This window comes from Balaenoptera borealis (assembly GCF_965194805.1).
Source record: "Balaenoptera borealis genome assembly, contig: HAP1_SCAFFOLD_1242, whole genome shotgun sequence".
Classification (NCBI taxonomy): domain Eukaryota; kingdom Metazoa; phylum Chordata; class Mammalia; order Artiodactyla; family Balaenopteridae; genus Balaenoptera; species Balaenoptera borealis.
This window is the reverse complement of record NW_028122975.1, coordinates 1255-145433: the sequence shown is the minus strand read 5'-3', so window position 1 is coordinate 145433 and position 144179 is coordinate 1255. Positions and strand designations below refer to the sequence as shown.

Below are 144179 nucleotides of genomic sequence, written 5' to 3'. Positions count from 1 at the left end.
GTGTTTGAAGAAGTATCCCAACTTCATGATGATGATTTGGGGTCATTACCAAAGCACTCGGGATCATACATACTATCTTAAGGTAGTTTTATAGGACAACGCACATTGGTATTTTCCTCCTATTAACAGAGTAGGAAACTGTGGGTTGATCTGCAGCTATTTTGATTAAGAAAGCAGGATATGAACTCTGCTTCTTTGCTGGGGTACTTGGCACTGCTCCTTCTCTTGCTGGGACATATTTTGCGCCTTTACAGCCTGGCATCTAGGCGTCCTGATCAGACTAATGTTTGGTTTCATTGGATACGTTGACCAGTCTGATTGATATTCTGGTACATACAGGGTACTTGGTCATGGTTGCTCACCTCTGAACCTCAGCTTCATCACCTGCAAAGTGCAACTAATAGCACATCCGCTTTGTGGGGTTTTATGGATTTCGCAAGCGTCATAGTGCCTGGCACGTGCTAGAGACTCAGGTGATGCAGTAATTACCCAAATTTGCATTTTCAGTGGATCCTTCCCACCTGGAGAAGGTGACTCACAGCCTTGGGGGAGGAAGAGCAGGACAAACAGCAAGGGCAGCATGGGCCAAGGGAAGGAGGTGAGAACTGACATGCAAGGGGGCCTCATGCTGCTATCACCAGAGGGCCCAGAGTGAGCCAGGATGTGGGGAGAGACTGGTCGGTCAGTAAGACCAGGCCAAGAAGGGCCGTGTGAGGGGGCTTAGCTTTTACCTTGTGGTAGAGGCCATCCAAAGCAGAAAGTGGAAGATGGGTAGGTATAGACTTCTCCCTTAGGAACTGTCCTCGGGGTCTGTTTATCTCTTGGCAGGGTCCGTTCAATGAGTTGGCCCCTCCAGCACATTCTAGAGAGGACTGGCCATGTCTGACCCTCTGGAGATACAGCCCTGACCTCCTGGCCACCTCACTGAGGAGAGGGCTCATGGGGGAATGGGAATCAGCCTCACTCTGCATCTGTCCACCAGTCCTGCACCCTGGACTCCAGGACCACTCACTTGCAAGAGACACATCCAGCTGCCAGAGGAAGTGACATTTCCTGACTCATCTGGCTAAGAATGAGCAGAGTATTGCTGACCATTGCAGGGGAGTAGCTGCCACAGAAGATCAGGATGGGTACAAGCCATAGAAGGTCAGAAGGAACAAAGGTCAGTCCACGTGGGAGTTCACATGGGCACCTCACAGTCACCAACATGCCCTCGAGTTTCCCTTCCAGCCCAACACACACTCCACCTGCCCACAGTCGCCTGTGCCACCATCACACAGCCCCACAGAGCTCCAAACATCCTCAAACACACAAACTCCCTACCTATAAGCAGATGCCTGTGTGCCCAGAACACTCCTGCTCCAGTATACATGCACTACAAACCCCAATAAAATCACAGCCACAGTCTTGAATACAAAAACACACCCCCAACGGCCCCCGATAATCAAACACCTAAATCCTCATATCCCACAAAAATCCACCCAACCCCATATAACCCCCCAATGCAAACACACAAACCCTTCAACAATAGCCAAATACATCCAAACCAAACTCACATACTTCTTAATATAAGACACAATCCCCAAAATCCAAATATAACACATACAGTTCCCCCACAGCTATGAACATCCACGTATGTACAATGCCTCAGAAGCTGAGACAAACACAAAATACCATCAGAGAGACACAATGTTTCCAACCTTCTCCTAAATACTCCCCCCACAACACATGATGAACTCACACCCCCAATACAAACATACACCCATCTCCCTCTTGAGATACTATAAACAGCCTCTGTCACATCCCCTGATTATACACACACAGCTAGCAACCCCAATTTACACTGACAACCCCAGTCTCTGCAAATTCCTCCACACCAAAAATACACTCCCTAAACTCTTACCCTACAGGATGAGCATATGTATAACCCCTATACTCTGAATACACACAGATCCAACACACAAAACATTAAAATGCATACCCTTACCTCTTCTCAAATGCCTGCACACAGAGCCTCAAAACACCCAGAACCAGCCCCACCACCCAGCCGCACCGTGCTACACCAACCGCACACTCATAAAGGCACTCAGGCCCCTCATCTCTCCCCAGATCACACATACACAGTCTCTACACAGCTTTACTATTACCCCAAACCGTCCTATACCCCAAACATACATCCATGAGTTCCCCACACAGCCCTAACCCATGACAGAGGCAGCTCTACCAGGGGCATCATGGCACCCCGAGAGGGCAAATGCCGCTGAGGTAAGTGCCTCCTATGTTGCTGCAATTCTTGCTGCTGTTGCAAATCATCCCTTGACCCCACCGAGGCTGACTGGGACACCCTAAACGGGAAGTGGCAGCATATGAGTCAGGGAAGAGGAAAACTCCCTGCCAGGTATTCCCTGTCACCATCCACTGCACCAAAACATCGGATGACCAGCATGAACAAGAAACAGAGACATGTAACTATACCATGATAGAAATGCAAATATTTCTAGAAAACATTTCTCCAAGGGAAGGGGGAGAACTGTGTTCCCCCTAATTATAAAGCCATGCTGTTACAATTCAAAGAAACGTCAGATACAGTACAACAGGCATTGGACTGCATCCATGTTGTAGCTAGACATGAGAAAGATAATTTTTCTGAAGCCCCAAATCTCGCTTGCCAGTAAAGGCACATGGGCCCCGCTGCCCCATCGGCCAGGAACCCAACAGAGGACCCTTAAGGGATATAGGGGCTTCTGGGACCCTTACTGGTCTCCACCAAGGGGTGGTGCTTCACCCAGCTCCATCCTTCATGGGATGACTAACAGACCTCCCTGTATTGGCAGCTCTGGAGATCGGGGTCCCTAATGACGTAACCCTGGGACAGCCCAAGCACAAGGTAGAAATTTTTGCTCAGGCGTTACAGACTCTTCAGCAGACTGGAGTGATGGGCAGCTGTCACCTCTCCGAATCCTGTACCCTGACCTCTGCCAAGGCCTCTGCCTTAGGGACCTGGCAGATCCCTGGAGCGTGGCCCTCCTCTGGGACAATTGCCCATATACTTCTCTAATTATCCTTGGGACACACATAAACAACTTTTCTTATGGCTCTCATTGACAACTGGAGCTCAAATTTCAGTGCTTCCTGGGAAACCCTCCAATTATAAGCAAGGGCCACACGTTAGATTACAACGCATAATAGTCAGGGGAGTGGAAAGCATTCAGCTTCCATTGACTGTCACTACTGAAACAATCTTTATTAAAAATCTTGTAGTGGTGGTAGCCCCTTTGGCCCTACCCTTTCCCGTTACAGCTACGGATGCCCTGATGTACCGCAACGCCATTTGGAACAAACCCAAATCCCTGGTCTTCCTGGTGGAAGCCGAATATTGGGAGCCCATAAGACTGCCACCTAAGACAGCAAATATCCCCCAATAACATGTATGACAGGGGGCTGTGGGATTGCAGCCCAAAATTCAAAATTTAGGACAAGAAGAAGTCATTAAACACACCATTTCTCCTTTTCAATTCCCCCATTTGGCTGCTATTAAAGCCTGCTATTAATGAGTGGCGCCTTATAAGCAACTACGGAAATATCAATGCTGATCCCCACTATTAAGGCTCCCATTTCCAACACTGTCCAGGTAATTAAGGATATCCAAAGGGCTCCAGGGAATTACTTTGCTGTGACAATCTAGCTCTTATGTTCTATTCAGTACCAGTTATTGAGGAGTCCCAGCTGCAGTCTACTTTTACTGCAGAAGGCACCCAGTATGTTTTAACCCGTCTGCCTACTGGCTATCTTAACAGTCCAGCTATTGCCCACAGTCTTTGCTGGCAAGACCTGGTGTCCCCTTGCACCGTCTGGCACTATACTGATGTTCTAATCCAGAGCCCCTCAGGAGATTGGTGCACGAGGCCCTAACATGGTTGGTGACCCATCTATAACATCCAGGTGGGCTACTGCCCCACAGAAAATTCAAGGGCTGTCCACAACTGTTAAATTTCTGGGCATTAACTGATCCTTTAAAAGCCAGGAAGTTCCTCTTGCAGCTAAACCTCAGCTGTTAACTATTCCGCTCCCCAACACACTATAGCAAGCCCAACTCGTCTTACTTAGGTCTCTTCACACTCCGGAGGCAACAAATACCACACTTGTCCATTATTCGTAGACCCATTTATGCAGCCACGTACAAACCCTTCACATTTTACTGGTGAAGAGCTAAACAATAAGCTTTACAGCAGGCACAAAGGTCAATTACTCAAGCCCTCCCACTGGTTCCCCCTGGCTGCTCTTTCTGGGCTGAGAATGGACTATGTGTCCTGGAGCCTTTGGACTAACACAGCTCCTCCTAGCTGCCTGTGGGCTTCTGGACCAGACGGCTGCTCTCTACACCACTACACCCCCTCAGAACCGATTTGGGAACTGGTTCGTTGGTTTTGGTCTTGGTTTGGTGTGCACTGATGCCAGAGTTTGCTTGCGTCTTTTGCGTTTTGGTGTACACAATGGGAAATACTCCATCTACCCTGAAGGAGAGCCCTTTGGGGCCTATATTAGATAAATGGGTGAAACATAGCCCTGAGCCTATGACTAAGAAACACATGATATACTATTGTAATAGGGTGCGGACCCAAAATACAGGATCAGAAGGGCGATAGCCCCTGAATGGCTCACTCAACTTTTATAGGATCTCGCAGTTACAGGTGTTTTGCAAAACAGCAAGCTGCACCGGCAGTTGTTCCAACTGCCCACCCTCCCCCCATGCCGCCATCATATTCACCACCTCCTGTTTCCCCTACCCATGGGGATCAAATAGAAGTTTCTGTGTTAACCCCCAGAGCACAGGAGCCGGATTTAGTATCACCATCTAAGACTCCACAGGCCACCCAATTTGGACCGGGAGCCACTTCCACAGCAGGGCAATTTCCCTTGTGCTGACAACCTATAAGAGGCCAGGCGACGCCCTTGGACTTGAGGCGCCCCATTCTAATTTCCCCACAGGAGCCCCAGGGAACTTTGACAGTGGGGAACGAGTTGATTGACTCTCCAATAGATACCACTCCCCAAACCCTCCCTGTTTATCTTAAGAGGCTTGGAAATATTAAACAAAGGGGAAACAAAGTCATCCTAGGAAAAACTTGCCTGTATCTTTGAGATGCAAATGTCCTTTCTAGTCTTCTCAGGAACCCTCATCTCTGCCATCTTTTTAAAATGCATCTTTTTAAAAGAGGGTAAAGTAATTTAGAAATTGACTTATCAAGGATAAATAAAAAACCTAAGTGTCTTTTCTGTAAAAATTCAGCCACCTAGACAAGTGAGTTTGATTTTTTCCATCTGTCAGAAACCTAATTTGAATCCAACCTCTTTTTGTAAACTGATGGGTTTCACATGGCTGTACCTGACTCCGTGCTGAAATTTGGAAATGACAACTATGACGTCTCTGTATGTTTGTGTCCTTGTATGTGTCTTTGTCTTTGGATAACATTGCTGAGGTTGATTTGTGGATGAGCTCTATTTAATTGGCTTAAAGAAAAGTGAGCACTTACAAACCAAACTATTCTAAATACAAGAGAAATTGAGCTAAATGAGCTTCAGGTTCATGTGAACTGGGAAATATTCAGTATTAATTAAGACCTGGTATTAACGTTCGTTTGTTGATCTAATTAATATAGACATGCTGTTAGAGTCATCAACATTAAGTATAATACTTTTATTGTGCCTAGGTTTACTATAAGCTAAATAAAATCTTGTTATATCTATTGCAAATTTGTCAGCAAGGAAATAACCTGATGTGAAGAAACTTTTAAGGAAAGAAAATGCAAATGAAATAAGAGCTTTAGGTGAACTTTTAAAAATACTTATCCTTTAGGAAGGTCTATCTAAAATAAGTCTCTCCAGATATTTGACCACTTGAAAGTCAGAATTGTGCTAAAATAAGTGACAGAAGTTTTATGGAAAGTGGACCCTGAAAAACAGAGTTCTGTACGTGGTCAGGGTTGACTAAGTTTAAAATAAGTTTAATTGAGTAAATAAATTTTAAAAGTAAGCTGGTGCAAAACTTGAATTTCGCTTTTCTCTCTGTTAAGAAGACAAGGTTTCTTAAGATTTTGGACTGCCTTTGATACCAGATTTTAAGTTTTTCTACCTTTTAAGAGATCTGTTCTGTACTTGCCTTTGAAATCTTTTATTGTTACTTTGGCTAACTGAATAACTATTGTTTCACAGTGACATGTGATCCTATCTGACAGTTTTAAACCCTTTTCTTATTTTTCGGACAAAACTTCCCAAATCAAATTATAATGAAGTTCCTTTGAGCTCTAGCTAACTTTGGGGTGCTTCAAAGGGCCCCTGAAACACCCCCAAAGAGAGATATTAACTAATTAGGTTGACTTGGTATGTTGAATTACACGGGAAGTGTTGTCAAATAAGCAATAAATCTTCTTAGGTTATATTGTATGCCAAATGATACGGGTATTCTACAGATTATATGGAGTTCCTAAAATTTGGTATGCCCTGGTAAAATGTTACCAGTCAGAATTCTCTTTATTATCTGAAAGTGCTGCATGTCACCGCAGCAACCACGTTACTTTGTCAATTGCATCGTAATCAGATTTAAACGTGCCTTCTCTTTGTTTCTTTTCAAGTAGCCAAATGTATGTCTCAGCCCACTGATCTTTGTAAAAATAGACATAGAAGTCTTTCAAATGCTGTTTTAGCAGGAAGTTACTGATGCGTATGTGCCGTTTACAGTGATTCTGTATATACTCCCCAGCTTCAAAAACACTTAGAACTGTTGCTGTGGTTTCTGGAAGAGTCAGTTGTTGGTTCCTCAATTACACCTGTGCAGCTCGGGTCTGAGTTTTTAAAGAATAGTTAACTTTTAAAGAAGTTTCTTTATCAAAAGAGCAGTTTGAGTTATAGCCATGGTTTTTGCTGGGTTAACATTGGCTTCAGTTAAATCGTTTCAATTATAAAGTAAGTATAACTATGGTGAAGAAGCTTGTCTCATTTTAAAATGCTGAATCACATTTTATTTCTTGAATTAATGCGATAGAAACGTCAAAATTCCGGACCACTGGAATATGCCAACTTTTTTGTTTTGGGGTTGTGTGTATAGTTTTTGTTTTGCTGATTTGTTTGCTTGTTTTTTAAAGAAACGGAAACTGCTATGTCTGCTAGTGGAAGAAAATGCTTTGTTTTGCTCTGAAGATTCTGAAATTATTCAGGCATATCGTGGTTCATAGATTACAAAGAATAATGCTAGTTAAATGCTAATGAACTATTTTTACTCTTTTTATACGAAATGTACAAATTTCGGGGCGGTGGTGGTGATGGTGGCAGCGGTGCCTCTTACTACCTTATGTAAAACACTTGAACATTTTCATCAATATTGCCATCATCTGTTTAATACTCCCAGTATATTTTCTCAACGTGTTTACCTAAAGTTGTATGGAATGACATAATAAGCAATAAAATCTGGATTACACCCCCCCCCCAAAAAAAGTGTCTTCTTAATTCTTTCGTCATTGTACACAGTTATGGTATCACTCTGATGCCTTTGCAAAAATGCTTCCTCTTCAAGAAGATTTATAGAAGGGACCTTCGGATAAATACAAGTTTCTGGTTTTCAGACCATAAAGGTGAACCGGGTAAGATCTTGAAGAATTCTAATGGGAAACCTGATGGCTTCATAAAGCTGTTAACAAAAACGATTAGTTGCACATGACTGGGTAAACTGGTGACTATGGTTATAATTTTTATGGTTTCTATCTGAAAAATGACTGTTTTAAATCTGTGTTTTCCAGGTGTAAGCAAAAGTCTCCCCTTAAACTAATTATGACTTACAGTAATTTGTTAAATTATACCCTTGTATGCAGAATTGAAACATTTATCTTTTTCTCTCTACCTGGTTGATCCTGCCAGTAGCGTATGCTTGTCTCAAAGATTAAGCCGTGCATGTCTAAGTATGCACTGCTGGTACACTGAAACAGCGGATGGCTCACTAACTCAGTTATGGTACCTCTGGTCGCTCGCTATTGCAATTGGATTACAAGTAGTTATACTGATCATTGTTCTTTGTTTCCAGATTGTTTGCTCTTTGTGTCTCCCTGCTGCACTGTGTCTTTGTTAACGTTACTAGCTGCATTACTTATATCCTGTCTATTTTATAAGATTGGTGTCTCTTACAGTACCCAGTATGTAACCAGGCCTCCAACAATATCTTCTATGGCTAAACATCTTGAGGAAATAGATCACATTTATAACATAAAATAATTGTAATAGTGTGATTCTAGGTATGGGAGGAAGCAACAAGGGAAAATGTCTCCTGGATCATAATTAGATAGAGGATCCAGAGGATCTTTAATTATCAATAGGGCCTAGTCCAAAAACTAGCACCTGGAGTGGCATATCAAGAATTCTCCCCTGACCTGGGATAAGCCTCCCAGCACCGTGGGACAAAATTTGATCCTGAAATGTCTCCCAAATATTGGTCAAAATCCTGACCAAGAGGAGAGGATCTGAGAAATGGAATATTGCCTGATACATCAGTCATTAGCGATTGCAGCCCTCCAACGTGAGCCGGTGAGCCCTGACGAAACTCAGGATATGAGAATATAGGATACAGGCCCCGGGTAGCTGAGGTACATATCAAATGAATGATTTCAGTGAGCCCAGACTCTTGCATCTTCCCATACATAGAAAACTGCTAAATTCCTTAACTTGAGACGCTGCTTCCCAGGCTTGAAGCTCTCAAAATTCCCGTCAAATAGATCATAACTCTCAACTTTTAGGCTGAGAATATTTTTTTAAGGCTACAGGTGTAAAGGAGACACTTTCCAGAGAGGAACAACAACAAAAAATCAACGTTTGGAACACTGGCACCGATGGTGGACACTCCCGGAAAGTTCCATCTGACGAAGCAATTAGAAGGGCCGTCACCCCTTTCTCCACAAGACTGTGGAATGGACATTGACAGTAGGGAATTGGAACAGGGAGGAGCCAAATCTGACTACACGTTGGATCTGTTTCTTTGACTTTAACTTTTGCCTTCTGCTGCTTTTGTTCACTAAAAGGATACTGTCTGTACATAATGGCCTGCCTCGGGGAACCCTGTTCCTCTGCCTGAATGTTAAACCAAAGTGCTTTTGTTCAGGGAAACATACAGACTCTGTCCACCTGTGGATGGCTGCAATTAAGAAGAAATTAACACATCCCCTCCCTGAGGCTGGCCATTCCAGGGGATATTCGCAAAACTTATGGCCCTTTTACTTTACCTCCTCATCTCCTCCCCATCTCTGTGCTATAAAAGAAACTGGCATCCAAACCCCGATAAGCTGGTTATTTTGAGACTTTAGTCCGCCATCTTCTCGGCCTGCTGGCTTTCCGAATAAAGTCATATTCCTTGCCTCAACACCTCATCTCCGACTTATTGGCCTGTCGTGCGGCAAGCACAGCAAGCTTGGACTTGGTAACATCTTTACTCAGGACACGGTGTCACAAAATGGGACATTGTTTTCTGTTTGTTTGTTTTGTTTTTGTGTTTTGTGTTTGTTTTTGTTTTGGGCTGTGCCACGTGGCTTGTGGGATCTTAGTTCCTTGACCAGAGATCGAACCCACGCTCCCTGCAGTGGAAGCTCGGAGTCCTAAGCAATGGCCTACCAGGGAATTCCCATGGGACACTGTTACCTTGCAGTCATGGTCCTCACCTTTGTGAGACAGAGGTAGTAGCGTAGCAGGATTGAGAACGTTGTAAAGTTTAAGATAAAGATTAGGTGGTGAAAGCAGGATTTCACAGGAAGTGAATCTAGTGACACTTGCAGTGAAACGTTGTCAATTCAGAGTTAAGAAGACTGTGGACAATGTGTGGAGTTTGCAAATAAACTTCATTTTCTAGAGTCAAATCTGCCAAGGCTTCCACTAAATTTGCAGTTGTGGCTATAACCTTAAGACAACTGAGATAGGCATAAGCAACTGACTCAAGTTGCATGCTATAATAGGCAAAAGGCCTATGTTTACTACCATGCTCACATAGTTCCGCGGGGCCTGATTATGCCATTCATGCACAAATCAAGTAAAAGATTTTGAATAACCTAAAGTTAATCTATTAGGTAGAGATCTCTTTGCTAACTTAAAAGGGCTAATATATTTTGCCTCCAGTGGAGATCTCACCTTAAGGTTTCCGGATCAACCTGAACCTGATCATTTGGGTAACCCTAAGGCAGGCAGCTCTTGCAGTGCTTGTTTTAGCCTTATAAAAGCCTGCTTATGTTTATCTTCCCAAGCAAAGGATTCAGGAACTAAATCTTTAATAAGTTCATAGAGTGGAAGAGGTAAAAGAGAAAAATTTGGAACCCAGAGCTTGCAATAACCAGCTAAACCTAGAAATCCACAATGCTAGCACTTAGTTGTGAGTCTAGGAAGTTCCTGTATCAGCCTAATTCTCTCTGGAGATAGCTGAATTCCTTCAGTGCTTAGATTATGTCCTAGGTAATGAACAGTGTCTAGAGATAATTGTAATTTTTCCTTTGTGTTCTTTCTCAGCTAACTGTTGCAGCAAATCAATGGAATCTTTTATGCATGCCTTATGGAATCTTTACAGTAGCTGAGTACAGCAGGAGGTTATCTCCATATGGTAAAAAGGTTGATTTCTCAGGGAACTAGAGGGTACTTAAATCTTGGTGAGGTACTTGGGAGAAAAAAGAAGGGGTCCCAGTGAACCCTTGAGGCATAAAAGTGCAGGTATATTGTTGACTGTTGCAAGTAAAGGCAGATAGATATTGGCTGTTGGGTCTCCGGGATGCTGAAGAAAGGTGAACAAAGGTCTCCAACAGTAAACCATTCCAAGTCAGTTGAAACTTGTGACAGAAGGGTGGCTAGGTTTGGAACAACAGGAAAACAGGGAATAACTATTTTTATTAACAGCTCCCAAGTCCTGGACAAATCGCCATCCTGCCAGGTTTCCAACCAGGCAAGATTGGCATGCTGAAGGGACGAGTACAGGAATGACTACCTCCCGGGAAATTAAGTCTTCTACAATAGGTGTGAGACCTTGTATGACCGCAGGCTTTAATAGTTGCTTCCCGCGTCCATTCTGGGGCTTCCCCCAGTCCTACCAACATGTGTACAAGCGGATAAAGATCTAGCAGTTTGGGGACATAGGCCGTGACAGTGACTCTAAATTCTTCAAAAAATGTTGGGAGTTCCTCCCTAGGTTTAGAGAATTCTTTGACTATAGCTCTCAGTTCAGTCTTTGACCAAGGGGTAAAGGACACCTGAGGGGGCTCACCTGCAACCTCAGCTAGTTTTACTTTAAATGGCAATTGTTAAATATTCTCTTGGGAATAGAAAAGTATTTCAGACAGAAAATGAGTAAAACAAGAGTACTCAGGTGAAAAAGGAAAGGGGGGGACAGTAGGAGTTAAATCTGCAGTCACATCCGTCCTATGGTCTTTTGTTTCAGGTACCTTTTGTCTCCTTAATTTTTCATTAGCTTTTTGTTCTAAGTCTCTAAACGAAGCTATTTTGGAATCTTGAAACCTTCTGTAAACTTTTACATACCAATTAAAGCAGGCATTTCATTCTCCCTGTCCAATTTGGGAACCCTTGCTCTCTAGTGTTTTCCTTAAATGAACAATCTTGTCTAACTGGAACATTCCCCACAATGAACATTGTAATTCTAGATCAATATTAGTATAATTTTGCCATCTTTCTAAATATCTACAGCCTCCAGGACCATAGTTCTCAAATATAAAATAAGCAGGTGTGCCAGAAGCTGGCATTCTCAACTCTTTGGTGATAAAGGATCTCATTTCCTTAGCTAGCCTTTGTCAACCCAAAAGAACACACAAAAGAACTGCGCCTTAATATATCAGCAGTAACAAAGAGATGTTACTATGTCCTGGCCAAAAGAAGGCCTGGTATGCACCACCACCAATTCCCAGGGATCCCTGGACTGAGGAAAAAGATCCAACCAGCAAATCCCAAGGAATGGGGACTGCAAACTGATGCCTAACAAAATGGAGAACTATAGCCGCCACCAACAGTTCCAAGCATGGAAACTGAGGGCTGATGCCAAACAGATGGGGAAGTGCAGACTACACTGCCAGCAGTGCCCAATGTGGAATCCAGGGAACAAAATTAGGGGCTAGGCTTTACCACTCAAAAATATACTGGCAATAACCAAGAGATGTTACTGTGTCCTGGGAATTTCCATCTGAAAGGCTAGGGGTTTGGCCTCAGGGAGAATCCTCTACCAGCCAAACTGACCTGCCCTGTAAAGGAAAGCCAATTAGATTGTGAGCACAAACTCAATCAAAGAGAATGGAGCTCAAACCAAGAGGAGCTTACCAACAACCTTCAGGAATGGCAAAAGACAGTGAACTCAAAGGAGTTGTGGGCACCACACCTGTTTCTCCTTGTCCCAAATGTTATCAGAAATTTGCTTCAGATCCCATCACTGCCACCAATATATTTATCTTTTTCTTTTTAAAAAGATAAGCATTTAATCATAAAATCATCGTGTTAGCAGGAGGAATCATAAGAGTGGATTTTACAAAAGTGCACATACATATTTTTATACAGAACATTTCTGAAGGGATACATATTAAACTGTTAGTGGCCACCTCTGAATGCCACCAATGTATTAAAAAACAAGATTTAACTGAGTAAATTTGAAGATTTACTTTGAATTTTGAATAAATTGGCTTTATTAAACGATTCGTGAATCAGGCAGCATCTCATCTGACAGAAAGGGAGATACTTCAACGGGTTACACAACATGGAAGGCTTTTTGTTTTTTGGCCACGCCACATGGCATGTGGAAATCTTAGTTCCCCGACCAGGGATCGAACCCATGCCCCGTGCATTGGAAGAGCAGAGTCTCAGCCCCTGGACCACCAGGAAAGTCCCAGAAGGCTTTTAAAGTAAAGAGGGTGGGACAAGGAAAGAAAATCATCATCAAGGGAAAAAATGAAAGTTCACTGGAGGAAAGTGAAACTTCAGGTGACAATGGCTTCTCATTGGCTAAACTGCGGAATTTTCTATTAGCTCTTTCTATTTTCTATTTCTTGTTGCTGGCCAGGAAGGAAGTCTTCCCTCCTCCAGCTGGGGTAGTAAAGTGGTTGCACTTCCTGTTTGGGGTCAGTAAATGACCTCTTCCTGTTGGGGTAATTGATGATGAGTGACACGGCATGAGAGCTCCCTCTACGGGCCTTCCAGACTCCAATTCTAGTTGAGGTTTCCTTTTGTTAACACTCACAGCATGTTTTATTGGCAGGAGGATTCACAATGAGGGAGAAAAGGCCACAAGACTCACCATAAAGAAGGCTCAGAAATTCCTGGGTGGGTCCAAGGGAGCCACAAGGTGGCTGTGGGGTCAGCTGGTGGCCACAATGATCACATGGTTCCATCTGATGGGTTTGCAGCTCGATGTGGAATAGTGAATAAAAGGGTCAGTTCATCCTATCAGAGAAGCATGAAACTGAGATAAGCTTCCCACTGCTAGAAGCATCTTGAGCCTTCAGAAAAGAACAGAGAACATGTCTAAAGGGTTTGGGAACATCAGAGCCATATCTCCTCAGAGTGGGACTCCCCAGGCTCTCCAGGTCTCAGTCCCCAACTCTCCTTCAGGGACAAAGCCTCCTCACCTCTGTCCTTGTCAGCTCACTGCTCCCTAGAGGTCCTGCCTATCCCTGAGGACTTAGGTTTCCATGGAGACAGGTTGGTTGAGACCTAGTGATACAGTTGACCAGCCTGATACGCAACAGATCCCACCACCCTGGGGCAGTCGGGCTCAGGGACACGTGGCTCTGGACCCCATGTGGAGGGTGTCCTTGCACGTCAGCTGTGCCCCAGAAGAGCCAGTAACGCCTGTAGCTGTCCAACTGATTCTCAGGGTATTTTCCTGGGAGAGCCCTTGGTCATCTGACCTCGTATCCAGGAAGCCCCGTGACTTTCTGACTGCTGCCTGTCACGCCAACAACACACCTGTGAAGGTTCTGCTCTGCATGGCCATCTGTCCACCAGGCCCCCCCTTCTAGGGACCCAGATGCTAGGACCACCCAAATGCTGAAGGAGTGTCCACCTGCCTAAGGTACAGACACCCCTGTATCCATCTGCATGATTTCTACTGGGAATCAACAACATTTATGGGGATTCTTTGGCCCTAAAGAACAGACCAACCTGATAGGAGCAATGCAATGATTCACGATTACCAGGGTCAATGCACATATACAGGGGCCCATAGCCCCAGATGCCCCACTCACAATTCACATGGGTGTCCCATACGTACCCACCGATGCCCAAATATTCTTGCTTCATACATACATACATCCAAACACGCACATCAGTGGTGTGCTGGTAAGTGCTAAAAAACTCTCCGAGAAAGGTGGGAAAGACTTCACCTATGCTATCTACGTGGTATAAATATTCCCAGCATGACCAATTTCAAGCTACCCACCTGACATCACTGAACACAGAGCTGGGAAGAGATATGCACCATTGACTATCCCAGGATAGTATGAACCAGTTCCAGCACATCCCATACCTTTTCCTATGAATTTGTGCACACAATCCACTTACACCCCAAGTAGAACGCTCAACTCCCATCACAGATATATAACCAAAAGGATACCACATACACATATGTGTTTGTACATATACATATACATACATATATATATATATATCCTGAACACACACGTACATTTCTACCCTCACCCTGAATAAATACACAGACTACCTCTTACTACCTAAATTTTTACAGACAAAACCTTACTCACCCTGAATATTCACATTCCACTCTCACAACTATATATACACACACAACATGGGCCTGAAAACAAACACGTGCAACCAATATGCCATCCAGATGTACACACTGAGTACCTAAACACACAGGCTCACCAAGTACACAACTGTCTCATGTGCAACCCAAAAAAGACCCATATGCAATCCCACAGCCCTAAAATACATATACTCCAGGATTCCTGCACACACACATAACCTACACCATCTAGTGGTTTCCAAACACACAAACTAAACTCTCACATCCCCCAGAATACATACCCCAGAAGCCCCAGGAACTCAAAAACACACACAGCCACAAATAACCTATTCTTATCACATACAGCTGACCCTTGAACAGCTTGGGGGTTAGGGCGCCAACCCTCCATGCAGTGGTTCTGCATCCATGGATCGTGTAGTAGTCCTGTAGTATTTACTGGAAAAAAAATCCACTAGAAGTGGACCCGTGTGGTTCAAACGTGTGTTGTTCAAGGGTCAACTGTACATATAAGTCCACCTCACTAATACTGAGAACACACATACAAGCAACACCACTACATTCTTCAGGCATTACATTTGGAAATAGACACATAGAGGACTCTAAGCCTCCTGATATACTCACAAATCACAAATACACACACCCACAAACTACTCATGAGTATACACCCCAAATGCTCAGACACACTCAAAACAGAAAAACACCGACAACCTCTGCAGTCTTACTAATATACATACACAATTCTCACACACCTATGGACACACACATGCAAATATTCCCAAGCCCTGAACATACAGATCCCCTCCCAAACACTATACGTTATGCTACCTCTCCAGAATACAAGCTCCCCACCACCACCCCAACATATCAACTGTATATGTGGGGGGGGGTGTTTATATATATATATTTCTACCCTCACCCTGAATATATAGACAGACCACCTCTTACTCCTACCAAACACATGTATAAACACCCTAGCATTCTCCAAAGAAATACACTTTGAATACTCCTAACAACTCCATACCTTATGAACAAACTTTGATAATGCATGAACCTGATGATGGACACACACACAGATTAGAATACACAAGTAAGATACATGGAAGTGTCTCCAGCAAACCATTTATGAAACAACTTCCATATATCAAATGATCCCTAGCTATTAGGAGCCAGCTCACACATATGCAAGTACTAACAAATACCCATATCACATATTTCTAATACATAGAAATGCAATTGTCCAACTTCCCTGTAGAAACATAGAACCCCACCTCTTTATCAGATACACATATACTCACTTCCCAAAATACATAAGCTTCAGAGGCTCCTACTGAAAATTACAAATGCACAGCCTCAGCAAATATTCCTCCAAGTGGCCATGCCCCTTGAATACACACACAAACTCATTTAACACATAACTCTCCACAAGTCCCAAATGCAACCACAATTACCCAGAACACTACAAATATGCAATAATATCATCCTATATGCCCTTTGTTCCAAATACACATACAGTACCACACTACTGGCATATACATAACCCCACATTCCCAACCTCTCACACAGAATTAACTCTGCCATCTTGCAGAATACAGAATCATACAAACACAACATACCTACATATACAACATCCACCAGTCCCAGAAAATAGTCACAGACTTGCCCTCTACACATCCAAATATACATAGACAGCTCCTGAAAATGCACCCACACAAACACCCCATAACCATACAACATGCCCTGAATACACAAATGATCATCCTACATTCCCCAAATATACAAAATAAACAGACTGGACACCCAAAGTAATATACACCACTACTTTTCCTGACATTGCCCTTACGCATATGCAGATAATCCTTCCAAATCCACCATTAGACACACATAAATCCCCAAATTCATGGGTGAAAAAAACACATGTAAACATATTCCCCAAACACCTAATTACAAACACCTAACCACCAACTCCTTGAGTATGCCTGCGTCACATCTCAACACCCTCCAAGTACAACACTCACTCTTACACACTCTCACAAAAACACAGGCATGACCTCCCTTCAGACACAAACATCCACAGACAAAACCAACCCACACCTTTGACTACATATCAGATTCCCACCAACCAATTAAATATGTACAGACCCCATCTATGCTTGCAAATCAATCATGATTTGACATCAGACTACAAATACATGTTTACTACCACATTCAGCAAAGTTGCTCCCATCACTGACAAAAGAATGCAGTTTGGACATAAGTGTTGATTGATGTTTTTATGATAAGAAGGAAGACACTAGTGAAACCATGAGTGTGTTCCTTCGATCTTCACTCATTTTCCAATCACCTGAGCTACACCTTTGGAACCAGATGAGGGTTTTCAACTCGCAAGAACGTCCCTCTAGCTTTTGGACTCTTCAGAACGCGCAGCCTAGAACGGCACCTGGGCACCTGTTTAATAGCTCACACACACTATTTCCCCCCGACTGTAGGCCCCGCAATCACTGAACCCTTCATGCAGCCGGCTCCCCAGTGGTGCCAATAACCCTGGGGTAAACCCCTCAAGGGAATCGAGCTCTATGGGGGCGTGAATCCACATTGTGGGGAGTCTCCTTACACGGACAAGGGCACAAACAACCCACAGGGTGAACACCAGCGCAGAGCGGTGACACCTGAGGGGTGAAAAGTCCCCGTACCCCTTACCTCAGGGTTCCTGGAATTGACTCTCGAGGCCGCCATGAGAGTCCCCGCCCCCGCCGGACGGCCGTTGGGGCCCCACCCTCCGCGCTCGCGCATGCACTCCTCTCTTCCGGAGCCAACTGCCCCAACAGACGCCAGGAGTCGTGGGAGGACGGCGGTCCGCGTGCCCGAGAGCCCCGCCCCAGTGGGCGTGCGCAGGCGTGCAGGCGCGGGGCACGCGGGCATCTGGTCCTGCAGCTCTCTGCCAGAGAGGAGAGAGGTGGAGTGTCGGGCACGCTGCAGAGCGTCTCTGGCGACGCTCCTCGCCGGGAACTTTCGTGCTGGTCTCTTCTTAAAACCAGCTCTTGTGAGATGTGCACTCGTGATTTTTCTATTGCACACGTGAAACCCATGCACTTAGCTACAAAGAGTTCTGGAGAGCTCCGCTCTAAGCACAGTAGCCTCAAATTGGGGCAAGTGCTTTCATGCCCTTTGGACTGCACTTCCTTGGTTCTTGTTTATGCCTTTCAAAATACAGTAGGTCCTTTTTCCTAGCAAGCCTGAAGTTTCCGTTAAAGAACAATTCTAGCAAAGAATTCAGACCTGGGAAACACTCTTAAGATACTGTCTCCTGACTCCGTTCCTAGAGTTTTTCCAAACGCATTTACTCTACTAGAATATTTTTTCTCAGTGTATTTAATACATGGAGGTTTTTCAATAAATGTTGATTCACAGGTGTTTCCTTTGTACGGTGTTTTTTTTTTTTAAATAACTTTGAGAGAGAGTGGACAATCTGGGCCAATTTCAACACAGCAGGTAGTATGGGAACAATTTTACTTTCCCTCCCTCCTTTTTTGTAATATCTTGCAGACTTTCAGTTGGCATTAAAAACAACAACAACAACAAAAATAGTAGCAGGATCAACTTACTGACCTGATTTTGTAATACTTCCCCAAAAAACTTCAATCATCAGATCCTCTTTCTGTTCAATTGCAAGATTAGAGCATTTCTCACTCAACAGGATGCCCCTGAAGACCCCTCACATCTAACAGCACTAAGCGCCTCCAAGTGCACAGACTTGAAAACTCCACAAGATACAAACATGGTATCTCTTCGTTTCTTTAATGTTTCGTGATTGAGTGGAAGATGAACTGTCTTCTGAGGCTTGTGATGCATGTCCAGAGTTGTTTTTTCTCAGTAGTCAATGCCTGCCCGCAGCCTCTGTGCAGGAATAGTCAGAGATCATGATCCAAAGGACTTTTAGATACTCCCTTCTGTGACTGCTCTTCCCAAATTACATTTGGGCTAATTTGATTATCTCTGTCTCTGGGGTGTAGGATTTTGAAGTATTACAAAAGTGATTGCAGAATTGGGACTGACTAATTTTTGCACAGTGCAATTTTTGTATCAGTGGCCTTGAGAAGAGTCCTTCAAATACTGTATCAGAATTATGAGTGAGAATCTTGTAAATAATTGGTTGAATGACTGAACAAAGGGAGGAAGCAACAAGGAAGCCTGCCTTTCTCGAGTGCCTGGGTACAATACTTTGCCTCACAATCCCTCTAGAATGAGGTTATTGGTTGAAAATCATATGAGTTTTCCTTCATTGTAAAAGCTCCAGTACTGAGCGATGTTCCCAAACTGTTTATTTTTTTCAGTCCCCGACAGGAGTTTCTTTAGATATAAAGTTCATTTAGAAACTTTATGTCTAAAGTTTCTTTAGATATAAAGTTTCACCATGATGTTGCTTGAAATAGTCTCACCTTATCTTCTCATCTTCTTCTGAGTCAGTTTTTCCTGACAAGGGGCAAGGAACTTCTTAAACACCAACAGGAGTCTTTTTCACACTGTGGCACAGTCCTTCTAAACCTCTGTTTCCTTCCCCAACACCCCACAATCAGTTGGAGTTCTACTGCAGCTACAGCAGTGAGAGAATCTCGTCTCGCAAGAGATTTGGTTGCCATCCTCTGAGGTTTTCAGCCTTCATCTCCCTTGACAAGTTTCCTAACAGTCCTCTCTTCTCACAACACAAAACACGAATACTCTTTCATATCATTTTGATAGTGGTAAACTGACTGACATGGATTCTCAATATGAAAATAATAATCAAACAAGTTTTGTAAAAGGAATGCTACCATGATTCCCATGCAGATGGGGCCATATGCAACGATGAGCCTAGATTCTAAAGAGCAAGTGTATGTAATGCAGACAGGAAATTAACAAACTTGTAAGCAGGGCTTGCAGGCTAGGATTTAGATGGAAGTGGGCTTGTCTGAATGGGGATTGGACACTGGTGGATAAACTCTTGGCATTGTGTCAAGGTGCACATCCATCTCATGGGTAGTGGACTTTTAACACCTAGAAAAACCAGGGCTCTAGGATGTTTAGTCCCTTTAACATAAGGAAAGAGAAGAAGATTTTCTGCCTTCTTGTTCCTTACTTCTGTCCTTACCCCTACTAAGCCAAGATGTTCAGTGCTATATGATGGCTCTTCCAAATCCATTTCATCCAAAGAGCCTGCAGATTTTGTGTATGTTTACAATTGTGTTTTCTGTTGGAGCCAAGATGCACACTTGAGTCTCGTCACTCCAAGTTCTCTTTCTCATAAGGATGAGTAACTGATAATAGCTTAGTATGTTCTAATTTTTTGGTAGTGTTGCCAGATAAAATACAGATTTCGAGTTAAACATAAATTTCAGATAAACAGGGAAAGAATTTGCAGTAAAACTATGTCCAAAATGTTGCATGGGACAAAGTTGTACTAAAAATGAATTCATTGTTTATGTGAAATTCAAAAGTCAAATTCAGTTAGGCATTTGTTACTTTTCTTTACTAGATCGAGCCACCCTATTCTTTCAGGTGCTTTGAAATTTAAGAGACTAGAAAGTCTTGTTCTAGGAATCTAGTGCAGAAACAGAGGAGCCACGATACCCGTACAAAGACAATCATTGGAAATATCCTCAGATATATTGGAACATATATGAATTTTCATCTAGAAAAAAAATGAAGGCATTTTAAAAACTGAAAACAGATTGCCTTCGTTTTTAGTTGCATGACGTATCTCTGGGAAGATTTTAGTGAAAGAGATAACACTGGTTTCCTCCGGGAAAGAGGATTGGGTTGACACGGGAAAGAGGTGGGAGGAGGACTCGCCACTGCATATTCCATTTTGCACAATTTAATTTTGAACCATGAGACGGTGTTGCTCGCTTAAAATATTATGCTAAAATCATTTAAAAGGTAAAAAACTAAATCTTTTACAACCATGGAATACTATGAGAAAGACATTTAGTGAATTCTGGTCTTGGACATGGGGGCTGCATGACGGTTTTTTGATGGACGGGGGCTTTCCAGCACAAAGGATCATTAGTAAGGCTGGTCCTGCTGGATGTTGGTTGGAGCACAAGGACCACTCCCTTAGGAGTGATGTACATACAGCAGTCAAAGACACTGGATCTGCTGAGACAATCCTAATTTCAAATACTCAGTTCCATGTGGCCATAAATACCCAAGTGTTTATCAGACTAACAGTTCTGAATTTTGTTCAGAAAGTCTAGTCTCTGTTGAAGTAAGTCAAGAGCCAGGTAGGAAGCAGAGTGTGTTGAGGGACACAAAACTAGGTTGATGGAAAAAGAAGTGAAAGGAAGGGACCGTCAAGTCCAACCTCGGTGCCGTGAATCAAAAAAACAGTCTATAAACTGAGTAAAGAGGCACACGCCAATTGTGTTGCCACTGTGTGAGGTGGAAGGAACTTCCGGTTCTTGCCTACCTGCCAGAGCCCTCGTGGAATGTCTCCCCACCCCTACCCTACCCAGACCCACGTGCCCTCTGCCCCTCCCCCACTGCAGAATGTTTCAGCCACATTCTACTGTTATGACTCAAACTGCCCCTCCTTCAGTTGGATCCTGAGCGTCTGTTGAAGCAGGTCACTCTCTGGGTCCTGGTCTTGACTTTTCTCATTGAGGCTACCAGGCAGCAGTAGTCCGTGCCCAAGCCTGCAGGATGGCTTCAGCAGGAGGTAAGCCTATAGGCTGGGGGTGTGTTCTCAGAGACCCTGCCATCCCTCACATCCTTCGGGTTCACACGTGACACTTCACGGTGGGCACACAGTTGGACTGAAGTAGAGGGAGAAGAGAGCCCTGGACACACGAGGACATTTCACCTGGGGAGACTGGGGAGCCTGAAGAAACCTGAGACTGCACTGGGGAGGAGGGGTCATTGGAGGTGGATCAAGAGGAATTGCCCTGGCTATGGAGAAAGGATGGCAGCAGGCAGGTTGATTCTTTCTAGAAGGGAGACAAGCCACTTTGAAACGTGTGTGTAAGGATGTGTGTGATGTCCTGGTGGTGACACAGGGAGGGTCATGAGGAAAGCCTAGACCTGTCTTGTGTTCCTGAGGCACCTGAAGCTTGCCTCACCATATCTTTCTAAGGGATTTGAACAGGAGCATACTGTATCTAAGGGGGCCGTGGGGAGAGATGGTCTTGGTGAGAAAACTATTCAGTGGGGCTGTGTGTGGCCACACCTGCAGTGAAGTGTCCTCTCTGAGAGCTAGGCAGGAGGTTACTCTAACTGCCGCAGCCCACACCTCGTCCACTCCTCCCAGCCCAGAGCTCACTTCTCAGTTCAGGCAACTGTTGCTTGGGATTCAACAGGGGATGGGCAACCGTGTAACTTCAGCCAAGAGAGGGCTCAGGTTCCTGAGTTGCTCTGAATTGTTCTTCCTTTTGTGGAATCGCAGTACTTCAGACCTACTTCATCTCGTCCAGTATCTTATGGTGGACCCTCAGGCTGCCTTGAGAGGAAGAGTTTGTTCATATTTCCTGTCACTCCTTCATGGACAGGGGACAGATGTGGAGTGGGGTTGTTTCGGGTGGAATGTCTGTGAAGGCTGCTTCCTCTTTTAAAGGGGGAAGGAGTGTAGCCCAGGGGCAGGAAGACGATCTTCTGTGTTATTATTAAACGTCCTATGACACCTGTTCTGGTTAAGTAGGTGCACCGTGGTGTGTACCTTGTTCTCCTGAACAGGGATGTGATCCAGACAACTTGATCGCCATGGCAACTGGCTTCTGCCTGCTTCTCAGATTGTCTTTCCGTTATTGGGAGCTGGAGGGGGAAGGACCACAGGCGGTCTGTAGTCCCATGACCAATGTAACATGACAATTCCCTGGCCCTTGTTTAATCCTCTGCAGCCATCACTGGCTGTGAAATGACAGAATCTAAGGGACACGCGCCTACTTCTCACACACCACTCCCCCCAGCCCCGCCACCTAGGAACAGAACTCCTGAGTGATGACAGTGACTCTGGGCACTGGGGAGGGGGTGGCAGGACCTGGCCCATGTTACGTGTCTGCTGTGGGTTGTTCTGAGATGCAGGTGCATTCTGGGCCAGTGTTATGGGTTTGTATCGGGATTCCATTAGAGAGATATTTTCCAGCATTTTGTTTTGTTTTGTGAGGCTAGGAAAGAAAGAGGGGATTTCTACTGAGCATCAGGAAAAGGAGGACTGAGGAGGAGGTGGGGCCCTAATATTTTACACAATACCTGTCCACAAAGGGCTTTTGGGTGCCTAGAACTTACCTTGGAGAAGGTCCCTACCTGCTAGTACGCCGGCTGAGGGGCATTTCTCACAGAGCGGATGTCCACACAGTTCCAGATCTTGGGAGACAGCCTGTGAGGCTTAGGTGCCAGGGGGTGCCTTAGGGAGGCTCTCCAAGTCAGTGCTTGCTGAGGCGATTTCTTCTCGGCAGACAGGGGTCAGGGACCTTGGTGGATGGGCGCGGGGTCACCAGTGGAATAATTCTCCACTGGAGGTCAGGGCATGAAAATCACTTGAAGACATTTGCACGCTGCACAGTTTCCCTTGTCCAAGTGTCCCTCACCTGTGGAGATTTACACTCTGATGCCACAGAAAGCCTCAGTCCCACTTGCCCATTCTCCTCCTCCATTCACTCCTTTCCTTTGCCTCCACAGCATGGCCAGTGCTGGGAACGGATGTGACCATGAACCCCGGTGCCTCCTTGTCTACTTTCACGGCAGTGCCCTTCCCTCCACCCATTCCTGGCGCCCAGCACCGGCCACCCTGGCAGCAGCACCTGCCACGTCCCATCACCCCAGCATTCCCTCCTGGCAGCAGCCTGCTGCTGCCAGCTTTCCCCAGGACGCCTTTGGTGGCTAATGGTGGCCGTGGCCCCAGTGCCCCTGGGGCTTGCAACCTCACTGTCCAAGTCAGGTCACAAGGGAGGACAGTGGAGGCCCCCCAGACTCAGACCTTTGTCGTTACTCAGGCCCCCCTCAACTGGAGCGCTCCAGGGGCCCTCAGCAGGAGTGCTGCATGTCCTGCACCCGAATTCATAGCATTCCCTGTGATGGGGACCGTTGTGACTGCTCCAGCTGTTGGAGTTAGTCAGGCTGGCAAGGGAGGCTGGACCCCAGGCTTTCCTCCTCAAGCTCCACCACCAGCTGCCCAGCTGGCCCCTATCATTCGCCCAGTGAACTCTGGGCCATGGCCACATGGCACTTCCAGGGAGGGCCGCCTGGCCACCAACCAGCCCAACGCCTCGCAGGATGGCTCCTCTAACACCCAGAGAGAGTACAGTAACTTCCGACGTTGGCAGCGCTTCAAGCCCCTGGCCCGGAGACACTTTCACCTGAGTCCTGATGCAGAAGCTTTTTCCTGCTTTCTCATGTGAGTGAACGCTCAGGGGGTCCTGGGCTTATGGGAGCTTTTAGATAAAGAGGAACTGGGGATGGACTCGCACGTTAGCTTTCTAGGGATACTGGAAGGAAGGTGTGAGGGCGATGTCCATGCTATGAGAGGGCACACTGTCGGTCACATGGGTGGGCCTGCCAGTCCGTGACATCAGGACTGAAATGTGCCCTATCTCAACTGGCCCCACCACCCTGTGAGTCTGGCCAGCTTGCTCTTCCATGATTCTCATGGTAATATGGACTGAAGACTTGCAGTCAGAGAGGGTCGTGGTGTAAGGTGAGGAGCCAAGGAGTGGATGCCGCACTGTCCTGTGGTGCCGTGTCCTTCATACAGGACTTGAGCGTACATGGCCAGGGGAGGTCACTTCGGAGGAGGGGGAGGAGCGCGGGGCCCAGGAGGGCGCTTTATGCATGCCTCCACTTCATTGTGGAGAATTCCACGAGGAACAGGGTGATGGTAGAGCTCTCCTAAGGGCGTGGGCTCTCTCCCACTAGACTTGTGAGCCTGGCAGGCATTTCCATCCTAAACCTCCGGTCCCTTGTAAAAAGGGGACAATTACACTTCACTCAGAGGACTGTGCAGAAGACGCCTTGGGCTAATCTATGAAGTGTTAGCAGATTGCTTGGCACATGCCACGCCTCATTGATGATAGTGATTTTTATTATGAAAATGCAGCCTTGAGGAGGAAAAGAGCTCCCCAAGGCACAATGTCCCAGCTCTAGCCTGGGAGTGGATGGTCAACCTTGAGTGAGTGTGAGGCGGTGACAGCAGTGGCCGGGAAGGCTTGTCTTTGCCCTCCCAGACGCCCGCCTCTCACCCTCCTGTTGCTCAGTCATTCTGGGTTGAGTGATGTGTGGTCCACATGGGCGGGTGGGGTCAGGCAGGTGGGGGCTGGGCTGGGCCTGGAGACTGACCCCGAGGGCTTACAGCCCAGTGCTTCGATCCCTGGCCCGCCTGAAGCCCACCATGATGCAGGAGGAGGGACTGTGGAGGGCCGTGCAGGAATGGCGGCGCTTGAGCAACCTTGACCGGATGATCTACTACGAGAGGGCGGAAAAGTGAGTCAGCGTCCTGGGCCCAGGGGCTGCGTGGAGGGTGAGGCGAGTGGGTGAGGGCAGGGTCTGGCCGTGGGGGTGCTCATCAGAGAGGACAGAGGAGAAGGGCTGTCACCCAGCACAGGGTCCCCGCAGCCCAGGGGCCCTACTGTCCCCCAGAAACCCCTCCCTCACCTTGAGAGTTTGAGACTTCTGTCCTTCCTCCACCAGGAGCTCTGCCTTCCCCTGATTTTGACCTACCCTTGCCTTGACATGAAGGTCTCAGGACGGGGCAGGGTGAAGCTGTGTGTCCAGTAGGGGTCCAACTCCGGCCATATGGGCTGGGCCGTGGAAAGAGCTCCACCCGCCAGCCTGCTGCTTCCTTAGTGGTGGGTGACTGGCGGCCACTAACATAGATTTGGGACCACCTCTCCTCATGAAAAGTGCCCTGAGTGGGTACCCTGGCATCCCTGAAGAGGCTGGGGAAGCCAGCTGTCGTCGGCCCAAGGGTCTCCGGCCCTTCCAGTGTTTGCTCCATGGTAATCCCCTTGGTTTAAGAAACAAAAGCAAACAAACGAGCGCCTCTCAGAGGAAGGGAAGGCCTCTCCTCTAAGCTCAGCATCCACATCGTCCAGCCTCTCCTGGGCCCTGTCTCCAGGTCTATGTTCCAGGAGTCTCAGTCCTAGCCCAGGGTCCTGGATTCGGGCAAGGACCCCTGTGGGGAACACATGCCTGTTCCAGCCTCTGGCTGTCAGCCCCTCATGTGGTTCTGGATGGGGACGGGGGCATGAGGAGGGTGCCCCCTGGGTCAGCCATGTGTCCCGTTGACCTGGTTCAATTCAGCGACCTGGGTCTATGCTGTTGAATGCCCTCCAGTGCTGGTGAGGCAGGAAGGGTCCCAGATCTTGTTATCACTTCCAGGAGCAGCTCTCTGCTGTGGACAGCACCTCACAGGGCCTTGACGGCCCCAAGGCACATCCTCTCCCAGTGCCTCATTCTTGGCTGCCTTTGTTGGGCTCCAGAACCCAGGCCTTTTTCTCAGGGTGGCCTGTGCCTCCGTCACCCCCCAGGTTCATGGAATTTGCGGCCGAGGAGGAGACGCACATTCAGCATTTGCAGTGGATGCAGTGCGCGCAGCACCTGCCTCCTCCAGCCCCACCGAAGCTGGATCCTCGGGGGCCCCCAGCCCCGAAAGTGCGCCTTCAGCCAGGCACCCAGCTTCCCACTGGAGCTGAAGGCACAGGTAACAGGGCCTAGGCTTGGCCACCGTCCCCATGTGGATCCTTTTCCTTCAAGACAGGGGCATTGGTCTTTCAACCAAAACAGCCACCGAGGCGGGGGGTGGGGGGGTGGGGTCTCAGCTGCCCTTTGTCACTACGGGGTATTGACTTGGTCAGTTTTATAACTCTTCTCACACCTGTCAAAGGACCCCACACGAAGTCTGCCTAAGAAGTGAGCTTGATGGGGAGACCCCTAGAAAATTGGAGGTTCCCCACTTCCTTACTTGTGACTCTCTTAGATGACCCCCTAACCTCCCCTCTCCAACTGTGCATGAGGCTTCAGATGGTCCTGACCCCTCCCACACCCACATCAACGTCCCCCAAACAATGCCCTCACCAACGTGCGCTCGGTGGTCAGGAGGTGGACCGGGAGTCCCTCACCTTCCTTCCCTTCCTCCTGCTCTGCCTCAGCCTGTGCTCCCAGGATGTCCGGCCCCAGGGCCCAGCCCTCGCACCCGAAGCCACACAGATCCCAGTGGCCCCCGGAGCCCAAGGCGCCCAAGGAGATTCCCCCTGAGACTGTGAGGGAGTATGTGGACAGGATGGAGGCGCTGGTGGGGCCCGTCCACTCAGCCACAGGCAAGTCACCTGCAGAATGTGGAAAGGACGGAAATGAGCTGAAGCAGGAAGAGGACGACACCTACTTGGACCCGGGTCTCTTGAGCTACACTGACGAGCTGCGTTCCCGGGAACACTCTGTCACCAAGGTAGGCTGGGCCTGGAGCCTGGGGTCTACAAGATGCCAGGGCATGGAACTCTCAGCACCCAAGATCTGAGTTCTGCTCAGGCCGATGGGACTTAAGCTCAGCTCCTTGTTCCTGAGCCTGGTGTTCGGGGAGGTTTACGTAGATGTATGTGTGTATATGTTTGTGTCTGTGTGTATGCCTTTGTGTGTCTGTGAATGTGCATCTGTATATGTGCTCTTTTGTGTGTGACTGTGTATGTGCATGTGCGTGTGTGTGTGTGTGTGTGTGTGTGTGTGTGCTGACCATCCCCGCCTTGTGGAGGAGAGTGGGGGTGGGTCTCTGCTTTTCACTTTCCCTCCTGGTCTTCTTGTGTCACAGGCCACTCCTGGCCAAGGATGCTCACAGCCTCTTCTTTCTGTCCGAGGTGGAGGCAGTCATTCATCCTCGATTCCCGGCAGAATTGTTTTCCCCGGACCCACAGCTGGATGTCTTGGCCCTTGCTGAGGAGCTGAAGCAGGAGGAAGGACTCACCCCTGAAGAAGTGAGCCAGGGGAGGGAGAGGGACACTTAGGGAGCCAGGGGACCCCAGGGGAGGGGGGACCCCAGGTGATCCAGGGGACAGGGGAAACCAGGTGGCCCAGGGGAGCCAGAGGAGGGAGGGATCGCAGGTAGAACAGGGGAGACAAGGGACACCCAGGAAGACCAGGGCACGGAGGGACCCCAGTGAGCAGGGGAGAGGTAGGGCCCCAGAACAGGAGGCCCACATGGCTCTGTCCGTCCCTTCCCTGCCTCGGAGGCCTGGCATGGGGAAGGGCCCTCTCTGGGGTGGGTGCAGCGCAGGGTGATAGGAAGGAGAGGATGGGGAGCCGGGAGCGGAGGGAAGGACACACAGCTGGGAATAAGGTGCAAGAGGATGGCAGGAATGCCACCGTGTCTGTACTTGGAGTCTAGTCCTGGGGTCACCCGTCCCGTCCTCCCCCCCAGGGCCATTGTCCCACTGCCCAGTGCTCCTCCTCTCACACGTGCGCGTGGAGCCGTCACTGTCCTCCTCCCTCCTACCAGCTGGTGCAGAAACGACTCCTGGCCTTGAAAGAGGACGAGGGTGGGCCGGCAGCCCCGAGCCACAGTGCACCCGGAATGGGCTCAAGTCCATCTGAGTCCCACGCCGGCCAAGGTGCCCAGAGGCACGACCAAGACCGCCATCGAGGGGTCAGTGATGAAGCCTGCCCACCAGAGATTGATGTTGAGGCTCTTCATAGGCCCATCCGAACAGACACTGGCCCGTTCGTGCTCAGAGTCTTTGTTCCCTGTCGAGGACGTCAGGAGGTCTCTCCATTCCGGGCCGGATGGCCCTCCCCTCCCCAGGGTCAAAAGCGCACTGGCCCTCTACTGGGACCCAGGGATGCGTCTGTTCTCAGAGAGGCTTCTCCTGTTCCGGAGGCCCGAGGCCCCAGGGACGCGTCCAGTGAGAACGAGGAGGCGCTCCCCAGCCTGGCCTCCCTCTTGGCCTCTCCGCAGAGCCTGCCGCCTTGCGGGCTGTCCCAGACTCCTGCCCCTGCCTCAGGCCTGGCCTCCCCTGGAGGTTGGGGGGCCCAGAGTGCTCCCCAGGCCCCCTCCCCTCAGAGAAGAGGCCCCAGCCCAGCTCCACCAGCTGCTCCCAAGTCGAGGAAGCGGGCTCTGTGTGGGCGCCCAGCCGCTGCTGAGAAGCTGCCCATCCCCGGGGCTGGCCACGGGGTCTCTGCGAGGCCAGCCTTGGCTCTGGGGCTGGCTCGCCCCTCACAGCCGAGAAAGAGAAAGCGTGACCCGTTTGTCACAGGGAAGAGGAGGAAGAAGAGGAAGCACTGCAGCCAGTAGGGAACAGCCGGGCCGGCCCTCCAGGGCGAGCACCCCAGGGCGGCCCCCAGGGGAGCCTAGGGGCTCCTCCTCACCCCAGAGCTGATCCTGGGATTGTGGGGGGTTAGGGAGGTGGGGGAGGTGGGTGTGGGCAGGACCTTTGGAGTGATGTATGAAAATTGTGAATAAAGATAGTTTTGGTGGGAAATGCTCTCAGGCCACTGTCATCTTCTTCGTGTGGAGCTGCTCCACAGAGAGCGATCCTGAGAGGAAGGAAGGGTGAGGGAGGTCACAGGAGCTATGGATCTACAGGTGGCCAAACCTTTCCTCCACATAGACAAGGACTCCTCAGGCTGCCCCTGGGAACACATAGCTCTCACTTTCCCCAGGGACCCCCTCACCATCCGCTTCTCTAAAGCCTGCTTGGCTAGGGGCCTTCTGGGGCATCTGTAGCATCTTCTGCATCCCTGAACCATCTGGGGAGGGAGAGCTGCTTTTGTGCCTCTCAGCCCTCTGGACACTAACCAGTTTCTAGGACGGAGCCTGGAGACGGCCCTTGTCTTTATGGAGCTGCTCTCTGCTTCCCTGAAGTGGCCAGGCGATGGCGCTGGGGTGACCCTCCGCTCATCCAGGGTTTCCTGTGTGGGTGGCCTGACCAGACAGGAAAAGTCTTGGCCATGGGGACAGGACTGTCTGCCTCGTCATAGCGGGAGCGTTCTCTAGTCCCACTGGGATTATTGCAATGTGGAGAGTGGTTGAGGCAGCTACCTCTTAATCCCAGTGAGGATGCAACGAGGGGAATGGGCGTGGGGAAATTCATGGGGCACCTGTTACAGGTGTGTCTAAGGGAAACGACAGTTGGGCCCCTTTGTGGAACTTGTGGGATTTCTGTGCAGCAGCATCTCTTTCAACTGAGGGAGGAGGACCCATCTGGCTGTGGCTGTGGGGACTGGCCTTAGGGGCCTAGGGGTGTGCAAAGACACCCCAGAACTACTGTCCCTTCCCTTTCCACCCATGGCTGGACATGTGTGTGTATTGGTATCAACACTGATTTGTATTCCCATAGAAAACAGTTCCTCCTGACAAACTATGACCGTGTTTCACAAGAACAGCTTGCTCACAGGGGCAGCAGGGGTGGGGGAGAGGTGTCTGCGGCCCCAGATCTGGGTGGGAGCTGGGATCCATGCTGAGGAGTGTGGAGGCCTCAGTCACCGTCCTGCGGTTGCTGGCAGAGACTTCGAATCATCAGAGCAGGGGAAATGACCCGCTCATAAGGGTGAGACGAGCAAACAATGAGGGGCAGGGAGCAGACCCCTGCTGTCTCCCTGAACTGCACCCCCTCGCAGCCTGCTTAGCCCCCGTCATGGCCTGTGCTGGCCCACCTCTGAAGCCCCTTCCTCCTAATGCACTCAGATGCTCTGATCCTTTGTGGACCCGCCCTGGGCCTCACCCCCCCTTCCCTGCTGGCCAAAGGCTCTTCTCCCGGTTCTGAGTTCTGACTCCTTCCCCAGGACCCAGGCGGGGGTTGGGACAGCAGAGACTCCCTAATTCTCCCTCCTCCTCCCTGAGATCTTGACAATCACCTTTGTATGTTTCTATGATTTTAACTACTGTAGATACTTCATGTGAGTGGCTATGATATGTCCTTTGATGAGTGGCTTATTTCACTTAGCATAATGTCTTAGAGGTTTATCCATGTTGTAGCATGAGACATGGTTTCCTTTTATTTCAAGGAAGGAAATATTTCCTTGTGTTTTTAGACCCGCATTATCCCTTCATCTGTTGATGGACATTTGGGTTTCTTCACGTCTTGGGTATTTTGGATAATGCTACGAAGAATGTGGGTGTGCAAATATCTCTTTGAGATCCTGCTTTGAATTCTTTCGGATACATACCCAGAAGTGGGACTGCTGGATCACATGGTAGTTATAGTTTTAATTTTTTGAGGAAACTTCATATTGTTTTCCGTAAGGGTTGTCCCATTTTACACCTCTCACCAACAATGAGAAAGATAGCCACCATCAAGAAGTTGGTATATATCCATCTTATAAAAATGTTTATGCTTTTAGCAGAGCTGTAGATAATCAAAATTATGTATAATAACAATATTTTTGGTTATATATGGTGTCATGTAAATCATATTGCCTTTGGCTTCTTCTTTCAACATTCTTACTTTAAGAAAAATGGATATATTAGATGTTCTTTAATTTTTTAATTATTTATAATTTTGCATTGTATGCATACATTAAAAATAATTTATCAGTTCCCTTGTTGGTGAACTTTTATAAATTATAATGTGACAGGGTAATCAGTTCCAGAGGAAAAGTTTTTCCTTTCAGAACTTTGAGTATTTATTCCATCGAATATGGCTTTTGTTACTGTTTTTTTCAAATTATGCCATCAACACACCCTTTCATGGTGGGTGATCAGTTTCCTTGCTAATTGTTTTTTGGAAGACTGTCTGTTGTCTTTGTGTTCTCCAGTTTCTTGACGTGTGATTAGTTTCAGGTTAAAAAAATGTATCCTCCATGTGATCTATTTTGCTTCATTCACTGATAATACACATTCTTCATCTCATCTAGAACATAATATTATCTTTTTCATATGTTACTTCTACTCATTCTCTCCTGTCTCTACTTCTAGAACCCTGGATATATGTATATTAGACCATCTTATATATTCTCTGTGTCTTCATCAGCTTGGACGGCTATAACAAAATGCCATAGACCTGGTGGCTTGAAAAACAGACGGTAATTTCTTAACAGTTCTGAAGGTTGGAAGTCCAAGATCAAGGTGCCATATTCAGTTCCTGGTGAGAGCTCTCTTCCTACTTTTCAGATGGTTGTCTTCTTACCGCGTCCTCACATGGCAGAGAGAAAGAGGGATCTCTCGTGTGTCTTTTCTTTTAAGGGCACTAAACCCATTATGAAAGCTCCATTCCCATGCCCTAATTACCTCCCAAAGGCCCTATCCCCAAATACATTGAAGGGTAGGGCTTCAACATAAGAATTGGTGGGGGGGATATACGTCCATAGCATTCTGCCCCTGGTACCCCAAATTCGTGTCCTTATTGTATGCAAAATACATTCATTCTATCCCAACAGCCTCAAAAGCCTTAACTCATTCCAACATCAACTGTAAAATTTAAAGTCCAAAGTCTGATCTAAACACCATCTAAATCACATATGGGTGAGACTGGAGGTACTATTCATCCTGAGGCAAAGTTCCTCTGTAGCTGTAAATCTGTGACCCAAACAAGTTAAGTGTTTCCAAATACGATGCTGGGACTGGCATAGAATAGACATCCCTACTCCAAAAGGCAGAAACAGGAAAGAAGGAAGGGGTGACAGTTTCCAAGCTAGTCCAAAGCCTAGCAAGGCCAATCCCATTAGATCTTAAGGTACGAGAATAACCCTCTTTAGTTTGATGCTTTGCCCTCCAGGCCCGCTGGGGTGGCAACATCATCCCCACAGCTCGGTGGGGCAGCCCCACTCCTTCAGCTTGGTGGGGTGCCACCCACACTGCAGCTCTCTGTAGGGCCTCCACCTACACCATGACTCTCTGTGAGGGCGACAATCTCACACTTTGAAACTGAGGCCCCCTGGGCCTGTGGTGGGATTGACAGACCCGATGACCTCGGAATCACCTTTGGGGTCCTTCTTCCCTTTTCGTCAAGAGGAGTACACATTCACAGCCAAATGGCTCTAGTCTCCCATTCTGTAGAATCCAAGAATTCTGACAGCCTTCCTCATTCTGCCTGGCTTTCTCTGTCCCCTTTAGTTCAAACTGGCAGTGTCCCTTCTCTACTCCTGGCCTCTGCTGAGATGACTAATTAAATTAATATCACACCTATGATCTCTTCTTCAAAGGGTTGCTCAGCTGCACCCTTAGAGTTTCTTCAGAACAAGCTTTCTCACTTTCAAATATGGATAGGCTGAGAAGTTTCCAAATCTCTAAGTTCTGATTTCTTTTTGCTTAACAATTTGGTCTTCAATTTATCTTTCTCCTGATGTGTTTTACTAGGAGCGGTGATGAGGAACCAAGCTACTTCTTCCAAACTTTGTTCAGAGATGTCCTCAGATGAATATTCAATTTCATCACTTACAAGGTCTACCTCCCCCAAAACGCTAGAACACAGTTCAGTCAAGTTCTTTGCCACTTTATAATAAGAATTGCCTCTCCTCCAATTTTTAATAATGTGTTCCTCATTTCTGTTGGAGACCTCACCAGAATAGCATCTAACGTCCATATTTCTATCTGTTCATGATTATTTCTGTATTCTCTACAAAGATGGAGACTTTCTCTCCAGTGTGCCTCTTTGCTTTCTGAGCCATCACCAGGATCACTTTTAATAGGTATAGGCTGAAAGGACTTTATGGCGATTTCAGCTCTTTTTTAGCATGCACTTCAAATCTCTTTCAGCCTTTACCTACTATCCAATTCCAAGGCCACTTCCACATATTTAGGTATTTGCTACTTCTTGGTACTAAAATGTGTCTTAGCTCAAAGGGCTATAACAAACCACCACAGACTGGGTGGCTTAAACAAAAGACGTATATTTCTCACAGTTCTGGAGGCTGCAAAGTCCAAAATCAAGCCACCAGCAGACTCTAGGTCCATAGATTTCTCATTCATAATTTCTGACCGTTTCTTTTCTGTGCTACATTTTAGCTAATTTTTCACATCTATCATCCGTGTCATCCACTTCCTCTTTATCAGTATCTGATCTAACTTTTTCCCACTCCCTTTGATATACAGATGTGTGATGTTTGTATGTTGAATTTCATCATCCACTATAAAATATTCAATTTCAATGGTCAAGATTTACTAACATCAATCATTTTTACTGTTGAAGACAGAACATTCTTAACTGGAACTGGCACTGTTAATACAAGTGTATGATAGTGAATACAAGCCCAACTAGTACAGTTTGGTGCTACTCCTTGATTTGGGTTAAGGTGCCAGCACTTCTGCCACCTTTGCTTTTGCACCATCAGTACCTATGTCAACACAATTGTTCCAGAGTAAATCATGAGATTAAAAAAGTTTCACCAACAGTTTGAATATTACAGCATCATGTTGTTTGTGATCAAGCGTGAAGATCGTCAATATTATCGAGTGCTAGTACTAGACAAATTCAAGGAAAACGGCAAACCCAGTCACTTTTTGTTTCCTTTTCCATGTGAAAAGCTGTAAGCACATGTTTTTGCCCTTTAAAGGGCTCCTATGTCTCTGTTTAAAATATTCCATTCCTCTCTCTCTGTTTTCAAATTCATTAATTGATTTATTTGTTTTTAGCTGCGTTGGGTCTTCGTTGCTGTGCGCAGGCTTTCTCTAGTCGCGGTGAGCAGGCTTCTCATTGCGGTGGCTTCTCTTGTTGCGGAGCACGGGCTTTAGGCGCGCGGGCGTCAGTAGTCGTGGCACACGGGCTCAGTAGTCGTAGTTCGTGGGCTCTAGAGCGCAGGCTCAGTAATTGTGGAGCACGGGCTTAGTTGCTCGGCGGCATGTGGGATCTTCCCAGACCAGGGATCAAACCCACGTCCCCTGCATTGGCAGGCGGATTCCCAACCACTGCGCCACCAGGGAAGTCCCAATTCCTCTCTCTTTAAACATAAAGTGATTGGACTTAAAGCAGTGCTTAAAGTTTACCGGTACTATAATCCTTGTTCAAAATTGCTCTGTGGCATAAGCCACAAGGCAGTGAATTGTTGACACCTCCAAATCCCAGGGAGGCCCCTGAGTGCTCTCTCAGGAGGAAACTGAGGTCAGGTGTATCTGATGGCCTGTGTGCTCTCTGTGCTTCTGGTGATATGTGGGGGCTTTCAGGTGAGTGCAGTGGGTAGACTCATGGACTCTTAGTCTTGGCTGGGGGAGACAGCACTGTCGGGTTTATGTTTCCACATTTGCCTCCTTTTGTGTTGCCTTTCTCCCAGTTGCATTTAGCCTGATGAGAGGGAAGGAGGAGATGTCGGTAGCTGGGCAGGTGGTTCTCCAGGAGCAAATGTCAGGGACGGTTGTGTGGGCAAGATCCCTAGGCCCCGTCCTGGCAATCTTGCTGTGCACTGGGCAGTCCAGATGAATCGGGTCCTTGACCAGAAGTCCATGAAACTTTTGGCAATCTGGGCAAAATTTGGGATCTGAGGATGGGCTCAGAAATTTCAGCAAGGATTTGGCGGTATCTTACCCTCGGGCTGTTTAAGAGCCCCTGGTTTTGAATGGCATGAAGCACCAGAGAGCCTTTGATCACATTCTATACAGCTGTCCTGTGTGTGGCCCTCCAGCAGCAAACCTTCTCTGCTGTGACCTCAGGGCAGGCCCCATTCCCCACCCCCACCCCCGAGGCTCCTGCCCTGTGAAACACGAGGGTGTAACGCAGGCTGCTTGTCAGTGCTTGGCTCCTGGCTTGCCTGACGCAAAGGATGGAGCATCTGTTCACCTTGTGCTGGTGCCCTTCCCAGAATCAATGGGCTCACAGCCCAGACATTTATGCTGAGTCTGGGGGCAGCTGTGCCCTGAGAAGCCATGTCTTGTCACTTGGCCCAGGGAGCACCTCCTCAACGGACCACACTTATCATATGGGCCTCCTGCTCTTGTGCCCTCTTGTTTTGTTCTGAGGCAGGTGGTTGTGATGGCCAGTACTGTGGGGTCTTGTGATCTCAGAGCAGACACTGGAGGCTGACTGACCCCACAGAGGTGGACAAGGATGTGGGCTCAGGCGATGGGTCCTTTCTTGGGTTTCTGCCTCTCTTCCCTGATTCCTGACCCTTGCTCTCAAAAGCTCACCTTTCTGTTGTAGTTGCCTCACCAGGGGGCAGTGACGGGCTTTGCCCCGCTGAACTATACCCTCGGGGTAGGTGGCCACAGCCTGGCTTGTCACACACTGGGGAGATCCTACACTGGGGAAGTCAGGATTGTGCCTTGCTGGGCTTGGAACCCAGGTAGAAAGGTAGATGGTGTGGGACTGAGGGACTGATGCCCCAGCCCCAGGGCAGGTGACTTCTCCTGGGAGAGGTTGCCCATGGCCCCCTTTGGCCCCTCGACCCTGCAGAGGTGCTGATACACGCCCCCTGCAGGCCACAGCCTCTGTGCATAGGATCTGCCCCAGTATCACATGAGAAGCCGGGGCCAGGAGCCTCGCTCTCTCTGAGAGCAGCTGGTCATCCCACACTGAGGGGCGTCTTCTCGGACACAGGGCCCATAGCTGACCTGCAACTGACATATGGACTCTTCCCTGGGCTTTACCCCTGAATTTACTTCCATTCTTGTCTCCTGTCTCACGGCCCCTGCCTTTTCCCCCAGACACCGAGATCTCCTGGCTTGGGTGGAGTATGGCATGTTGTCAAGCTCAGTGGTGTCCACCTCACCAGCCCACTGGAATCAAGCCCCAGGGAGCCTTTGAGAGAGCAAGACCAAGGACTTTAAGAAGACTACAGTTAATGTTAAGGAGCAGAGATTGTAAGATGAGGAATTTCACTAGTGTTTTTCAATCCGTAAGAAGAAGGAAATAGAAATTGCAGAATTGAAACTTGCACAGACATCAAGAAATAATAGTTTACAGGCCTCAAGAAATAATAGTTTAACAAATGACCCATTCACAGAATCAAGGAAATGAGCACCATCCACAGGGTGTGCAAAGGAGGTGCCTAATCCCAGGAGCAGCATGGCCACGGCTCGGCTGAGAGCGAGGCGTGTGCTGGGCAAGCTTTTGTATGTAATGTTCACCAAAGGGAACCTTGGCCAGTGATACCAGGGAAAGGTTATCATGGTGAAGGCCCACTCATCTCCACCACTCTCAACTTGAATCAAAGTATTGGCTGAAGAAACAGACTTGACAGAGACTTTGGCCACCTGGCCTGGGTTCTCCCTACAAAATGTCATGTTCCTCCAAGAACAGGGCAAGGAGTCACAGTTGTCCGAATCACAGACGGCATATCTTAACGGTACAGTTATTACAAATTTGCACCTTTGTTTGAAGGGAATTGTTAAGTGGTGGGTAGGGAGTGATGTGTTCCAGGGAGGATTTGGGCCCTCTGGCTTGCAGGTGACCCTCTTATCAGACAGGGCAATTCTGCCAATAACTCATCACTGCCTTCATTCCTCAGGTGGTAGGGATACAAAGGGATTAAAAGGGGTGCGGGCAGAGGACAGCCCTCACTGACAGCACAGAGCCATCACCTACTGTCTCCTCAACTCCTCTGCCCATATAGCCACCGAGGGTGCCAGCTGCTTGCGTTCACAGCAGCTGTTGATAGCACACCATCATCCAAGGAGTTCTTGAGCACCAACTTTGCACTACTCAGCAGCATAATGGAGAAATCAAGGATGGTCCATGGAAATAGCTAAGGGTCTTGTTTTAGGGCAAACGAGCTTATTCTGCAATATGTGCTTCTTAGTTAATTGGGGTTCGAATGTCCTTTCTTGTATGAAATGATGTTGATAATGTTTGAAAAATAAAAGGTTGGCCACCCCATGAGAAACTATGCTTTTATCTGAGTGGGGTTGAGGAGCAAGAGGGAGTAGTGAAAATTTTGGTTGTTGAAGTAGTGACAGGGCAGGGCTAACTTGTTCAAGACTGCCTCCCTGCAGGAGGAAGGCCGGCCTTCCTCAAGACTTCATGGACACTACCCATAGCCAGGGCTTACAGCTGTCTTAGCTGGTGACTCAGCCATGGGCCTACTGAGCAATACAGCTGCAACCGCAGCTTGGCTCAGCCCTGACCAGCAGGAGAGAGGCTGGGCCTCCCTCAGCCTGACTGCTCGTTCCATGGAGAGGGACTGGACCTGGGTCCTGTGTGTCCCAGTGCTGGTCCTAGTTCCTGCCCACACGGGACCTGGGCTTCCCTGATTCTGCAATATAAACACCAGAGCCCAAAGTTTGGGTCCCTCTCCTGGACCCTGGATCCCTACTGGATCCCTGTGTGCTGGCCCAGAACAAAGTGTGCAGTGGGGACCCACAAACTCCCCACTATTCCTGTGACTGTGAACTGCCCCTGATAAACATGGCTCCAGCAGCCAGGGTTACATATTTTTAGGGAACTCTCTTATGGTTACAAGGGCAAAAGACTGAGAACTACTATGTAAAACTAATATTTGAAAACTTCACTCCAGTGATATTTGAAGAACCTCTATAAAATAACTAAACAAACATAATCGCATTTTATTCCACTGTGTCCACAGTCTAAGCTTTAAATTGTATAAAAATGAGAACGAGAAGTAGAATGCCTCCAAACATTTGGAAATTAAGATGCACACTTCTAAATAATCCATGGTTAAAGAGGAATTTCAAGGAAAATTTTTAAGATAAATAGAACTGAGTGAAAATGAAAATACAACACATAAAATGTGGAAGGATCCAGAGAAAACATTATTAAGAGGGAAACGAATGGCACTAAATGCTTATAATAGAAAAGAGGGAAGGTCTCAGATCAATAATCTAAGCTTTCACACACGGAAACGGGAAAAAAATTGCACAATAAAATCAACACATGAAGAAGGCAGCAAATAACAATACACTCTGATCAACTGGAGTCTATTCTCGGAACACAAGCTTGGTTTACTATTCAAAAATCATCAGCGTAATTTGCCATATTAATAGATTGAAGAAGAAACTCTACATGGCCACATCAATTAATGAAGAAAAAGCATTTGATGAACTTCAACACACATTCATGTCAGAAACTCTCAGGAATAGAAGGGCTCTACTTCAACCCAGTAAAGAATATCTACAAAAAACCGACAGTGAACATCATACTTAATGGTGAGAGAATGAATGTTTTCCTCCTAAATTCAAAAGAAGGCCAGAATGTCCTCTTTCATCTCTCCTTTTCAACTTAGTACTGTAGGTACTAGCCAGTGCAGCATGGCAAGAAAAAGAAAGAAAGACACACAGATTAGAAAGGAAGAAATATTACTGTCCATACTCATGGATAGCATGACTGTCTGCATAGAAAATGCCAAGAAATCTCTAAGAAGCAATTAATAAGTGGCAATTACTTTAACAAAGTCTCAGGATACAAGATCAACACAAAAACATTAGTCATATTTCCAAATATTAACAATGAACAACTGGAAACCAAAACTAAAAACACAATGCCGGGGCTTCCCTGGTGGCGCAGTGGTTGAGAATCTGCCTGCCAATGCAGGGGACACGGGTTTGAGCCCTGGTCTGGGAAGATCCCACATGCCGTGGAGCGACTAGGCCCGTGAGCCACAACTACTGAGCCTGTGCGTCTGGAGCCTGTGCTCTGCAACAAGAGAGGCCGCGACAGTGAGAGGCCCGCGCACCGCGATGAAGAGTGGCCCCCACTCGCCACAACTAGAGAAAGCCCTCGCACAGAAACGAAGACCCAACACAGACAAAAAGAAAAAAAGAAAAGTTAAAAAAAAAACAACAACACAATGCCATACACAATGCTTCCAAAACATGAAATATTTGATTATAAATATTTTAATAGAGGATCTGTATGATACAACCAAACAAGACCTAAATCAATGGAGAGACATATCGCATTCATGGATTGGAAGACTCAACATAATAAAAGGTCAACTTCCAACAGAATTTTTTTGTCAACATGGACAAGCTTATTCTAAAATGTATGAACAAAAGGTAAAGGCAAAGGAACCAGAATAAGTAAAACAATTTTGAGAAAGCAGAATATAGTTAGAGGATATTAAGACCTACTGTAGAGCTGTAAGTAAGACAGTGTGGTATTGGTGGAAGGATAGATACATAGTTCAATGAATAGGATAGAGAATACAGAAATAGACACATGCCAATACAACAAACTGTTTTTTTTTTACATAAGTTAAAAAGCGATATAAAAAGCAAAATCTCGGGCTTCCCTGGTGGCGCAGTGGTTGAGAATCTGCCCGCCAATGCAGGGGACACGGGTTCGAGCCCTGGTCTGGGAGGATCCCACATGCCGCGGAGCAACTGGGCCCGTGAGCCACAACTACTGAGCCTGCGCGTCTGGAGCCTGTGCTCTGCAACAAGAGAGGCCGTGGTAATGAGAGGCCCGCGCACCGCAATGAAGAGTGGCCCCCACTTGCCGCAACTAGAGAAAGCCCTCACACAGAAACGAAGACCCAATACAGCCATAAAAAAATAAATAAAATAAATTTAAAAAAAAAAAAAGCAAAATCTCTAGTCCTTATAATAACCCTAAAAGGAACACAAATCTGTTAAATGACTAAGCAAGACCATACAGTTAGTGGCAGCACCAGAATCAGAACACAGGTCTACCTACTCTTGCTATGACTGAGCCTCTTCTTCTACATCTCCTAAATGTCACTCTGAGTTGAAGAGGGGAAAGAAATGGGAGACCACCGTGATGCCACATCCCTGTGCTTTAACAAGTATGTTTCCTTTATATACTGGACCATCTAGTTCAGATTTTATTTGAAGCAAGTTTTGGCTTGCTTCAGTATGTATTTCATTTTCTATTTATCACCCTCTTTCATTCATGGCAGACAGGCTCTAGAGGTCCTGAGAATGTCTGAAACAAAGAATGCTATAAAACACCTTAGTAACTCTCGAAAATGCTAAGTGGACCCTGAATCAAAACTTCAAGTTTCAGAGAACTTACAGCCACTAACGATCTGCAAAACAAACAAATAAACAAACAAACAACCCCACACCCTAGCAACTCTCAACCTTGGATCAAACTACAATATGTTGGAAGAGGTATTACTGAAAAGAGCTTGAAAGGGCAGCCTAAAAGGCAGAGGGTACAGAACATGGGCCATGTCCCTGTAAAGGGGACATGGTTCATAATATTGTGAATCAAGGGGCTGATTCACAATACTGGTTATGATGTTCAAAACTGTCAATCAAAGAGAGGTGCATTATTATATATTTCCTTGTTGCTATTGCTTTTCTGATTAGAAGATACAGAGTCACTTTAGGTAACTTCCATTTAATTTAATATTTATTTTCATTTTATATCCAGGTCACATTTTCTACATTAAAATATAACCATGCTGACTCCCCCCACCCCCTATACCCTCAGAGAAAAAAAGTGAAGAACTTTACACAACTTGAAAGAAAGATGGAATGCACAGAGAAGTTGCTACTGCACCCAAGTAACAAAGAACACAGAGAGACCAAACAGTAGACATGTCAGAAGTGCACAGAAGACAGCTCAGGGCTCGCAGCAGGAAGGAGGAGGAATTAAAAGACTAAAGCTTTTAAATGCTATCACTTGTGCCACAAGATTACCCTGAAAAGGCAGATAGGTCAGAAAGCAGGACCAAATAGGGGATATTAAGGTTCTGCATAATTTTTTTTTTTTTTTTTAGAAAACCCAACAATCATATGTTCTGGGGATTTTAATGGTACTTAAAAAATGTATCACACAAATAGAAAAGTGCACAAATCCTAAGTGTGCAGCTGATGCATTATTCCAAAATAAACACATCGTTTGTAAGTGTCACTGAGGTCAAAAATAGAGTTTACCAGCATTAGCAGGGGTGGCAGGGAAGAGACCAAACAAAACAGCTTGAAAGCCCTACACATGCTATGTAATAAAAACCATTATAGACTTTTTAACAGAAGGACAATCAATAAAATTAATACTAAATTTACCCCGGCAATGGCACATAGAGAGTCAGGGAGACTGGTGAAGATGCTGGCACTAACGGCCAAGGATGATGGGACAAAGGCCTGGACTAGGTCTTGGGACACAAAGAGTGGTCAGAGATCAGCAGCTTCAACATCGCCCAGGAACTTGTCAAAATACAGGCTCTCTGGCCCCACCCACACCTACCGAATCAGAATCTGCACTTCAACAAGATCCCTGGTAGATTCAAAAGCATATTCAACTTTGAGAAACACTGGCCGAAGTTTTTTTAATAGGAATGAAAAGAGAACAGGATAAGATGTTTCAAAGGAGAACAATGCAAATTAGCAAATATTTGATGACTGGAGAATAAATGAAGAGGCTTAAGAATGCCCAATTCCTGAGCTTGGGCTAACTAGGGTAATGGTCATACCAGAGGTAGACAGAAATTGAAAAGGGAATTGCTAGGCAGGTGGTCAGTAGGGAAAAGACTTTGGTTCTCACCACGCTGAGCCAGAGAGGATGGTGGCATAAACACAGGCTTCCTAGCTGGAGATGTGGGATTAGAGCTTCAGAAAGAGGGTAAAGGCTCATACATAGCAAGTTAGTCATCAGCATAGGGGAAAAAAGCACAGAAAGAACAGGTAATGAAGCCTTTGGGAACATTAACAATTAAGAAGCAGGAAGATAAGAAATCAGGAGGATGAAAACAGAGGGACTGGGAAAGTCCAAAACCCCCAAAGCCAGAGGAGAGCATTGCAGAGAGGTTAAGAGCGAGGAGAAGTGGCAATGGAGGTAGGAGAGCAGAAGGCCGGTTGTAAGGAAGATATAAAATAAGACAGGAGCTAAATAAATGGATAAAGAAATTGAAGGTAGAGGGGAAGGAACCAGAGGGCTAAGAACAAAGACATGGCAGGCAGCTGGAAGAACCTCTTCTCTAATCAGAAGGAAAATTGTATGGAGACCAATGTAAATTCTCTCAGACTAGGAAAGAAGTCCTCAAAACTACATATGATGTTGTTTCTATTCATAGGAAAATAGTAATCTTACGCTGAGCAATGAAGTTCCTCTCAAACTTCTGCAGAAATTCCAAGTAAAGCACATCATCTGAGGTAAGGGCGTCTTCTCCAACTACGGCTTTCATGGCCTGCACATCCTTACCAATAGCATAGCATGCATACTAAAGAGAAAACAAGGTTTACATGAACCTTTATAAATGGTAACGGTACTCTGGGCATTATAAGTGTATTGCTGTAGCTATCTTCACAGTATTTCACATTATTTCCAAACATAATTCACATATGCAAGTATTGGAAAGACTTTATTATACAGCAGTTTCACTAAGGAAGGAGTCTTCAGGCATGCAATACATAGACATTACTAACACTCTACAAAAAATACACTCCCTCAATATACCAATGAGCTTCCATTTTGTAGAGCATTTAAAAATCACAACTTACGCAATAGGAGAAATCCATCTCTAAATTCTATTCAAAAAAAATATCTGGGTTATCAGTAGGTTTATTTATCATTTCTACTTTAAGGTCAAATGTATTTTTCTTTAATTATGCTTGGTATACAATCTCAGGACTGTAGAAACCAAGGATTTCATAGAATATACACAGCTGTATCCCTTAGCGTTCTGGTGATTGCCTAATATGTTAAACAAAAAATTAGTTAGAATAGTCTTTCAGAAATACTCTATAATAAAGGTTACTAATAAAAACTTAATCGTCTTATGCCTTTTTTATTTAAAAACTACCTCATACAGCATTAGAGGTGGGTTTCAAGCATGTGATCTTTAATCTTTGTCATGAGCAGTTATCCTTATGAAAAAGACTGTTTGGCTCTAATGAATGTTTCTGTATTCCAGTATTCTATATTATATATTCTATATTAAAATTCTACTTTGATGGGGGGAGAAGAAAAGTGATATGGAAGAAAGACAAGAGGTATAAGACAGCAGCATGAACTGAGAAAGTATTCATTTCTTTAAACACAATCCTGGAGAAAACATACGTACCAGCTGGTTAGATACATCGGCGTGATCCTTTCTGGTCATACCTTCTCCAGTAGCAGACTTCATTCACCGAGACGACGAGGGCAGCACATTAATAGGCGGGTAAATCTTGGGTAAAAGGGGAAGGGGGAAAATATTATATTTAAGTACAAAATTCAAGCTTTACTGGTAGTAAAGGAGGATTTTAAAACTCATTTTTATTGCTTAAATTGCATAAAACTGCTACATTTGTTTCCTAGATGATTCCTAATATCTCTTCCTGGTAAGAAAAGGGAGTAAGAAACATTTTACAGGTTAAGATTTCTTTTTGAGAATCAAATCCAAAAAGTAAAATCTACAAAACAGTACAAGATTCTATTAAAAAACTGAATTTTCAACATCTGCCTACAATAGCAAATCCAAATGGTCTTCTGAACTCTGACTCATAAAATCACACATAAAAAGATTAACAATAATTTCACCTAAAAGCTGATATCAGAAGCTGGCATCTACTAAAGAACCAATAAAAAATATGTTTTTGATTATTCAGTCATAAAAAAGAATGAAATCTTGCTGTTTGCAACATCACGGATGGACCTTTAGGGCACTATGCTAAGTGAAATAAGCCAGACAGAAAAAGATAAATACCATATCATCTCACATATATGGGACCTTAAAAAACAAACAAAAAAATGTCAAGCTCACAGATAGAGAACAGACTGGTGGCTGCCTGAGGCAGGGGATGAGTGAGCCAAATGGGTGAGGGAGGTTAAAAGGTACAAACTTCCAGTTATCAAATGAGTAAGTCATGGGGATGGAACTTTCACAGCATGGTGACTATGTACGTTAATAATACTGTATTGCCTATTTAAAGGTAGCTAGAAGAGTGGCTCTTCAAAATTCTCATCACAAGAAAAAAAGTGTTGTAACTATGTGAGGTGGTGGATGTTAAGTGGACTTATTGTGGTGATCACTCTGCAACATATACAAACATCAAATCATGACATTGTACACCTGCGACCAATGTAATGTTACGTCAATTATACCTCAATTAAAAAAATTTTAACAATAAAAGACAAAGAAAAAACTCTGAAAAATCTGTTCTTGTATTAATAACAAAAGTGTGTGTGTTTAACAACGGGTGGGATCTAAAAACACTCCACGGAATAATGGAAACTAGACCCAGAGTTTTGTCCAGAGAGTAGTGAGAAAAGCAGTTTCCCAGCAACACAGGCTGACCTGAAGGAGGCTAGTACAGATACTTAGAAGGCCTTAAATGCCAATGAAGCACCTGAACAGGTCCACGTGAAAGTTTTTCAAACTTGCTATTGCTATTATTATTTTTAATAGCAGCATCATTCTTATCCTGCAAATAAATCTCATTTTTTAACTAAGGAGTTAGAGTGGCTAGAGTTCTGCATTCTTTTCTCTACCAGAATAATTTTTATTATTATATATATTATTATTATATGTGACCTGGAGGGAGCCACTCACTCTTTGAGACCTTGTTACAGGGAAGAACCAAATCTGACTACACGGTGGATCTGTTTCTTTGACTTTAACCTTTGCCTTCCGCTGCTTTTGTTCACTAAAAGGATACTGTCTGTACATAATGGCCTGCCTGGGGAACCCTGTTCCTCTGCCTGAATGTTAAACCAAAGTGCCTTTGTTCAGGGAAACATACGGACTCTGCCCACCTGTGGATGGCTGCAATTAAAAAGAAATTAACACATCCCCTCCCTGAGGCTGGCCATTCCAGGGGATATTCGCAAAACTGATGGCCCTTTTACTTTACCTCCTCATCTCCTCCCCATCTCTGTGCTATAAAAGAAACTGGCATCCAAACCCCGATAAGATGGTTATTTTGAGACTTTAGTCCGCCGTCTTCTCGGTCTGCTGGCTTTCCGAATAACGTCGTATTCTTTCCCTCAATGCGTCATGTCTGATTCACTGGCCTGTCGTGCGGCAAGCACAGCAAGCTTGGCCTCGGGAACAACCTTCGTTCATCCGGGTGCGGGTGCTTTGTACCAGGTGAACTCTAAAGTTTTCCCTTCTGTAGATAAGGTTACCTCAACACGTTCCAGAAGGTAAAAGAATAATCTCTCCTTCTGCTTGATTAAAGTAAGCAAACATCTACCTAAAGTGCACTTAAAATATTTGCTTTCCAGACATTTATGTAATATATTCCGCCATGAAAATCTCAAGTTGTGGTCAATGTGTTGGAAAAAGTATGCACTTAATCAGTATTTCCAGTTTGGGTTTATGGCCTCTTGGTGGAAGCAAGTCAGGAGAGTCAAAAGCAGAAAGAGATAACCATCTCCGTGTGTCCCACCACCTTCTCCTACAGCAAGAGGGAACCCACCTGCCCCATGGCTGAGCACAACTACACCACACAGGAACTCCCAGCGCCTGGCCCTGAAATCATCCGAAACCCAGGGCCAATGCAGATCTGTGAAACTGGGTCCTAAATGCTGCTTTTAATTGACATGCTTTTGTTACCTGTATTGTTTAGACAGCTGCAACGTAAGCATGATAGAAACATTGTTGAAATCAAGTATTTTTCAAACACATTGCTAAAGTTATAGGCTTTTCCTTTTTTTTTCCCTCCTGCTTGAAATATTATTAATCTAGAATGGAACACAGCTCACCCTTCCTGTGCAGCAAAAGTACAGCTCAAGTTTCTCAATACTCTTTCTTTCCCAATCTTTCTAAATGATCAGGAAGAAAACATTTTAGAAGACATCTGGGAACATATCTTTTGCTGGCAAAGATGTTGAAAACAGAGAAAAAGTCAGAAAAAAATTACTTCCAATGACATCAAGACCGTATTTTGAAATTGTAACTGACCAGGGTTCTTGGCGTCCTTAAACAATAAAAATTGATCAAAGGCCAGACAAGAAATTCAGGCAAGGCTTTATTGGGGCCCCTGCTGCAGCACGGGGGAGCGAGAACAAACAACAGGTTCCTTTGCTTGCGTGCTCCCTAAGCGGGGGCGAGCTTGCTGCTTATATGGCAGTGGTTCCCAAACCTTTTTGGCACCAGGGACCGGTTTCATGGAAGACCATTTTTCCACGGACCGGCAGGGGGTGGGGTGGGGGGATGTTTCAGGCAGTAATGTGAGCGATGGGGAGCAGGAGGTGAAGCTTTACTCGCTCCCCTGCCACTCACCTCCTGCTGTGCAGCCTGATTCCTACCAGGCTGCGGCCTGGGGGTTGGGCACCCCTGTTATATGGCGTGAGAGCAGGGGTGTGTCCAGGGGTCGGGCCAGAAGGGTGGCTTAGGTGGTTTGCCCACCGCTTAGGTGGTGTTGTGTGCAGGGGGCACGTGCAGTACCCTGCTTTTGCTCTGGGATCTTCAAAAGTGGCAGTTGGGTTTTTTGGTCTCTTTGTATCTTTTGTCCAGAATTTGCCCCAACTGGGCGTGCACGTCGTTATTTTTAGTCCCATACAGTTTCTTTGTTATTTTGTTGCTCGAGGAGAGGTGTGTCGAGGTGCAAGCACTGCAACACTGCAGCAAAGGGCCCCAGGTCCCAGCAAAGGGTCCCAGGTCCCAGCCTGTCTCAAAATCAATATATGGCTGTTGAAAACAATACTAGAACACTGCAAATAAAAGTATGTTATTTGATACATGGCACAAATTTAGTTCTGACAAATGAATTGGCTTCTAAACTTCAAGAGTAACACAAAAGAAGAAAATGAAGTATGGTTAGTGTTATTAAGGAATGCCTCAAAGGAGTGCTGGGTAGTGGGCATATTCTATTAACAGCTTCAAGGAATTAAATAAATCAATGAAATTAAAGGAATTAAAGTATTTAACTGTGAGTCTAGACTGTTTTAGGACTACTGGGAGAATAGCACTAACCCAGTGGCCTCCTGTATATGTTGAAAATAGTAATATGCAAATTGGGTCATTTGTACAAAATTTAGGAAGATTTCTCATTAAGAAGTTCCATTGACTTAAAGTGATACCAATATGTGTTTAGTTCAACATTAAACTACTTCAAATGGTAGGGAATTCCTTTAACCTACTGTTATGTTGAAGCCCTAACCCCCAGTACCTCAGAATGTGACTGTATTTGGAGAAAGGGTCTTTAAAGAGGTGATTAAGGTAAAAGGAGGCCATTAGGGTGGGTCCTAATCCAATCTGACTGGTGTCCTTACTAGAAGAGGAAATCTGGACACAGAGAAGCACCAGGGAAGTGTGCACACGGAGGAAAGACCATGTGAGGACACAGCAAGAAGACAGTCATTTGTCAGTCAGGGAGAGAGGCCTCAGAAGAAACCAACCCTGCCAACACCTCGATCTGGGACTTCTAGCTACCAGAACTGTGAGAAAATAAATTTCTGTTGTTTAACCATCTGAATGTGGCATTTTGTTACTGCAGCCCGAGGAAAATAATACTCTTAGCTTCTGGATTGGCCTGTGGTGGCCTTGCTGAGTGACTTGGATCGGTGAGTCCCTTACAGCTCAGCCACAATCCGTTATACTCATGACCCTCAGGGTCTCACAAGGTTTGGATGCTAGGTGGGTGCCATGTTCGCTACCACTCTCTAAGTCTGCCTTATTTCCAAAGTAGTTTAAGTTTCTCCTCAGACCATCACTGACCAGTCTAGTTCTGGCAAGCAGAAGGCACTCGGTGGCACTGTTGAAATTCAGGAAGTTTTCAAGTTTAATTGTGTCTGCCAGTTGAATTCCCGGAAGAGTATGTGTCTGAGAAGGACCACGATGGTACCTCCTAGCTAACTCAGACCATCCTTAACCACATTCCACACCGTCCGTGCCTAACAGACACTTGTTCACTGACTCAATTTTCAGGGCCAATTGGTCATTTCTAGGCCTTTCCATTCTTTCTAGCGCAGGCTCCTTGTTCTCTCCTATAGAGAGGGCCAGTTCAGAGGTGTCCTCTATGAGTCATCGCTCTTAAGGACTCAGGGAAATTACCCTGAGTCCTTATTTTTGAAATGTGACAGATTAAGCGCCTTACTAGGGAATGACCATTTCTTAGGTAATGAATGAAGGGCCTTGGTCGTGCCCTCCTCGGGAGCAGAGCCTCCAGAGCTTCAGAAGGACTTGGTGTGTTCTGTCCACCTTAGCGCAGGACCATGCTGGTATTTTCATGTAAGAAACTAAGGGTGTTAAATCAGATCATCTTATTAAAATAATAGAATATAAGATTGAAGGTAAGAAAGACTGAAGGAAAGGAAGAAAAAAAATCAGAACCAAAAGAGATAACAGTGATAACATCGCAGGCCTGAGTCACCATCCTGAGAAAGGCTTGCTGGTGTCTAGGCACCTGAATTTTGGGAGGGCTTTCACCACTCCCAGAACTGATAAGAGTGGCTCACTGCTGCCTAAGATGTTTATGCAAACAATGTGGTTGGTGCTGAACACTTGCTTTCCTTCTGGAATCTGGGATTTTGATATGTACCAGGGAGAGGGTGCCTACATGACCATCCCCCATAAAAGCCTGGGCTCCTAGGCTGAGGCTAAGCTCCCCTGGTTGGCAACATTTCACACATGTTGTCCTCATGGCTGGAGGACTTAAGCGTGTCCTGTGTGGTTCCACTGGCAGAGGACTCGAGGGAGCTTGCCTCTGGTTTCCTCCAGACTTTGGTCCACTTGCCTTTTCCTTTGTTGACTGTACTTTGTGTCCTGCTGCTGTAATAAATCACAGCTGTGAATATAACGCTAGGCTGATTCCTATGAGTCCTTCCAGTGAATCATGGAGCCTGGGAGTGGCGTGGCGGACCCCAACATAGGAGTGATCACGGAGAACTACCAGAGGCAAAGAACCCAGAGTGGAATGCAGCCTGGAGACATTCCCTATAGGACACAAGTCACCTCCATGAGAACTGCACAGAACAAGCTCTTAAGATAGCATCCTCCTTTCCACCTGTCACAGATGGGCCTTTCATAATAACAGGAGATCTGTTCTGCATTTCCACACTTTCAAGTAACAATCACAGGTCACAGGAAGACACGTGACACAACATACTTATATATTCCAAGCGCTTTATCTAGTAACAGGGCAACTCTACGAGGCTTTCTCAAGATTTGGCTCTTTCGGTGATTTCATTGCTTCTGAGAATGAGATTATTATCTTGCGCTCAATAAAACATACAAACAAATAAATGTGTTAATGTCTGTACTAACTGTTAGATTTGGGTAGACTAGTATAGGCTATGTGTGGTAGGATTAATTCTTAGATTTGCCAAAGTCCAAAAGAAGAGAACCAGGTAAGCATCAAACTTCACACTTGTCATCACAAGAAAAAGAATGTGTAACAATGTGAAGTGATGCTTGTTAACGAAACTTATTGTGGTAATCATTTCACAATATATACATACATCAGATCATTACGTTGTACACTTTAAACTTACACAGTGTCATGTGTCAATTACGTCTCAATAAAACTGGAAAATAAATTTCACGCTAATGGTAGACATCTTGAACAAAAATTCTATTTTTAAATAATTTGTGAGGAAGAGTGAAAGCCACTGAACAACTAAACCCTTCTGAGACATTCCGTATGGATTTTTAACCTCTTTCAAGAGGCTAACTGTCCATTTTAATATTAGGGAAAAGTAGACAATCCTGCAACAGTGGAATGAAAAATTCCTCCATTCAAAAGTTTCTTCTCAAATCAGAATATTTAGATTTATCCTACACTATGTTTGTAAGGGAAACATACTTACTACCACAAGATTTTGCTCTCATTTATGCAAAAAATAGTAGCTCTCTTACAGTGTTTGTCACAATTCCGATTTCAGAGGAAGTGTTAACTTAAATAGGATTTAGCCAAATATGTTTAAAAATATGTCAAGATTGGGACTTCCCCGGTGGTCCAGTGATTAAGACTTTGCCTTCCAATGAAGGGGGTGCAGGTTCAATCCCTGGTCAGGGAGCTAAGATCCCACATGCCTCAGGGCCAGAAAAGCAAAACAGAAAACAGAAGCAATATTGTAACAAGTTCAATAAAGACTTTAAAAATGGTCCACATCAAAAAGCTCTTTAAAAAAAATATGTCAAGATCAAACAGCTGTTTTGAAACTAATTGTGTATTTAAAGCTGTTTTGGTAGTTTTAGTGACAAAATAGAGATGCTTTTTTCTCAGCATTTTAAATTTGAGTTAGCAATACTGTTAAACCAAAATGATTAGGGTCATATGGTTCACACTGTAATTTCAAAATTAACTCTTACACAAGAGAAGTTAATCTTAGAACAGGACAAAGAAATATATATTTGAAAACTAAGTTTAAGTAAATGTGAAGTAAGTCCTTTGCAACATATAATTGCCATTTCCTAAGAAAAGTAAAAGGCTGTGTGTTAGAGCAGAGGTAAGACAATTCTCCATGGGTTTCTCACATTTCTGCACATCTTACAAACAGAAGCACCGACAGCCCTTTATTCTCAGCTATCTTGCCAAGGATGTTTAGATAGAAAACAGCCTTGTAAGATAATGTCTTCTTCCAGAGGTAAGGGCAAGCATGCTTCCCTCCCAAAAGATTCTGATGCCCTGAACTCTTGTATTATAACCCACTGTGTGTGCAGGCATCCATCCGGGCCTATCCACACAGCCCCTGTGTGACTCAGGGTCAAGGAGAACCAAGGCAAATATTCGGATGCCCATGCTGGCTGCAGTGGTTTATGAGTAACCAAGTAAGTAATAGAGTCCTTTGTTTCTGACCCATAAGTCTTCTGTCTTCTACCTGCATCCATGGAAAACGGCAGCTTAACTTGTTGCAAATAGGGCAAAATCTCAGATACTCCAAAGTTCTGGATGGAAAGATTAAAGTTCATCTCTCAGAAGACTTACTATAGAATGCATATGAAAAGGTCTATGACTAAATAATCTATTTATTTCAGGTCGCTATGCAAACATTTATATATTTTAACAGATTGATCTGCTCAATATGTTAAAATATATATGTATGTTTGTGCTCTTTTGTTTTTTATTGATGCATGATTAGAAATTCTTCTTTGTTTCCTTTTTAAAAATGGTATGTATTGCATTGTTTTTTGATAGAAAATAACAATGAAAAAAAATGTAGTCTGTGGTCTCACTAGTCAGAAAATCCCTGGTGAAATAAAAAATAAATAATAGACATAGGCACACTTGGCTAGAAAATTCAAATAGTACAGAAAAGCTTAAAGAACACAGAAGCCACTCTTTCCCCCAGCACCAACTTAACCATTTTTATGGTTTATTAAAATTGTCTGGGCTTCCCTGGTGGCGCAGTGGTTGAGAGTCTGCCTGCCGATGCAGGGGACACGGGTTCCAGCCCTGGTCTGGGAAGATCCCACATGCCGCAGAGCAACTAGGCCCATGAGCCACAACTACTGAGCCTGCGCGTCTGGAGCCTGTGCTCCGCAACAAGAGAGGCCGCGATAGTGAGAGGCCCGCGCACCGCGATGAAGAGTGGCCCCCGCTCGCCGCAACTGGAGAAAGCCCTCGCACAGAAACGAAGACCCAACACAGCCAAAAATAAATAAATAAATAAATAATTAAATAATTAAAAATGAATATCTGCTTAAAAAAAATTGTCTTTTACTTCTGCATTTACTGCTTCCCATAAATCCTTTTTCAGATTTTCTGGTAGGAAACTCCACAATCTAAGACAGGGAAGGCATCAGGTTCCTGGTTTAGGCACGGTGGCCACCATCCCTCTGCCATGAGATCCTTCTCATCATTAACAATGTTCTAGGGAAGCTGCAGCTTAGGTTCCAGGCACTGGGGGAAACGTAAGCAAATACTTCCTCCTTCCTCTTCCCAACAGGGAAGTGTGCTGGGCCCACAAGACTCCAGTCCCTGTCACCTGGGGACACTCTCCCCTTTTCTCTTCCAAAAGGGAAAGAGAAAAAGATCTACCATGGCCATAGTTAATCTTCTGAAGAGCAGATCAGGAGCTTATTTTTGCTTTAACCATTTAGAAGCAGGATCAACTGAAGTCACTATTGTGAACTGATTACCATTCATTTTTAATTAAAATGTGACATAATAAAAAGCATGCATCTCGTTAACTATATGTCACATTTGCTCAGCTCTAAATTTTGCTACACCATATTCTATTCATGTAATTTCAGTCTTTGAGTTTGTTTCTGCAGTAAAATTTCCACCTACATAAAATTTTACAGAATTGAAGAAACATGTTATGTGTACAGCCAGATCTTTATCATTTCAAAATGTTTATATCCATACTTCAGTATGCTTTGATGATCTTATTTTTAACCTCAGAGTACAGGTTGGACTCTTTAGATATGCAGATTAATCTATGATCTTGTGATTTCAGAGTCACAGGCAATGATGGTATCATTCACCAACCAATTGCTAGTGTCAGGAAGCAGACTTTTCTTCTGCCCTATTAGGTTTAGTAATTAGGGGCCTGCAAATTAAAATGACAAAAGATAGTTTAACAGGAGAAGAAGTTTATTCATATGTATGGGAGCTAACGAGAGAAGTAACTATCTCACTAAATGTTTAAAGTTAGAGGTTTATATATCTAACTTAGCAGAGAAAAGGAAAGTGGAAGAAAGGACTTCTATTCTTTTAGAAGAATAAATGAACGATAAGTAATTTTGTGATTATTTTGTGTCTGCACGTTCAAGGGGTCTTTCCTTCTTCTATGCGAATCTCCCCAGAGAGGGGATTTGTGGTAGGTTTACTCTTGAGTTCTCTCCTGGGAGTAGACCTGTCTTGAAGAGGGAATCATAGAAGCCTCATTTCTCAGAAATGTCTGCTTTTAGTCAAATAAGGAAAGCTCTTTCTGCATCTGTTGATTCCCAAATGTTTTGAGCTTAAAATAATCTCCACACCAACTCTGAGGGTCCAACTGGGTCTCTAGGCATTCCTCCCTATATGTCCTCACTTGTAATGCTGTGAGGCAGTGCCTACTCTACCTTGTACACATAAGGAAACTGGCTCAGAAGGACTCAGTTACCTGCCTCTGGTGAACAACTAGCCAGTTTCAGAGCTGGATTATTACAAGGGACATCTGAATCCATAGCCCAGCCTCTTAGCCCTTTGAGACATGATCACTCAAGAGATCTTAGAGGGCTTCCCTGGTGGTGCAGTGGTTAAGAATCCGCCTGTCAAGGCAGGGGACACGGGTTCGAGCCCTGGTCCGGGAAGATCCCACATGGCGCAGAGCAACTAAGCCCGTGGGCCACAGCTACTGAGCCTGTGGGCCACAACTACTGAAGCCCACATGCTTAGAGACCGTGCTCCGCAACAAGAGAAGCCACTGCAATGAGAAGCCCGTGCATTGCAACGAGGAGTAGTCCCCGCTGGGTGCAACTAAAGAAAGCCCATGGGTGGCAACAAAGACCCAACACAGCCAAAAATAAAATAGAACAACAACAAACGTTTAAAAAAAATGAGAGATCTTAGAGCTCATGTGATCCAACCCTCTTTATGCTATTGAAGAAATTTGTTTACCTCACTGTCAATCACTAAATGGGGGGTCTTGGACAATTTTCTCAGCCCATTTGTGTCCCGGTTTTTCCATCTGTAAAATGATTACAGTATTCACTTCAGAAGCATGCTTTGAGGAACAGTGCCAGGCACATAGTAAGTGCTAAGCATCTGCTCTTATTATTATTTACTTTATAGACATCAACAGATTCTTATAAAATATTCCAAGACTAAGTGTACAGAGTAAAACATGTAAATCATCTCTTACCCACCTGCCCACCCTCTTCCCAGGGGTCACCATCAGTGGATGTGTTTCTAGTCCTTTACCATCATAGTCATACATATTTTTAATCTGTGCAAGCACTCATGAGCTGTCTTCATGCATTTTAACAGAAATGGAATCATATTTTGCAAATTATTCTCCAACCTCCTGTTTCCATTTAAACCACTCAAGTCTTATAGATCTTTCCATGTCAGAACATCTCAGTGTTGCTCATTCTTTTTTAACAGCTGCATGGTGTTATACTGAATGGACTTAAAATGATGTACCCTTCTGATATTGATAAGCTTCTAGGCAGTTGTGGGGCTTTTGGTTTTGTTTTTCTCATGTAGCTAGACAAGCCCTTAGTGATTATAGACATGTGGAAAAGCTAAAGAGAGCATGTTGTTCCAGAAAAGTTCCCATTAATATACAGCAGAGACTCTTCTCTCATGATCGGCTTCGTGTCTCTCCAGCTCTGATAGATAGTATCATCTAAACAAACATTTGGGGTTTTTTTTTACCCATTTCTAGTGGGGCTGCACTTTTGGTTCCCTAACAACTTGCAGCTTCTGATCTGGGCAGAGTGAAGAACAAAAATAAAGGTGATGGTGGAGCTTGTGCCTAGGATGACACCCACTGGACTGAGATAATGAAACAGCCACTGAATGAGGCACGTTTGACCCTGGGGATGTCAGAGGTTTCTAAGGGAGCTTTTAATGGGCTAGTATCACAGGGTCACTTTTTAAAAACAGGTTCTACTTAAGTTGGACTGCATCTTTCTGCATATTTCTTTCTACCATCCTAGTTTCCTTCCAAACCAACGGGATGACAAACCATGCTACAATAACATGAACATGTCGGTTTACATGAGGGAGTAGGGAGTTTACCCTTATCTGGGGAATTCTGAAATAGAGACTCCTGGAGGCACTATTTCTACCTGAATGTTTTGCACACTGCTAACTAATCACTTCTTAACTGCATGAGAGAGGAGTTTTTCTATGTACCATTTCAAATCAGAATCCGATGGTATTTTACCATTAGGCAACAAAAGATCATCAGTTTCCAAAATTTAGTGAAATTTACAACAATTGAAAAAAAATTTTGTGCTAGCAAAAGTATCCAAGAGAGAAGAATCCAAGCCAGGAGCAAATATATTATCAAATTATTCATGAAATAATAATGATAATGATGTTGTGTGTTTGTGGAGAGCTTCCCATAAATGACGCCCTGAGCCAAGCACTTGGCTTAGATCACCTCACTTAATTGTCTCGACAGCGTAATCACTCTCACCTAACTATGAATTCAATCAGTCTGACTGGTTGAAATGCAAGGAAGAGTTCACTGATGTTCCCTGGTTTATAAAGAAAACTGCTTGTTATTACTTCTCTTCTGGATTATTTCACAGACATTACATCGAAGTTTTAGAAGAAAATTCCCCATTTTAGTTTAGCAGATCTTCCCATGTGTTTATCATGTCTTAGCTATAAAAATTTCAGAAATGCAAATATATAATGTAATATAATATACTCTTTACAAATCAGTAAAAGCAAAGATTTATCTCATTCACAAAAATGCTAAAAAAGCAAGATAGCAGAATTAATGCTTTAAACTTAACACCTGACTACTACAGGCTACTACAGATGAATAAACGTCTATAGAAGACAAACTACAGGGACTCCCCTGGTGGCGCAGTGGTTAGGAGTCCGCCTGCCAATGCAGGGGACACGGGTTTGAGCCCTGATCCACGAAGATCCCATGTGCTGCAGAGCAACTAAGCCCGTGCACCACAACTACTGAGCCCGTGCTCTAGAGCCCGCAAGCTCTGCAACATGAGAAAGCCACCGCAGTGAGAAGCCCGCGCACTGCAACGAAGAGTAGCCCCCGCTCGCCTCACTATAAAGAAGGACTATACGATGAACAGCATCAAATTTATAATCACTGGGCAAACCATGAGGTACGATTTGAAATATACTAGAAATGGTCAGTGTCTTTCAAAATATCCCTTCTAGTCTTCCCCATAGTGTCTAAGGGGCCACCATGGCATTGAAATATTGATTTACTGTGAATCTCAAAGACTTTTCAATCTTAAGAAGTGTCTTTCTGAAATGGAACTACCCTTTGTGGCATTCTTTTTTAAAAAAATTAATTATTTTTTAAAATAGATCTTTATTGGAGTATAATTGCTTCACAATACTGTGTTAGTTTCTGTTGTACAACAAAGTGACTCTTTTAAGTCAGGGTCTCTCATCCGTTTATTCATCCAACAATATTACTTGAACCACAATTGCCAGCAGGCGCCGTGTAAGGCTCTGAAGAGGATGGGAGACAGAGGCAGAGCTTTCCTAGGAAAGCTCACATTTTCACCTCCTTTATTCTCACCTGAGAGCAGCTGACACAGAAAGAGCAGGAGAAAATGTTGATGTCTGAGTAGGTAAGAGAGAAAGGACAGAACACTCTCTTTGACCGCCTTACTGTGAGCTGCCATGGGCTGGCTCTGTGGACAGAACATAAAACATGTGGCAAGACTGTGCTGGGGTAAGTGGTTTCTACATGGACTATTTCTAAGACAGTGTTATGCTCTTACAATTTCTCACTTTCATTGTATAACTGTCTCTGCTCTGAGTACATTTCAGAGAAAAATCTTAGGTGAGCATTCAAGTAAAGCAATGACAATGTACTGCAGTGTGACCAAGCGGGTATTTTAGCGATTTATAATGATGCCTCTAACATATAAAATGCTCTACACTTCACAAGTTGGGCTTGTTAGGAGGCAGATAAATTCATGAATGTGTGCAGTCTCTATTATATTTCTATCCTGGACTATTTTTCTTAAAGATTTTTATAGCTGCATAGGAGGTGATTTTAAGAAAAATACTTTGACTACTTTTTTCATGTTAAATACTCACTACAAATATTGTAGGAATATTCAAAGATAGAATTCTCCTGTTCACCTCCTGTCTTGAAGAAGCTTTTACTTTGTGTTTTTGAGTGACATAAAGTCTCTTTGACTTTGTGTTTGAAAGTGACGTAAGTGTGGTAGGTGTCCTGATACAAGGATGGCATTTTCGGTTCCGTGCCTGTCTCTCAAAGGTTCAATGAAGCACAGAGGAGCAGGTGACTTCCTTACTGTTTCTGTGTGGGCTCTGCCTGTCCCATCACTGAGTCTGCCTGTCATCCTCGTGCAGATGGGCAGGCAGTTTACAGGCCCCATGGGGTCTGTGTCCTGGCTTCAATGTTGGACCCATTAGGAGAGCCCTGGGGGACCACATGAGTTGCCCGCAGGGTCCTACCTGAGCTCAGGGGAGCAAAGGGGGAGATTGAGGGCAGTGAGAGCTCTCAGCACCGCTGCCCCTGGGCTCCCTCCCTGGAGGTAGTGATGAATGCCCAGACCTAAGAGCCTTCTGTCCATGTTTGCTGCACATATAAACTTAGTGAGGCAGTGATGAATTTGTGGAGAAAACAATATTTTTTTAAGTCCAAAGAACTAAATTAGAGTTCCTGACCTGTTGTGATTCCAACTTTGTATACATCTCTTAATCTCCATGAACCTCCATTTTTCTGCGCAAAAGAGAGGTAACAGTGATTGCCCTGACTACCTCCACGATGGAAGATGTATTGGTGTTTTACGTACAGTGAAAAACTATACAGGAGTTCCATGGCCGATGGTTTGTAGAATGAGGCAAGGTAGAATAAAAACAGTGACAGAAGGAACAAAAACAGAAAGACGGGGTGTTCTTTTCTTTTAAACAATAATGAATTCACTGAGGAGTCTGAAAAGTTCCAGGAGCTGGGTGCTGCAGAGCCCAGCGGACACCATGGAAACCTCAGCAGGATGTCCAGTGTTTCAATGTTGCATCACCGTTAACTAATAGGAAGCCAGTTTCCTCTCCCTAACTTTCGGAGAACTAAGGATTGTATATTTTGGAAAATAAGGTTGAAAATGAGAATAAAGAGTGAAGATGATTGGATTGTAAATTTTTTTTTTAAATTTCCTATTTTCCTGCTGCCTCAACACCCAGGGGACCAGGTGCGTGGGTGTGCCCAGGCTGATTCCTGCCGCAAGATTCCCTTTTTGCCCTCCCCGACTGTGACTTAGACATTCCAAGAAACGATGAAATCTCCTCAAGCCTTGTTTCTGCTCCACCCAGACTTGCCCAAGGTCCTCACTCTCTCTCGACTCCCCACCTGCTAGGTGGCTGCTGAATGGTGAGGTGCGCCCTGTCTTCTCCTCTAGGACCTGTGAGTATAATAAACCCTGTAATTTCTTCTGCAGAAATATTGCAGTGGCCCTTAAAGACCCTACAAGGGGGACTTACTCCCCCATTTACAATGATACTGGCAGCAAATGGAATTTTAATTCCAAATGTATGTAGTTTGGGAAAGCTAGATGATTTCCTATACAGACTATCTAGAAGGTTCTGTTGGCTCCTAGACACCCAATAAGCTATTAGAGAGTCTGCTTCCTGGACCTTGGCTCACAATAGCTCAGTTTCTCAGGCCCCATCTTTATTTTCATTCTCCCCATTTACACTGGCGCTTATGACTGTCAGCCATGGTTTATGACTAATAAAACCCTATTGTGTAAAATGCACTAGAGTGAGGACCTTGCACAACAGGTGATTTAGGCATAAGAAGCTATCTTTCTGCTATATTCTTTTAAAATACTGAATCATTTTTTAAAACATGAATTACAAGCTGTCAGGCATGTCAGTCATGTACACACAGATATGCAACTAAAACTGTACAGGTGTATCCCTCAGATTGTTTAGTGCTTACAATTTATTTTTGAAAGACATTTTGTGCTAAGTGAATGTAATCTAACATATAATTTTGGTATGTTTTACGAAAGGGACAATCATACTTCTCATTATTATCATTTAATTAATACGAAAAGAGTTAGTTTGGCTTTTGCTCAATTTTGAATGTGATTTTTAAATCTCATTTTATTAATTTAGATGAACTATAGAACTATGGGGGCTTCCCTGGTGGCGCAGTGGTTGAGAATCTGCCTGCCAATGCAGGGGACACGGGTTCGAGCCCTGGTCCGGGAAGATCCCACATGCCGCGGAGCAACTGGGCCCGTGAGCCAAAACTACTGAGACTGCGCGTCTGGAGCCTGTGCTCCGCAACAAGAGAGGCCGTGGTAGTGAGAGGCCCACGCACCGTGATGAAGAGTGGCCCCCGCTTGCCGCAACTAGAGAAAGCCCTTGCACAGAAATGAAGACCCAACACAGCCATAAATAAATAAATAAATAAATAATAAATAAATAAGTAAAATTAAAAAAAAAAAAGAACTATGGTATATCATAGTATCAGCAATTCAGAAATCCTCAATGCAGTTTAACTTTCAACCTGTTCCAAGAGGATTTAAGGGCATCATAATGTCCCAGGGCTGTAAAAATTTGCTTGTGGATGTAGTAACCATACGCTTATCTCACATACAACTTTTCAGTCTTAGAATTAATGGTTTTTGTGAATTAAAAATTATTCTGCAAAAATTAGCATAACTGTCCTTGCCTTTAAGCATCACTCTGGTGAGCTGGTATTAGGAATAATGAGAAGAAACTTGTATCAACCCTGCCCCCCACCACTGGTTAAACTACAATATGCTCTATACACCGTGAATCACTTCTTTTAAGAAAGTTATCTTGTGAGATGGCAGCTGCTTATACCTGGAAATGTAGAAAATACTTCACTCACAACGTTTACGGAGACTAACTGATGAGGAAACACCCACGGCAGAGACAAATGAGACGGAGCTGTGCGCTCAGGGATGCACGGGCTGGGATGCAGGAACCGAAACTAGCACCAAGTGGCCCCTGACCTGACGTGATTCTGCAGGGAATTGCAGCAGATACGTTTGCTGGGAAATCAGGCAACGCTCAAGGAGGAGGAGGCTGCAGATTTGTAATTTAATAACGAGGAATTTAAACTGTTGCCACAAGAGGAGGGCCATTTCTGGTAGAGCAAACCTCCATGCAGAGGCCTGGACTTGGAAGAAGGCGGTACACTCTCCGGACAAGCAGGATGCTGGGCGGAACTTGGCTGAAGTTTAGGGAACAGGATGGTGAGAAGAGTCTGGGGAGTCAGGTCAGGGCCACTCTGTGAGGGGCCCTGAGTGTGAGAGTAAGGAAGGGAGACCGCAGTCCCCAGGCAAGGGGGTGCCCAGGGAGGCACGGGGGAGAGGGGGGCATATGCCCACCTTCTCTGGGGGAAGATGCCTCCCCCCTCCCCAGGCCCCACAGGGGTGGGAGGCGAGGCTGGGGGATTTGCTTCAGAACACAGACGGGAATCTATTGTTATAGACTGTATCTGAAATGAAGAAAATTAGTAATCAGTAATGAGTTAAAATAGAGATCATTTCATTTGGAATTAGACAAATCCTTAAAAGGTGCTACATACACATGGAAGTTCATTTATCTTCTGGTGCTGAGTCAGGTTTTGGTTTTAGTTTTGTTTGTTTTCCCTTTTTTCTAACCAGCCACAATGAAAGCAGGGCTGGGGTAGAGTTCTCAGTAGCAGTGACTGCATTCCGGAGGGAGGGGCAGTGAGCAGGGTCTCACCTCCTCGCCTGGATGCAGCTCACCGAGCTCTCAGGGAGGAGGGCGAGCTCCCTGCCGTCTTCCGCGGTCCCGAGCCCTCGTCCTTCTCCAGCCCGAGGTCAGAGAGGTGAGCGGTCCCTCCTTCCTCAAGGGCACAGCCCTGCCTTCCCCTCCTCAGGAGTGTCTCCTGGGATGAGCCCTGGGTGTGGGGCCCTGAGAGGCTGCCCCCGGCAGCTCCCTGCAGTACTAAGGGCTCCTCCCAGCGTTTGCCAGCAGCTTCCGTGCTGGTGCTTGTTAGGGCCGCTGGGCTGGGAGGACGTGACCCACAGAAATGTGTCATTTAGTGAATCCACAAAGTGGCATCACTCAGCCCGGGTTGTTAGGATCACATCCAGATGGCCCTCAGGAAACATCTGATAGAAATTGGTAAGTGTAGGTCACCTGAAATGCATCTAGAGAGAGGAGATCCTGGGGCAGGGAAGGGCTTAGGGGACAGGCAGAGCCAATGATAGCCAGACACAGGATAAGATAAGGCCTGGGTGGGTCAACAGGGAGACATTAGAAGAAGTCATTAAGGGAGCTCAAGGTCAGGTCTGGTTTCTAACTGTGATACTAATTTTTTATCAAATCAAATCCTGGCCATGTACTTCCTATGTGGAGTGAAGGCTGCCTTAGAAACTGGCATGTTTTTATATCTACAGTACTTCTCTCACTTCCTGAACAAGTATTGGCCTGGGAGCACGTCAGTACCCTTTATTTTTGTGGGGTGTCCAGGCATGCAGTGTTCCATTTCCAGCAGCATCGGGAGAGACTGACACCACCCTCAGCAGAGGGAGCAGAGCTGTGTTTGAGGGGAAGCATCTCCAGTTATACAAGGTCAATTGGTTCTCTGTAAAAAGTGACAGTGTCCACGTGCAGTCCTAAGGGCCCTTTGATCCATCACACGTGACAGGTTGGCAGAGTAAAGACTCTTTTCTTCCAGCAGTGACGAGAATATGTTCCTGTTTTGATTGAAGTACATAACCAGAAACAGACTAAAAAGGCATTATAGAAACTCTAGAAATGAGTCAAAGATCTACCACAACCAAGCGAACGCACCATCAAAAAAATGTCACATTTAAAAGGGTAGGAAACCTGTGGCATTTTTTAGTCACTTTTTAGTGCAGCTTGAGGAAAGTGGCAGCCAGATCCCCAGCCCCCTTTTGCAAACCTGAGAGACAGCACACTGATCTGTAATGTTCTAACCTGTCTGTGGGCTGCCTAAGGACTGGTCTTTTGACACCTAACTCAGAGTTCAGACAAACAAAAATGGCTCAGATCTCAGAATAAGGGAGCCATGGGAAGCAGCGGGTATGATTTGTAAAAACGGTTGCAAAGGTAACTATAGACCCACAGACACCAAGGACAAGCGATTACTGATTGAGGAGTACAATAGGACAGCTAAGGCCCCAAGAGTAAGCAAGAGTGAGACTCTTAGAAAAGCAAGACATTTAAAAGCAGATGTATAAATAGGAGAACTGGGGAAAAAAAACACACGCACTGGTCCAGAGACAACACAGGTCTGAAAAGACCCCTAAGACATCACATTAGGCTGATTACAAAGGTCTTCCCCTGTGTAGAGCAAGTATAAGAAGACTGGGAGAGGTGGCTGTTTTGTAAAATGCCCAGTTTTCAACAAAAGATCACCAGGCATACAAAGAAACAGTAAAACTAGGCTCATTCAAAGGAACAAAATAAATATCCAGACACCATACCTCAAGAAACAGGTTTTGGACTTACTGGAAAAAGATTTTAGAACAACTATCTTATGTATGCTCAAAACGTTAAAGGAATACACCAACAAAGAACTAAAGGAAATCAAGAAAACAATGAAATGAAAATGAAAATGAAAGCACAACTTACCAAAACTCATGGGATGCAGGGAAAGCAGTACTTAGAGGAAAATATAATGTAAAAGCTTACATTGAAACAGAAGAAACATATCACAATCAGCCACCTAACCTTACACCTTAAGGGACTAGAAAAAGAAGAACAAATTAAATTGAAAGCTCAAAGAAGGAAGGAAATAATAAAGATTAGAGCAGAGATAAACAAAGAGAGACTAGAAAAACAATAGAAAAAATCCATGAAACCAAGAGTCGGTTCTCTGAAAATCAACAAAATTGACAAATCTTTAGCTAGATTGACTAAGGAAAATAAAAAAAAGAAGACTCAAATAATTGAAATCAGAAATAAAGACAAAGACATGGCTACATATTTAACAGAAATAAAAGGATTATAAGAGATTACTATGAACTGTACACTAAAAAACTGGATAATCCAGGTGAAATGGATGAATTCCTAGAAACACATACTTACCAAAACTAAATCAAAAAGAAACAGAAAAGTTGAATAGACCTAGTAAGGAGATTTAATTGGTAACCAAAAGTTTCCTGGCAAAGAAAAGCCCTGGACCAGATGACTTCATGGATGAATTCTACCAAATATTTAGAAGACCTAAGAAGAACCAACACCAATCCTCTCAAACTCTTCCAAAACTTAAAGGAGAAGGAACACTCTCTAACTCATTCTGAGGCCAGCATTTCTCTGATACCAAAGCCACATAGACACTACAAGAAAAGACAACTGTAGACCAACATGCCTTATAAACAATGATGCAAAAATCCTCAACAAAATACTGGTAAATCAAATTTAGCAGCATATTAAAAGGATTATGCACCATGACCAAGTGGGATTTAGTTCTGGAATGCAAGGGTGGCTCAATATATAGAAGACAAGCAATGTCATATACAGTATTAATGAAATGAAGGGGAAAAGCACAGGATCATCTCAACTGATACAGAAAGAGCACTTGACAAAAGTCAGCACACTTACATGATAAAAGCACTCAAGAGACTAAGAATAGAAGAAACTACCTCCACATAATAAAAAGCCATATATGAAAACCCCACGCTGAACATGATAATTTTTGGTGAAGGTTGAAAGCTTTTCCTCTAAGATCAGGAACAAGACAAGGATGCTAGATTTTGTCACTTCTGTTCAACATAATACTGGAAGTCCTAGCCAGAGAATTAGGCATGAAAGACATCCAAATTGTAAAGTAAGAAGTAAAATTATCTCTGCAGACAACATGATTTTATAGGTAGAAAACCCTAAAGATCCACCCCCCCCCCAAAATTGTTAGAACTAATCAGGGAACAATGTTTCGGGATACAAAATCAATACCCAAAAATCAGTTGCAATTCAATACACTAGTAAGGAACAATCCAAAAATAAAATTAAGAAAGCAATTCCATTTACAACATTATCAAAAAGAATAAAATACTTTGGAATAAGCTTAGTCAAGGAGGCAAAAGACTTGTACTCTGAAAACTACAAAACATTGCTAAAAGAAATTAAAGACACAAATAAATGGAAAACCATTCTGTGTTCATGGATTAGAAAACTTAATATTTTTAAGATGTCAATGTTTCACAAAGTGATCTACAAATCATTTTCAACAAGGGTACCATGTATTCAGAAAGGACAGTCTTTTCAACAATTGGTGCTGGGAAAATTGGATATTCACATGTAAAGGAATAAAATTGGACCCTTACCTTACACCATACACAAAAATTAACTCAAAATGGATCAAAGTCCTAAACATAAGACCTAAAACTATAAAACACTTAGAAGAAAACATAGTATAAAAATTTCATCACATTGGATTTGGCAATGATTTCTTGGATATGAAACCAAAAGTACAGACAACATAAGCCAAAATAGATAGCAATATAACATATAGCTATAAATGCTTACATTGAAAAAGAAGAAATATCAAAACATAACAACAGAATTTAAAACTTGGATACATCAAAGAACATTATCAACAGAGTGAAAAAGGCAACCAATGGAACAACAGAAAATATTTGCAAATCATATATATGATAAGGGGTTCATATCCAGAATATATAAAGAACTTTGTACATCTCAACAACAAAAAAATCAATCTGATTTTAAAATGCACAAAGTACTGCAATAAACATTTATCTAAAGAAGATACACAAATGCCCAATAAGCACAGAAAAAGATGTTTGTTAGGGAAATACAAATCAAAACCATAGTAAGATACTACTTCACTCCCTTTAGATTGGCTATTTTTTTTTTTTTAATGGAAAATAAGATGTGTCGGCAAGGATATATAGGAAACTTCGTGCACTGCTGGTAGGAATGTAAAACAGTGCAGCCACTTGCAAGACTGTTATGGCAGTTCTTCAAAAAATTAAAAATAGAATTACCATATGATCCAGCAATTTCACTTCTGGGTATATATCCAAAAAAGTTGAAAGAAGGGTCTCAAGGAGATATCTGTACACTCATGTTCACAGCAACATTATCCACCATAGCCAAAAGGTGGAAACAATCCAAATATCTACCAACAGATGAATGGATTAAAAAAATCTGGGATATACATACAGTGGAATATTATTCAGCCTTAAAATGAAGGAAATTCTGACACATGCCACAGAATGGATGACCCTTGAAAACGTTAAGTGAAATAAGCTAGTTACAAAAGAACAAAAATTATATGATTCCACTTATATGAGGTATCTAGTCAAATTTATAAAGCCAGTAAAATGGTGATTGCCAGCGCCTGGAGAAAGAAAGGAAATGGGGAGTTAGTTTTTAATGGGTAGCAAGTTTCAGTTTGGGACGATGAAAGAAGTTCTGATGGATGCACTTGGAGGGCATTGTGCTGAATGAAAGAAGTCAGACAGAGAAAGACAAACACTGTATGATATTACTTACACGTGGAATCTAAAACCTATAACAAACTAGTGAATATAACAAAAAAGAAGCAGACTCACAGATATAGAGAACAAACTAGTGGCTACCGGGGGGAGGGGGGCAAAAAAAGGGTGGGGAGTGGGAGGTACAAGCTATTGGGTGTAAGAGAGGCTACAAGGACGCATTGTACGACACGAAGAATAGAGCCAATAGTTTGTAATAACTGACAATGGAGTGTAACCTTTAACAATTGTATACAAAATATACACAGTAAATATTAGTTGTTTTACCTCTCAAAAAAATTCTGAAGATGAATAGTGGGGTGATAGTGACACAACAATGTGAGTGTACTTAATGCCACTTAAAATACTTCAAAGGGTAAATTATATGTTATGTATATTTTACCACAAGAAAAATTTAAACAAACTAAAAGTGCATTTTCATTTAGGTGAAATGTTAGCAATGAGACCCAGACTGATACAATGAGAAACAGAAAGTTTCCTGCCTATGAACTCCCTGTGGTAATGGGAAACTCTACTCGTCCCAGCCACTGCTGCAGATTTCCTGGGCACTCTGGGTGGGTGCCACCACGCCCACCCTCAATTTCATGTCAGTGACACAAAGCCCATTGCGACTGTACCTTGTTTGGTGTCACGCGGTGGCAGGACAGGACAGAATTTCTCAGTTCTTACCAGGGAATATAGTCATCATCAACTTCACACAGTGAGAGTCTCAAATTGCCCACAATCTTATCTAGCTCTTGCCAGCAGGAACACCTTTTTTATTTAAGGTAATGAACTCTGAATCATTAATACAAATCAAGAGCTGAACGACGGAAAGTTACACACCCATGATTCAATCAAGATAAACGCCAAGAGGCCACGTGCTCCCACCCCCTGTGATTTGGATGCTTATATTACCCAGCTATGATGAGCGAGCCAGTTCTGACTGAAACTGCTTCCCACTGAAAACGGGTAGCGGAAAGTCTCCCAGGAGATTGTCTGTTAGGCAGCTTCCCCACTGTTTCTTGGGGAACACAGTGCGGTAAATAGATCATCTCAGGGGGCTGTCAAATAGACAAAACAGGAGTGAAGGTAACAAAATCAGCCCTTAGCTAACAACGTAAACTGGCATTAAGAAGAAGAAAATGGTGATTGAAAGAAAAGTGTTACTTGAAAGTAATAAAGCCAAAATCAGGAGAAAAAAGCAGAAAGCAAAACCAAAGTAAGTGTAAATGAGAAAATAAATTAAAATGAAATTTGAAAATGACCTAACAACTTTCTAATAGAGAGAAGTGAATCCAGTCAAGCTCTTCAGGCTCCAATCTGGAGGCAGGTAAAGTGAGGTGTGAACAATCAAGGCCACTTGCTTCTGTTCTGCAGGTGACAGCTGAGCTAGGACCCTTACCTGTGCACCTCTCCCCTGCATCCTCCTTTCATCCTTCCTCCCCTTCCCTGGTTGATTCTTGGCCTAAGGTAGTTCTTGAGGACCAAGCATTGGGTTCAGATTGATTTAGGGAATAATATACATCTTGATGCATCTTGAGGGCTTCCTATGACTGAGGAAAGGACCAGTAAAGGACAAAGACTCAGGAAAAACTGATGCTCAGAGAGGTTGTGTCCAGATAAGAGGGCAGAAAAGCAAAGCCTGGCCTGGAACTGCTCTGTCTCTCATTTCCCTGAACCAAGACGCCCCAGGTCCTGAGCTGAGCAAGTCCACACCCCTTTATGAAGCAGGGAATGCGTTTTGTCCAACGCTGAACTCCTCATCGCTGGCTTCCAAACCTGGCAGGAACATCTGTGTCTATTCTACATCTCATTCCCAGTAGGGAGACAGAATTCACAAAGGCACCAAACAATCCAGCATCTTTGTTTCTATGTGGAACCTTGAGCAAAGATGGCAGATCCCTAAGAACAGAGCCACAGCCTGGGCTGGGACAACAGCAAAACCACAGCACATAGGTGTCCATTCAGGATCCTGAGGTCAGCAGTTCTCCAGGTCTTTTCTGACCACTGCCCTTGGGTGCACCCTCACCTCCTAAACCCAGCCCTAAGGTGACCCAGACTTGCCTCTGCCCCACCAAGAACACGATTGCGTTGTACAGTCTTCCTCCCTCTCATCCTCTCTTTCTTCTGTGTGCTCTGGGAATCTATCTCACTGCACGTAATTAATCATAATAATAAACAGGAAAATAAAGGGCTACTTCAATCATACCTTAGAATATTCCAGAGTAACACAGAAATTGACCATTGTGTAACTCGGAGCCTCAGTTTCTTCGTCTGTAAAATGAAGACACTCATGGAGAAAGATTAAATGATATGATGCACCTGAAATGCTTAACACCATGCCTGGCTCACAATAAACACTCAGTAAATGTCAGACACCAACCACGGTTCTTCACCTTGACACAAACCCCAGCCTCCCTTTCTAGATGCCACTCCTTGTAGTACTCAGGGGTGTTGTTTGCTCATTTTCTCACATTCCATTTGCCATGGTGTCCAGAGCATTTCTTATCAATTTCTCATCAATTCCAGATTAATCTTCTTCTTCCCGTACAAAAAGTGGGCACAACAAACAAAATGAGAAAGTGCCTCTTTTCCTTTACGATAAGCATCGTTTGACTATAGCCACCTCTGTTCTTCCAGGCCACTGTCATGTTCACGTTGAGATATATTGGAGTTCTTACTCCGGAACCTGTGAATGTGAACTTATTTGGAAATCTGGTCTTTGCAGAAGTCATCAAGTTAAGATGAGGTCATGACAGTGGACCCTAATCCAATATGACCTGGGTCCTTACAAGAAGAGAAGAGACATGCACAGAGGGAAGATGAAATAAAGACACAGAGGGAGAACACCCCATGACAGTGGAGGCAGAGATTGGAGTGATGATCTACAAGCCAAAGAACTCCAAGAATTACTGACAACATCATAAACTAAGAGAATGACCTGGAAGAGATTCTCCCGAGACCCTTGCCCTGCCCATGCCCTGCCAAGACACTGATTTTGGACTTCCAGCCTCCAGAATTATGAGAGAATAAATTTCTGTTGTTTTAAGCCCCTCAATTTCCAGTACTTTGTTACAGCAGCCCTAGGAAACTCATACAGGGAGAGATTTAATTCCTTTCAGTTTAAAGGTGCCCTGTACTGTTTGACAGGGGAGGGTTTTCAAAAGACCCTAGATATCACAGTCAGGTTCCTTTAATAAATGACTCATGTATTTATTATTTATTTAATCTAAGGATAGAAAACTTATTGGCGATGTAATTCACTGACCATTTCACTTATTATTACTTGGGTACATATGGATGAAAGAGTGTTGCCACAGTAATTTTGCATTCCATTCTGACGATATTTTTTGGAAACTCTCAAATTTTCTTCCAATATGTAGGAGCTTTTCCTATGTCTGAATTTTCCATCAGTGGGAACTTTAGCTAATAAAGCATTTGCTGCAGCATACACAAGAGCTCCCCAGGGATCTCTTTCCACTGCTCAAGTGATTTTTCTCTTCTCTCTCTTCTCAAAAAGAAGGATACTGAATCATTAAAATGTTCAAAGCTCTGAGAGGAAGATAAGCCATTCAGGTTGAATGATTAAGAACATTAAAAAACACAAAAGAGAAGGCAGGAGTTCAAATCCAAATAAACTTCATTTGTCTAATGCACATCAAATATTATTTATTTTGAACTTCTCTCCCTTGGCCATAGCTGTAGTGTGAGGTTAAGTTCTGGTATTTCCACTACCTGCCCTTCTTTCTTATGCACAGCTCCTTCTAGAAAAATGCCCTGACCTTCGACTCTTCTTCAAAACTGCTCTTCCTTAGCTCTTAACTGATCCCTCCTCAAGGACAAAGTGAAAGGTAGAGTATGCCAATAAAATAAGCAGAGGTTTTCAAGCATACCACAGGGTAATTGGGAAAATGACTGGAAGATGAGTCATGTGCTTCAGGTCCGGAGCTCACCCTATAGGTATTTAGGGTGCATGGCAGACAGATGCACTCCTGTCCATGCATCCAAACCAATGTAATATAATCTCAGAGACAGCTTATCCTTTTATTTTATTTTATTTTTTTTAAATTGAACTGATTGATTTTATCCTTTTTTTTTTTTTTATAAATTTATTTATTTATTTTTGGCTGTGTTGGGTCTTCGTTTCTGTGCGAGGGCTCTCTCCAGTTGCGGTGAGCTGGGGCCATTCTTCATCGCGGTGCGTGGGCCTCTCACCATCGCGGAGCACAGGCTCCAGACGCACAGGCTCAGTAGTTGTGGCTCACGGGCGCAGTTGCTCCGCAGCATGTGGGATCCTCCCAGACCAGGGCTCGAACCCGTGTCCCCTGCATTGGCAGGCAGATTCTCAACCACTGCGCCACCAGGGAAGCCCTAGCTTACCCTTATATATGCCAGAAGAAAGCCACCTCACCATAAAACTCTTAGAAGAGAACATAGGCAAAACAATCTCTGAAGTAAATAGTACCAATGTTTTCTTAGGTCAGTGTCCCAAGGCAATAGAAATAAAAGCAAAAATAAACAAATGGGACCTAATCAAACATACAAGCTTTTGTACAATAAAGGAAACTATAAACAAAATGAAAAGACAACATACGGACTGGGAGAAAATATTTGCAAATGATGCAACCAACAAGGGCTTGATTTCCAAAATATACAAATAGCTCATACAACTCAATAACAACAACAACAAAACCCAATTGAAAAATGGGCAGAAAACCTAAATAGACATGTCTCCAAAGAAGACAAACAAATGGCCAACATGCACATGAAAAGATGTTCAACACTGCTAATTGTTAGAGAAATGCAAATCAAAACTACAATGAGGTACCACCTCACACCAGTCAGAATGGCCATCATTAAAAAGTCTACAAATAACAAATTCTGGAGAGGGTATGGAGAAAAGGGACCCCTCCTACACTGTTGCTGGGAATGTAAACTGGTGCAGCCACTCTGGAAAACAGTATGGAGGTTCCTCAAAAAACTAAAAATAGAGTTGCCATATGATCCTGCAATCCCCCTCCTGGGCATATATCAAGAGAAAACTATAATTAGAAAAGATACATGCACCCCAATGTTCATTACAACACTATTTACAATAGTCAAGACATGGAAACAACCTAAATCTCTATCGACAGATGAATGGATAAAGAAGACGTGGTACACATATGCAATGGAATACTACTCAGCCATAAAAAGCATGAAATAATGCCATTTGCATCAACACAGATGGACCTAGAGATTATCATATTAAGTGAAGTAAGTCAGACAGAGAAAAAGAAATATCAGATGCTATCACTTCTATGTGGAATCTAAAATACAACACAAATGAATTTATCTAGGAAACAGAAACAGACTCACAGACATAGAGAACAGACTTGAAGTTGCCAAGAGTGAGGAGGGCTGGGGGAGAGATGGATTGGGAGTTTGGGATTAGCAGATGCAAACTGTTATATATAGAATGGATAGACAACAAGGTCCTACTGTATAGCACAGGGAACTATATTCAATATCCTGTGATAAAACATAATGGAAAAGAATATGAAAAAGAATGTGTATATATACATAACTGAATCACTTTGCTGCATGGCAGAAATGAACACAACATTGTAAATCAACTCTATTTCAATAAAATTAATTTTTAAAAAAGAAGAAAGTCACCCAACAAGGTTTTTCTTAAGTTGAAATAGTACTTACTCTTATCTATATCATCTAAAAGCCTGTATTAGGAATATATTCACTGTGGAAATGACTTAGAATCTACTTACATGAAGGAAACTTAAGTCTAAATCCCAATGTGAGCTGAAAATCTCAAGTAAGTAATGAGCATATTTTTATATTTTTTATGTTGAATAAAAAGGCCATATAAATGGTTTGACTTCTAACAGTTAGTACACAGATCTTATATTTGACATAATTTAGGTCGAGTGTATAATCTGGGAAACAAGATCAGCACAAAAGCACCATGAAAGAGAAAAGACGATAACTGAAAGCATTCCAAACACCAGCACAGAGAGACTGAGCGTCGTATAGTTCATGGTCATCCAGAAAGACATCTGAGAAATGGCACCATTTTGGAAGCTGTTCACGTGGCAGAGACACGGCTTAGTGAATACTGCCTCGGTTTCCCATGAACCTCCCTATGTGCTACAGGTAATGCAAAGGGTCCAGGACGGATGATGCTGCAGGCAGTGGGCTGCCTTAGAGGATCGAGCACCACGCTCGGGGGATTCACTGCTCTTGTAATGAGAAGATGCAGACCTGCTCCTTGCCTGGGGGAGGCTGGCCTCTCATCTCTCAGGACTGCTGTTTCTCTAGCACACCCTGAGAATGGCCTGGATAAAATGCAGCTAGAGCCTTCACTCTTAGCCTATCTAGAAAGAGCACACAAGCACTCAGGGTCCATGTGGATTGCATCTCCCCACATATCTTGAGGCTATTTCAGTGCGTAAGGGAACCAAATAAAAACACTATTTAGGGGAGGATGCAGAGAAATTGGAACCCTTGTGGAAATGCAAAATGGGACAGCCACTATAAAAAACAATATGAAGGTTCCTCAAAAAAAGTAAAAATAGAATTAGCATAATAAGCTCCAGCAATTCCTCTGCCGGGTATATGTCCAAAACAACTGAAATCTGGATCTTGAAGGGATATTTGTATACCCATGTTTATCACAGCATTATTCGCAATAGCCAACAGGTGCAAACAACCCAATTGCCCGTAGATGGACGAATAGATCTCTTAGTCCATTCAAGTTGATATAACAAAATACCACAGACTGGGTGGTTTACAAACAATAGAAATTTATTGCTCACAGTTCTAGAGGCTGACAGTCTGAGGTCAGGGTGCCAGTAAGTTTGGGTGAGGGCCCTCTTCTGGGTCTCAGACTTTTTTTTTTTTTTTTTTTTTATTTATTTATTTATTTATTTATGGCTGTGTTGGGTCTTCGTTTCTGTGCGAGGGCTTTCTCTAGTTGCGGCAATTGGGGCCACTCTTCATCACGGTGCGCGGGCCTCTCACTATCGCGGCCTCTCTTGTTGCGGAGCACAGGCTCCAGACACGCAGGCTCAGCAATTGTGGCTCACGGACCTAGTCGCTCCGCGGCATGTGGGATCTTCCCCGACCAGGGCTCGAACCTGTGTCTCCTGCATTGGCAGGCAGACTCTCATCCACTGCGCCACCAGGGAAGCCCTGGGTCTCAGACTTTTGTTGCATTCTCTCATGTTGGAATCCGGTAGGGATCTCTCTGGAGCCTCTTTATGGGTCACTAAGCCCTTTCTTAGTGGAAGACTTAGTCACTTCCCCAAACCCCCTACCTACTAATACTATCACCTTAAAGGGTTAGGATTTCAACGTATGAATTCTGGTGGGATACAAACATTCAGACCATAGCAACTGATAAACAAAATCTGGGATATACATACAATAGAATATTATGCAGCCCTAAAAAGAAGGAAATTCTGTCCTGTGCTATAATATGGATACTCAAGGACATTATGCTACTTGAAATAAACCATCACGAAAGGACAAATACTGTATGATTTCACTAATATGAAGTATCTAAGGTAGTCAAAATCATTGAAACAGATAGTAGAGAGATGGTTGCCAAGGGCTGAGGGGATGGGGAGGGAAATTTGTGTTTAGTGGGTTTAAGTTTGCTTTACAAGATGAGAAAGATCTAGAGATCTATTCCACAACAACGTGAATATACTTAACACCACTGAACCGTACACTTAAAAATGGTAAGGATGGTAAATTTAATGTTATGTTTTTTTTACCACAATTAAAAAACTATTTTGTATTGCCTTTGCTTTTTTTCCTCTAATCCTTTCAAAACCTGGTATTGAATTGAACAGCAATATACGCATGTAGTTTAAAAATACCATTCATCGCGTACTCATGGCATATCTTTACCCAGAATGAGAAATACTATTAATAATTTATCTTGTATGCTTCCAGAAATAGTCTATATATATTTACATGCACATATACGTATATGTTCATCTTGGAAATTTCTAATGGAAGCACAATAAATACATCCCTTTTCCTAGCTGTAAAAAAAAAATGTTTCTTAAATCTCATTATGAATAAATGCATTTGATAATCTTGTACACATGAAACTTATATAATGTTTTAAACCAGCGTTACCTCAAATAAATAAACAGATCAATTAATTAAATAACCTCATTGTTTTCAAAGGAATGAATTCCATATAATACTATATTATTCCATAAAATGGAGTCTCGTAATTTCTTTGTGTTCACCTATTGACAGAAAACTGGATCTTGACTGTAAACAATGCACTTAGTTTTCTTACAGGCACTTTCTGTGCACCTCTGAGTGTTCCTGTGGGACTAACTCCTAGAAGTGGAATTGTTACTTGGTGTAGACGATGTATTGACAGGACTTAAAAACATTACTCCTTTTGGGCTGTCATCTTCAGCGCTCTAAATAGCGGGTGCTTTTGAGCACTTAAGTTTATAGAAATTGTCCTCCAAGGACGTGCATAATGCTGTGATGAACATGGGTGTACAAACATCTCTTCAAGATCCCGCTTTGGGTATATGCTTTGGGCATATCCCCAGCTTATGCCATTTTATGCTCCTACCAGCACTGTCTGAGAGTGCTTGCTTCCCACGCCCTGAGGAAGAGGATCCCCATCCTGTATCATCACTTTATTCACCTCCAACATGAATCCTCTGTACTGTGCTAAGGTGGTTTGACTGTGGGCCCTGCAGCCAGACAGCTAGGGTTCAAATCCTTGTTACATCACTAACTAGTTCTGTGATTTGAGGATAGTGAACTTGAACTTTTCATGCCTCAGTGTCCTTTTCTGTAAACTGGGCATAAGAGGGCTGTTGTGAGGATGTGTTTAATAAATATGTATAAAGCGCATGAAGCAGTGTCAGGCACTCACTAAGTACTCAGTATAACACTTCTTATTGGTTTAATAGTTTTCTTTAAATTGATTCTCTTTTTAACCTTAGTTTTATGCTAAATGCTATGTAATAATATCATAGATCAGATGTATACTATCTATATCTTATTCTGAAAGACATCAAATTACATGCATACATTTAAAATGAAAAGAAAGTTTTTCTAGGACACAGTTTGAAAAGGACTGTCCTAAGCGAGAGTATTAGCAAAGGTTTTGTGGAGTTCAAGTGGGAGAGGTTACATTGTGTCACACTGATGTTGTAATTTTCATTTCTTCATACTGAATCCATACATCATACCTTAAATAGATACAAAGTGGACTAGACCAGGGGTAAGCAACCTAAACCCGGAACCAGCTGGCTGTGTGGCTTTTTAAATAAAGTTTTATTGGAACACTGCCACACTCGTTCATTTACATATTGCTTCTGGCTACTTTCACACAACAGCAGAGTTGAGCAGTCACAACAGAGACTGCATGGTCTACAAAACCAAAACTATTTATTATCTGTCCCTTTATAGAGAAAGTTGGCTGGCCCCTGGTCTAAACCAATATTTCTCTCTGTCTGAGACCCTTAAACATGCTTGAACAGCATCCAGCTTCTCAACTGCTGCCCTAATCTTAGCCACTCTGAAAGTTTGAGGTTTGCTGATCAGAAATTCTCAACATCTCAGAGTTTTGAGACTGTGATATTAATATTAAAAAAAGTACTCAAAGCCTGTCTTCCTGTTTTGCAAAATTTTAAACTTTCATCATTGCTTTTGTCTATACAAATATATAAAATGTGGTCTGCATCAAAGGCAGAAAATTGTTCTAAGTGTTAAGTGGCATAGGACTGCAGAGTGCAGAAACCACAGGAGTTATCAAGGGCTGTGAACACAGCAGTGCTCCAAACACTCCACCTCTGCTGGGGGCCATTTTCGCAAGATCCCAATTAGTTTGGTACCAAACCACTTGAGTCTTTTATGTCAAAACAACAGACCCAGGAAATCACCCATGAATAGCCTGAAGTACATACCATATCTGTGCCTTCTGTACATTTACATTATGTGTGCAAATTGTAGAGTTTGTAGACTTTGCCTGTCGTTCCCTATGAGACCCACTATTAGTACAACATCCTATGAAGCTAAGCTGCCAGAACTGCAGTCACGAGGAAGAATTTCCATGAAACCCTGGTGAGATGCTCCCTGGGCTCTCCTGCCTTCCACCTTCCCAAAACTTGGCTCTGCAGCACTTCCTTTCAATGAGTCTGCTGCCGGAGCACCTTTTTTGGTAAAAATTCACTTTTTCCATCATTTACTTTTCTTGATCAAAAACAGTACTTTTGCCATCTCCCAAATGAATAAAAAAGTCTACTTCTAAAGCTATTTCCCCCACAACTCTGCCATACTCTGTTCATATTACTGTTTAAGATTTACCTTTTTCATAAAATATATCCTAATTTCCATATATCTCTAATAACACCACTTCTGGAACTACTTCATTCCAGGAAAAGTAAAACTGTAATTTGTAAGATGTCTCAAGAGTTGCTATTTATCCTGCTGCATATTTAAAATTCTACTCACCACCACACCCCTCCCTCCCAACCTGATAACACCTGGCAATTCAAATGAGCAAAATCGTTACTTTTGCAAAGCAATAAAGTAGGTACAAAGGATATCGGGATAAACAAGCTGTAGTCCCTGATGCCAGAATTGATGTGAAATAAGCACGAGGTGAATAAATATGGCAAAAGAAAAGTAATACTTGAGAAATAAAAATGAACAATCCTAGGAGTAGAAAAAGAAGGGCGTGTCTACACAATTTTAGTACAGAGTAAAAGGGATTTGAGTGAAGGTTTTCAAGTTGGGAAGGATTGTAATCGACAAATGGAAGGAAGGACGCTCCACACCCACCGAATGCAGCTGGCCCTGGCAAGAGGCAGTTGTTACTGGATCCTGGGTTTCCAGGGACCCATCGGCTACTTTGTGGTAGCAGCTCAGGTGTCTCATTCACTTCTCTGCCTCAACCTTTTCAGCTGCTCTGAGAGTTTTCGACAGACCAAATCCAGCTTTTATCTCTATTGTCACTGAGACCTGCAATGAAGGGCAAATGGAACCACCTCTCTCTCAGGTTCAGTAGGGCATCGTCCTTGTACAACTTTGTGGGGAAGAAGTGTTAAGCCTCTTGTTACACTTAGGCTTGGCACCGAAAGCCTCTCATCACACAAGCAGCATCACACAGTTGGCTAAGTTTTAACTTAACTAACCATCTGGGTTGAGGTCTGTTTGAGAACAGCAACTTTTCCTTAACTCAATCTAACAACTCCTTATTGAGAATCTGTAATAGGCCTGGCCCTCTGAGGAGATTAATCCCTGACCTAACGGCTCTCAGAGCCCAGAAGGGGGAGACATGTACAGAAAATTCAACTGTGGTCCACAATGGTAAGTGCAATCAACAAGACTGTCCATGGTACAAAGTCACTGCCTCGGGGATCAATGCGCTTGACGTAATGAGGTGAATGGTTAGGAAGGAGAGGGCCGTGTCCCTGACAAGGCCAAGTACATGGAAGAGATCGATACAGAATCATTGAAATGCTGCTCCTATTCTGCCCAAAACCACCCAGTCTCAGAGCCAAACTTGAAATCGGCAAGCCTGGAGCTGGCACAAGCCTCAGACAGCCAAGGCACACTCTGCAGACCCTTCTTTGCAACCTCTTACCTGATGTGGTAGGATGGACCCTTCTTTGCAACCTCCTACCTGATGTGGGGCTTGGCTCTGTTGAGTCATCAACTCATTAGCAATAAATGTATTAACCTAGACCTGAAATAAACCAACATATATTTAAATGACTGAATTAGCAGGAATCTCTGTCAAGAGAATTTCTGCTCCTTCTACCAATAGAGCTTCACACTTAGCAGAGTGTCTGCTTCCTTACATACAAACCCTCCTTATCTCTGAGTCCAGTTTTTCTTATTATGATTTGACACTGTTCTTATCCCTCTTTATTCTGAAACTACACAGTCATATGATCTTTCTATTTATACCAAGTAAACGTAATTCTTTTAAACCTGAATCCAATATTCTTTAGTAATTTGACTATGCAATATTTCAAACATCCCCCCAAAACAGATATGCATGTACTGATAATCTAGATTTATTTTAACAAGGTAAATATTTTGCCATATGTGCATCAGCTCTTTCTCTTAAATAAATGAAGTGGTACAGGTATAACAAACAGTCCCCTTCCCAACCCCCATGCTTCCAGTATTTCCCTGTCTTTTTTCTGCCCTGCAAGTTTGGGGTCACCTTTGTTGCTCTCTTAGAGCACTGTGAGATTGTTGTGAATCTTTCAATACAATATTAATTAGCCTTATTAATTAGTCTACTTGGTGTTCTAGGTTGGAAATGATCTAGAGAAGAACAAAGGTTCAAACGATTTGCTATGTCTATTTTATATTCATTTAAGGACCTACTGCTACCTATTTTTTCAAGGCGAAAGAAATCTATTAAATAGAATTATTTATACTAGAACTTATGTTTATTTCAAGTAATTTCTTTTCTTATTTTTCTCAAATATATTTTGCCAGTCCTTTCCTAGAAGAATGCCTTTTTCACACAAAGGGCCTGCATAGGAAGAAAAATGCACTTAAATTCTAAGTTTAATTCAATGCATTTTGAATAACAATTTCCATCTTAAATTCATAAAGGATACAACTTCTGAATTAGAGTTCTGATGAGTTTTTAATATGAAGAATAAACTCCTAATGAATGCAGAGTATAGCGATTCAGGAAATACTATAGTTCTCAAAGATAGGACTAACTTTAACCACTTGATTGTTATTCACTGATAACAATGAGAAAATACCTGGGCTCCACCCCCCCTAGGTTGGTGACTATCAGGGAGAAAGAGGGTGTCTTGCAGTCAGAGGGCACTGGAGCAAGGTTCCTGAGGCCCTGTTACAGAGAGCATCACCTGTTCAGGCTAACACGTGCGTGGGATAAGCTGCATCCTAGAGCAGGCGGCACAGTCTCCTCTGATCCAGGCAGCTGGAGGATAGTTAAGGGGCAAAACAATTTCCCCCACAGATGGGACTTGGTTCATCCCAGTCAGTGCTTCTCACTATCTAGCTTGTACTGGAATCCCCTGCTCATCTTGTTAAAATGCAGATTCTATTCAATAGGTTGGGGTGGGGGCTGAGATTCCATATTTGTATCAAGATCCCAGGTGATGCTGCTGGTCTGTAGGTTACATGTTGAGTAGCAGGACTCATAGCAATCTAGGTCCTTTAATTCATAGAGAAAAAAGGAAGGCGAGGAGTAGAAAGATAAGATGTATAAGAAGAGGAAAGCAGAGATATAGAAAAGAAAGCAAAAGGTCATGGAGAGAGAGTGAAAGAGAGAGAGAGAGAGACAAAGAACAGGAAATTTGATAATATGGCCCTCCCAGCATCCCTCCCTTCTAAGTGCCCCCATTAGGGTGGACATCAAGTCTTTACATGGCCCCACCCCCCAATCCAGGGGCTTCGGTGCTAAGTGTAGGGTGGCCTGGGAGCCACCCTGATCAGATCAGCTCTTCACAGGTGGTGAGATCTGAGACTCCCCTCAGCCAGAGCCAAGTAAGTCCGAGCATTTCCTCAGATTTTTGAACCAATATAGGAAAATGAATGCCAGAAGCTAATCCACAGAAGGCACAGGGCAGGGCTGCCTCTTAGTTACAGCCATTCCAGAGACCCAGCTAAATCCTCCCCTTCTCCGTGTGGTCGGATTCCCAAATTACCTAGACTGATTCAAGTTGATTTTCTAGAATTTGTAACAATACAGATAGAAGAGGGATATAGGGGAAAATGGAGAGAGAAGAGAGAAATAAGGAGAAAAGTATTTAATGATAGGTGAAAAAAATACATAAGGAAAGACTAGAAGGATAGAGGAGAAGAGGGAGAAATAGTAAGGAGATGAGAATGAAGACAAAGTATTGATAAAATAGAAGAAAAAACACCCAGGAATTGCAGGAGGAAAGGTCCCCATGGCCAATAGGGACCCAGTGGTCCCTGGGCCAGATAAGCCTCAACAGAGGACACCATTGCAGTGGACACCATTAGGCACGGTCTCCCGAGAGGAGAGGTGGGTATTGGCCTGGCTCTCATTGAGTCAGCCCATTGTTCCCAAACAACTGGAACGGGGAGGGAGAAGAGACAGAGTCAGGGCAGGCAGGTGGTCTGGGAAGGACAAGGCTTGCTAGAGGGTCCCAAGAAGACCAAATAGGTGCCCAGGAGGGTGGTGATGGAGCTGCCCCAACACCCCTCTAGAATACTGCCAGCGCTCTAGGCTGCCCACTCACAGACCTCTCCTGCCCACCAGGGATGCTCACAGACCCAGACTCAGAGCAGGACAGTGGTTGGCGCCCACACCTCTCCCCAGCCTGGTCCAGAGGCCCCCAGGGAGCTCAGAGCTCACATTAGCTTGCAGGTAAGAATCCTGGTTCGCAAGGGCTGCCCCACAAAATTCTTGTAATGAATCTCAGAGTCACAGTAGATTGATGTAAGTGTTGGCTGACATATTCTCAGGGAAACAGTAGAAACTCAACATTAGTGAGCTCTGTCAGTGACCACCGATCTGCTGCACTGCTCACTGCACTGCTGGTCTATGATCCTCAGCGTCCTAAGACTCTGGCCACTTCCTGATTTAGTTGGGCTGAAGCTGCAAACTCATCTTCTAAGTCCTATGGACGTTTAGCACCAAGCTTGGTCAAGCCACCTGGTTTACTAAATGACCGATATAAACCATGATTGTTCACATCGTATAGGAAATGCACCCCTTCTAAACTTGTTCAAACAGTGATACTTCTTCCACTACATTTCAAGTGAGGACATTTACTCTGCACATCAAAAGAGTTTGTATGTCCTGAGATGTAGTGCATCCCTTGGTGAGAGATGGTGATGCCTTTTCTGTCATGTAAGACACATGCCTTTATTTCCATTTAAATAAAACCCTTTTGGAATGTATTTCACAGATCTGAGTATTTGTTTAATTTTTTTGGTTATTTTCACATAGAAATCCAGTTCAGCCATGGAAGCAGTCACTCATTAAGAAAAAATATTAAAGTGGAACATATCACCAGTGAAGAACATAATTTCTTTTTTTAAGAAAGTCAATTTGGATAACTAACCTTCAGTAACTGGACCTGCAGTCCTCAAATCCCTTAGTCAAAGACTTGGTGGCCAGCCATGTCTCAATTTCATAATTTTGAGAATTTAGAGAGGTGTACATTGCATGTCACATATTAATTAATATTCCATGGCAGACATGTGGCAAAGCATATGGACAACTTGCCCAAAGTAACATAAGTAAAGATCTTCTGTCTTATTATCATCTCATGTCCATTTTCAGTAAGGAGTTAGGATTGACCTTTTTCTGAGAGTTTTCGGAATTTGGAAAGAGTTAACATGTATTAGCGGACAGAGTTAGCACAGACAGCAGATAGACCCAGAAGAACAAGAAAAGTCACTTAAAATAATTATGACAGGGAGAACATCCACAAAACTTTTAAGGCCAGAGAAGGAGTGCTTGATTTGGACTTTCTTATAAAAGTAGAAGGAGGCTTCCTGAGAAGAAAGCCAATACACAGTCTTTCTTGCTGCTGGGGGTCAAGGTTACATCAGGGAGGCCACAAGCTGGGGACGCTGCTGTGGGTGAGAGCTACACTAGTGATGGCGGGGCAGCAGCCTCTCAGGGGGGACACCTGTGACACACCAACTGCGAGCAGGTGCTCAGATACCCCTGCAACATGACTTCATATGACTCTGGAAAACATCTTCAGATCCAATGAGAAATGTGTTTGCTAGGAAAGGATACCAAATGCAGAAAGAAAAAAAAAACAGAGATGTGTAAATACAGTGGGGTGGGCAGAAAGGCCTCAAAGATGTCCAGGCCCTAAAGAAAGGAACTGTGAATATGTTACTTTGCATGGCAAAAGGGACTCTGCAGATGGGATTATGGTTAGGAAGACTGTCCTGGATTACCCAAGTCGATCCAGTCTAACCACAGGAGCCCTTAAAGTAGAGGACTTTCTCCAGCTAGAAGAAGAGGAAATCAGAGAGGTGCAGTAGAAGGAGAACAAGAACAAAGAGCGATTTAAAGACGAAAGGGACTTGACCCGCTGCTGCAAGAACAGGCCACACAGAAAGCATAAGGGATGTGGGAAACCTCTAGGAGCAAAGACCAGCCCCCAGCTGGCAACCTACAGGAGATCAGTGTCTCAGTCCTACACCCACAAGGAAGTGAGTGAGTGTGTATGCAGAAGCATCAGGAGGGCAGTCCTGACTGCTGCCCTCTGAAAGGCCTGCTTGCAAGGCTGGCCCATTCCCAAGACTCTAATGATAAAGGTGGCTTACTGTGCCTAATGTTTGTTCCAACAGTGTGGTTCATACTCAGTACCTGCCTTCCTTCTGGGAGCCTGGGATTTTGTTACATGCAAGGCAGAGGGTGCCTACATGACCAGCCCCCAGTACATGAGCTCAGCTGGTTGGTAATATTCCATGTGGGTTTCTATAACTCACTGCTGGGGGATTAAGCTAGTCCCGTATGACTTCCCTGGGAGAGGACTGTAGAAACCTGGGCCTGATTTCCTCTGCGCTTCACCCCAAGCACCCTCTTCCTTTGCTCATTTTGCTCTGTGTCCTTTCACTCTGCTAAATCATAGCTGTATGACTACACACTGGTCCTGTGAATCCTCCCAGCAAATCATGGAACCTGGGGAAGGTTCTGGGAATCTCCAGACACCTTGAAGGACAAGTCTTCCCCAGAGCCTCCAGGAAAAATGCCTTAAGCAGAGAACCCAGCCAGGTCTACTGTACTTTAGACCTACAGAACTATGACATAATAACTCTGTCTTGTATTAGGTCACTAAATCCATGAAAATGTGTTAAAGCAGTGATAGGAAATTAAGTAAATGGCACCATGAAGAAACATATTACTTTCACTAATGAAGAGTATAATATCTCAAGGACATTTTTTAAAATCTTAAATTCATTCTCAAGTTAACATCAGCAATTCATATCTAAAACAACCACGTGAAGAAGGGGTAGAACCTCTGGTAAGGTGTATGGTTGATTTTTAAGAGCAGCTGACATTTTGTGAGAGGTCTGGAAAGCAGCCAAACCAGCCCAATCTTTTTAAAGAAACTGTGAGGATAATGTCAGAATCATCCACTAGTGTGATTTGCTGCTGTCAATGCCAGTTGTGTATAGTCGGGCCCAGATTAGGAGATGAATTCACTTAACCCACGGTGGTGCACGCAGAAGATGTGAGGATCTTCCACTCATTCGTTTTAATTCAGCAAACATTTACCAACGTGCTCGGCCCCAGGCACCAGGAAGTGCTGGGGACACAGGGAGGGATGCAAGCTCAGCAGGAGTGTAAGGCAGGCCACTTTACCCATGTTTATTGTGTGATAGGATGGATAGGATTGAGGGGTCCGCTTCTGTCCTCACCTGCATGATCTAGGATTAATAATGCCACTATATTCTTGACCCTACTTCCCCAAGGGTGCCTGACCTTTAAAGAAATCAGCAGAGGGTGATGCTTACATATGATTCCTCTCCAACCTGCTTAACTAAAAACAAGAATTGTTAGAGTTGCTCAATCAAATGGGATTGGAGCGGGGCGAAAATATGAACCTTAATTAATACAATGAAGAATAAGTAGGCATTAACTATTAGTTAACTAATTTTGAAAAATAATATTTAATTTTGAACAAAAGTTCTCTATGTAAGTAGATGTTTCATTAAGCTTTAACTCACTTAAGCAATATTGACCTTAACCCTGCTTTGGACTTGGTGTTCTTAGAATAAGCACAACATTAATATCTGCTTCGGATCATACACATGGCAATTACTTGTTTGGAAACCTTAGGTCAGCCAGCCCTAAAAACACTCACATAGCCCTTCCCACTTTGTTCTTTTATCTAGTATTAGACAACTAACTAGTTTTTCTTGATTCAATTTGCATCAACATTTATTGACTAACTAATAAAAGCTCCAGGGATAAGAAATTAAGTAGACCTCAATCTATTAAGTTATAATAAGTTACAGAGTTCTAAGGAAATTCAAATGAGGGCCGTTTGTTACACAACGAATATTATCATTTTGTTGCCTGTTACTTTTATAGATAAGCTATGTGCTAAGACATAACGGCTTTTTAGCTGACAATTTTCTTCTTACTCTGACAATTAAGAAAAAAAATTTCTTAAGTTATACAACATTCTTAGCCTAAATTAAATGGAAGATACACTGTGTATTTTTTATTGTGGTAAGATATACATAACAAAAAGTTTAGCATTTTAGCCACTTTTAAGTGTACAGTTCTGGACATTAACATTCACATTCTTGTGCAAACATCACCACCTTCCATCTCAAGAACTTTTTCATCTTCTCAAACTGAAACTTTGTCTCCATTAAAACACTTACAGTCCATTACTCCCTTCCCCTGGCTCTTGGCAACCATCTAAATTATATTTTTAAGAAGAAGAAAAAAGTAATTTCTTCTCCACCTGATGAATCTTCTTCAGGCCACACCCCATCAGCCAATTGCAAACCTGCTGCAGACCTTTACAACACTCTACTTTTAGAGCTTCTCATTCACAGCAGACTGTGATTTAAAGATATGAAATGCTAAATAAAGAATAAATTACATAAATTTTAATATTCAAAAAGTTAAGCAAACAAAATTTAATTCTTCTAAAAGAAGCATGGATATGTAATCAGAAGTAGGAACTATGTCACTGATGTAAAATAGTTATGATTCCAAAGAATCCTAGGGATCTACTGTCCATAAATTACAAGGGGCCACATGGTGCCCAAGTTCCTGTTGGAGCAGGAACTCAACATATCCCTCAACAAGTCCTCCACAGAGAGACTCTCCATTACATCTATTTTTACATGTTCAGGGTCTTTCAGGAATTTCAGTTTATCAGAGGGCACAGAGAAAATGAATTTGCTTTATTTAAAAATGCTGAGGCAATATAAACTATTGTGTTTGTTATCAAACAAAAATAAAATCAGTCGTATGTGACTTATTTATTCCTTAGACTTCACACTATTTAAAGGAAGAATGGGAAGACATTTTCAATATTTCGCTACATTATAAAATTGTTTTACTTATTTCATAAATTAGCCATGGACGGTGTCTTCTGGAACGTCACATGTGGCTTACATTCAGTGGAAACACTTTCAAGTAACTTAGGAGGCTCTGGTTCTATACTTGATCTGACAGATGGGCAGCAACATGCAGTAACTGGCATAATTCATACTCCGACAGACTGCTTTTCAATAAAGCACATACCCAGATGCTTTCCTCTCGTCGATATTGCTTCCAGTTCCTCCCGCCATCGCTGAACATCAGGAGGTAGCTGGTCACCCAGTCGGAGCTCCCGTGTCCTCCCTGGGTGGCCACAGCTGTGACCTCCATTCTTTCTCCAAGGTCAATCTGCAGCCACTGGTATTTATTTGACACAAGGGGAGACCAGCCACCAGCTCCTTTTTGTGGGAATAAAAAGAAGAAAACCGGTAAAGACAGAGAAATCTTTGAAATCTATATTAACCTGTAAGAATGGGGTCATAAATAAGATTTATGAAAATCATAGTTTCAAATTCTGCGTTATATAATGCCCCAGAATTATACAAACACACTCACATACACACACACAAACACAAAATAAAAACACAGGTTAAATGTAAATGGATGAAGCCTATATTAATTGTTTTGTTTCTTAGTTCATAACCCCTGACTCTCTGGTATTGGGGTGTCCCGCTAAGTGAAATTGCTTAATGTAATAGGTGGACAACTAAACACCATGCCATTACATCAGTGCTTGGAACTAGTGTCGTTACTGGCTTCAATGCATGACTTGCCCTTTGTTGGACATAAACAAAGGGCAAACTTTCCTTTGTTGGAAAATAACAAACTTTCCTTTGTTGGAAAATAAAGCTAGAAAACCTTAATTGTGGATTCCCAGCATGAGGAAGTACAATGTGGAATGTTGGGATAACAAAGAGGGCTATGGCATAGCCCTACACTCATGGTGCTTACAGACTCATAAGAGAAGCAGACATTTCAAAGAACAATTTGAAATGCAATATGGGAGGGGTGGAGGTGAAAGTGATTTCTGTGCAGGGAGGGAGAGTTCTAAAAAGTCAGCAGGGAGGGTGAGCGAGAACCCAGAGGAAGTGAATGGGGAGGAGTTTCTCAGGTATTCAAGACAATAGGTGCAGAGTGGAAATTACTGTGCTTTGTTTTCTCCAGTGCCTGTGAGACACCGAAGAATTAGGGATACCTGTGAATGTATTATTGATATATTTTGTTCTTCTAGTTTAACAGAAACATGAGTTTTGAATTTGGATTTAGATGTCATATTAAATTTTCTGAATTTAAATTATTATGCAATATAAAAATTGGGAAACAGGTTTGAAATGCATTCTGGAACTGATATTTTGCTAATTATCCATGTCTAGAAAACACAGTGTCATGTAAACAGTCCTTAACACAAAAAAACTAGCTTTAAAAACAATTTTCCCCATTGTCCTGACATCTAATTTGAGGCTCTCATAATAAGGTCTGACACTTTAGACAACATTTATTATCTTTTTTATTAGGGGCTATTATTAACATCCATGTCCTGTTTACAAAAGCTGTTACGACCAAGTACATGTCAGGAGGTGTGTGACATGGTTACAAGACAGCTCAAAGGAAAATGGAAGTGGAGCGCTTACATCAGGGTGTGGAGGTGAAACTAGCAAGTGGGCACATCTGTTGCTTCACTATGTCCTCTGCTAATGGCACTACGTGTATAACCCTTAGCAAAATTGAAAGCTTACAAATTCTTTAAAACTCAAATTCTTTCTAAGATTTCCTCATTTCCTGCAATCTTTATTCCAAAATTCCAAAATTTCCTCTCAACCACAAGCACAATGTCTTTTCCTTTGATCCACATCTTAAACATGCCACAACTCTGGCTGTTCTGTAATGCATTATGAAACTTTTTATTTTGAAATAATTTCAGATTTACAAACGAGTTGCAAAGATGGGATAGGGAGTTCCTGTCTACTTTTTACTCAGTGTGTCCTAATGTTAATATCTGACATCACCATGGTATTTTGATCAAAACTAAGCTATTAACACTGGTACAATGGTAACAAAATGACAAACTTTCTTTTGATGTCTCCAGTTTTTCCACTAACTAACTCCCTTTTTCTGTTCCAGAACCCCACATTGCATTTAGTCACCTTGTCTCCTTAGTGTCTTCCAACCTGTGATAGTTTTCAGTCTTTCTTTGTCTTTAATAACAAGATTGATCACCACCCAACACCTCCCTGCTACTTCTACTGATTTGTGCAAAGGTCCCATCTAATGTTTGATGAATGATAAGTCCTTCTGGGTTCTAGCTGAGGGTTAACTAACAGTCCCAAGTAACATTATTCTGCAACTGCCTGTAATTTTATAATAATTGCCAAAAGAAGTCAGAAATTAGGTGTTGGCATTTAGCTGATCATTTTAACTTAAAGGTTCTACATTTGAAGTTTTATATGAATCAGTTTCAATCTCTGTGAAACTGCTAAATGTCCTGTATTCTTAGTATCAAGGTTGTAAAGAATGTACTGAAGATAACTTCTTCTTTTTGCATTTCACAATCTTTCTCTGTCATCTTTAATCTCTCTTGAAGCGGGAAGTATCATCAACACGGGTACCACATGGACAGAAATGCAACAGAGTAAAAAGCGTCAGCATGCTTCCAGCATCTGCCCTGGGACCAGCCTCTCCCACAGATGATGCAGCCACGTCTCTGTCAACCACTCTTCACCATCTGCTGGTAATCAACCTTGAACATTTCATATTCCTTACCTGTGGTGAGAAGGTGCTACTGGTATGCAAATTAAGCTATGTGATTAAGTAGGTACTCTGATAAAGTAATGAAACTGCAGAATTCCCTGTGCTGCAAAGCAATTCATTTCAGCTGGGTAACACAGCCACGGCGTAATCCCCAGACCCCTGTAGGGTGATGATGCTGAATTACTGTGCATTCGCCCATGCACGCAGTCCACCGGGGTAGATGCCCTTTTTTCTAATGACTGGAAAAAGTGGGAAATGCACAAATGTAACCTGAGGACTGTTAGGGAGCCCCGAACAGTTTTACTGACGGGTAAGGGAGATCACTGTTCTGTAATGGAAAACAAAACAAAATACACTGAAACAACATTAAAGTGGGTACGCTTGAGCACAGCCGCCCCACCAGCTCTTAGCTGCAGAGCAGTGGTTCTGAAACTGATCAGCCTGCATTATTCAATGTTGCAAATCTTCAGTAAATTCCCCCTGGGAACCAACACCCCCTGAAACAGAGCCCAGGGATTTGCAATTACTGTTTTGGAGTCACCAGCGCTGAACCCACAAGAAAGGCACTTGCCCTCCCACCCAGCTCTTCCCCTGACCACACCACAGACTGTCTTTTTCCATTGTCACCGTCCTGTCTCCTGCCTCAGCCCCTTAGTTGAATAAAGTGTCACAATTCATACAAAGGAAAACATGTCCAGAGGGTCTGACTTGCACAGAACAAGGTTCCACAGCTTAGGACACTGAACACAAAACATCCCTCCCAGCAAAGTGTGATAGGTATGCTTTAGGGCTGCAATGAGAATTCAACAAGAAGCTGTGTTAGAGCATCTAGCACAATACTTTCTCTCCCATACACGATCGCAAGACGGGAGACAGTCATGGTGAAAGAGGGGTGACATCCAGAGTGTGGGGCATTGCAGTCTTTTCATTACTGAATGGCCCGTTACCTGCCACTTTATACTAGATAAAGGAGAGAAAATGAGGAAAGCCAAAACTTGTCACAAGCATGTGATGTGTTCAGGACCCTCCCTGATGCTCTAAGTGCTACCTCACAACTCCTCCATGCACCCGGCAAGTGGGACGGGTGTTACAGTCTCTGCTTTGCAGACAAGCAAAAAACAATCATTTTAGGTTCGGGTGAGGGTATTTTATTAAAGCTCAGCTCCCTTTTCATTCTCTACCCCTTCTAAGAACATATCCCTGCGATTTGTCAGTTATTCAGTATTGTTTGCTTATCAATACCAGACTGTCTTTTATATTGATATACTGGCAGATATATTGGAAGGTTTCTGTCTCTAGTTATCCCTGTGTGGTTGTTTCCCCCCCCCTTTCGTTGGCTCAGACACAGGCAGTGACTTGTGTCTTTGGGGAGAGGAAAGGCTGAACAGGAAACTCTCAGCTAGGGCCTTAATTATTCTGGTCACTGATCAAGATGAAAATGACCCCTGCCCCTGGTGGCCACGGGGCATGCACTGTCATAATGAGTGTCAGCTTTGTGCAGAGGGGGAAATTACCCAGAGGTAGAAATTACCCAGAGTTGAAAAGGAGAATAGCTCATGCCTTCTTCAAGTTGGAACAAGGTCCAGAGCAGAAAGATACCAAAGGGAGCAAAGTCAAGTGGGATAATCTGAAGTGAACAGACTAACCTATCTCCAGGGCATCTAAATGTCAAGCAAGTAAATGGCTAAATTGAAATTGTAACCAAGGGAAGTTTCCCTCCAAGATCTCCATTACATTGTCTCAAATGGGAGCTCATCAAGCTCTGTGTATTTCTTTCCTCACTTAAATGCATCTTAATTCACAGAAAACTCATTCCAGATTCCAGGCGGGGCTGGGTGAGTGGGGAGAGGGTGAGATAAGCAGGAGTAACAGATGTTCCCAGGAAAAAGGGGCCATAGGGCGGCAGGCCCTGGGGATGCTCCCTGACCATCCCACTCAGAGATCTCTGGGATTTATATATTGGTGTTTTTGTCACAACCCTGCCTACATTGCTGAGGGAAATTTAAGCATTTGCTCCAGCTCTGATTTCTTAAGGAGCAATTCCAACTATCTACATATACCATTTCTGGCTATCAGGATGTAAAAATTGCAGAAATCCTCCCTCTGGACCTGTCTAGGTAACCTCTGATTCCCTTTCTGCTGTGCTTCCTGCAGTCTGCTAGCAGCCTGAGCAGGAGACAACAGGTAGTTTTCCAAAAAGTGTATCCATAATGAAAAAATCACACAGAGCTGCCTAATTGTAAAACAGATTCCTGTACTAAATGCAGACATACCCTATAATGGTTTTGTAAACAGACAATTTAAAATTAAATAAAAAATAAGTGTATACTTGTTAATTTGTGATTCAAATTAAATGCCAGTGATATTAAAGAAAAAAAGTACAGTGTGACTGTTCACACGTGACTCCCTTAAGTTCTGTGTGCAGTGTCCCGAGGGACAACTTTCAATGCCCTTGGCAATTAACATTCATCACTGCAGCTCTTTCTGCATAAAATAAACAAAAATCCATTGCTACTGTGTGTTTTGTTTTGCTTCTCTCATAGACACTCCTGACCAAGTTTTAAAGAGACACACAGTAGCGAGGCATTCAGATCTGAACTGATCTCAGGCTTTGCAGTTCTTATGTGTTTGAAGTTCTGTATTGACAAGACTATAAGATGATTTTGCTCATTTCTCACCTTAGAAATAAAATACGAATTGCCCAGCAAGCCTATAAACCATCCGAACATGTGCTAAATACCTCATGCATGACTGAATAAAATGTATGACCAAGTTTATTTGTGCATCTCCCGTGAAATCTTCATGTTTATGAGAGATGCAGCTCTGAGATCTGGTCTAATTCTATAAAAGCATCATTGTGCATCTTTCAGAGGCCCCCTGAGTTATTCAGAACAGATATGATTCCAGATCATTGTTGAGGCCACTCAGAATAGCTGCATCTCCCTCTGACATGTAGAGAGCAGTGGGGAATCCAGGATGCCCAGAAGGGCAGGAGGCCAGGCGCTCTGCTCCAAGGCCCCCACCACTTCCCAGGGACACACCGTTACTCTTCTTAAGGCAAGAGCTCCTTTTTCTTTTTAATTAAATTCAGTGTAGGATCATGTCAGGAAATGCAAGGGTGACATGCTTAGAAATAAAACCATGAGTACTAAATTATCCATCCATACTTGACTGCTCAGTTAGCCAGAAGCCTTTGGAAAAAAAGTCCATTGATGGTAAAACTTACATTTTCTTTAGTGATGTTATGTAGCTGAATTCATTACAATTTGTAAGCACACTGTGGAAGCCTTGGATAAAAAGAGATATGTACAGACGAGCTGCTATACAAAATAGAGTAGTAAAATGAGAATGCAAAAAGGATGAGGTCTGAGCCTCACAAAATGTAAATACTACTGACAAAGGTGCATTTTTCTGGGGTGTAGGCATTCATCCCCAGCAAAGTATGGCATTATTTTGTGTCGGAGAAAAGCCTGCTCCGCTGGATTTCCTTGGAGGAAACATGGCAACAAGGGAAGAGTCTACTGCAAGGATCACAGGACAGAGAGAACAGGGAACCCCTGAAATACCATCTTCCAGTCAGCCCCTAGTCCAGAAGCTCCTCATTAATGTTCAGAGCAAAGGTGGGAGTAGCTGACCACAGGGTCCACTGAGATATTCCATTAGCCTTTGTCACTGGCTGTGGTCTTCCTGGACCAGTCTCTGTGCCACAAGTTAAACCAGAAGTTCAAGACTCCTGTGTGCTTTGATCATTAGTGATCCCAGATGCCTCATGAAAGGTTGCTAATTGAACCTCACCCCTTTGGCAGGATTGAAGGTCACCTCATTTGGTACGTCTTTCATCAGTGACTCCAAACAAGAAAAAGGGACTATCCCTACAAGAGGCAATGTAATTGCATTGGATGAGTAAAGCAGTACGTAATGGGATAAAATATATCTCCATAGGGATGCCAATAATATTTATTAAAAGTGGAGTACACAAAGACATCACGGTGTATGTCAAGGATACATACTGTTAAATAAATAACGTTCATGAACATTTCTGTATATTATACATGATATAAAAGTGATTACTTTGGAAAAGAACAGAGTGGAATTTGCTAGACAACTATTTTTGAATTTGGATAGTGCTTAGAAGGGCTTCCACATACCTTTTGGGAAGTTGCCAAGTACGTCATAGGCAGTACTGACTCTTGGAAAAATACTATGGCAAAATTGTGGCCACCATAAGATACTTACTGGGCAGATAATCAACACAGACATAATTTTGCAAGGATAAACTGTTGTGTTTTTCATTCCTCTCCGGTAAATCCTGTTAGCCAGTGATCATTATCCCATGAAGCCCTAGAGAAGCCAGGGAGGGCAAAAACCAACTGAGAAAAATAGGAAACAGGACGTGTGATGTCTCCCTCTTTGGCAGGAAGAAGAGATGGGAACCCAGACGATCTTGGGAAAGAGAGGAAATGGAGGAAGGGTAAAAGGTGGTGGGAGGGTGATTCAGACACCTTGCTCAGGAACGAAGTCCCAGGGGGATCAGAAAAGTGAGAGGAATAAGCAAGCTGTGGAAAGGCTTTGTCTTGGCTTCCATTTGGAATTTTGGGAGATCACCTTGTAGGGGGCTGTGTAGTCATTACTAATGGTTGCCAACTATTTCCCTTCTTCTACCTTCCAGGCACTTGGAGGATTGCGATTTCCACGCCCCCTGGTGGTTGGGTGGGGCTATGTGACCAGCTCTGGCCAACAAGCTCTGAGTGGAAGTGATACGTTACTTCTGGACTAAACTGCCAGGACAAAACCATTTGACGATCTTTTTCCCCTTGGTATGGTGAACCAGACTGCCCACAGGCCATCAAAAGGGGGCACAGAAGTGAGATGAGAGTCTGACTGGATCTGAACAGAAGGTCAACTTGGCAAAGGCAAATTAAACCTGTAACCAAGGCTGCTCAGGCTGGAAACCAAATGAGACTCATGGTCAGCCTTCAGGGAGGCAAGAAGTGACATCGCAAAGATCCCGGAGGGGACAATGACCTGTTCCCTGGGAACACGGTCTTACCAAGAGGTAAATCCAACACAGGCTTCAGGAGCAGGTGCCAAGTAACCCTCAGCGTTAAAAGCAGACAAACTCCCTTCAGCAGATAGCAAGGAGCTGAGCCCCAACGTGAGAAGCCCCACCATCCAGCTCCATGAGGGCACCAGCCCTTCTGTAAACCCAAACACTGTCTTGGAAAGAAGCAGGAACAAAGAAATCTGAGCATCCCTGGAAGATGCTCACCCATTCAAAAGAGTCCACTGAATCCAAAAGAGACTGAGGATTGCCTTATTCTGGGGGTAGTGCTATAATTTGGGCTACTTGGTAGAGAGAAATGACAACATTGCCTCCCTGAAGGTTGTTGACAACGCTGAAAAACACGTTTGGTTTGTTCTGGTTTGTCTCATCTAGCATCTTAGGTTCTATGGAGGTAACCTGGAGACTCCAGACCTTGAAAAGGACCATGGGAAAATCTGAGCAGATGAGTTCTGTGTGACAAGTGTACGGCAGGGTCTGCACGAACCCTGGGATTTGGGGGCTTCTCCTCTCACATGCTACCATCATGCCGTGATTTAATAAAGTTGCCTGGTCACCAAGACAGTGCTCTGTGCTTTAGTACATGGGTGTATTTTACATGGATGCTATTACATTTGGCCTGTCCACTGCACTCAATACCCACAGTTGCATCTGCAGGATCATTTGTTAAGAAAATTCGGATAAAGAATGTGTCTTGGCCCTAATAGGTCTAAAAACTTTTAGGAAGCACAGATAAACAGAATGAAAAATCTGACATCCAGAGGCAAAAATTCCCCAGTACATTCATATGCCTTTATAAAAATCTGGTTTGCAAGCCCTTTTATTGCCATCTGAATTGCTCAGACTAGTATTTGGGAATACTGACCAGTTCTACCAGGCACGTAGCCTGTGAATAAAAGATAGAAATACTGGAGAACTACGATTTTATGAAAAAATATGAGGGACAATTTTATTATTATAAGATTTGCATCAAACATTTTTGATGTATTCAGTAATATTCTGATTTATATCAGGAGTTGATATACGTCTAGATATTTTAAATTATTATTCACTCTTTCCATTTTCTAACATTTCTTTGTAAAAAACAGTGAATTTTACATCACGGCTTATTTGGGATATTGCAGAGTCCAAATAATCAGACGTTCCAGGTTATAAGAAAATATTTAGTGTCTGATGCCCAGGCCTAAGCATTGTCTCCTAATCGAATCATGTGTATTTATTTCCTGCTAAAACCTGGAGTATTAACTTGTACTAGTAAATGTACTTCCTAAAGTGAGAAATAAATATCTTAACGCTGAGAATTGTTGCTAATATGCTCAGCCATCAATTGTATTGGGAGCATTAGACAACGTCTTTCCTGGCTCCACCAACACATAAGTCTGTTGTGAGGAAATATGATCAATGTCTCGGTACAGGAAAGGTGAAGAATTACAAAGAGAAAAGAAAACATCCAGTCAGTTCAGCTTGTCTCCATCTACTTTCTGTTTGCAATACACAATATAGTAATCTGATATGCCATTTTTGATCAAGTTAAATTTAAAGCAGTCTCATTTGCACTGTCAGTGATGAGTGGCTTGCCGCATTAGAGGGCGTGATTTTCAGCATCTGGGCCATGAACGGAGTTGTCCCTCTTTCTGGGGATGACTGTTTATGCAAGCACTTTGGGGGAACAAAAAAGGAGAACAAAATGTGTGTACACTTCCTCCTAATCAATCTCAATCAGCTCTGGCCAGACCACTCATCTCACCACCATGCCTGCGGTGACTAAAGAGAACACGTCACATGGCTAAAAAGAACATGTTATCCGGAGTTGGAAAGCAGCATCTGAAATGCTAAAGCCAGTTTCATGAAGGGTCACCTCCAGTAACAATAATTGTAAAAACAAAAGTTTATTCTCACATGCAAGATCTAGAATGAAAGTCCAGCATGATTTACTCTAAGGTAGTTTTTTTACTTTTGGTTTTGGTTTTTTAACTTTTGTTTTGAATAAACTTGAATAAACTGCATAAAGTTCCTTTAGGAGATTTTTGAGAAGAAAAAAATGAAGTCAATATTATAGCATGTTCTTATTTAGAATACACAGATTTCAGCAATCTTGATTTTACATGAGAAATATTAGGTCACTTGTAATTCTAGGAAATATCAATTTAATATTGATGGAAACAAATTCAGCTAATATGAATAGTCAAACCCAATTTGACTGTAAAGATGTAAAGCTTCAAGAACTTTACATTTTTATCTAATGGCATCAATTTTCTTGAATAGGTATATGAATACATGTACGTGTCTGTGTTTTACCCCTTAAAAAAAATCCATCAGTTCAGAAAAATTATACATTCAGGCATTTCCAGTAATTTGTGTTTCTCTGTATAAAAAGGTAAGGTGTATGACCTCAGAGGGGATACTTTGTTAAATGTATTATCTGGAACCCAATCCCAGACTTCAAAATGGGAATGCTAGAGGAACCAGACTAGAAATTTCAAAAGTAAACTCCAGGAGCACTTAGTCCAATGTTGAGTGATGATACTAGCCCATTACTATCTCTACAATAACCAACACTTCCATTAGGGAGCTCACAGAAAACACTGGCAAACAGGTGGTAACATGCTCAGGAATCATGGTTTTCAAAGATGCAAGGTCTGCATCTCTCTGCTTTGGCCCACCTGTCCCTAGAAACGCCTGGATCCCTCCTAACTTCTCTGCTCATTCCTCTTAATATCCTTCATAGACTTCTTTCTTCTATTTATTGCAAAGTCTTTCCTAAGAAATATTTTACTACTTTTCATAAATTAATAGAAAACAAAATAAATACATAAACTGCATAAGTAAAAAATATGTAAAAGAGAAAACATGAAATGTGCAATAAGTTCTAGTCAATTAATTAACATTTGTTATGTGTTGAATCAATGAAGTACTTTAAAATCATAAAATGTCTTAAAGTTTGAATTATTTGGCTTTGGGGGGTTATATACAGTGGGTCAAATTTATATATATGCACACACATACAATCAAAAATTATGTATAGACTATTCTCTTACTACCTTTATGTATCAGGTAGATGAATTGATCAGCTGCTATGTATAAAGTTCTTGGTGGAAGCTGTGATATTTGAGACATTTCTAATTCTTAATGAACATTCTAGAAGCGCAATGCCTTATGGGCAAAATAAGAAACTAGGGGTGTAAGACAGACCACCTTCTTTAAAACTTCCAAATACCACAACACAGACCAAGGAAATTTTAACCATACAATCAGGGAGTCGAACATGATTTTCCTCACTAGATCATACACAAAATATTCCAAAAAGCTAAAACTACTATATATGAAGAATCATCGCCCTCATTATATTCATCCACATTTCATACTATCCACATTTTACATCATAATCATCTAAACTAAAGTGAACTAATATGTTCTCCAGCATTTACCAAGGCAAAGGAAATGTCAATAAAGACTCTGGGATGCTGGCTTTTAACAGAAAACACATATAGATAATCCTTCAGAAGGAATATTGATAAATTGTGCTGTCTAAAGCATGCTTTAGAAATGGGTCTGAAATCAGGTGGTAATATCTAGGGATATTTAGTGAAATGTACACTATATGCAATCAGAGTAGCAACAACCATGAAAAAAAAACCCTCATCAGTTGATTGCCACTCTTAAAATAATTAATTTAAATTTGCAAAGAGAGTAGTTTAAATATAAAAGATAAGCTTTGTACTTACCATTTTATAATGATGGCTTATAATATTCTGAGTTATTAGTTTTTTAATTAAATATAATGGAAATAAGTTCATCTTAAGCTTCAGGATTTTCCCTTCTAATGTTTATAAACTTCCCAGTGCCACCACATTCATAGCACTGGAGGCCTGAATCATAAAGATACTCTACACATGCAAATTAGAAACACAACACACAAGCCCCTCGGGCCACTTTAAACTAATTAAATATGGCTTATTTAGTTTTTACAATTTTAGGGAAACCACTGGAAAGTTTAGATGTTAAGCTGATATTAGAATAACCACCAGACCGAAAATGGGTAATTTGATAACTGATCTCATTGAAATCTGGTTTCAATGAGAATATATTTTTACTGGGGTGCTAAAAATGATTATGAATGATGCTTTGAGGAGTAAATATCTGGCCACAAAATGCTTTTTCCTGGGAAAAGACCATGAAGGTGGACAATTAATGGACATGCCTTCCCATCCTGAGCTCATTGAATTTCTTCACCTGTGTTCTTACCCTTCCCTGCCAATCTATTTGATCCCTTACTAGGTTCCCAAATTTGATCCTTAAGGACACAGTAAAGTTCAAGCTAGACTTTAACTCTGATCTTAGAAATGTCAAAGAAAGGGAGGAAAACACTCAATTCCTTAGTAGTATCTCCAGAATTTACAGCAGTGCGTTTACATGGGACACAGTTAATTTTAACTTTTACTTTCTGAATTCATCTTTCATTTAAAAAATCTATCCCTTAAAACAGTAGCAAAACAAAAGCAGAAATAGAGACACAGACGTAGAGAACAAGTGTATGGATACCAAGGGGGAAAGGGGTGGGGTGGGAGGAATTAGGAGACTGGGATTGACATATATACATTATTGATACTATGTATAAAATAGACAACTGATGGGAACATACTGTATAGCACAGGGAGCTCTACCTAATGCACTGTGGTGACCTAAATGGGAGGGAAGTCCAAAAGGGAGGGGATATCTGTATGGGTACGGCTGATTCATTTTGTTGTGCAGTGGAGGCTAACACAACATTGTCAAGCAACCATACTCCAATAAAAGTTAATCAAAAAAAGTAGCAAAGCATTTGAATTTGAAGTGTATGTATTCACTTATTTAATCCACTGAATTAGTATTTGTGCAATAGAAGAGGTAATTCACTCGACAACATTCAAGTAGCAAAAACGGATCTTTCCAAAAAGTAAGTCATTAACTCCCTTCCCACTAATAGGAAGGGAATCTTTATTTTCAGTAGCAGCCTTCACCTGGTCTCCTCCCAGGCCAAGTCCTGGGAATGGAGTCATTTTCCCATGACATCCTTTGGCAGCTTCACATCTTGCAAACATCAGGCTTCCCCAGTGGCTGCAGCACTGGCTCCTTCTTGTGTTGTTGTACTTATTCATGACCAGCGCACTTGACTAGTCACCCTTCTGTCGCCGGTCCTAAAACTAAAAAGGGATGATAACCCTGGAAAAAATCTAGACTCCAATAATTCCCTTCTCATAAATCTTACTGATGATCATTTGCTGGCAATCAATACGGAAGGAAGATATCAAAACAAACCAAAAAATGGATCATAAGCAAGAAGAAAGCTAGCAGAGGAATACTAGCAGATATGATGAACCTGCTGCTTTCTTCAGTTTCATTAAACTCAATATCATTAAGTTTTGACCTATAAGAAGGAATATGAACTAAAAATGAAAATAATTCTCTCTGGGAAAGAATCAGGGTGGATTGACAAGAAGACAGCTGCAGACTCACCGTCTCTGCGATTAAGGCTTGCGAAGCCAGGGCCGTGGCTGCTGGACCGCTCTGAGGAGCTGCTGAAGGAAGCCCGGGCCAGGGCAGACGCCAGAGGAGCGTCACAGCTATCTGGGGGGAAACACCACGTGCGGGTTAATACACTGCTTAAAGCTTTCCTGTCCTCTCTTCCTCTCTTCTTCCTTCCCTTTTACTTTCCTTTCCTTCCTATTTCCCTGCCACCCTCCCTTTTCTTCTTCCTTAATTTCCTTTCTTTTTAGTTAACAGGCTAGGAAAATGCTAGAGCCTGTGGCAAACATCAGTCTTGATCAGAGGTGTGTTAGTAAACGTTGAACAACAGGCTCTTAAGGAAAATTAAAAACCCTGATTGGTAGCATTTGCCACTTTCCATGGTGTAAATACTCGTACCATGGCCAATTCAAAGCTAGCAGCGTGATGTCACTGACCAGGAAGTTGGAAAAAGAATCATTATATAGTATTTTCACCACGCAGACACAAGGTATGTAAATAACCTCAAGAGCACTGATAACAGCAAGATGACATAAAATAAAGTAGGAAGTGGTGAGTTTTCAGAATGTATTACTTTTGTTTTAATATGATTTAATTAATTATGTTTATATAATTTAATTTTTAATAATGATTGTATTTTCATGCAAAATTCATGAAAAGTTAATGATTGGCTCTTGCTAGCTGCTAAAAATTGGTTCCAGCACGTCACTCCTAAATGGGAAAATATTAAAAGTATTTCCTTGAAAATCAGAAAGAACACTTTCACAGACACCACTGTTTCTATTGAACATTGCAGTGAAAGTCCTATCAGTACGTAAGAGAAAATTTAAAAATTAAAAGCACAAAATTGGATAAAAAAGAGCAACCGTTATCGTTTCCAGATGATATGATTATGGAGGTAGAAATTCTGAAAGTCATTGGCTAGCTTAACAATTCATTATACAAAAGCTGATAGTATTTCTAAACTTATCCATAGTTAGAAATTAAATTAAATAGGATAGCAAATACTAACAAAACATATAAAGTATCTAAGAATGAATCTTACAGAATTTGCAGGACATTTATGGAGATTATTATAAAAATTGTATTGAAAGACATTAAAGAAAAACTACATAAATTCAGACTACAATGATTGCAAATAGGAAGACTACTTTTAAGGTACTGGTTTTCCCTAGCTTGATCTAAAGATTCATTAGAAGTTCAATCAAAGCTCAGGAGGGTTTTTCACAGAACTTGAAGCAGTGAACCACACAGCTCAGGGGTTCTTAACGTGTGGTACAAATATGATATAGGGGGTCTGTTGAGATGAATAGAAAAAAATTACATCTTTATTTTCACTAACCTCTAGCTAAAATTTAGCATATTCTTCAGTCACAAATGTAGACAAACCAGACTATATTCACCAGTGCCCGTGCATATGTTACCAACATAAGTTACAGATATTTTAATAGCAATCGTTGTCCAAGACATCTAGAAATATTGTTTATGGTCCCCTTTACTTCAAAATAACAGTATTTATTAAAGTCACCACTAGATCTTGTTTTTTAATGCGCTAATAACTAAGAAACCACTATGTTACAATTTCTAGTACATTGATATCAGCATTTCAATATAACTATTTACTTTGTAACCCTATGTATACATTTTATGCATTTACAAGCATTGCTGTGAGAAGGGGTCAGGCTTCAGCAAAGTGCCCGAAGGGTCCTTGGCACAAGGAAGAGCAAAGAAACACCCGTTGTGAGTGTGTGCACTGCAAGTACAAAGCTGTTGAGACATTACTGGGGCATTATTAGCCATTCAGAAAATTCCAGAAGATTGGGATTATCCACAATCCACAGTCAGCTGTGCTAACTCGAATGTTAACGTGACAATTTCTCAGGGGACAATTTCTCTGCCTGTTGAGCAGACCAGGCCTGCATCATTCCCCCTTTAGGTAAAGGGGTCCCAGGGATCTAAGTAACCTGCTCAAAGTCACAGAGCTGGTGGAGGGTAAGTGAAGATTATCTCCATCAACTGTTTAGCTTGGGAAGCCTGCTCCTTTCCCAGCCTCCCCCACCACCCCCAGCACGCCTTCCTTTCTGAGTCTCCCCAGACGCTCCCCACTCAGTCCCCTCTGCTCACATCTTTCTCATCTCACCGTATTGGGGTCTCTCCTTTCTGGGTTGGAAACAGTGAGGACCAAGTGTAGATTCTGGAGCCAGACAGGGTGTGGGCATGACATTTACCAAGCTGCCTACTCTTGGGAAGTCACTGGCCCTCCCTAAGCCTCAGTTACCTCATCTGTACAATGAGGATGTCACACAACTGAATCACACAACTGGACAAAGGGGAATCACACAATTCATAGGGTTTCTATGAGGATTAATAGTGTTTGCTTTTATTATTTTCAGTATGGTAAGACAAGTCATCACATAAGCTTCTTCAAAATATTCTATAAGGACGTTTTCCCTATAGAGAGATATAGAAGGCAGCATTCAACGTTCCAAGCCATATTCTCATTTTTTATTCTTTCCTCAAAAGAAGGCATATGAATCTTAGTCTTTAAAAAAAAAAAAAAAGAGTAAGATGTACTCGCTCTTATGAAGTCATCTTTGCCTTTGAGAAACAATTTTAAAAGTGATCATTTTCTTTACAACCCTAATTGGTTGTTCCAATTCACTTCCACACAGTCAAATTTGAGAATGCACGTGATCAAAAAACGTGACCATGTCCAATAAGGTACTTGGAAAAGAGCAGCTCTGTGTTTGGACAGTGTTTTCAGTACATTCACTGTGGTTTTAACTAAATTACATTCAAGTTAGGTGAAGTCTCAGATGCCATCCAAAAATCTCCTTAACCATTGTTTTCCATCTGAAATGTCTATATTTTATACTACGATTCCTGGAGCCAAAATTGTTAAGACACAACTTCATTTTCTTTTTCTGGAATCATTAAAAAATATTTCATTTCCATTGAATATTATTCTTATCAATAGTCTGATACATACTATTTCTATCCAAAAAAAAAAGATGAATCCTGAAATGCTTCAAAGCTACAACAATTATTCATAAATAATTGTTTTTAACAAACGAGATGGCAAAACAACTGAAAAGTACAACTATTTACCACTTAGGGGGAAAATGAGGTGAGTACAAGTAATAATCTTGTAAGAATTAACAAATGAAAATAGACAGATAATATTACAGTTCAATAGGCTAAAGTAAGTTTATTTCTCTTCATAATAACACTCATATTAATAAGAAATTATTCTATGAAATAATCTCAGTTTTGAAATGCACTTATTCCTTCAAAAGTGCAAATGTACTCAGAAGCTCAAATGTTCTCAGAAAAGCTTAGGAACTCTAAAGGGAAACTGAGGATCCGTTGTAACGTGTCTTATAGAAAATACAGACACACCGTAATTGTTCATGATTTATGTATGATTCAGATCAGAGTGCTCGGCACATCCCTGTGTGCATGCTTCTATAATACGTTCTTATGTATTAAATGAGCAAACATTGTCTCAGTAGTTGTACCTATTGTAACATCATTTTAATCAATGGCCTATTGTTTGTCCTGCCAACAGAACAGCTTTATACTGAAATTATTAAACAATATTTCAGCTTCTGTTTTTAAAAATTATATATATATTCTTTTCTCCAGGTAAAATCTTAGAAATTTGGAACTTCCCATAGCTGGGGAAAACATAATCCTCTCAATCTAAGTGACACTATCTGAGTGTTTTCCAGACCCTTGACCTCCTCCTAAAACTACTTAAATCTACCCCCTCCATAAATAAAAAACAGACCCAGACAAACCTCTTTGGATTACTACAGCTCCTTGGTGATGCATGCTCTTAGTTTCTTCAGAACTTTCAAATCCAGTTTATACACAACTGTATATAAATGGCATCTTTTCAATATGCATTATGTTCTAAAGTAGACTAAAAATTCCTCAGCAAAGAAAATGTCACTTTACTGAATTCATTGATGAGCTCTAGTAGTTATCTGGTAGCACCTGTAGGATTTTCTATGTCTAATATCATATCATCTGCAAACAGTGACAGTTTTACTTCTTTCTTTTCCAATTTAGATTCCTTTTCTTTTTCTTCTCTGTTTGCCACAGCTAGGACTTCCAAAACTATGTTGAATAAAAGTGGTGAGAGTGGACATCCTTGTCTTGCTCCTGATCTTAGAGGACATGCTTTTAGATTTTCACTGTTGAGTATGATGTTAGCTGTAGGTTAGTTGTATATGGTCTATATTATTTTGAAATATGTTCCCTCTAGGACCCTTTCTGGAGAGTCTTTAATCATAAATAGGTGTTGAATTTTTGTCAAAAGCTTTTTCTGCATCTATTGAGATGATCATATGGTTTTTATTCTTTAACTTGTGGTGGTGTATCACAGCCATTGATTTGCAGATACTGAAAAATCCTGGCATCCCTAGGATAAATCCCACTTGATCATAGTGTATGATCCTTTTAATGTATTGTTGGATTTGGATTGCTAGTATTTTGTTGAGGACAGATGAATGGATAAAGAAGATGTGCTACCTATATACAATGGGATATTACTCAGCCATTAAAAAGAATGAAATAATGCCATTTGCAGCAACATGGATGGACCTGGAGATTATCATACTAAGTGAAATAAGTCAGACGGAGAAAGACAAATATCTATTAAAAAATTTAAAACAATAATTCAAATAATTATTTTAATAATATAATAATAACCTTCCAAAACAGAAAGCACAAAGTCCAGAGGGCTTCCCTGGTGAATTCTGCCAAACATTTAAGGAAGAAATCATGCCATGTCTCCATAATCCCTTTTAGAAGATAGAAACAGAGGAATACTTTTTAACTTATTCTATGAGGCTAATAGTACCATAATACCAAAACCAATCACAGATATTACAAGAAATGAAACCTACAGACCAATATTTCTCACGAACACAGATGCAAAATCCTCAACAAAATACTAGCCATCAAATCCAACAATGTATAAGAAGAATTACAGGGAATTCCCTGGCAGTCCAGTGGTTAGGACTCCATGCTTCCACTGCAGGGGGCCCGGGTTCAATCCCTGGTGAGGGAACTAGGATCCCACAAGCCACACGGTGTGGCCAAAAACAAAATAATAAAGTAAAATAAAATAAAAATTTTAACAGATTTTTAAAAAATAGAAGAAGAATTACATACTGAAACAAGTGGAATTTGTCCCAGGTATTCAGGGCTGGTTCAACATTCAAAAATCAGTTTATGTAATCCATCACATCCACAAGCTAACAAAGAAAAATCACATGGTGCTATCGATAGATGAAGAAAAGCATCTGACAAAATCCAACACCCATCCATGGTAAAAACTCTTGGTAAACTAGGAATAGAGTTGAACTTTCACAAATTGATAAAGAATATCTACCGAAAACTTACAGCTAACACCACACTTAATGGTGAGAAACTGGAAACTTTCCCCACTAAGATCAAGACTAGGCAAAGATTTTCCCTCTCACCACTCCTTTTCCACATCCTACTAGAAGTCTTAGTTAATGCAATTAGACAAGAAAAGGAAATAGAAGGGATACAGATTAGGAAAGAAATGTCTTTGTTATGGATGACAAGATCATCTATGCAAAAACTCCTGGAACTAATAACTGGTTATAGCAAGGTCACAGGATACAAGGTTAAAATACAAAAGTCAATTGTTTTTCTATATACTAGCAATGATCAAGTGGAATTAGGAATCTGAAACACTATGCTATTTACATTAGCACCTAAGAAATATAAAATACTTAGGTATAAATCTAACAAAATATGCATGAGATGTATATGAGGAAAACTACAAAACTCTGAGCAATTAATCGAGGAAGAACTAAATAAATGGAGAGATACTCCATGTTCATGGACAATACTCAATATTGTCAAGATTTCAGTTTTTCCCAATTTGATCTATAGATTCAAGGCAATCTCAATCAAAATTCAAGCAAGTTATTTTGTGGATATCAACAAACTGATTCTAAAGTTTATGTGGTGAAGCAAAAGACCCAGAATGGCCAAAACAATATTGAAGAAGAACAGAGTGGTAGGAATGACACTACCTGATTTCAAGACTTACCATAAAGGTACAGTAATTAAGACAGTGTATTGGCAAAAGAACTGGCAAATAGATCAGTGAAACAGAACAGAGAGCCCTGAAGTAGACCTACACAAATATAATCAATTGACCTTTGACAAAGTAGCGAAGGCAATACAATAGACCAAAGATAGTCTTTTCAATAAGTGGTAATGGAACAAATGGACTTCCATAAGCAAAAACATGAATCTAGACACAGACATTTTACCCCTCACAAAAATTAATTCAAAATGGTTCACAGATCTAACTGTAAAGCACAAAACTATAAAACTCCTTGAAGATAACATAGGAGAAAATCTAGATGAACTTGTGTTCTGCAAAGACTTTGTAGATACAAAGCCACGATCCATGAAGAAAAGAACTGATACGATGGACTTTATTAAAATTAAAAAGTTCTGCCCTGCAAAAGACAGTCAAGAGAATGAAAACACAAGCCATAGGATGGGAGAAAATATTTGCAAAATACACATCGAACAAATGACTTTGATCCAAAATATGCAAAGAACTCAAACTTACCAATAAGAAAACAAACAACTCCAATTAAAAAATGGTCCGAAGCTGACTTTAACAGACACTTCACCGAAGAAGATACACAGATGAGAAAGAAGCATATGAAAAGATGCTCCACATCATATGTCTTCAGAGAAATGCACATTAAAACAACAATGAGATACCACTACACTCCTATGAAAATGGTCAAAATCTGGAACACTAATGACACCAAATGCTGGCAAGGATGTAGAGCAACAGGAACTCTCATTGGTGGTGGGAATGCAAAATGGTGCAGCCTTTTTGGAAGACTGTTTGGCCGGTTCTTACAAAACTAAACATATTCCTACATGCAATCCAAAATCTGTTCCTTGGTATTTACCCAAAGGGGTTGAAAACTTATGTCTACACAAAAACAGGCACAAAAATGTTTATAGCAGCTTTAGTCATTAAACGCCAACACTTGGAAGCAACCAAGACACCTTTAGTAGGGAATGGATAAACAAACTGTGGTACATCCATATAGTGGAACATTAGTAATAAAAAGAAATGATCCATCAAGCCATGAAAAGACACAGAAGAAACCCAAATGCATATTACTAAGTGAAAGAAGCCAGTCTTTAAAGGCTACATACCATACGATTCTAGCTATATGATATTCTGGAAAAAACAGAAGTGTGAAGCCAGTAAAATGATCAGTGGTTGCCAGTGTTTAGATGGGAGAGAGGAATGAATAAGAGGAACACAAGGGATTTTAAGAGCAGTGAAACTATTCTGTACAATAATATAATGCTGGATACATGTCATTATACATTTGTCCAAACCCACAGAATGTACAACACCGAGAGTGAAACATCAACTATGAACTTGGGCTGACTATCATGTGTCAGCACAGGTTCACCAATTGTAAACTAAAAAAAGTATCAACACCACTCTGCAGAAGGATGCTGGTAATGGCAGAGGCTAAGCATGTGTGAGGGAAGGGGGTATATGGGAAATCTCTGTACTTTCTGCTCAATTTTACATAAACCTAAAACTGCTCAAAAAATAAAGTTTATTTTTAAAAAAGGGCAGGGGGGCTTTCTCTTTATCAACTACCCTGAGTATTCACTTAAAAATAAGTGCTATGATTTAAATAACTTACTGAGAAAGAAGAGAAACTTTCAGGGTTTTTTTTCCCCAGTTTTACATCCTGGAGCCCATTTATAAAACTTAGTTCTATCCCTTCATGGTTTTAAAATTGTGCAAGGGTGTGTGACTCTACCAGCCTTCAGAGGAATCAAATATCTGGAGGGAGAATGGCTGTAGTTTTTCATGGATTGTCCTGCTTCAGCACCCTAAGCAGACAAGGATTTAGACCTGTTTTAAAGGTCAATTTTAATTATCCCAATTATTATTCACTCATGACTGCTGAAAAATTATATTCGACAAGAGGAACAGATTCCCAGTGGTGGGAGTGTTTCTAAAATTATAACTTGTGCCAGTTTAATGAATCATACTGCTTCTCATACAGGAACAGCACTTTTTTTTTTTTTAAAGAACCACTATTTATCTTTATTTCTTCAGCTTCCATCACAGTGCCTGGCACATGGTAAGCATTTGATAAATGTTTGCTGAATTAAATTGATCACAAGTCCGAGAGCAACTTTCTTAAATCTCCATATCTAAGTTATATTTCAACCCTGACATATATTGAGCTTAAAACATTGAAACAGCCAAGTTCATCCTAACAGAAAAATCATGCGGTCTTAATTTCCAGGCTGGGTGTGGGGTAGGTATGTGATAGTGGGACCCAGGAAAATATAGATAGAGAAGAGGGGTTCTCACTAGTAGGAAGGGACTGCCAATGAAGTATTCATTTCAGAAGGCATTCTCATTCCTGCTTAAACAGGGCATGTCAGTAAAATTCAGCAATCCAACACACTCAGATATTTTTCAAAAATAATTCACAAATGGAAAGATGAGAACATGTCTGTGTTAGAAGTAACACGTCTAGATTTATCAAGATTGTATAATTTTGTGCAATGAAATTCAGGGGAGAAATAGACACAGCAGTTTTTCAGACACTGATACCCAAGGGGCAATTCCCCATCCGTGCCCCTGAAATTCTGATTTAGTGAGAGGATTTATTTGTGTACTTAAGGCAGACACATTCTGTTCTTCAGAGAAGGAAATGTACAACGCTCGGGACAGGAGCTGAGAGATCTCTGCAGTGGATGAAAACCTCAACTGTGCCAGGAGAGACCCTCAACGTGGCCACCAGGAGTGTGCACTAAATTGCAGTTTTCATATGAGTAGCCCTGGTATCTGTATTAGGTTCTGTGGTTATTACACCAGAATTGGAGAGTTGGGCAGCGTAAAAGACATACTTTCAAAAATCTGAAGCCCTATCACGCTAGTGCCCAGAAAGATGCACTTGGGAAACTCAGCTGTTGACTCATATTAGTATTGATATTACTTTAAATATTTAGTTTAAAAAGACTTTCACTATCCATAGCTCATTAACTGGAAAACTTCCTTGCTTGTATATAAATCTGAAATATCCATTTAAGGGGCAAAGTCTAATATTCCACACAACTTACTCAAATTGTTGAAATAGTCACAGAGCAATGAAATATGCAGTTTTGGGGTGACGTCAGTATCATGATAGTGTGAATCGTTCCTTTTTTCTCTCTCTCCTTTGATTTACAACTATTAGGACGTCCATAACCAGAAAAAAAAAAAAAAAAAAGCACCTATCCACAGCATACAACGACATCCAAGAGGTCCATCCACCTGTGCATCCAAAGTGGGTGGATTGGACCATGGAGTAGGTAGCAGGGATTGAGATAAGTGGCTGCAGAGCTGGTGGCAGGAGGCTGTGACAGCACAGAAGGCGGCTGCTGTTCTGGCAGCGAGCCAGCACCACCTTTCTGGCAGAGGAGCTGGAGGATGAAGGCAGTGACTGGAAGTCTGCCCAGCCACGTGTGTTACAGCTGGCGGGACCAGTTGCTCTCTCTGAGGAGAGACTGCAGTGAATGGGCAGAGGGAAAGGAAAGGTAAGTAGACAGACAAAGAGAACTGAAGTAAAATGTCTCCTGCTGTCTGCCCCTGGAGGCAAGGGGACCAGCCACCCAAGGACCCCTGGGACACCACCCCCATCCCAACTTGAGGATACCTCTACCAGGCCATGGACACCCACAAAGCCCCAAGTGCTAAGTACACACACCTCCCCCCTGCGCCCACATTCTGCCACCACGCGTTGTTTTTGTTGTTGTTGTTTTTGTTTTGTTTTGTTTTAACTGTGTGGGTTCCCAATCTTAGAAGCCGCTAGTTAACGCTGGTAAGAGAAACCAAAAACTTGTGCCATAGCGCCACCTTCTGGAAAGGAAGGCTCCTAACTGCCACCCTGTTGCATTCTTAGGATCAAAGTAAACAAAGTCTTACCTAAATAAAAATGGTGTTCCATTTTTTATTTAGGGAATCATGGTAATAGGGTATCGCAAAAAAAAGCAAGACAATTTTCCAGTAGCCAAAACCAAAGGTATGGAATATTGTGATCTAACTGATAAAGAGTTTTAAATAGCTGTTATGAAGAAATTCAATAGAAAACTCATAAAGGCAATGCAATGATATTAGGAATGAAAATAACAAGCAGAAGGAATACTTTACCAAAGAGATTAAAATTCTAAAAAAGAATCAGACAGATTTCGGGAGCTGAAGAACTCAATAAATGAGATAAAGAATGCATTACAATGCACTGGAAATAGAGCAAATCAGGTAGAAGAGGAATTAGCAAGCTCAAGGATAGAAATATAGAAATAATTCAGGTGGAAGAAAACAGAGAGCTAAGATTTTTAAAAAGTGAAGCCTATGAGAAATATCTGATTCTATTGGAAAGGGAAACGTAAGAATAATGGGCATCCCAGAAGGAGAAGAGAGTGGGAAGGGGACAGAGTTTATTTAAAGAAATAATAGCTGAGAAATTCCCAAATCTGGGGAAGGGATGAATATACAGATCCACGAAGCTAACAGAATATCTTGTTATCTCATCACAGAAAGACCTCCAAAACACATTTTAATGAAGCTGTCAAAATTCAATTATAAAGAAGCAATTTTAAAGGCAGCCAGGGGGGAAAAAAAAAAAAAAAGACAGCAACCTACAGAGGTACCCCCATTAGGCTACAGTAGATTTCTCAGCAGAAACTTTGAAGGTCAGGAGATAGATAGTGGAATGACATATTCAAAATATTGAAAGATAAAAATTTCCATCTAAGAATATGTGGCAGTTATCCTTCAGATATAAAGGAGAATTAAAGCCTTTCCCAGACAAACTAAAGCTGAGGGAGTTTACCACCACTAGACCTGCCTTATGAGAAATGTTGAAAGGAGCTCTTCAAGCTGAAACAAAAAGACAAAAGTACACAAAACTCTGATTAAGATGATAAATACTCATAATTAGAATACTGTATATCTTTTCTAGAACACTATATTAAATTCTTAACTATAATATAATGGTTAAAGGAAAAGAACATTAAAAATAGCTATAGATACTACAACTTGGTAATGAAATCACAGCATAGAGATCATTTCTAACATTAAAAATAGAAAAGGGGAAGAGTAAGCAGATGAAACCTTTATAGGTGAATGAAGATAAACTGGCATCAGCAGGAAAGGGGCTATTTTACCTGTAGGATGTTTTATGTAAACTTCATGGTAACCACAAGCAAAAATCTAGAGCAGAAACATAAACATAAAAAAGGGGAGAGTGAGCAAATCACCATGGAAAACCACCAACTTATAAGGGCAGACAGAAAGAGAAGAAAAAAGGAACAACAGAGAGACAAAATAAGCAGAAGGCAAAAGATAAAATGGCAATAGTAAATTCTTACATATCAATAATCACCCCTAAATGTAAGCAGATTGAACTCACTGATCAAAAGGCACATAGTGGGTGGATGGCTGAAAAAACAAGGTCCAACTCTATGCTCTCTACAGAAGACTCATTTCAGCTCTAAAGGCACATAGGCTCAAAGTGAAAGGATGGAAGATGATATTCCAAGCAAATAGAAACGAAAAGAAGGTGGGTATAGCCATCCTTGTATCAGACAAAACACACTTCAAGCCAAAAAAGGTAAGAAGAGACAAAGAAGGTCAGTAAAGGGGTCACTACATCAAGAAGATATAACAATAAATAATATCTACGTTCCCAAAACCTGATCACTGAAATATACAAGTATGTAATAATAGATATTAAGGAACAAACAGACAACAATGCAGTAATTGCAGGAATTTCAATACCCCACTATCAGCAATGGATAGATTGTCTTGACAGAAAATCAACAAAGAAACGTTGGACTTGAACCACACCTTAGAACAAATGGATTTAATAGACACATATAGAATATTCCATCCAACAGTAGCAGAACACACATTCTTCTCAAGTGCACATAGAACATTCAGGCTGGATCATATGATATAGGTCACAAAACAAATCTTAGCAAACTTAAGAAGACTGAAATCATATCAGCTATCTTCTGTGACCACAATTGGTATGAAACTAGAAGTCCACAACAAGAGGAAGATGAGAAGATCTACAAACATGTGGAAAGTAAACACACGTCTAAACAACCATTGTGTCAAAGAAGAAATCAAAAAGGAAATAAAAAATATCTCAAAACAAATGAAAATGAAAACACAACATATCAAATATCATGGCATGCAGCAAAAGCAGATCTGGGTGGAAAGTTTATAGCAATAAATACATTAAGATGTTAGAAAAATCTCAAGTAAACAACCTAACTTTATACCTCAAGGAACTAGAAAAAGAAGAAAAAATTAAGCCCAAAGTTAGCAGAACTAAGGAAATAGTAAGTATCAGGATGCAAATAAATGAAATAGAAACCAGAAAAACAATAGAAAGGATCAAGGAAACTACAAAATGTTTCTTCAAAAAGATAAACAACATTGACAAACCTTTAGTTAGACTCAGGAAAAAAAAGAAGAGTCAAATAAATAAAATTAGAAATGAAAAGAGAAGACATTACAACTGATACTACAGAAATACATAGAATCATAAGAGACTACTATGAACAATTATATGCCAATGGATTATACAACCTAAAAGAAATGGATACATTTCTAGAAACACACAACCTACCATGACTGAATCAGGAAGAAATAGAAAGTAGGAACAGACCAATAATGAGTAAAGACACTGTATCAGTCATTTAAAAATTCCCAACACAGAAAACTCCAGGACCAGAAAACTCCCCTGGATAATTCTACCAAACATTGAAAGAAGTACTACCAATCCTCCTCAAACTCTTTCAAAATATTGAGGGGGAGAAAACACTTCCAAACTTGTTCTATGAGGCCAGCATTACCTTGATACCAAAGCCAGATAAGGATACCACAAGAAAAGCAAACTATAGACCAATATCCCTGATGAACATAGGTGCAAAAATTCTCAACAAAATATTAGCAAACCAAATTCAAGAACACATTAATAGAAGTATATACGATGACCAAGCGGAATTTACTCCTAGGATGAAAGGATGGGTCAACATATGCAAATCAATAAATCCAACACATCACATCAATAAAAGAAAAAATAAAAATCACATGATCTTTTCAATAGAGAAAGAAAAAGCATTTGACATAAAACAACAGCCTTTCATAATAAAAACCCTCAACAGACTGGGTATAGAAGGAACATACTTCAACATAAAGGCCATGTATAACAAACACAAGGGTAACATTATACCTGATGGAGAGAAATGGAAAGTGTTTCCTCTGAGACCAGGAACAAGGCAAGGATGCCCAGTCTCACTATTCTTCTTCAATATAGTACTGGAAGTCCTAGCTAGAGCAATTATGCAAGACAAAGAAAGAAAATAGATCCAAATCAGAAATGAAAGAGTAAAACTGTCAGTATTTGCTGATGATATGATGGAATATATAGAAAATCCCAAAGAATCAGCCAAAAAACTATTGAAATTAATCAACAATTTCAGTAAATTGGCAGGATACAAAAGTCAACGTACAGAACTCAATTTCATTCCTCTACACTAATGATAAAGCATCTGAGAAAGAAATAAAGAAAACCATCCCTTTCACAATAGCATCAAAAACAATAAAATACTTAGGAATAAATTTAACCAAGGAAGTGGAAGATCTGTACAATTAGAACTGCAAAACTGCTGAAAGAAATCAAGGACACCAACAAATGGAAAGACACAAACAAAATCAAAGAAATTGAAGACACAAACAAATGTTCATGGATCCAAAGAGTTAATATTGTTAAAATATCAATAGTTCTAAAAGCCATCAACAAATTGAACATAGTCCTCACCAAAATACCAAAGGCATTCTTCACAGAAATAGAAGAAACAATCCTAAAATGTGTGTGGAACCACAAAAGACCTCAAACAGCCAAAGCAATCTTGAGAGAAAAGAGCAAAGCCAGAGATACCACACTTCTGGATTTCAAGCTATACCACAAAACCATAGTAGAAAAGCAGTATTGTACTTGGGGGGAAAAAAGACAAATTGACCAACGGAACAGAATAGAGAGCCCAGAATTAAACTCTGGCATATACGGTCAACTAGTATTCAACAAGGAAGCCAAGAATACCCGGTGGAGAAAGGATAGCCTCTTCAACAAATGGTGCTGCAAAAATTGGAGAAACATATGCAGAACACTGAAAGTAGACCCCTATCTCACACCACTCACAATAATTAACTCAAAATGGGTCAAAGACTTAAACATAAGACCTGATGCCATAAGAATCCTAAAAGAAAATGTTAGGGGAGAAGTTTATTGATATTGGTCTTGGCAATCATTTGGTGGGCATGATGCCAAAAGAACAAACAATAAAAGAAAATAATCAAAGCATGGGACTACATCAAACTCAAGAGCTTCTGCACATCAAAAGAATTAATTAATTAACAAAATGAAAAGACACCCTACAGAATGGGAGAAAAATTTTGCAAACCATTTATCGAATAAGTGATTAATATCCAAAATATATAAGGAACTCAGTCAACTCAATAACAGAAAACAAACAATCTGGTTAAAAGATGGGAAGAAGAAGTAAATAGTCATTTCTCCGAAAAGGACATCAAAATGGCCAAGAGACACATGAAAAGATGCTCAACATCACTAATCCTAAGTGGACTGCAAATCAAAATCACAGTGAAACATTACCTCACACCTGTGAGAATGGCTATCATCAAGAAGACAAGGACCAACAGATGCTGGTGAGGATGTGGGAATGTAAATTAGTCTAACAACTATAGAAAGCAAGATGGAAGCTCCTCAAAAAATTAAAAGTAGATCTATCATATACTCCAGGTATTCCACTTCTGGGTATACAACCAAAGAAAATGAAAATAGGATTTTGACAAAATATACGCACTCCCATGTTTATCACAGCATTACTCACAATAGCCAAGATACGGAAACAACCCAAAAGACCATCAGTGGATGAATGGGTAAAAAAATATGTGGTATACATACACCGTGAAATGTTATTCAGCCATGAGAAAGGAAGAGATCCTCCCATTTGCTACAACATTATGCTAAGAGAGTAAGTCAGATAGAGAAAGACAAGTACTGTATGATGTCACTTACATGTGAAATCTAAAAGTTAAACCTGTGAAAAACAGAATAAAACGGTGGTTACCAGGGACAGGGACAAGAGGGATGGTCTTTAAGGGTACAAACTTGTACGAACTGGTAAATGAGCCATGAAGATCTAATGAACAGTATAATAAATAGACAGTAATACTATACTATAATTATATAACGTGATCATGTGTATTATAATTATATAATGTGGTATTACTTCAGCAATCACATTAACAATATATAAATGTATCAAAGTAACATACTGTATACCTTAAACATATGCAATGTTACAAGCCAAATTTACTCAATAAAAAAGTGTGCAATTTTATATTTTTCTGTTCATACATTGTTCACATGAATTACCAAATTACTGTAATTGCCAAAATCACATAATTTTCTTCTACAAATGTTGCTGCTATATAAGTTGCTTCATGGAGCAAGGACCTAATAAATTTTTTTTTTTTAATTTATTTTTGGCTGTGTTGGGTCTTCGTTTCCGTGCGAGGGCTTTCTCTAGTTGCGGCAAGCGGGGGCCACTCTTCATCGCGGTGCACAGGCCTCTCACTATCGCAGCCTCTCTTGTTGTGGAGCACAGGCTCCAGACGCGCAGGCTCAGTAGTTGTGGCTCACAGGCTTTGTTGCTCCGTGGCATGTGGGATCCTCCCAGAGCAGGGCTCGAACCCGTGTCCCCTGCATTGGCAGGCAGATTCTCAACCACTGCGCCACCAGGGAAGCCCCCTAATAAATATTTTTTGAGTGAATAATTTATTTTGAAACTTTAGAGATTTTTTTTATCCTTCAATTTTCTCCACTAAAAATTGGAGACAAAATTATGTATTTCTTTCTGTATTATATGATTGTAGAAGAGTTAAAAACTGCTGCACAAATTTTTTAAAAACCTGTGATGAACATGAAAGGGTTAGATGTTCCTTTATATTTACAGGTGTGCTTCTTCTAAAAGTCCATGTAACTTTAAAAACTTTCAAAATTTAACAAAAAAATAACACCTATACTATAATATTTGATCCATAAATACTATAACAATTGTTAAAATTTTAGGACAAGATTTAAGTTACACAAGAAATTTTTACACTATGTTTGGTAATTTGGGCATTTTCATTGGAAAAAATTTAAAATAAAATAACCAACATACTCCAAAGCTAAAGATTCACTGCTTTGTGGTAGAATGAGAAAAGAGAATACACATCATTGCAAACAAATGTGTATTTGGTGCTTTAAATAATCAACTGGGAGTTTCAAAAAGCTTGTCTAACTAGGATAAAACTCCATTCATACGCTGTCTTGCAATTTGGAAATACTTTCCTTTTGTCCATCCATCCCTCCTCCTCCCACCCTCTCCTTCTTCCTTGTCTTCCTCCTTTCCTCTCTTCCTTCTTTTCTCCAAGATATTCAACAGGGGACAGTTGTCAAAAAGATGTTCATAGCTAAAGGCAGCAAGTACAATCAATCCATTCAAAGCACAAGTACCTGTTAATGATCCCTCCATAAAATACCCCTTTTCTCATTTTGCCAGAGGGGAAAAAAAACAAGACAGTAACTTCTTTGTAGAGTTCCAAGAATATACACAAAATATATAGAGGAAAAAGGAAAATTTTATATTTTAGAATTTGGATCCAAATGACACCTAAAGTTTTAAAACAATTAATTCCTGGTAAATATTTTCAGGTTTAATTTACTGAGGTACACTATTACAATATAGCATTGCTGTTTAATGTAATGTTTACCTAAAAATTATTTAATTATTAATAGCAACAGTTCACTGAAAACTTGGGTCTCTGACCAAAAAGTTTCCATAAAACAATCATTATGTTTAATTGTTCATGTTTATTCAAAAATACAGGCCACTGCTGTTACAAGAGTAGAAAACCCAATCATTTTAGGAAGTGTGTGTGTGTGCACATGCACACGCATGCGTGCATGCACATATTTAACAAGTAAATAAAAAATTAGATTACTATTGAATAAAGCAGTGCATTCTCAGGTATCTCATTAGATACATATATAAAGATAAAATAACTATTTGGAGGTGAAAACAAAGACTATTACAAGAGACAAAGAAGGACACTACATAATGATCAAGGAATCAATCCAAGAAGAAGATATAAAAATTGTAAATATTTATGCACCCAACATAGGAGCACCTCAATACATAAGGCAAATGCTAACAGCCATAAAAGGGGAAATCAACAGTAACACAATCATAGTAGGGGACTTTAACACCCCTCTTTCACCAACGGACAGACCATCCAAAATGAAAATAAATACGGAAACACAAGCTTTAAATGATACACTAAACAAGATGGACTTAATTGATATTTATAGGACATTCCATCCAAACACAACAGAATACACTTTCTTCTCAAGTGCTCATGGAACATTCTCCAGGATAGATCATATCTTGGGTCACAAATCAAGCCTCGGTAAATTTAGAGAAAATTGAAATCATATCAAGTATCTTTCCTGACCACAACGCTATGAGACTAGATATCAATTACAGGAAAAAATCGGTAAGAAATACAAACACGTGGAAGCTAAACAATACACTACTTAATAACCAAGAGATCACTGAAGAAATCAAGGAAGAAATCAAAAAATACCTAGAAACAAATGACAATGAAAACACGATCACCAAAAACCTATGGGATGCAGCAAAAGCAGTCCTAGAGGGAAGTTTATAGCAATACAATGCTACCTCAAGAAACAAGAAACACCTCAAATAAAAAACCTAACCTTACACCTAAAGCAATTACAGAAAGAAAAACAAAAAAACCCCAAAGTTAGCAGAAGGAAAGAAATCATAAAGATCAGATCAGAAATAAATGAAAAAGAAAGGAAGGAAACAATAGCAAAGATCAATAAAACTAAAAGCTGGCTCTTTGAGAAGATAAACAAAATTGATAAACCATTAGCCAGACTCATCAAGAAAAAAAGGGAGAAGACTCAAACCAACAGAATTAGAAATGAAAAAGGAGAAGTAACAACTGACAATGCAGAAATACAAAGGATCATGAGAGATTACTGCAAGCAACTCTATGCCAATAAAATGGACAACCTGGAAGAAATGGACAAACTCTTATTAAAGCACAACCTTCCAAGGATGAACCAGGAAGAAATAGAAAATATAAACAAACCAAACACAAGCATTGAAATTGACACTGTGATTAAAAATCTTCCAACAAACAAAAGCCCAGGACCAGATGGCTTCACAGGGGAATTCCATCAAACATTTAGAGAAGAGCTAACACCTATCCTTCTAAAACTCTTCCAAAATATAGCAGAGGGAGGAACACTCCCAGACTCATTCTACGAGGCCACCATCATCCTGATACCAAAACCAGACAAAGATGTCACAAAGAAAGAAAACTACAGGCCAATATCACTGATGAACATAGATGCAAAAATCCTCAACAAAATACCAGCAAACAGAATCCAACAGCACATTAAAAGGATCATAAACCACGATCAAGTGGGATTAATCCCAGGAATGAAAGGATTCTTCAATATACGCAAATCAAACAATGTGATACACCATACTAACAAATTGAAGGATAAAAACCATATAATCATCTCAATAGATGCAGCAAAAGCTTTCAACAAAATTCAACACCCATTTATGATAAAAACCCTCCAGAAAGTAGGCATAGAGGGAACCTACCTCAACATAATAAAGGTCATATATGACAAACCCACAGCCAACATCTTTCTCAATGATGAAAAACTGAAACCATTCCCTCTAAGATCAGGAACAAGACAAGGGTGCCCACTCTCACCACTATTATTCAACATAGCTTTGGAAGTTACAGCCACAGCAATCAGAGAAGAAAAAGAAATAAAACGAATCCGAATTGGAAAAGAATAAGTAAAGCTGTCCCTCTTTGCAGGTAACATGATACTATACATAGAGAATCCTAAAGATGCTCCCAGAAAACTAGTAGAGCTATTCAATGAATTTGGTAAAGTAGCACAATACAAAATTAATGCACAGAAATCTCTTGCATTCCTATACACTAATGAGGAAAAATCTGAAAGAGAAATTAAGGAAACATTCCCATTTACCATTGCAACAAAAAGAATAAAATACCTAGCAATAAACCTACCTAGGGAGACAAAAGACCTATATGCAGAAAACTATAAGACACTGTTGAAAGAAATTAAAGATGATACAAATAGATGGAGAGATATACTATGTTCTTGGATTGGAAGCATCAACATTGTGAAAATGACTATACTACCCAAAGCAGTCTACAGATTCAATGCAATCCCTATCAAACTACCACTGGCATTTTTCACAGATGTAGAACAAAAAATTTCACAATTTGTATGGAAACACAAAAGACCCCAAATAGCCAAAGCAATCTCGAGAAAGAAAAACGGAGGTGGAGGAATCAGGCTCCCTGACTTCAGACTATACTACAAAGCTACAGTAATCAAGACAGTATGGTACTGGCACAAAAACAGAAATATAGATCAATGGAACAGGATAGAAAGCCTAGAGATAAACCCAAGCACATACGGTCACCTTATTTTTGATAAAGGTGGCAAGAATATACAATGGAGAAAAGACAGCCTCTTCAATAAGTGGTACTGATAAATAACTGAAACATTTTCCTGTAAGTGATTAAAATATTTGTCGATTTCTCAGATGTTTAAATAGAAAAGAATGAAATTAGAACACTCCCTAACACCATACACAAAAATAAACTCAAAATGGATTAAAGACCTAAATGTAAGGCCAGACACTATCAAACTCTTAGAGGAAAACATAGGCAGAACACTCTATGGCATAAATCACAGCAAGATCCTTTTTGACCCACCTCCTAGAGAAATGGAAGTAAAACAAAAATAAACAAGTGGGACCTAATGAAACATAAAAGCTTTTGCACAGCAAAGGAAACCATAAGCAAGACGAAAAGACAACCCTCAGAATGGGAGAAAGTATTTGCAAATGAAGCAACTGACAAAGGATTAATCTCCACATTTTACAAGCAGCTCATGCAGCTCAATATCAAAAAAACAAACAACCCAATCCAAAAATCAGCAGAAGACCTAAACAGACATTTCTCCAAAGAAGATATACAGATGGCCAACAAACACATGAAAGAATGCTCAACATCATTAATCATTAGAGAAATGCAAATCAAAACTACAATGAGATATCATCTCACACCAGTCAGAATGGCCATCATAAAAAAAATCTACAAACAATAAATGCTGGAGAGGGTGTGGAGAAAAGGGAACACTCTTGCAATGTAAATTGATACAGCCACTATGGAGAACAGTATGGAGGTTCCTTAAAAAACGAAAAACAGATCTACCATATGACCCAGCAATCCCACTACTGGACGTATACCCTGAGAAAACCATAATTCAAAAAGAGTCATGTATCACAATGTTCACTGCAGCTCTATTTACAATAGCCAGGACATGGAAGCAACCTAAGTGTCCATCGACAGATGAATGGATAAAGAAGATGTGGCACATATATACAATGGAATATTATTCCGCCTAAAAAAGAAACGAAATTGTGGTATTTGTAGTGAGGTGGATGGACCTAGAGTCTGTCATACAGAGTGAAGTAAGTAAGAAAAAGAAAAACAAATACCGTATGCTAACACATTTATATGGAATCTAAAAAAAAAAAAAAAAAAAAAAGAATGGTCATGAAGAACCTAGGGTCAAGACAGGAAAAAAGACGCAGACCTACTAGAGAATGGACTTGAGGATACGGGGAGGGGGAAGGGTAAGCTGGGACAATGTGAGAGTGGCGTGGACATATATACACTACCAAATGTAAAACCGATAGCTGGTGGGAAGCAGCCGCATAGCACAGGGAGATCAGCTCAGTGCTTTGTGACCACCTAGAGGAGTAGGATAGGGAGGGTGGGAGGGAGGGAGACGCAAGAGGGAAGAGATATGGGGGATGTGGGGATATATGTATACGTATAGCTGATTCACTTTGTTATAAAGCAGAAGCTAACACACCATTGTAAAGCAATTATACTCCAAAAAAGATGATAAAAAAAATGTCCATATTTCAAAAAAAAAAAAAAAAAGATAAAATAGCTATTTGGTATTATTTTCACAAGGTACAACTAAACATTTCTTTAAAAATTTTTCTGAAGAGGGTGTTTTTTTCACTTTCTGTACAAAACTTCCAAACTGTGCTGGTGTACAGCACTCATGTCAAATAGAAGGTGAAACATTTTAATTCCACAGCAAGTGGAAATTAAAAATTCACAGAATTTGTTGAATTATACCAGGTATGGAAATGGCCTTCTCTTTCGTAAACCTGACTATATGTATATTATACATAAGACTACATATAAGCATTATATAAGATTATAGAACTTAAAATTAGTTTATAAAAGATACAAATCTGTTAACCTACAAGGAACTCCAGATTTTTATAGAAAATTCATGATAAGATCCAATTTCATTCTATTTAAAAATCTGAGAAATCGACAAATATTTTAATCACTTACAGGAAAATGTTTCAGTTATTTATCAGCAACAATAATTGGTGAAAGTTTCTATGTATAATAATAGTAAGATGTTAAGAACATGAATTATATTGTGTCACCGAAATCCACCCAGTGGTGCTACTCATCATCCTTAACAGTTTTCACAGGTCTGCTTCCGCAAGCCAACAGTAGTCTATAAAAAAAATAGATTGGGTAAAAAAATCCACATGCTTAAACAGCCTCATACACCTATTCTAAAGTACAAACAAACTTTCACTGTTTAACCAAGAATATTCTCACTATCAGATGAAAGAACAATGAATGAAAAAACATGCAATCATATTAAAACATGAAACAGAAAACAGGACTTTTTCTGAGGAGGAAAATCAGTTTCATGATTTTGAAAAGCACACAAAATATCACATTTAATTTATTTTCTACTGATCATCCTTCTATTTATAATGCAATACTTTATCTCAATTTTTAAACAATGTCCATGGTTAAATTCTACTTATGTCTCAAAGAACATTAGCAAGATTTTAGTCTCCCTCTTCATCCTCTCCACTCATGTTTTACGATGGTTTAAATAATAGTTTCTCTTAAAAAAGTTATTTTCCTTCACAACTTATACTTGTTTCTATATTTCTTTTTGCTTCTTGTATTACAGCTCTGCTGAAGTTAAACTAGCTCTCATTCCATTATAGCAAATAAGTTTATATCATTATTTTTGGTGGTTTAAAATGTGACCATGTTTCTAGGTATTTTTTTAAAATTATTGTTTTCCATTCATCTAACTCAGCACAATATGAGCTTTTATAAGTGAGATACATTATTGCTTTTCAGTTTTAAGAAATTTTATTTTTATGTTACTAATTCTTTTAAATTTATTGAAACTGGTTTTATGGTTAAGTAAAAATGTCAATATTCCACATGTAATTGAAAAGCCTGCATAATATTTTCTGTTATATATATATCCTTAAAATCAAAGTTGGAAATAATTTATTCAAATCTCTATATCCTTATCACTTCACTTTATTCTATTTTATGCTTGTCTATTTTTCTCAGTTATTTTCTCCTCCCCTCTCTTCTTGCTTTCTGTTGAACAGACTGAAATCTACCCCCATCCCATTCCATTTTTCCTACTGGTTTGAAATGTATATGTCTTATTACTCTTCTTTAAGTGGTCATCCTTAAAATTTTACACTGCATTCTGCTGAACAATTTAACAAAGCCTAAAATTAAACAAAATAATGCAGGGACCTTAGAATGCTTTAAGTCTGGTAAGCCTTTTCCAACTATATTTTCAATTGTTCACTTAGATTTATCTTGTCTTCTTCCTTTGAATTCCATCAACTTCATAAAGATGTTGTTGTACAAACAGCTTTATTACTGTTCAAATATGTGATTCTACCTGAGGACCTGCCATTTGTTTCTAGCTACTAGATTATAAGTACTCATAACTGACCTCTGTAATAATTTTCTTTCTTGCTAAGTATATCCATTAACACTTCTTTAGTGAAGGTTAATTGGCCTTAAATGCTCTTTGATTTTATATTTCTGTGAATGGCTTTATCTTACCTTCATTCTTCAAAGAGAAAGAAAGAGAAGGTCAATGAGTCTACAATTCTTGGTTGGTAATTATTCCCTCTCAGAACTTTAACAGTTATTGTCTCTGATTTTGTTTGTTTATTTGTTATACTTATCTTTTATCTGCTTTTAACATCTCTTGATTCTGGTGTTCTACAGTTCCAATATAAAGTGTTGTTTTGGGTGGGAATTTATTTTCCTTTGTATCACTAGGGATTTGAGAGGTTTCCTGAATCTAAACATTGGTGACTCTCTTCAATTCTGGGCAATTCCCATAGATTATCTCTTAAGTATTTCTTTTTCCCACATGCTCTTCCTTCTAGAACTCAGATCAGATACAAAAATCAATCGCTTTACCCTGTCCCCTAACCTGGCTTTCATATTTTCCATCTCTTCATCTCTCTGTGGTGCATGCTGGTTATTTATTTCAAATGTGTCTTCTAATTTGTTGAGTCTCTCTTCACCTGTGTCTAATCTGCTGTTTCAGCATTCACTAAATTCTTTATTTCAGTGATTACATTTTTCATTTCTCAATACTACTCTTTTTCAATTCTACTTGATCATTTTGATAGTCTCTTATTCTTTCCATTCTTCTACTCTTTTATTTCTTTATACATATAAAACAAATTTTATATCCTAAATCTATTTCAATATATACATTTATTTTGGTCTAATTCTGTAGTTTATTATTTCTGATGATTCTTCCTCTTCCATTTTATGTTTTTATTTTTATTGTGAGCATATGTTTCCTGGAAATGGATCTGTAAGAGCCTAGATGACTATATTCAACAGGAAGACAAGACATGGAGAGAAAGTGCCAGAAGTAGAGGGAGGGGTAACTGAAAGTCCTGATGGAAGAATGCCAGTAGCTAGGTGGTGGTTGTAGTTTAGGGTCAGTTAAAGGAGGGACTAGGAACAGTAAGTGAAGGGAAGGGACCTTTCAAGGAATAAATGTGTGTGTGTGTGTGTGTGTGTGTGTGTGTGTGTGTGTGTGTGATGTGAGGGAAGATTCGAAAATCTTTACCCAGAAAAGCAAGATCATCAGGTAAGTGGTCTTTAGAAAGATTATTCTGGCAGCAGAATAGCAAATGGATCAGAAGGAGGTGAGGTAGAGACAGGAAAATCATGAAGACAACAATAGTAAATGCCAGAGATTTAGAAGGTTTGAATAAGTCAGTGATGGGATGACTGAAGAAAAGGGGACATGAGAAAATTCAAGAGATGGGGCTAAACCTAACCTTTCACAATCAAACAGTAATGCTCTCTTTCCAAGGATCCACACCAAAGTTTTCATACCCATTCTAAGTGAGATGACATTGCAAAGCATACAAAATATGTTTGACTTGGACACTAAAACTCATTTCACCATCATAAATGTCAAACAACCCATATTGATGGTCAGATACTATATGTCTTAGAAGACTTCATAAAAAACAGCCAGATAACAAGCAGTATATGTTTCAGGAGCATATTGTCTTGATCTGGGGAGTCCTTTTCAGCTAATGGAAAAATATATAAAACCGAAAGAAGTCAAAGTTGCTAGTGACAATTTAATCCAAATAGCTTAATCTGAAAAGCTTTATTGCTTAGAGAGATATAATATTACAGAAAGCTGAAACATATCAATGTACTGTTAGAGTTTCTAATTCCATGACATAAACTTATTTTTAAATATTCTTCTTTTGTAATATTGTCTTAATCTTGCAGTATTAGTGATAATACTTTGAATAATGGAAATACCCAGTATAAATGCCTTTCTCTAAAATTGCTTATCTGATTATTCTACCCAAAGTCATGGACCAAAGTCACATTTCTGATTTTACACTTGAGATCAACAGGAGCAATAGTAATGGCTAAAATTCACTGAGGACTTACTATGTTCCAGGCATTATTTATATATATTAATTAATTTAATCTTCATAACAAGTCTATGAGATGGGTTATAATTATTACTTATATTTTTGGAGACAAGGAAACTGAGACACAGAAAGGATAAGCAAATTACCCAGGGTCACACAGCTGGCATTAATCAGTGGAAGCAGAAACCTAATCCAAACATTCCTTTCATAACCACTCCACTCCACTGCCTATCTGAAAGTGTGACTCATTATGTTAGTACATCTTGTTGAATTTTATAGTTTTATGCTGTTTGAAGGAGTGCTGCTGGAATCATCTTCATTTATACACCTCCACTGGGCCCTTCTATGTAATTCTGAAAATACGAACGATCTTTGTTTGAAAATAGAGGTAGTCTTTAAGTGATAGCATGTGCATTTTGTCATGCCTTTGAGCTAGCTAGTCATAAAACTTCTCAAAGATAGTAACAGGTTTTGTTGACAATAATGGCCAGCCATAAACAGACTCAGAAATGCCTCACCCTAGACCAGGGGGTCAAGTCTGCAAGCACAATGGGAGCTTCCACTTGATGTTGCAGGTTACTGGACACAGAGTCCATGGTTCTCACTCCCAGAGGCAGCTGTGACCCAAATGAATTTAGCCTCATGGGTGTCAAGGAGACAACTGGACACCTACACTGAAGTGCAATGGCCACCTGTGCACCTGCAGGCCCTCTGCCCTGATGTGCAGTGAGTCTTTCCCACCTGGATTAGATGCTGCTTCCAGTATCAGGTAGACACTGTGAACCAGGCTTGTGGAGAATGCCAATTACACACTGCCCCCAGGCACCTCTGTTTCAGGCTCCTCCTGAATATGGAGCCTTGCTGTGATCAGACTTGATCAAGAGCTCCCTAGATAACAGTCATCTTGCCTAATAATACCTGCCAGAAGGCCTCCTCTTTGCTGCTTGTTGGTCTTTGGTAGTTCCCCTGACACCTGGCCTTTTCAAGCTCTCCCTCAGGGCTTCCCAGCAACTTTTAGAACAGGCACCATGCTTTTTATCAAAGCCTTGGGCCAGTAGTTAAGTCAGGCATTTTCCTACTGGAAGAAAACAAAACACTCAAAATCCGCCAATGGATCTTTCCATGAACAAATCAGTTGGCTAGTAGAGAGCTCAGGGGTAGTCACATAAAAATTCATTTTTATTAGGCCACCTAAAAAATGATTATAAAATACACAGGGGGATTCTGCAGATATTCTATATACTTTCAAGGTAGCATATTTAAAATATATTAATTTCTCCATTTATTTGGTACTTACTGAGTACCATCAGCAAAGCACTGCAGGAACAAAGAAGCGCGATTGTGTTTTCAGGAAGTTTAAAATCTGATTAAGGAGGGAGACATGTAACCAAGCATCTGTTCTATGAAGCCAGTAAGAGCCTGAAAGCTAGTGCTTTTCATAATAGATGTTAAACTAATTACCTAAATGGATTGTGCATTTTGCTTTCTTGTCAAAGTGATGCAGTCAAAGCACCTGGTCAAGGATCAAGTTGCAATCGCTTCCTGGCTCCACCACTGGTCATGAGGGCCAACCTTTCCTGTCACAGTAGCTGGATAAGAGCAGTCACAACACAGACAAAACAGTGGAAGTCAGATCTGGGGATCTTGCTGGATGTTTGGGGAAAGAGAATCAGTCACCCTTTTACTTATCCAACAAATATGTATTGAGAACCCACTGTCTTCCAGGACCATCCCTGTGCTCTGGGGATTAGGAAGTAGGAATAACAACAAAAAAGAAAGAGGAAGTCTCTGCTTTCTTGGAGCTTGAGTTGAGGGAATAAACAAATAAATACATGCTTAGTGCTTCAGGGTAATAAGGACCAAAGTCCAAATAGAGGAAAGCATTCTCTCTATCACTGTGATTAGGAAGGTCGACCTTGGACATGGAGCTACCAAGCAGATTCCTGCCTGAGCATCAAGCTGACACTGGGAAGACAGAGCGGAAACATGAAGAGAGGCTGATCCTGATGGCACAGCTTCATCTGGACCTAACCTTGCCTGAAATGCAATGATGTGAACCAACAATTCCCCGTTTTGTTGAAGTCACTTGCCAATACCCCAGTCCTTCACACTCCCATTTCTTATTACTCCACATAGAATCAAACAACCATTAAGTCCTGAAAGTGTTCTTTGTGTGCAGTGTCACTTTTTCATTCTCACTGCCATCTTCCCACTTCAGTCCCTCTTACACCTGGGAAATGGAATAACAGTGGAAGACCTCAGGGGGATGGATCCCACAGGAAGTAGTGAAGGAGGAAGGACACCTCTTTGGCTGGCCAAATCCACGCAAGTCAACCCAGGAAGTCATTCGGCATCACCTCCATCTAAGAAAATGGAAGAAGATGCTCATGAAGGCTCTGGGCATGTTGATGCTGGGGGTTGGCAAGGAGGCCTTGGGAGGGTGGGTAAGCCAGTCTCATCCCTAGGGAACTGGGATGGTGATTAAGATACAACATATGTCCTTTTCATGCTCAAATGTGCAATAGCCTGCAGGATGTATCTCCCCACTCCTGCTTCACCTTGCAGCAATATTCATGAGGAAAAGGAAATTTCCCTAGGCAAACATGCAGCCTATCTTCCAACAAATGAATCCTATCACTTAGAAGAAGAACAAGTGAAATCAGTCCATAGCGATGCAAATCTCCCAACGATCAGGTTTTCAGGTTTCTTAAAATAGATCAGTAGTTCATCATGACAAAAGAATAGTAAATAATTATGATCCAAAATTTATTCTTATAATCTGGAAAATCAATATTATGTTTGTTAACCTTGTACCATAGTTCAAAATAGATCATTTGACTTACCTCTAATAGGTAATTGACTCTGAGATCTGTCAATTCTACTGTGTTCTATGCCCGAAAAAATATTTTTCAGAAATGTTCCTTGTCACTTTAAGAAAGCAAAGAGTAATTTGGCGTTTGCTCCCTTAAACTCTCTTATACATACCTTAACTAAACTCTAGTCAACATATCCTCTTTCAGTCCCCCAATTTTTTTAACCCCTCGCAATGACGGCATGGTTCACACCATAGAAAAGGATGTGCTCTGAAATGTCAAGGCTCACAGGTTTTCTTATCAGAACTTCTGTGAATCGAGACTTCCCTGGTGGAGTAGTGGTTAAGAGTCCGCCTGCCAATACAGGGAACACGGGTTCGATCCCTAGTCCAGGAAGATCCCACATGCCGCCGAGCAACTAAGCCCACGCACCACAACTACTGAAGCCCTTGCGCCTAGAGCCCATGCTCCGAAACAAGAGAAGGCACCTCAATGAGAAGTCCGCGCACCACAACAAAGAGTAACCCACGCTGGTCGCAACTAGAGAAAGCCCGTAGCCTCAGTGCCGCCATGAAGACCCAACACAGCCAAAAATTAATTAATTAATTAATTAATTAATTAAAAAAAGAAAACTTCCATGAATTAACACAACGTTGCAGAGAAGCCTAAGAATCACAGACACACAGCAGCTAGCCAGCTTGATGACTTTACACAGCTATATTTTTCTTTTTATGTTGTATTATTATACTTTTAGTGTATAGCAATGTCCTTATTCTCAAGTTTCTAATCATCAAAGACACAGCAAACGTAAAGCTATATGACAAATCCTTAATTTTGATAATCTCCAAACATTTGAACAGATGTCTATAGAAACATATTATTTTTCTTACATCAGCCAAATCTGAGACATTAAAATAGTTAACAGTTCTTAAAATATTTTCTTCCATAATAGAAGTTTATATGAAAATTACTTTCTTTGACCTGAATCAAATTACTTAATTATTTTCGCATGCTAATCAGATTCCCTTTATTATATCTACCCGCCTTTAAATCAAAAGCCTACCAGCCATTCCTTAGAACTGTAGTAACAGGAACCAGGACCTGGCAAGGCCTCAGAGGCAGGTTAAGTGCTGCTGGTTCTAACGGTGGCGGCACAGCAATATCCTAGAACACAAAACCCCTCCGACACGTGAAGCCAATAGTTTCAACTGGGCTTCAACTGGGTCAGGGCAGATGGCTTTGTATTTCCTGATTGCTCACATGCTCAGAAATCCAAAGTGGAGAATATCCGTTCTGCATGGTAACAAGTAAGAAATAGCTCAATCCCACGTAACTGGATCGTCACCTAATCCAATCTGTGCCTCTCTTACAACTATTGACAGTGGTTTTTAATTCCGTCAGCAGGTCTCTCTACCCAACCAGCCTCCCTTAAGACACACAAACATACGTACACACACATGGTTCATTCTGCCACTTCTCCCACCAATTCACCACTCCGAGGAAGAGTGTATTTAGCTAAACTTTAGCAAGCTCTTTGGCTGCCTGAGGATTTAGAAATGTTAAAATAAAAACTAATTACCACCTTGAGAACTGCAGGTGGCACCTGGTCTTATGTCTCAAGGCAGCAGGTCGCTCCTGCATCATCCAAGCAGCAATGTCACTGCTTGCTCCTAAGCTCCAGAGAAACCCTCTGTTGGGTCTCGAACACCCCAAGTAATGAGACGCTACTGAAACGAGCATGTGGGGACCCTAGGTCTACGCCACAGCGTTAAGTGGCTTCTGAGGTTATCGAAACTGCCACTGATGCCAAACAAGGTTCACCAGCCCCTTCCTCCCACAGTGGTCCAGTGAACACGGGGCATAAAAATTCCTTCTCCACAGGTGACAGCCACTAAGGCCAGAGATGGAACCACAGGTGATACAACTTAGGAACACATAAATTTAAATATCTGATACACCATTTACCATATCCCTAAAATGACTCATCCGAAAGGATCATATTTGCCAGTTTAAAAAACAAACTTTTTTCAAGTTTCTCTCCATGAGTTAGCTATAACTAGCACATCCTCCATGAGTATCTTTTCCTGATGTACTACCGAGTAAAAACTTAATAAAAGCCATAGCCTAGATAAAATATATCATTTTTTCATTTGTGATTAACAGCCTTGGAGGGAGGTTTCTTTTTTAAACTGGTCCATTAAACGGGCATATATTGAAATAAAAATTATATAGTTTCTAACTTTAAACTACTCAAAATTTCAAGTACTTTATGTTTCAATTCTATTTCAAATCAGTACACTGAAAATACCCATTACCTAGAAACTAAGGAGAATATTTTTATTTTTTATGGCGAGCCAGACTCCCTATATTATTATTGAAAAGTCAAGTTTCTAATGAACCAGAAAGGAAATTTATTGTAAAGCAACGCTCAAACTAAGCACATGTATTATCACACAAGGTTATGTGTACACCTACCAGACATGTGCAATCTCTATGTCAAAGCATTATTTTCAAAAAGTTAAAAACACAACACGTACAAATATAGAACAAATGCATGCCAAAGAATCATAAACTCATTAATGACTAATCCAGTAAAAGAGCATTTTGAGAAACTAGGAATTTACAGGCATTTATAGAAGAACATTAGAATGAGATTGCTAGGTTACAAAAACACTGATCAATGTCCTACAGGGCAATAAAACCTTTGTAGTTACCATATGTACCTGAAAAAAAAAAAAAAAGAAATCATCAATTTCAGCGTCTAAACTCCAATCAAATGGTAAATGACCAAGTCAGACATGGGTGCATTCTTCTAGGTAATTAAACAATCATGTGGGCCTATTAAACAATGTTCCTGCATAATGTCAAAAGGTCACTCTATCATACCCTCTCTTTTTTTAACTTTTTATTTTACATTGGAGTCTAGTTGATTTACAATGTTGTGTTAGTTTTTACAGTATTTACAAGTTGTGTATAACTTTAATTAGCACACAGATTTTAACCTTATGCCATAGAACTCAAACTGGAAAAAACAAGTATGATATTTTGAAGGAACGTATTACATATGGTTTCCTGCCTCTCAGAAATAGGTAGACATAAATAATTCAGTTTTTAAAAGTTATTCAATATGATGCAACAGAGCCTATAGCAATCAGCACCGCAACGGGCCCCAGGTAGGCAGACTGAGTGGGGACACTTTGGAAGTTACTCTGAAGAACTTTGTATGTTGAAGCCAAGCCTTTAAAGGCTCTGAAAAGTTAAGTGGGAAGAAGATCCAGAGGTTAATTTCATATTTGTTTTTCAGGATTAGAATTAGAATTGCAGGTAAACCCTGGATCTATTCATTCCAAATTGTTTGAACTCTTTTATACTTTTATAAGTATACTTTTATATTCAAATTCTGATTTTGATTTAAAGGGAAAAATTCAAATTCAAATTTGCTCAGTTAATTGAGATTTTTGTCAGTGAATATGTCCTTTATTTAGTACTCTTGAATGATTTGGGGTTTTTTTTCCAAATCAACTCAAAGGAGCAGACATTCTTGAGCTCCAGTCTTCTCCCCAGAACAGGCTTTCAGGCGTGGGAGGGCCACTGATAATGTGGCTTTAGGGTCATTTTGTTTGTTTGCTTAAAGAGTCTCCCCCAGTTGCATAAGCTTCAGGACCCTCACAGCTCTAGCCTTGCCTGTCACTCTGTGTTGATAGTCACATGGACTTTGTAAGTTTTTTTGGAGAAAAAAATGTTGTTGTTTTCCCGAAGTTTTCAAACATATTCTGACCTCAGTATTTCTGGGAAGTTTATTCAAATATGATTTAAAAAAAAAAACGGTCCGTTTACCCGTTTGTTGAAGACTCTTTCCAACAAGTCCAAGCTCCAGTGCTTACTAAATACCTCTCTCCATATTCTATGCTCATTTTCCCCAACAGGTTTCACTGAATCACGAATGGATTCCCCATTCACCTGCTCTAGGGGCACATCTTCTGATAGGCTCCCTCCCTAAACCAAGGAACATATTACATATGGTCTAATGCCTTTCAGAAATAGGTAGACATAAGTAATTCAATCTAAATATCAACCAAAATACTGACATTTTCTTATTCAGATTATATCTCTTCTTCCTCCCCAAAGATCTGAAAATTCGTAAAGAAACAGTAGATTCACAAGGATAATCCTGATTAACTTGGAGGATTCGACTCACTCTAGAAAACCACTAAGCACACTATTGAGACAAAAAGAAGCCTGCACCAATTAAAACAGTAGCAGGATTTTAGTCCATATTACCCAAGGTGAAAACTTCTTTATGGACTGTATTGTCTTAGCACACATGGCATTACTTGAGATTGACTGTGCTCACATAGCAATAGAATATGTTGATGACACTTAGCAAATAATTACAAAGAATCTGTGCCCATTGAAATGACAGGAGTTCTGACAAACAATACCCTTGAGAAGAGACATTGGATAAACACACTATTAGACATTCACTTAAATCAATTCTCACGATTTTATACTTCTTAGCAGTTGTAGCATTATGTTCAGTTCCTCCATTCTGCAATTCATGTATTTTTATACCAAATTCTTAAGGTTAATCATGTTATTGGGTTAGGATAATTTATACAACAAGTGTCTCACTATTATACTGTGTATGTTATTTTTCTTTTCAAAGAATAATATTGTGTGATAATATCTATTAGAGGATCATATTAATAAACTTTCATTAAAGATGATACAGTAACACTTTAGCACATAAGGAGCCATTGCTCCAGTGAAGAAAGGATTCAAATCTGATACAAATCTTCAAATTGAGGTGCTAATATATTTGCCTAGATCAAGCACTAGGTATTACATGAAGAGCACATGTTTGTCTCCCATGCTGGCCAACAAAATGGGCTTGATCTGCTCCCCCAACCAAGGGCAGAGATCTCTCATACATATGCAGGACATAACAGGGAGGAGACATTGTTGGATAAAAACAAATCCTGATTACCACTCCTAGAACAGTGATTCAAGTTGTGTGCCCCACCTGGAGTGGGCCAGAAATACATCTTTTATTCTCACAACAAGAAGGGCACTTTTGACAGGGGAAGGAAACAAAAGAAGACTTCTAGAGAAAATTACAAGTACTGAGATTTAACAAGGTGCGGATGAGTGTGTAACACTCACTAAATTGAACCCCTGGGTCTATAAATATCATCCTTTACGTCAAATAATCACCATCAACAGCGGCTGAAATGTCTAACACTGGCTTCAGTCCTTTTCAGAGACTTCAGTCCTTTTTCTTTTCACTGGGGAGTAGAGTTAGGGAGGACAGCAGCTACTAGCTATAGCTGGTACTTTACTTATATGGGGAAAATAATTCAGCTGTAAATTAACTTCCAATTGTGTTGTTCCTTAATCGGGAAAGAGTGAACATTACTCCTCAAAGTGACATGCGATCCAGGAGACAGATTTACAATACTAAATATGCAATCAAAATACTGACATTTTCTTATTCAGATTATATCTCTTCTTCCTCCCCCCCCCCAAAAAGATCTGAAAGTTCATAAACAAATAGTAGATTCACAGGGATAATCCTAAAACAGAGAGCTACTGCCCTCTTCCACTTGTGGCTCATGGTAGGAAGTGAGCAAACCAACCACTGTCTGCACAACAACTTCTGGAAAACAGGGCTCTAACTTGGAATCTATATTCTAACTTTCCTCTTGCATTCCATTTAAGAGGATAACTCCATTAGATTAACACTTTCATCTTGACTAAATACAAAGAGTTCTAGAAGACAGACCAAGCAGAGATGCACAATTTTTAAATATCAGGTCCTAGAGGATGCTGTCCATTCAACTTGTTTTATCTTCAAAAAGACAGAGAATAAGAGTAAAAAAAAAAAAGCCCATGTTTTTGGCTATTTAGAAACATTACTCTCGCCCTGTGTAGACTCCTCCTGACTTAAAATTTCCCATTAATTATAAAGATTCATGTCAAAACATGGATAATTTCTGAGATGTCAAATGTTTCAACCAAGTCCTGTATGAGAGTATGTCTTATGCCAGAACCTCACCCAGGTTGACCCCCCCCCCCCCGCCCCCCGTCTGACTAATTTACTACTGAGAACCAGTTGTAAATAGAGGAAAAATGTCACTGTATCCTTTTGGGGAGAAGATCTTTACCTTTTTAAAAATTTACATACAGTTCTCATTATTTTATCAGGGCTTAAGAATATTTCATTTTTGTTAGTTTTAAAGTCTTGTCTGCAAAGATTACTTGAGTTCTTAAAACACTTCTTAGGAATAAAAGGTTAGCGATCAAAAGACTTGAGCAAATGCTGGTGTTGGTAGCCTAAATCCCATCCTGCTGGCAAACTCCTCTTTAGAATTTCTCAAATGATGGGACAGGACTAAAAGAACCCTCTACCTTGATTTATGTAGTAACAAATTTCAAATATGGGTTTGAAATACCTTGCTTGTATATACATCTACACATACAAACAAACACCTCCCAAATATTCGAGAGTTAAGGAAAAATCCAATTGGTCAAATTAGCTAATCTAGAGTATAATAAGATTCATTCACCATTACTTCTACTGCTACAAAGGATACTGTCAAATGAGATTAGCAAGCAATTATCAAACGGTTTGTGTACCCTCTATGAATCTTTAAGTCTGCAAAGACATTTAAATATATACTTGACACTTGAACAACTATAGTAGCCATCTTTGCAGTGATCAAGGACTCTATAGTATCTAAAATGTTCTTAGCCATGCAAATTTACATAGGTACTTTTAACTTACTGAACTTTTCATCAGAGTACTAAACACATCTAAATAAAACAGAGGCTGAAAAGTGAAAACTAGCATTGACATTTGAAGACTCAGCCAGAGACCCAGACGAACTGAGCCTAGAGATATATTCAATTCAGAAAAGGCTATCTGCCTGGATATTCAGACATGGAGCACCTCAGAGCATGTGACTCTTAAAAAAGATGCTCAGTATGAAGCACATGATACCTCTGTGGATTTCAGGGAATAAAATACAAACAGAAAATAAAGAAATATCAAAATAACCGATCTTGCAATATCCTGTAATCACAACTAAGGAGACAAGAAAGGCAGCACAGCACTCTGCTTCTCTTATAAGGGAAGGATTTTTGAAGCCATGTTTCCTTTAAGTAAGAGTGACCTCTGGTGACTTTTTAATTGCACCTCAGTGTACTATGTTAAATTATTCTACAATTCTTTTATACTAGCAAATCATTTAGTACTACATTTTTAATTTCTTAGCAAAGTGATAAATGCTTTACTGCAGGACCTAAGGATTTCATGTAAATGCCCCCATTGTAATTAATTCATGGCAATTGTGCCCAAAGCTAAATTAAAATTCTGTCTGAAACACGGGGCAGTATTTTCTTAAAGGAGACTAAGGCTCATTTTCAGGAGTGACTCATATAATATGGCATTAAATGAGCTGATACTAAATGATGACAACACAAACTTATCACAGCCTCGGGGCATATATGGATGAATGCTGGAAGGGTAACTATTTGTATAAAATGCTTTTCACTTTAGCACAAACTTCCTGGTAAGGGCAGAGTTCCCCAGCCCACCCCACCCCCAGCAGCAAGGTCGGTTTCTAACATGCCTACTAGCACTTTCTTGAAATGCATAATAGCTTGCCTTACTCCCTACAACCTGATTTAAAAAAAATTCTTGAGGGGGATGGGGTGTGGATGTAGGACTAAGGGGGCTTTCTTCCAATCCCTCAAGGAAAGAAAAGCCCTATGATGGAGATTTCAATCTGAATAACACTTCGAAAACTTTTTCCGATTTCCAGATTAAAATGCCTTGAGGTCGGCTGAATCAATTTGGCTAGCATCTTTAGATCAGACTCACATTGCCAGTCCAGAACTGAGAGGTTAACACATCTTCACTGAACCAACAAAATGAGAAACACAGCACATCACGATATACAAGCACGTGCACTTGCAAATGAACCTGAATGGCAGGGTATGTTTTTCCTGTAAGCAAAAGCCTTCTAGTTCTGAGGGGTCGATCCTTCTCGTAATTCTGCGGACTCACCAGGTTTGCCGCCTGGGCTCTGCTGCGGAGCCTGCCCGCCGCTGCAGCGCCCGACTTCTTGGTACCCGATTCCGCAGGGCGCCAACTGCAAACATCTACGCTAATGCAGGACCCGGCCAGGTCGGCCAACGATTTCCTTTCTGACATAAATCCTCCAAAATGTATTCATAATAAAAAGAAATAAATGACATATTGGCATGCTCTTCTCTCCTCATCTCCTGCTATTCTCTCTCTCAGGTCTCTCTCCGCCTCAATAGTCTCATGCTAATTTTAGCTTTTACTAGAACTTGAGCTTTCTCAATGAATATTCAAAACAACAGCACACAGACAAAATTCAGCTCACAGACAAGTCAAAACAGGCTTTGTGTATTACAGACTTGACGAGTGGAAAAACCATTGTAAACCATCCTATCCAAGCGTTGGGACTTTGCGATGTTTTTTAAATGCCTCATTTTCAGAAGCAGACCAGTGATTCCATTTGTAAAATTCAATTATTTTTTTAAAAAAACACTAATTCTCAGTTGACAGTATAAGTTTTAAAAGATTTGCTGTACTCACAAGTATTCCCTGCTGCTAATGTACTCCAGGGCTGGGCAGACAAAAGAAAGAGCATCCTGAGACAGGCTCCCGCGGCGGAGTCCATGTTCACAGTCGCCGGGGCTCCCCACCCCAAAACCCAAGGTGTCCAGACAGCTGCTCTGAGCCGGAGTCTGCAAGCTCCCTCCCGCTCGGGGTAGCTAGCGCTCCCTCCTCCGGGCTCGGCGAACCCGCGCAGCAGGCGGGGCGGGAGCCCCAACCTGCAGCCACACCCCCACCCCACCCCCACCCCCACCCCCACCCGCTCCCACCGCGCTGCGAGCTCCACGCGTCCCGGGCGAGCCTGGCGGTGGCGGGAGGAAGTGCGAGTCAAGTCGGTGAAGGTCTTCAACCTGCGCTCGCTCCGAATCCGAATCTGAATCCGAATCCGCGGTCCTAGGTCCTTCACCGGCAGGTTTCCCACTCTGAACAGCTGAGCAGTTCAGTGGACTTCAGTCTGAGACCGAGCTTCACCAGGCTGATGATGCTTGAGCATTAACACTGATGCTAGGAAAAATGTGAGTTTCTTTTTTTTTGGTTGAAAAGAAGTTAGGACAAGTAACTAACCCGGTTTGAAGAAAATATTTACATGTACTGAGAACTGTTGTAAAAAAGACTGCTTTTGTTTTCCCAACTCATTTAATGATTCATATTTAAAAATAAAAACCTAAAGAACCTTATTATGGTAATCATTTCGAAATATATACGGTTATATATACAGTGTTATGTGTCAAAATACATCTCAGTAAAGCTGGAAAAAATTAAAATTAAAAAATAATTAAAACACCGACCCGACTTCTACTATAATGTCAGCATTTTATTATGTATATTCCTACTTGGAGATTTGAGAATTGTGGTCAGCAGATATATAAAACTAAAAACTGGCATCCTGGGAGAAGGAATCTTACTCCAAATATCATCAGGGAAGTGACCTTATGTTAAGTAGGTAAATTGAATAGACTTAATTGAAGAATGAAGAGTTTTGAATCAACTTCTATATACTGTATGTGTATTCCTTTGCATTCAAATTCTTTAATACAATTACCCAAAAGTTCATATTGAAAAATGATGGAATCTAAAAGGCATCTTAAATAAATAAATAAATGGATAGATAGATAGGCAGATAAATAGATAAATTGTTTCAGAGTATACAGATAGAGGCCTGATGGCCCATGGAGGAAGAAGGATTTCAAGATCCATGACCTTGAGGTAAGTCACATGGCCTCCTCTACTTCCTAAAGAGGCTGCCAGCAGATGTAAATGAAGGAGGTATGAGCATGGCATCACTAGGATCAATACTCTCCTAAAACTGTGACCAGACTCATGACAAATGTGCTGAGACTTAGGAACAGTGTCCAGGCATTCTTGCACCATCCAAAGTGATCAGAATATGAAAGTAACTTTAACCTTGAGTAGGGCATTATATGCCTGAGAACAAAGCAGAAAAGCTGTTTTTATTATTTCTATTCTGCAACCTGGGTAAAAAACAAAAACAGGAATAGAAAATGTAAATAGCTTGGCAAGGCCACAGAATTTACAAGTAGAATTTGACCCAAATATGTAGATCCTGATCCCAACTTTCCAGCTTTCTCCACTCCTACTCAGGGCCCCTGGGAATCAGGAACTCTTCCCACCCACCCCATCAATCAGCAGTCCCGGGAAACACTGAGCAAAGCTTGCTCGGAGGGTGCATTTAGAACCTTGAAAAAAGCCACAAGCGGTAGAGTGACCTTCATTTATTAGTCAGACATTTTCCTAGTGCCTAATACATGTCCCAGAACCTGAATATGGTATTTCTAATTTTTAAAGCAAATATAAATTAATGATTTACATTAAGTGTCTAATATTTTTTAAAGCCTATACAACAGACAGTCTGTGTGTGTGTGTCTGTGTGTGTGTGTCTGTGTGTGTGTGTGTGTAATCTAAATAAATGGTCACAGCATTCCTTTGAAGTAAATGTTACTATGCCCATTTAATGGATAGACAGACTAACCTCAGAGAGTTTAATGGATGTGTCACAAAGCAAGCCAGACTTGGACCAGGTCAGCTGAGCTCTGAAACCCCTTCTCACTGGCCCTCAGGTCTCTGAAACAGAAAAGTTGTCACCTGTGAAAACTCTATTCAGTTGTTCATGGGAAATCCATTTAAAATGGGTTAGAAGGCGCCTCAATAATTGATGTCAATTAAAACCAAAAACAGCAATGCTAGTAAATTACTTGAGCAGACATTCAGGATGGATTTTCCAAGTCAGAGATGAAACAGCACACAAGGGATTGAGATTTGCAGGCAGATGTCCTTGTGCAGTGCACAGCATTGACCACTGGACAGCACTGGGGCTGTTACATGATCTTCCAAGACAAGGGCAGCCCCAGGTGAGGAGGCTTGAAGAGACCAGGCAAAGCAGGGCCCAAAGCAGGGACTTGCTAGCAGACAGCTGAGGCGACTCCTGGTTTTACCCCTTTCCAGCTGCCTTCTTTCGCTGGAGACTTCGTGGCTTTGTGCTTCACTTTTCTTGTTTGTAGAATGGTGATGATAGCCAGTCATAGAGCCATGATGAAATTACAGGTCTGAAACCCCCACAAAGGGATGGAAACTGCTGAGCATTCCACGTACCAGCCCCAGAGCTGCCCTGGGAGTTGGTACCCACCCGTGAGACCCCCGGCAGCTGCTCAGCATTTGTGATCCTCAGCTTCGTTGTCTGTTTCATAAGATAATAGAAGTCTTACCAGCAGAGAACCGATCCAAGGGTTACAGGAGAAAATGAATGTCAAGTACTTAACACCATGCTCATCCACAGGGCGCTGGATCAGGTAGGCTGATGCTAGAGCTCCAGGCTCAGAGGAGAAAGGATGCCTAACGGGACCGCCAAGGCCTCCAAGCTAAATCCCTGCAGGCCAGGGGCAGTCCGCTGCATTCTGTGACCTGTTTCCACAGCCCTTTGCTCTTTTATGTAAGAAAGATGACAGATAATCAACAAGGACCTACTGTATAGCACAGGGAACTCTACTCAACATTCTGTCATAATCTATATGGGAAAAGAATCTGTAAAAGAATGGACACATGTATATGTATAACTGAATCACTTTGCTGTACAACTGAAACTAACACAATATTGTAAATCAGCTATACTCCAATATAAAATTAAATTAAATTTTAAAAAATCAAAACAAAGGAAAGGTGAAGAAAATGTGTAGATCTAATCTTGCACATTTCTATAAGTGATGATTCCAACCCCACAAATCACGCACGCGCATATATGTATGTGTCTGCAGAGTTCACACCAAACACAAAAGAGAACTTGAAATCAGCACAAGACAAGAAATTAACTTCCCATGTTCAAAAGTGTGTGGACCCTCATATGTGTAAGTGCAGACAGGCTGCCTAGGAAAGTATATTCTAAGTGAAACTACACCCTTGGCATTTCCTGACCAAAGTCATCTGTTTTCCTTCTCACCTGGGAGCAGTCTGTGCACTCAGGATTCCCTCCCGAAAAGAGGAAGGATCAACTCACCCCACCCGAATGAAATCCTTTCTCAATGCTCTCCATAGATCAAAACATGACTCCATTCATTTTTCTTCTTTATTCAGCAGTTTTCTCCCTGTAAATTATTTCTGCGTGTTTTATCTAAATCTGGGAATACATTTAACTTTACTCTTGTAATGGGAACAGATTTATCATTAAATCCTCTGAAAGAAGACTGTGAATAAAATATAATAGTATTTCTATTAGGAGTCATGTTTCCCATAAGCCCCCAGGCAACAAATCCTGAAGAACAATTATGGAGAGACAGACTGCAGGGAGAAGGATTGTCACATGTGTGATAAAAAACACACTGCACGGTGTCTTTGCAGGTTATCTCTGATGAGCTATGTTCCCTATAACTAGCCCTTGGAAGCCCCGGTTTTAACAACCAAAGGATTATGCACCTAATTACATAAATCTCAGCTAGAGAATAGTCAGCCTCATATTGTTACCCGAAAAACGAGGTTCGCCTCTTGGTGGGTGTCGAGCCAAAAGACACAACCAAGACAAAGAGTGAGAGAAGGAAGGATTTGTTACTTGCAGCAAGTAAGTAGAGCACCAGGGATCTTTCCCAAAGCAGTGTCTCCCCAAACAGCAAAACTGGGGAAGTTTTAAGCTAAGGGTACATGTATATTCATGAAAGGGCTTGGGAGGTAGGCAGAGCCCAGGCTTTAGTTGATTGAAATCCGGAGGATCAGAAAAGGTCAACGCCATCATCCCTTAGGTTCCCTCTGACCTGGTGGTTGAGTGCTTCAGGCTCATCTTTACCATGGAAACAGAACTGGAAGTCTTTACAACTGATACATTATTACTAGTGCTACTTCTCTTGCCTGATAACAGTCAGCATTCTTGTTTTCCCTTAAGATCCTTAATTACTGAGACCTGTTCAAGGGCAAGCACTCTGGCCAGGCTTAGATCACAAAATGGCTTGTACTAAATGAATAGGTGTTCTCTAATGTCCAGAAAGCCATGCCTGGTTTTCTTTCTCCATAGACCCCCTACCTTATCTGCTTATAATATTTCTTTCCAATTCAGCCCATTTCAACCCAGGAGGACTTTTGGGGACTAACAAACACTGGTATCTAAGATAGAACAAACCACAACTAAGAACTTGAAGTATAAAAGCAATACTGCATGGTATTTCCAAAAGTGCTTAATAAACATTTCACAGGATTGCGCATAAACAACACACTTTTCCTGACATTCTGGCACAAGTAGAATCAGAGAGGCTTAACGTTAAAATGAAGTGCAGAGTCAGCTGTCCAGCATTCTACCCAATTCAAGCACCACAGTCTCCAATATCATCTTGCACACATGTCCACTGATGGCAGCAGCTGAGGTGCATACATATAGAGAAAAGGGAGATTCTAGAACTTCCTTCTATCATATCACAAAGAAGGATAAATTCACAGAATCAACTACATGAGTGTCCAGGAAAAAAAATTCTTTTTTTTTTTTAAACTTTTTAAATTGAGATATATTATACCCTTTAAACAAAATTTCTAATTTTATGAAAGGCATAAAAGGTCACAATTTTTCTTTACTTCTTTGGGGTAGGAAGAGGGAGGCAGAGTTGAGTGGATCCTTAAAAGTCCTTTTCTAATTTAAAATTAAAATCAACATCTGATCTTGACCTAAGAATTTTTCTATTGAGGTATAATTGACATAGAACACTATATTAGTTTCAGGTGTACAATTCAATGATTGGACATTTGTGTGTATTGCAAAATGAACATCACAGTAAGTCTGGTTACCATCAATCACCATACACAGTCACAGATTTTTTTCTTTCTTCTTGTGATGAGAACTTTTAAGATTTACTTGCAGCAACTTGTAAATATGCAATACAGTATTAATAACTATATTCACCATGCTATACATTACATCCCTGTGGCTTATTTATTTTATAACTGGAAATTTGTACCTTTTGAACCCCCTTCACTCATGTCACCTACTTCCCACCCCCATCCCCACCCCCCCAGTCTGGCAACCAACTATCTCGTCTCTGTATTTATGAGCTCCTTTTTTTTCTTTTTAAGATTACTCATATAAGTGAGACCATAGGTTATCTTTCTCTAACTTATTTCACTTAGCATAATGCTCTCGAAGTCCCTCCATGTTGTCACAAATGGAAAAATTTCCTTTTTCTTAATGGCTCACTAGTATTCCAGTGTGTGTATCACATTTTTTTAGCCATTCACCCATCAATGAACACTGAAGTTGTTCCCATGTCTTAACTATTGTAAATAATTCTGTAATAAACATGGGTGTGCATATATCTTTTGGAGTTAGTGTTTTCATTTTCTTTGTACAAATACACAGAAGTGAAATTGCTGGATCATATGGTAGTCCCAGTTTTGATCTTTTGAGGAAACTCCATGCTATTTTCGATACTGTCTGTACCAATTTACATTCCCACCAAGAGTGCACAAGTGTCTCCTTCTCTCCACATCCTTGCCAACACTTGTTATTTCTTATCTTTTGATGATAATCATACAAACAGGTGTGAAGTGATATCTCATTGTGGTTTCGATTTGCATTTCCCTGATGATTAGTGACGTTGAACATCTTTTACTATACCTGTTGGTCAACTGTATGTGTTCTTTGGAAAAATGTCTATTCAGATCCTTTGCCCATTTTTAATTAGATTGTTTATTTGCTATTGAGTTATGCGAGATCTTTATATATATTAGATATTAGCCCATTATCAGATACATGATTTGCAAATATTTCTCCCATTCAATTGGTTGCCTTTTCATTTTGTTGATGGTTTCCTTTACTGTACAAAAGCTTTTTAGTTTGATGTAGTCTCACTTGTTTATTTTTACTTTTATTGCCTTTGCTTTTGGTGTCATATCCAAAAAATCATGGCCATGACCAATGTCCAGGAGCTTACCGTATATGTTTTCTTCTAGGAGTTTTATGATTTCAGGTCTTAAATTCAAGTCTTTATTCCATTTTGAGTTAATTTTTGTATGGTGTAAGGTAGTAGTCTAGTTTTATTCTTTTGCATGTGGCTGTCCAGTTTTGCCAACACCATTTGTTGAACAGACTGTCCTTTCCCCACTGTATATTCTTGGCTCCTTTGTGATAAATTAAGTGACCATATATGTGTGCGTTTATTTCTGAGCTCTCTATTCTGCTCCATTCATCCATGTGCCTGTTTTTATACCAATACCATACCATAGTTTTGTAATATAACTTAAAATCAGGAAGCATGATGCTTCCAGCTTTGTTCTCTCTTAAGATTGCTTTGGTTATTCAGGGTGTTTTGTGGCTCCTTACACATTTTAGGATTTTTTTGCTCTGTTTCTGTGTAAAATGCCATTGGAATTTTGATAGGGATTGAATTGAATCTGTAGATTGCTTCTGGTAGTATGGACAGTTTAACAATATTAATTCTTCTAATCTATGAGCCACAGAATATCTTTCCATTTATTTGTGTCTTCTTCAGTTACTTTCATCAGTGTCTTATAGTTTTCAATGTACAGGTCTTTCACCTCCACGGTTAAATTTATTCATAGGTATTTTATTCTTTTGATGCAATTGTAAGTGGTATTGTTTTATTACTAGCATATAGAAATGCAACCAATTTTTGTATATTGATTTTGTATTCTGCAACATTACTAAAGTTGTTTATTAGTTCTAACTGTTTTTTTGGTGGAGTCTATAGAGTTTTCTATATATAATATCATGTCATCTGCAAATATTGACAATTTTACTTCTTCCTTTCCAGCTGGGTGCTGCTGATTGCTTTTCTTTTTTTTTTTTTTGCCTAATTACTCTGACTAGGACTTCTAATACTATGTTGAATAAAAGTGGCGAGAGTGGGCATCTTTCTCTTATTCCTGATCTTAGAGGAAAAGCGCAGAGTATGACATCAGCTATGGGCTTCTCATATACGGCCTTTATTGTGTTATAACCAATTTGATTTTATTGCACAGAATTGAATCTAAATTCAACCATAAGCATTTTCATGATTATCATTAAAAGTCTTTTTAAATTGAAAACAAGACTGAGAACTTGTAATAGTGCTGGATAATTAAAAAAATACACCCTTAAGGATTAAGTTTATTCCATAATTCCAGTGATATTTTTTTAGGCTGAAGTACTGATGAATGAAGTACTCCAATGTAGAGGAATCTTGAAAATACTCTGAGTGAAATTAGTCAGTCATAAGGAACCATATATTATATGAGCCCATTGATATGAAATGTCAGAAAGGACAAACCTATAGAGACAGAAAGTAGATGAGTGTTTGCTTGGGGCTGTGGGAGATGGGAGACTTGTAGGCTAGAAAAAGAAAGATCTCTTATTTGGGAAATTGATAAAATTTCCAAAATTTTTTTTATCAATAAAATTGATAAAATAGATTGTGGAGATGAATGCACAACTCTGAGAATATACAAAAAAACAATTGAATTGGACACTTTAAGTAGGTGAATTGTACAGTAGGTGAATTATATCTCAAAGCTGTTTTTAAAAAGGAATACAGAAACTCTAGAAAAACATTGAATCCATTGACATCTACTTTACCACACTATTCCAAATAGAAATGTAACTGAAAAATGGGAGTTAAAAAACATAAGCAGCAATATCCGTTATTTACTGCCATAATCATGCTGTGAATCAACCAGAAACCTCAGTGGCAGACACCACTTTACTGAGCTCAGGGGTCTCAAGACCACACTCTTGGCTCAGCAGGTGTTCTGGTCTCCTGCACACCTGCCTTGGGGAGGCTGTTGTCCGCTGATAGAGAATGGCCCCATCTGAGATGACTGGACTGTGTATCATTGCGCAGCAAACAAACCCAGGCACCTCTCACCGCGGTGGCACAGAACTAAGAGAAGAAGCAGAAAAATACAAGTCTGTTCTGATCTTCATGTGTCACATCAGCTGGCATTCCATTGACCGAAGTAAATCTCATAACCTAACTTGGGATCAAGGGTCGGGAGAACAGATTCTGCCTCTTCAGTAAAAGGAGCTGAAAAGCCATGTGGCAAAGAGGGTGAATCCAGGAGCGTGAAGAATGAGGACCACTTAGACCTCAGTCTCTGCCCAGCACAGGGTATTTGTGATGGAAGAAAACTGAGCAGAAATTAAATATTCGCCATCTGGCAGCTTCACTTTCTCACCATTTTCACTTAAAATTGTATCAGAGGGCTTCCCTGGTGGCGCAGTGGTTGAGAATCTGCCTGCTAATGCAGGGGACACGGGTTCGAGCCCTGGTCTGGGAAGATCCCACATGCCGCGGAGCAACTGGACCCGTGAGCCACACCTACTGAGCCTGCGCGTCTGGAGCCTGTGCTCCGCAACAAGAGAGGCCACGATGATAAGAGGCCCGCGCACCGCGATGAAGAGTGGCCCCCGCTCACCGCAGCTAGAGAAAGCCCTCGCACAGAAACGAAGACCCAACACAGCCACAAATAAATAAATTAAAAAAAAAAAAAATGCCACCTCAAAATATGCCACTTTGGCATAAATATGGTTTTGAGCTGAAAGCAACTGAAAATCAGCAGATGCAGGAAGAAATCTTCCCTCCCCTTTTCTCCCTAAAAGCAGGGCATGAATTTTCCCTGAGACCGGGGCCCCCTCTCACGAACCAGGAAGAAGAGAGTGACTCTTGTCCCCAAAGGTGGAGAATGGGCACTGAGGTGAGTCTACATAAACAAACCTTATGAAAATAGCGCTTATCTCCCATCAGGTTCCCCATATATTTCCTACTCACTTTCCTCCAAACCCCCTTTCCTTTCTTAAAAATGGAATATAAGCCCCCAAGTCTAACTACTTCTTTGAGTTTCACTTCCTTCCTGTTGGACTCTTTCGCACAGAAAATATTAATTAAAATAATTTATGTTTTTTCTTCCATTATTCTGTCGTTTCTCAGTTTACTTTGCAGGCCCCTAAGAATAAACCTAAGAGGGTAGAGGAAAGAAATTTCCTCTCAGACATCAGCAATGAAGGGGAAAAAATGTTTTAGTGGTGACATGGGAATGAACTTTGGAGTTGGTCAGATCATCACAATGGTCACATCAGTCATCTATGCTGAGCAACCCTCCCTTGGTATTCTTGTCCTGCCTCTATTTCTCATGGTATCTGGTAGCACTGCAGTGCCCAGGAATGTCATGAGCTCTCTCCAAGGTGAGGCCTATATGCAGATATT

At 41.4% G+C, this 144179-nt stretch overlaps 2 protein-coding genes and 1 long non-coding RNA gene across 6 annotated transcripts; 1 reads left to right on the top strand and 2 right to left on the bottom strand.

Annotated features, from left to right (window-relative positions):
• Window positions 1-12666: 12666 nt before the first annotated feature.
• On the bottom strand, window positions 12667-17507 carry LOC309621942. The gene is made up of 2 exons (XR_014240339.1): window positions 17471-17507; window positions 12667-13449 (listed from the first exon to the last, which is right to left on the bottom strand). It is a non-coding gene; the product is annotated as an uncharacterized lncRNA (long non-coding RNA).
• A 54-nt stretch (window positions 17508-17561) lies between these two features.
• LOC309621940 (NUT family member 2G-like) lies at window positions 17562-29018 on the top strand (the record flags this gene model as incomplete). The annotated part of the gene is made up of 7 exons (XM_082409213.1): window positions 17562-17813; window positions 21879-21933; window positions 23420-24134; window positions 25088-25216; window positions 26263-26435; window positions 26884-27113; window positions 28524-29018. 7 exons carry the CDS (start codon window positions 17562-17564, stop codon window positions 29010-29012), a joined length of 2043 nt encoding a protein of 680 aa, XP_082265339.1. The 3' UTR covers window positions 29013-29018.
• A 13953-nt stretch (window positions 29019-42971) lies between these two features.
• Window positions 42972-134711, bottom strand: LOC309621939 (contactin-associated protein-like 3). Of its 4 annotated transcripts, XM_082409210.1 has the most exons (6): window positions 134476-134711; window positions 97888-97998; window positions 84786-84979; window positions 60422-60531; window positions 53982-54051; window positions 48957-49204 (listed from the first exon to the last, which is right to left on the bottom strand). In XM_082409210.1, the coding sequence occupies exons 1-6, from the start codon at window positions 134558-134560 to the stop codon at window positions 49088-49090; spliced, it is 687 nt and encodes a 228-aa protein (XP_082265336.1). In that variant the 5' UTR covers window positions 134561-134711; the 3' UTR covers window positions 48957-49087. The 4 variants fall into 4 exon arrangements, with proteins under 4 accessions (XP_082265338.1, XP_082265336.1, XP_082265337.1 ...); XM_082409212.1 differs by lacking the exons at window positions 48957-49204; window positions 53982-54051 and adding an exon at window positions 42972-43675 and having other exon boundaries at window positions 134476-134710; XM_082409211.1 differs by lacking the exons at window positions 48957-49204; window positions 53982-54051 and adding an exon at window positions 50817-51322.
• Between the last annotated feature and the right edge of the window lie 9468 nt (window positions 134712-144179).

Excerpts from the sequence above, each read along its gene's own strand:
- LOC309621939 (XM_082409209.1), bottom strand. The coding sequence starts at position 134,560 with ATGGACTCCGCCGCGGGAGCCTGTCTCAGGATGCTCTTTCTTTTGTCT. Across the intron at positions 97,999-134,475 it reads ATTAGCAGCAGGGAATACTT|ATAGCTGTGACGCTCCTCTG; the intron begins GTGAGTACAGCA and ends GTTTCCCCCCAG. Across the intron at positions 51,323-84,785 it reads GACGAGAGGAAAGCATCTGG|AACTTTGGAGTATCTGAGAT; the intron begins GTATGTGCTTTA and ends CTTTCCATCCAG.